Source organism: Artemia franciscana, chromosome 13 (assembly GCF_032884065.1).
Source record: "Artemia franciscana chromosome 13, ASM3288406v1, whole genome shotgun sequence".
In the NCBI taxonomy this organism is placed as follows: Eukaryota; Metazoa; Arthropoda; class Branchiopoda; order Anostraca; family Artemiidae; genus Artemia; species Artemia franciscana.
In genome coordinates this window covers 23220117-23364295 of record NC_088875.1, presented here as the reverse complement: position 1 = coordinate 23364295, position 144179 = coordinate 23220117, and the positions used below count along the sequence as shown (strand labels likewise).

At 34.9% G+C, this 144179-nt stretch overlaps 3 protein-coding genes across 3 annotated transcripts in view; 2 read left to right on the top strand and 1 right to left on the bottom strand.

Moving 5' to 3' along the window:
• Nucleotides 1-42702, top strand: part of LOC136034280 (GTP-binding protein RAD-like) — a 66522-nt gene extending 23820 nt beyond the window's left edge. The window contains exons 4-5 of the mRNA XM_065715421.1: nt 28100-28292; nt 42097-42702. Of these exons, the coding sequence (XP_065571493.1) occupies nt 28100-28292; nt 42097-42389 (486 nt within the window). The 3' untranslated portion in view covers nt 42390-42702. The remainder of the gene's footprint in view (nt 1-28099; nt 28293-42096) is intronic.
• Nucleotides 42703-45335: 2633 nt separating this feature from the next.
• Nucleotides 45336-45710, bottom strand: LOC136034279 (uncharacterized). The gene has a single exon (XM_065715420.1). It carries the CDS (start codon nt 45708-45710, stop codon nt 45336-45338), a length of 375 nt encoding a protein of 124 aa, XP_065571492.1.
• A 21931-nt stretch (nt 45711-67641) lies between these two features.
• LOC136034681 (uncharacterized) lies at nt 67642-143827 on the top strand. The gene is made up of 5 exons (XM_065716004.1): nt 67642-67896; nt 85172-85274; nt 119347-119523; nt 131109-131318; nt 143488-143827. Exons 1-5 carry the CDS (start codon nt 67737-67739, stop codon nt 143735-143737), a joined length of 900 nt encoding a protein of 299 aa, XP_065572076.1. The 5' UTR covers nt 67642-67736; the 3' UTR covers nt 143738-143827.
• Nucleotides 143828-144179: the final 352 nt, after the last annotated feature.

The window sequence follows — 144179 nt, the reverse complement described above, 5'->3', positions numbered from 1 at the left end:
TAACGCTCAAGCTAGCTCTGAAACAAGAAAAAAGCTGTCACCCCCTCTATCACTATTGCAGATTTAGTCGGAATATATTTATCCAAATAAGAAAAGGTAGGGGTGAAACCCCGTGCTCCCTACCACCACGTATTCATCTGGAAAACCTATCACCAAAGATTTTAGTATTTGGGTGTGAAATCACCAACCCAGCCTTGAAACCTTTGTAATTATGTATTACAGCATAAATGTTACTATTTCTGTGCAAACACTTCACAATAACTGCTTGTTTTCCATTGACTGCAGTGTTTCCAGTTTTCTTTTTAGAGAATCTGTAAAACTTTGGCAATTTTCAGTAGAAAATCGGTTGGAGGCTCTTACGATTGGGTAGAATTTTCAGTAAGAATGTTTTTTTTGTATTAGGTTTTTGGAGGTGTTTGAGGAATTTGCAAATACAATATCACATTCTAAAAATTCATAGAGCAGATCTACAGGAGCCAGATGCGATTCCGAAAAGAAAAACGGGATCAATTTTTCAAACTTGACAAAAAGAAGCGGCTAGACGCTCGAAAAAATAATGAAATGTATTTTAATTTGAAAGAAAGTGCAGTCATATTTCATTAAGATTTTAAAGCTGTTCAATTAGAAATGTTTCTTCATCAACATCTACTTTTTCTCACCCTTTTAGGCTCCACGCGACATACCACTCACTTGAGGACGGTGAGAGAAAATCCGGACAAATTCCGGACACCAGGTCTTTAACTATTGAGTCTGAGTTAAGAGGATAAACTTTTTTTTTACCTCCATTTACAGACAGTTATTCACGAATGATAAAGGGAAAAAGCAAAGTCGTAGCTTATTAATATTCATATAACTACAAAAAAATATATAAATATTATCAGAACTTTCAAATACATATACTGTATTTTATACATTAAAATAAAGAAACAAGTGCGTTCACTTTGGCCATCCATCTCCCACCGCTGTTTAAAACGGCTGAGAAACGGTTTAAGACCATTTTGCGCAAGAATTCACTCTAAAATACTGAAGGTTGAGTGTTTCATCATCCGTTTTCGTTCTGATATTATGTTTTTTTTGTATTGTACTGTGAATTAATTAATTAAATTATTTTCTGAAGAATTGTTTTTACATCCCTTTCAGCGGCCAGACATCTTATGGCTTTCAAGAGACTTTTAAGATTCTCTATTCTTTTAAGTTGTCTAATATTCACTAAGCGTCTTTTACAACTTTTTAATTCATGTAATAACAAGACATTTTTATAAAGTTCAGTTAACACAAAGCTAGACCCGCGATAAGAGTAATTTTTTGAAGATCCTTCTCAGATGACATAAACTAAATCTTTTGGAGAAATCTCAATTTCTAATATTTTCTTATTGTACGGTGTTGCTTGGCTGTTTCGGGCCTTCGTTAATTCTTTGGTCTAGATCTTGACGTAAGATCTTTAGATGGTGCTACTACTGTATATTTACTGAAATATTCAAGCGCAATAATGATATATTGGTCACCATCCGCGAAAATTGCAATTTCCCTGTGGTATCAATTGGCCGAATAGGAAAGGGAGGGATGACTTGGGAAAACATTCTCTCAGAGAGTGGGGTAAAAATAGCACTAACTTCATTTTTTCTCTAAAAGAGGGCACAATTCATTACTGCTTCTTCAACATGGAAGTACATATTTTCAAAAACACGAGATTGGTTTAATTTATTTAAGGTTTTTGAGAGCTCCTATGTGGGCTACTAAAAAAGTATGTGGGCTAATAAAAGTTCTTGGAGTTTTTGCACTGCTGGCTTATCATGTTAAAGGGCGGGCTTCTTTTAGAATCGTTCTAAATGATCTAGATCCATGACTTTTGAAACATTCGAACTTGTTACAAATCTCTGAATTTCTCCCCGTGTATAGCAGATGGCCTGGATTATCATAGCGGGATCACTTTTTTCTAAGCTCCGTTGAGTTTGTCTAAGAGTTGTAATCCACGAGTGATTACCATTTGGGTATGATAGTAACGAAATTGCGGGTGCTTGTTCAACGAATTGATTTTGAAGTCTGCTGGGTATAGGGCGGTCTTTACATTGCTCTTCTAAAGCGCTAATTTTGGATTGTACAATTTCTTCACTCCTTTTTTTTATTGAGCATTTTCTAAAGCTATTTCTAATTATCTTATTCGGGTTTCATTTGAACTCATGATGGCTTTTTCCTTGTAAACCTATAGTGTAGGAAATGTTTTGAATTTAAAGGATTTTGAAGTTAGTAAAGTGAATTAATTGATAAATCGCGTAACAATTAGCACGGTACAAAGATAGGCCTAAGGGTATTTTGATCTCAATTTTAGTTAACTCTAAAAGCTGGTAGTATAAAATTATTTATCCTCCCTCACTGAAATGGGAGCGTAGCGAATTTGGGTACCGGCGTCACCATTTGTGAGGTTGCCCTCTTTCAAGGACCAGAAACACAAATAGGTAGATCAGAGGCTTGCTCCTTCGACCTTTCTACGCAAGGCTGTTGTCTTAAGAAGACTTTGGGTAACTTGCGTTACTAAACGCTCTTTCTTAGCATATCTTTTCTAACCTATAAAATTAGTTACCCAAAGGTCCTAAGGAAATAATCAAAATTGGTAGAGCCTAATTTAGGCGATGTAGTTCGAACCGGTACTCAAATCCGGTGTTAACTTGGCTTTATTGTCAAATTTAAATAAAAAGCGAAAAAACAGAAAAAAGAGAGCAAAATACCATTAGCTGAATTTCCCTAGATTGTAGACAGAACTCTGTATTCTCAACGTATCCTCTAGGTCAACCAATAAGATTTCTGACTCCATAGTCCCTCTGTATAGACATAAAGGCTACCCTAGCTGTATAGGCAAAAGAGAACGTATCAGGTAGGTAAAAGAACGACCTGGGAGGAGGGAGACCTCTCCTCAGGATTCAAGTTTTACCGTATAGACACCAGAGAACGTTTCTAGGAGGTAAATGAAAAACCAGTGCCTAGGAAATTCCAATTATATGTGTCAGATTTATTATAAACTTGAGCCATTTTGAACGCAAAGCGTCCACTATCCTTTTGCATATTAATATTCGAGGCGCTGTTATTAAGACACCTTCGTTTGTTAAATCATCACCCCTACTTGGTCTGCTAGTATTTTTCCGAAAACGATTTAAAAACATCTTTTCACATTCCTCCATATTCCTTTAATCGATTTAAAATATGTTTGTTCCCAATAAAACTGTTTGAAAAGTTTGATGACTTTAAAAATGTATACGAATGACTGTCACCTGATTCAAGTCTTTTACGATTTGCAGTCAAATCTGATTCCAAATCAATTAAATTGTAACTCTTGCCATGAAGTATAAGATCACTCGTTCTGTTATCATTTATACATACTCATTTTCAGTGAGATAGGTAAGGAGTTTTTTACTTTGCTCACGATATGAATTAGGCATTAGGTCTGCAACATTCGTCAAAACTTTAGATACATCTTCTTCCTGTTTTGGCAATGGTGGTGCTGGTGATGAATTTTGATGTTGAGTTTGATCAATTATATTTATTTTAAATGGTCTTTCATGGTAGGGTTTATGCTTGTCGACACGTCGAAGGGTATTTTGAGAAAAAATAAATATTTCATCGTCGGCAATTGTCTCATTGTTAATAAATTTAACAAGATTATCTTCAAAGTGCTCTTTTGGTGAATGAGCGAGTTCTTTTGGCGTAAAATAGTGAGGTTGAGCCATTTCTCTAGAAAACTACTTAAAAGCTCCGCTATTTTTGGCAGTAACAGTGAAGAGAAGCTACCACCCGCTTGAACACGCCGTTATCTTTTAAAGTATTTTCCTTAATTTTTGCAAGGTAGGTAACGTACAAGTGGACCATGTTGCTTTGTCTGTTGCTTAACTAGGTCTGGCAGTTAAATATTACCCTCACTTTAATTTAAGCGAAGCTCAGATAGCAGACTAATGAATTCATTGTCAATGCCGTGTTTGAGCATAGGCTTCCTAAGCTATGCTTTTGTTTTATTTGGGACCAAAACCAAATTTCTCTTTTCTCGTAGTTTCTTCAGTGTCATAATGGTAACTAATGACCTTTTTTATTATTCCCGGGTAGATGTGCGATAATTTCATTGTCGAAAATATACATGACCACAAGCAACTCTTTGGGTGTGTTTTGATTGAGATCCAATAGAAATAAACAATAGGGGCTATTTGTAGCTTGATTGTATGCTGAGAGTCGAAATTTCGGTTGATTGTTTAAAGTTATAAGAGGACTTGAATCATGAACAGCCATGGCATAGTAAGTACAATTCAATTCAAGTGTTCTCATACATTTGCTCTAATAAAAGAGATTGCTGAAAATAACGGTTACGGAAATTTTTTCATGATGAAATCGGACCGTAAATTCAAAAAAACAAGGAATAGACTGAGAAAGATTACACGATACTCTATAAAAAAAAACATGAAGATATCATTGCTACAGAAACTAAAACTAATCCAAAGAAGTTCTGGGATTATGTATCATCAGCAAAGCCAAGACGACATTCCATTCCCTATCTAACCACGCCATCTGGCAAAATCACCGATCATACAGAGATAGCAGAAACCTTAAACAAACAATATTCCTCAGTCTACACAGTGGAAAACTCTAGAAACATCCCAGATACCCGGGAATACCCTGTCATTGTAACAATGCCAATGGTTGTCATTTTTGAGTCAGATGTCCAAAAACAACTAAAAAAGCTTGACGCATCGAAATCGAAAGGACCAGACGGTATACACCCGAGACTACTCAAAGAGACTGCTGAGCTAATATCCTCACCTTTAGCAAAAATCTTCAAGAAATCACTAAAGGAAAAAGCTGTCCCCTCTGACTGGAAAAAAGCTACTGTTGTACCATTACACAAGAAAGGCTCCAAAGACAAAGCTGAAAATTATAGGCCAATAAGTCTAACATCAGTAACTTCAAAAGACACTCGAGGGAATCATAAATAATGCTGTCACTAAGCACTTGACATACAACAACATCATGTCTCCAAATCAGCATGGTTTCCGAAATGGCCATTCCACGGACACAAACTTAATACTGTCATACAATGAAGTCACCAAACTAATGCAGATGATTCTAAACTCATCGGGGCAGTATCATCTCGGACGGAGGCTGCCTCAATCCAAGCCGATCTCGACAAGCTGGATGACTGGGCTAGACAATGGCTACTTGAATTTAATTCAAGTAAATGTAAAGTTTTACATTTTGGCAATAAAAATCAAAACATATTTACACCATGCAAAGCCAAATAACTGGTCAAAGAGAACCCCTAGTTGCAGTTACAGAGGAAAGAGACTTGGGTGTCATGTTGACTGCCAGTTAAAGTTTCGAAGTCATACCAAAAAGATTGTAGCTAGTGCGAACCGTGCTTTAGGGACAATTAAACGAACATTCAGGACTAGATCTCCACGAACAATCACAAAGCTATACAAGAGTATTGTCAGACCAAGGCTAGAAACTGGCATGTCAATTGCATCTCCCTTCTACAAAGTAGACAAGGACATGCTAGAGAAAGTACAGAGGAGAGCAACAAAGATAGTTGACGGGTGCCAACATCTTCCTTACCCAATGAGACTGCAAACTCTGAACTTATGCAGTATGACTTACCGAAGAAAAAGGGGTGACATGATTAACACTTACAAATTGATTCACAACAATCCAATTCATGGTCTCTTCTTCATCGATTCATCACAGCGGACAAGGGGTCATTCTAAGAAGCTCATAAAGGTCAACGCTCAGAGGAGGGAACGCCATCACTTCCTAACCAACCGGGTAGTAGACCAGTGGAACTCCCTGAGCGATCATACTGTATCCAGTAAGACCGTCAAAGAATTCAAAGTCTCACTTGCCAAGGAGTGGAGCAATAAGGAATGGAGGCTGGAACGGGACACCTTGGAGTCTCAGACCAGAACATAAACCTTAGTCAATAAAACCTACTCAATATTCAAAACAATTCCGAATCGATCCACATGGCGATTTTTGAAGAAATGCTGAGCACACAGGATGGAAATCCTGACTACAGGATGGAAAATCTTCAATTGTTCCAAGTTGCAATTTAAGGTAAATTTAAGGTAAATAAATGTACCATCTCCTGAGGCCATTCTTCAATGGATTCAGCTAAATCATCAGTAATCAACCACGAATTTCATTCAATAACATTAAACAGGTCAAGTTCCCTTATGAACTGTTGTGTCTGGTGAAAGTCTTTATTTTATAATAGGACTCTTGCAACACACTATAGCAATTATCGATATTTGTTTGGATTTTCTAAAACCATTTTATCATGATTTTGAATTATTTTCGTTAAAAGTGTTGTTTTGCCAGATATTGATGGACCTCAAAGAAACAATCTGAATTGAGTTTAAAATTGATCCTTATTACTCTTCTCGCTATCAAAGTACAACTAACGTAACCCAACCTCAGTCTGTTGAATAACCTTCAAAAGAATAATATATGTTTTGTTTAATATAAATAAATATTCTATTTATTTTATAAATATATATATATATATACATGGACATAAAATGTGCACTTGAACATATTTAAATGAACAGTAATCAACAACATTAAAAAAGCACTTGAGGTACCCTAATTCCCCGCCCATCACTTTTGACTCTTAAAAAGGAAACTAGAACTTTCAATTAAAAGTCAAATGAGCCTTTTACAAATTTTTTACGACTGCCCCTTCCATATAAAACTTATATGCCCCTTGGCATAGCTTACAACACTTGCTCTCTGGAGCTGTCGGGGTTGTGTTGACTCCGGAGGCACGGTATTGTTATATGATGTTTGGACTATTTTCAACAAAATGACCATCAGAAAATTTCAATCAGTTTCATTTGAGGCAAGGAGGGCGTGGGCAGGTAGTTGCCCTTCGATGGATTTTGACTCTTAAAAGGAGAATAGAACGTCCGATTTCCAATCAAAGGACCCCCTGTGAAGTTTAAAAGACCAAACCTTCCATACAAAGTGCCTCTGTGAAAAAATTTGATAAATAATAAATAAATCATAATTAGACATTCAAGCCTTATGGTCTTTACTAGAGGCAGCGCTATAGCGTTGCCACTTACCAAATAATTAAGTTTAAATTTCATATCTTTACTGAAATGATTTTTTCTTCATATAATAGCATGGGAAAAAGTTCAGGAAGAATAAAATATAAATCTTCTAACAAATGAGTTTTCACATAGCAGCCAATTTCTGTCTATGTCGGTTTAACTTAGCTCTATTGATAACTAAACGCCCTTTATGTAATTACAGGCATAATGCAATTGTCATTCAATTCCTAATTATTTTTAGAACTTTCTCATCAATAAATATGTAAAGCTAATGGATCAAATAATTAAAACTTGGCTTTAAGTACAAAGCTCAAACTGTTACTGACAGAGCAATTTTCCACTTCTCAAATGGGAGATTCTAGAGCTTACAGGTTCCAAAAGTCAAGTGCATATTGAAAAAAGAAATAACTCCTCCAAGCGAAAAGACAAGATAAAAAAAGATTAGACCAACGAAGAAACTCTTATCAATTGAAATCAAAACTCTTTTGATGATGATATATATATATATATATATATATATATATATATATATATATATATATATATATATATATATATATATATATATATATATATATATATATATATATATATATATATATGAAACAAGAGCTAAGAGCTCATATGGCACTTGTGACGAGGCGAGAAGAGCTAAGAGCCAAGAGATCATATGGTATAAGCTCTAACAAAATTCTATGAATCAATAGATTGATTTAAAAAGGATTTAAAATAAGAGCTCTGAGTCACGATGTCCTTCTAAATATCAAAATTCATTAAGATCCGATCACCCACTCGTAAGTTATAAATACCTAATTTTTTCTAATTTTTCCTCTCTCTTTAGCCCCAGATGGTCGAATCTGGGAAAACGACTTTATCAAGTCAAATTGTGCAGCTCCCTGACACGCCTACCAATTTTAATCGTCCTAGCACGTTCAGATGCACCAAACTCGCCAAATCACTGAACCCCTCCCCCCAACTCCCCCAAAGGGAACGAATCCAGTACGATTCTGTCAATCACGTATCAAGGACATTTGTTTATTCTATCCACCAAGCTTCATCCCGATTCCTCCACTCCAAGTGTTTTTCCAAGATTTCCCACTCCAACTCCCCCCAATGTCGAAAGATCTGGTTGGGATTTGAAATAAGAGCTCTGAGATATGAATTCCTTCTAAAAATCAAATTTCATTAAGATCCGATCCTCTATTCGTAAGATTAAAATACCCCAATTTTCACGTTTTCCAAGAATTCCGATTTCCCCCTCCAACTCCCCCCAATGTCACAGGATCTGGTAGGAATTTCAAATTAGAACTTTAAAGCACAAGATCCTTCTAAATATCAAATTTCATTAAAATCTGGTCACCCTTTTGTAAGTTACAAATACCTCAATTTTCAAAATTACCCCCCCCCCAATTCCACCAAAGAGAGCAGATCTGGTCCGGTTATGTCAGTCACGTATCTTAGACAGGTTTCTATTCTTCCCATCCAGTTTTATCCTGATCTCACCGCTTTAAGTATTTTCTAAGATTTCCGGTCCCAATTACGCTTGATTCGGTTGAGATTTAAAATAAGAGATCTGAGTTACGAGGTCCTTCTAAATATGAAGTTTCATGAAGATCCGATCACTCCTTCGTAAGTTAAAAATACGTCATTTTTTCTTATGTTTCAGAATTAGCCCTCCCCCCCCAATAGAGCGGATCCGTTCCAATTATGTAAATCACGTATGTAAGACTTCTGCTCTTATTTTTCCCACCAAGTGTCATCCCGATCCCTCCAATCTAACCGTTTTCTATGATTTTAGGTTCCCCACCCCAAACTTCCCCCAATGTCACCAGATCCGGTCAGGATTGAAAATAAGAGCTTTGAGACACGATATCCTTCTAAATATCAAATTTCATTGAGATCCGATCACCCGTTCATAAGTTAAAAATACCTCATTTTTTCTAATTTTTCAGTATTACCCCCCCAACTACCCCAAAAAGAGCGGAACCGTTCCGGTTATGTCAATCATGTATCTAGGACTTGTGCTTAATATTCCCACCAAGTTTCATCTCGATCCCACTACTATAAGTGTTTTCCAAGATTTTAGGTTTCCCCCTCCCATATCTACCCCCCGCCAATGTCACCAGATCCGGTCGGGATTTAAAATAACAGCTCTGACACACGATATCCTTCCAAACATCAAATTTCATTAAAATATGATCAACAGTTCGTAAGTTAAAAATACTTCAATTTTTCTATTTTTTTCGAATTAACCGGCCCCCCACTCCCCCCCCCCCCAGATGGTCAAATTGGGAAAACTGGTCCCGTCCCTGATACGCCGCCTGCCAAATTTCATCGTCCTAGCTTACCTGGAAGTGCCTAAAGTAGCAAAACCGAGACCGACAGACCAACAGACAGACTGACAGACCGACAGAATTGGCGATTGCTATATGTCACTTGGTTAATACCAAGTGCCATAAAAACATACTTTTCATTTCGATTCCAAATATGAAAAATCCGTTGAGTATACGCAGTCCGAAGAAAATAAACTGCTATCCTAGTCCAGTTATGCTAACATCTATTCAATATTAAATATAAAAAAAACAAGTTTTTTTAACGGAAAGTAAGGGAAAGTAAGGAGCGACATTAAAACTTAAAACGAACAGAAATTACTTCGTATATGAAAGGGAATGCTTCCTCATCAACGCCCTGCTCTTTACGCTAAAGTTTGTTTTACTGTTTTAAACTCCTTACTTTCCGTTAAAAAAGCTTGTTTTTTTTATTTTATTTCTGAACGTTTTTGAATCAATGCATGTTTTTGATTTTGGCTCTCCGCAGATGAATAATTAAAACGAAATTTGCATGTTTATTTTTTTGCTTATGACTTTCTCATAGTTTTGATCGAATGATTTTGAGAAAAAAAGGATCGGGGGAGGAGGCCTAGTTGCCCTCCCATTTTTTGGTTACTTAAAAAGGCAACTAGAACTTTAATTTATTTTTACGAATGTTTTTATTAGTAAAAGATATACGTAACTTATAAATTAGCTTACGTAACGAACTTCTGTATTCTCATGTTTTTATTACGTATATGAATGGGTTCACCCCCTCGTCAGTACCTCGCTCTTTACACTAAAGCTTAAATTTTGTCCCACATTTCTTAAGAATGACCCCTGAATCACAAAAGCCGTAGAATAAATAGTTGAAATAACTAAAGATATTTTAGCGTAAAGAGCGAGGTATTAGGAGGAGGTGAGCCCATCATATGCCTAATAATTTCTGTTCGTTTTAAGTTTTAATGCTTCTCCTTACTTTGAGTTGAAAAAAACTTTTTCATAGTTATTTTTTCATTGTTTTTTTTTCAATAATGCTAGAAAATCCTGCGCTCCCTCATGAAAATTTTCTTCCCCCATGACAAATTCCTCCAGGGAAATTTCCCAACATATTCCCCTCTTATCAAACCCCCAACCTAAAAATCCCCCTGAAAACGTCTGTACACTTCCATATAACCATTACTATATGTAAGAACTGGTCAAAGTTTGTAACTTGTGGCCCCTCCTATGGGGAGTGTAGGGGAGTAAGTCGTCCCCAAAGACACAGTTATGAGTTTTTTTTACTACGCTGAATAAAATGGCTATCTCAGAATTTTGATCTGGTGACTTTGGTAAAATAATTAGCGTTGGAGGGGGCCTAGGGGCCCTCCAAATTTTTTGGTCACTTAAAAAGGACACTAGAACTTTTCATTTTAGTTAGATTGAGCCCTATAGCAAGATTCTAAAACCACTGGGTCGATACGATCACCCCTGGAAAAAAATAAAAAACAAACAAATAAACACATATCCGTGATCTGCCTCCTGGCAAAAAATATAAAATTCCACATTTTTGTAGATAGGAGCTTGAAACTTCTACTTTAGGGTTCTCTGATACGCTGAATCTGATGGAGTGATTTTGTTTTGAATGAAGATTCTATGACTTTTAGGGTGTTGTTTCCCTCTATTTTCTAAAATAAGGCAAATTTTCTCAGGCTCGTAGCTTTTGATGGGTAATACCTAACTTGATTAAACTTATATATTTAAAATCAGAATTAAAACGCGATTCTTTTGATATAGCTATTGTTATCAAAATTATATTTTTTACAGTATATATTTTACTATTGAGCCGGGTCGCTCCTTACTACAGTTCGTTACCACGAACTGTTTGATTGCATAATTGTGCACCAAACATTAGGTACGAAGATGTTGCATCTTTTGTTTTAGTAAAGGGGTCGACTGAAGCCTCGACTCGCCTTTTTAATACCCAGAATACGTAACTTTCCATTAGAGGTGGTGTAGATCAGTTCAAGGAGATTAACTTGCCCTCCAGCCTCCTTACATTTGCAGGAATATATTAAGCCTAAACCTGGAATATGAATGCTGAGAGGAGGGAGCTATCGAGTTTACGCGAAGCGAAAATTGTAGCCCATAGGAGTAAATACAACTGCATTGCGTTTTGTAAGCTTTATCTAACTTTTTCCATCATTCGGTCCTTACCTTTCTATCCGTAACCCAACATTTATTTAAAAAACACGTTTTCCAGAACATATATTTTTCATATAAAACATATAATTTATTTTTATATTTATATTATATCTGTATATTTACATATAAAAGTATTACTGTTTATACACCCATGTCATGCCTGAGATGATGCGGATGTGCCAAATTCGCGACCTCACAAAAGCTTTCGTTCAAATTGATCCCCTAAGCCGTTGCTGAGATAGAGCAGATGCATTATTTTGACAACTGGGTTACAAATAATTAATGTCAGGGTATATTGATACTTTTCTGGGAATAGAATTTATTCCAATAGGAACTCATAATGCCGAAGATTTTACTAGAGACCACAGACTAACATCTTTATAGACTTGCGTCAAGATTTGATACTCGTTGGCCTTAAAGGCTTCCAACAAGTTTCAACTCAAGATACATGTCCACCTTTAATTGTATTAAATAAAAAAAAACAAGTTTATTTAACTGAAAGTAAGGATCGACATTAAAATTTAAAACGAACAGATATTATTCCGTGTATGAAAGGGGCTGTTCCTCCCTCAACGTCCCGCTGTTTACGCTAAAGTTTTACTCTTTCTCTCAGTTCTACTTTATTAAACAGTAAATAACTTTAGCGTAAAGAGCGGGACGTTGAGGGAGGAACAGCCCCTTTTATACACGGAGTAATTTCTGTTCGTTTGAAGTTTTAATGTCGCTTCTTACTTTCAGTTAAAAAACTTGTTTTTTTTATTTAATTTCTCAACGTTTTTGAATTAATGCATGTTTTTATTTTGGCTCTCCGCAAATCAATAATTAAAACGAGGTTTGCGTATTAATTTTTTTCGCTAAATGGCTTTCTCTTAGTTTTGATCAGACGATTTTGAGAAAAAGAGTGGGAGAGGAGGCCTAGTCGCCCACCAATTTTTCGGTTGCTTAAAAACCAGAATTTTTAACTTTTAACGAACGTTTCTGTTAGTAAAAATATACATAACTTACAAATTAACTTACGTAACGAAGTTCTATATTCGTGTGTTTTTATTATGTATATGAAGGGGTTTGCCCCCTCGTTAATATCTCACTCTTTACGCTAAAGCTTTAATTTTGTCCCAATTCTTTAAGATTGACTCCTGAATCACAAAGGCTGAAGAATAAATAGTTGAAATTACTAAAAATGCTTTAGCGTAAAGAGCGAGCTATTTGGGAAGAGCTGGACCCCCCATATGCGTAATAATGTCTGTTCGTTTTAAGTTTTTATGCTGGTCCTTACTTTCAGTTGAAAAACTTTTTCATATTTATTTTTCATTGTTTTTTTAAATAATGCTAGAAAATCCTGCGCCCCCTTCATGGAATTTCTCTTCTCCCATGACAAATTCCTCCAAGGGAAGATTCTCCCACGTAGCCCCTCCCCTCAACCCCCCTCCAACCAAAAATCATCCTGAAAAGGTCTGTACACTTCCAAATAATCATTACTGTATGTAAACGCTGGTTTGTAACTTCCAGTCCCTCCCCTGGGGAATGGGGGAGGGGGGGTAAGTGAGCCCCAAAGACATAGTTATTATGTTTTTTGACTATTCTGAACAAAATGGCTATCTCAAAATTTTGATCCGTTGACTTAGGGAAAAAATGAACGTGGGAGGAACCTAGGTGCCTTCCAATTTTTCCGGTCACTTAAAAAGGGCACTAGAAATCTTAATTTCCGTTAGAATGAGCCCTCTTGCGACATTCTAGGACCACTTGGTCAATACGATCCCCCCTTGAAAACAAAACAAAAAAAACATACAAACAAATAAACACGCACCCGTAATCGGTCTTCTGGCAAAAAATACTAAGTTCCACATTTTTGTAGATAAGAGCTTGAAACATCTATAGTAGGGTTCTCTGATACGCTGAATGCGATGGTGTGATTTTCGTTAAGACTTATAGGGGGTGTTTCCCCCTATTTTACAAAACAAGGCAAATTTTCTCAGGCTCGTAACTTTTTATGAGTAACACTAAATTTGAAATCTGATTCTTTTGATATATCTATTGGTATCAAAATTCCGTTTTTTAGAGTTTTGTTTACTATGGAGCCGGGTCGCTTCTTATTACAGTTCGTTACCACGAACTGTTTGAAAACATCAACAGCAAACCAAACGTTTATGAAAGGATAATTTAGATTTTTAACTATATACTTCAGTCCAACTTTTATTTCTATTAATGGCAACGGTAATGGATTACCTTTTTTACTCGCCTCGGAACCATTTCATTTTCTATTATGTTTGATCTCGGTTCATATTCTTTGTTATTATTAATGCACACAAATCGTAAATTTGAATATGTAAAGATGCTCCACTTTTCCTCGATTAAAAGGGAGGGAATTAAAGGAAATATTCACCGAAGGTTTAGGTCTCATTTATTAATTAATGGTGATTTATGTTTGATGTCTGTTTGTGGTGTTTTATATTTGTAAGATTATTTGACTTTATTTCTGATCATTTGAGGTTAGAGTTATAGTTTGGCTTCCTGTTTGTAGGTTGAAGACACTTTTTCAACGGTTTTTAACAAAATACACATTTTTGAAAATCTTGACACCTATAGTAAAGTTTAGTTTATTTTTATACCTCTTTAAGTTGACCTGAAACATAAAACTCAATACCTTTCCAAAAAATTTCTATCTATGCTCTTTGAAAACCTGGATGTACTTACACGTCTTTGTATTTAGTTAAATTGTAAGAACAGAAGTAGCAACAGTAGTAGCCCTGAAAGTTTCAACTTAATAACCTAAGTCGTTCTTGGGATATTGCTAAAGTGTGTTATTAGCAACCAAAATACACAGTGCCTTTTGATTTAGTTCTATTGTAAAATTTCTTATAAAGTATAATGGGAAAATTTTAGAAATGGGGGGGGGGGATTCGACACTCCCACTATCCCTACAGACATAGTTACTGGACCATTCGACTATGTCAAGTAGAATGGCTGTCGAATAATTTTGATTGGATATATATGAAAAATTATGGGTTTTAAAGGAGCTTCACTTGAATTCCAATCACTTTTGACTATTAAAGAGGACACTAGAACTTTTAATTTCTAATCAGATTAGCTCCTTTAAAATATTCAATGATATTGCTATATATGATGGAGCAGCGCTTTCTAAGATATTGCTTATATGCCCTTTAGAAATCCTGCACGCATATAATTTTCACGTTTAATTGAAATTCCCATTAAACGTTCCCTAAAAGCTTCATTTTAGTTTAATTAGTTACAGCAATCGTAACAGCAATACTATTAATAGTATACACATAGTGCCAACTGGCTGTTTCAAAATCTGCCACAACTTGTCATGAAAGGTTAACTTAATAATACAAGCTGTTCTTAAGATATTGTTTTATAACTCTTTTGACAACCATGCTCATAATTTTTTTTTATTTAGTGCAACATATACCTAAATATTCCTTAAAAGCTTCACCTTAATACCCTTGGCTTGTGTAGTAGCAATAGTATTAGTAGCAGTATTCGTATAGCACCTGTGGTTTTCTTCAATATCCCCTTCAACATGCAAAATAAGTTTCAACTTAATACCGTCAATCATCCCTAAAGGAATGCTGATACGTCTTCTTGACAAACGGTGTGGGCATAGTGTGTTTTGATTCAGATCATTGCAGTTTCAATATTCCCCAGATTTTTTCTTCTTAGTGAACTTAGCTTTAGTAGTAGTAATAATAGTAGCAGCATAAGTAGAAGTAGAAGCATAAGGATACAAATATTAGCTTTTGGAAAGTTCAACATACCCCACAACAAGCTCTGTAAGTTTCAACTCAGCACACCAAATTGTTCCTAAGATATGGCTGATGCACCCTTTAGATAACCTGCATACAGACGGTATGTTGCGATCCAGTTTTCCTTCTCCCCCTAAGTTCCCTGAAAAGTTCTCCCTCATACCCTTAGGCATAGTTGTTATAGTAGTCAAAGTAGTTGTATTAGTATTATGTAGTATCAATAGTAATATCACTAGTACTAGTTGAAGCAGTAGCATTAACATATTGCCTCTTGGTCAGTTGAACATCCCTCTCATCAAGTCGCAAGAAAGTTTCAACTTTATACCATAAGCTGTTGCTTTGACATTTTAATATGTCCTTTTGATAGCCTGTATATTCATACGCTTCTTGAATTTTTCATCTTAATGCTCTTAGCCTTACAAGTAGCTGTACTCGAAGTAGTAGTTTGAGTAATACTAGTAGTAAATATAGCAGCGGTAGTAGTAATCGATCTTCCCCTTTAAGCATTTCCAGAAAGATCCAAATTTATACCCAAATCCATTCATGAAATGACTTCCTGAAATGCTCATTTAAGTACTCTTGGCGTTAATAGTGGTTGTAATTGAAGCAGCCGTTGAAGTAGCTGTAGTAGTAGTAGTAGCAGCGGAAGTGGTATTGATATCAGCGTGCACATATTTTTCATCCCAGAAGACATAATTACTGGACCTTTCAACAAGGCCGAAAAAATGGCTATTTCAAAATTTTGATTGGATTTGTTTGAAGGGCCAGTTCCCCTCCAATCACTTTTGCCTCTTAAAAAGGGCAATAGAACTTTCATTTTCCAATCATGTAAGGTTCTTTTAAATTTCCTTCGAAAAATCCTTCTGTACGAAGCACCTTGGTCAGACAAAAAATAAATGAATAACACATTTTGCCCACATCGCTCTTTACATATTCAGCTCTATTAATCTGCCTACAACTAACGAGTGAAAGAAATTGACGATACTTCTATTAAAAAAAAAAAAAAAAAAAAAAAAAAAAAAAAAAAAAAAAAAAAAAAAAAAAAAAAAAAAAAAAAAAAAAAAATGCGATCAACCTTTACCTCATAGGTGGTGCGAGGAAAAGTTTTTTTTATGTAATATATGTGCGTATACAATGAATGGATTTGTTGGAATCTCACTAAAATAGGGTACTTTTGGATCTAAACACGGCGTAGCAACTTAGAAAAAATAAATGAATACTAATAGGTATCACCCACATGGCTCTTTACTGTAGATAGCGGTATCGGATTGCCTCTGACTTAAACAAGTGAGTAGAACTTTCAGTTCCCTTCTAAGGAACAACTGAGATTTTGGCGGGGAATATTGGAGGATTTACCGTGGGGGGACTTTTCAAGGGGGAAAATTCCGTGGTGTGACACCACTCCAATATGTTGGGCATTTCACCTCCCTAAAAATTTTCCAAATTTCATTTTAAGTAGTATGAATTGAACTTTAGCACATATCAGCCTATTGGAGCTAGATTGATAGTACAAAATATAATCGCATTAGTTTCGAGAGCTTTCCCTTATCTATTTATTTCTCGATGTTATAATGATCAACGAGATGCTACTTACGCTATATATTACTATAGCGATTACTACTACGCTATAATTGGGGTGCAAAGGATGCGACTTTTGATAACCTGTTTATCCATAGTGTGCATTAATTTACTTGAATTTTCTCCTCAACATTTCCTGAAATGTTTATTTTAGTACTCTTGGTGTTAGTAGTAGTTGCGATAGAAGCAGTAATTGAAGTAATTGTAGTAGTAGTAGCAGTGGTAGTAGTATTGGTAGTAGCGTGCTTATATTGCCTTTTTGTCAATTGATCTCCCCCCTCCCCTTAAACATTCTCTGAAAGTATTAACTTAATTCCCCAAATTCATTTCTGATATATGCCCTTTTGACAATCTGCATGCAGATAGTGTGTTTTGATTTAGCTCAAACTTCCCCTTTATTGTCTCTAAAATTGTCACCGTCATACCCTTGGTATTAGTGGAACTAGCATCTTGATAGTAGTGGTAGTAGTAGGAGCAGTGGTAGTAGAAGTAGTGTTTTCTTAGTACCAGCAGTAACAATAGTAGCCTGAGTATTAATAGCGATAGTAGTACAAACATGTTGCCTTTTTGCCAGTAAAACATTCCTCTCACAATGTCCTGGAAGTTTCAGCTTGATACGTTCAAAATATACTGTTGGTGCTCCCTTGTCACAATTCCTATGCATATAGTATTTTCTGATTTAATTAAACTTTCATTCAACAGTCATTCATATTTTAACTTCAACATCCTCAGTCTTGGGAGTACTCGGTAAAAAAGCAGTAGTTGCAGTGGCAGTAAAGATAGTAGTAGGAGTCCTATAGCCTAAACGCTTTATCACTTTTGAGTTTTAAAAGGGGCACTAGAACTTCTTGTTTAGAGTTAAACACAATCAAATTAACAGTACTAAGATGATAATATCCTTAGCCTTACAATTAGTTGCAGTTGAAATAGTAGTAAGAGTACTTTAGTAGCGGTAGCAGTAGTAGCAGCAGTAGCAGTAAAAGTAGCGGTGGTAGTAGTCTCAGTAGTAGCATGCACACATTACCTTTTGGTCAATCTTCCCCTTTAAGCATTCTCTAAAAGTTACAGTTTTATACCAAAATTGATTCCTGAAATATGCCCTTTTAACAGTCTGCTTGCATTTAGTGTGTTTTAATTTCGTTGAAATTCCCCTCAATGCTCTGTCAAAATTTCATATTCATGTACGTATCCTTAAAAGTACTAGAATCATAGTCGTAGCGGTAGAATTAAGAGCAGTAGTAGCAGTAATAGTGCTGCATTAGTAGTAGTAGCATCAGTAGTAGCAACAATGCTAAAAGCAGTAGTAAAAGGTACATTTTGCCTTTGGTCAGTTTAACATCCCCCCTCATGTTGCCCCAGAAGTTTTATCTTGATGCAGTAAGCCGTTCCAAAAATATTGCTGATGCACTTGTATCAGCATTTGTATGTACATTGTGTGTTTTTATTTAGATTAACTTTCGTCTTAATTTTTAGTCACATTTTCATTTTAGTATCCTCAGCCCTGGTATTACTTGCTTCAGAGTAGCATTGTTAACACCAGTATTAGTGGCAGTTGTAGTTGTAGCAGCGTCCAGATATGACTGTTTTTGGTCAATTGATCATCTCGCTTATTATTTCCTGAGAATTCCAAAAGTAAAATCCCATTAGGCACTACAACCAAAGCCCTATCCCAATATACAATTGGACTTGCTAGCCCCTCCTATCCCTTCAATGTGTACTATCACAACGCTATCCCAATGTACTATTGGACTTGCCAATCCCTCGTGTCCTTTAATCGGTACTATCAGAGTCCTATCCCAATGTGATATTGGAGTTGCTAACCATCGTATCCCATATGTGAGTTTAAAGTAAGCCCTATCCAATTTGTTATTGGAGTTGCTAACACCTTTTTTGGCATCATTCCATGAATGTGAAAACCGGTTCCCGAGAATTTTACGAATTTCATGAATAATGCATTATCTGATATTGCGTAATCATTCATGTTTTCGTTTAAAAATAAAATGAATACAAGCGGGTGCATATCCGGATTTTTGAGAATTCCATGGTATGTTTCCGAGAATTTCAAGAAGGATACACTTCCTGGCATTGTGTATTCATTCGTGTTGTTGGTGAAACAATGCAAAATGTTTTACGACAGCCCTGGCATCTGGTCCTTTGAGATTACAACTAAGACAACAATATTTTTAGCTTCTAAGCAGTTTACCATTGATTTTATGAAATTTATGTGTAATGTATGAATCGAAAGTGTGACCCATTGTTTCTTATGGTAATAGGATGAAACGTTACTCTATTGAGCCAACAATTCATTGATGAAATTATGTTCTTAGAAATACGTTCTAGGCAACCAATGTGCTGTTTCTGGAACGCTAGCCAACTGGTGCTACGCGTGACTATACATTAAGAGGTTATTTGTGCAATCAATTTCTCAATTGAATATATGGTAAATATGATCAGTGTTTTGTTTCCAGGTTCCTTTGATAGCATAATTCTGAGAATATTCATACCACAGTGATTTGAGATGCTTGCTAGACATACATATTCTTCTGATGGCCAATGAAAGTTGTTTGGAGCTCCAAACTTCTAAAGACGACAATAGGGTTGATATCGTTTTTTGTAATATAATGGTGCTAAGCACATCGGTTCTCCATTACCAGGCTTCCGAATGAGTTTGTGTCCCGCAATTCCCATCCAGCACCCTAATCGCCATCCCATTTTTTAATCTTTATTTAATTATTGATTATGGATTATCGATATTGATTATTGGTTATTAAATCTTGGTTATTAATCTGATGCATTTTAAACGTAAATGTTCTTATTTCTGAAAACTAAAACCAAGTTGATTAAATACTCTAATTTTATCAATAGGGGCAAATATATTTCAAGCATGCATTTTCTCATTGTTGGAAATTAAAACCCAAGTTTATCAAATACTCAAATATTCTTAATAAAATCGAATATATTTTAAACGTGCATGTTCTTACTTCTGAAAACTAAAACCCAAGCTCATTAAATACTTAAATATCATTAATAAAATCAGATGTAATTTAACCGTGTATGTTCTTATTTCTGAAAACTAAAACTAAAACGCGGATGTTTTATTTTCTGAAAACTAAAACCTAAGTTTATTAAATGCCTAAACATTACTAATAAAATCAGATGCATTTCAAACGTGGATGTTCTTCTAAAAACCCAAATTTACTAAAAACTCAAATATGATTACTAAAAACACATGTATTTTAACTGTGTATTTTCTTATTTCTCAATGCTAAAACTCAAGTTTATAAAATACTCATATATTACTCATAAAGTCAGATTTATTGACTATTGATTATTGATTATGGATTATTGACTATAGACTATTTATTAATGATTATCGAATATGGATTTCGATAATTGATTGTTGGCTATTGATTACTGTTTATGGATTATTGATATTGGTTATTGATTATAAACGTAGATGTTCTTATTTTTAAAAAAAGCCAAATTTATTATATACTCAAATATTATTAATAATATCAGATGTATTTTACACGTGCATGTTCTTATTTCTGAAAACTAAAATTCATGGTTTTTAAATGCTCAAATATTATTAAGAGAATCAGATTTTTTTAAACATGGATGTTCTTATTTCTGAAAACTAAAACCCAAGTTTATATGAAACTCCAATGTTATTAATAAGGGCAGATATATTTTAAGCGTGGATGTTCTTATTGTTGAAAATTAATAGCCGAGCTTATTAAATACTCAAATATTATGAAGAGAATCAGATGTTTTTAAAACGTGGATGTTCTTATGTCTGAAAAATAAAACCCAAGTTTAAAAAGTTCTAATATTATTAATAAGGGCAGATATATTTTAAGCGTGGATGTTCTTACTGTAGAAAATCAATACCCGAGTTTATTGAATACTCAAGTATTATTAATAAAACCAGATGTATTTTAAACTTTTATGTTTTTACTTCTGAAAAATTAAAACCAAATTTATCAACTACTCAAATATTATTAATTGAATTAGATGTGTTTTAAACGTTGATATTTTTATCTCTGAAAACTAAAGCCCAGATTTGTTAAATGCTCAAATATTATTAATAAAATTAGATGCATTTTAATCGTGGATGTCCTTAGTTCTGAAAACTAAAATCCGAGTTTATTGAATACTTTAATATTATTAATGAAGTTAGATTTATTTTAAATGTACATGTTCTTATTTTGAAAATTAAAACGAAAGTTTATTAAATCTTCAAATTTTATTAATAAAAACCGATGTATTTTAAACATGGATGTTCTTATCTCTGAAATCTGACACCCAAATTTATTAAATATTCAAATATTTCTAGGATAACCAGATGTTTTTAAACGTAGATGTTCTTATTTCTGAAAACTAAAACCCAAGTTTATAAGAAACTAATATTATTAATAAGGACAGATATATTTTAAGCGTGGATGTTCTTATTGTTGACAGTTAATACCCAAGCTTATTAAATACTCAAATATTATTAATAGAATCAGATGTATTTTGAACGTCAATGTTCTAACTTTTGGAAACTTAAACCCAAATTTATTAAATACTCAAATATTGTTAGTAAAATCAGGAGTTTCTTCAACATGGATGTGTATATCTCCGAGAACTAAAGCCCAAATTTACTAAATGCTCAAATATTATTAATAAGATTAGACGTATTTTAACCGTGTATGTTCTTACTTCTGAAAACTAAAAGCCAAGTTTATTAAATAATCAAATATCATTGATAAAATAAGATGTAATTTAATCGTGTGTGCTCTTATTTCTAAAAACTAAAACCCAAATTTACTAAAATGAAATCAGATCTATTTTGAACGGGGATGTTTTAAATTCTGAAAACTGGAACCCAAGTTTATTAAATGCCTAAATATTATTAGAAAAATCGGATGCATTTTAAACGTGGATCTTCTTATTTATAAAAACTAAAAACCCAAATTTATAAAAACTCAAATAGGAGTAATAAAACCAAACGTATTTTAAACGTGTGCGTTCTTATTTCTCAAAACTAAAACTCAAGTTTATAAAATACTCATATATTATTCATAAAGTCAGATGTATTGGCTATTGATTGCTGATCATCGACTATTGATTACCGATTATGTGTTTTGATAATTGATTATTGGCTATTGATTACTGATTATTGATTATGGATATTGGCTATTGATTATAAAAGTGGATGTTCTTATTTTTAAAAGCAAAAAACCAAGTGTTCTAAAAACTCAAATATTATTAATAAAGTCACATGTCTTTTAGACGTGGCTGTTCTTATTTCTGAAAACTAAAACCCAAGTTCATTAAAAGATCAAATACTATTAAAAAATTAGATGCATTTTAAGCGTGGAAAATCTGATTTCTGAGAAATAAAATCCAAGTTTATGAAATACTCTAATATTAGTAATGAATTCAAATTTATTTAAAATTTGCATGTTCATATTTATGAAAATTAAAACCCAAGTTTTTTTTTAAATACTCAAATATTATTAATAAAAATAGATACTTCTAAACATGGATGTTCTTATATCTGAAAACTAAAACCCAAATTTATTAAATACTCAAATATTATTAAGAAAATCAGATGTTTTATAAACGTGGATGTTCCTATTTCTGAAAACTAAAACCCAAGTTTACTAAATAATAAAATCTTATTAACAAAATCAGATGCATTTTAAATGAGGATGTTCTTATTTTTTAAAACTAAATCCCAAATTTATTATATACTCAAATATTATTAATAAAATCACATATAATACAAAAGTGGATTTTTGTATTTCTGAAAACTAAAACCTAAGTTCATTAAATACTCAGATATTAGTAATAAGGTCAGATACATTTTAAACAAGGATATTCTGTTTTATACCTAGCTTAAAAACAGTTAACAGTTAAGTACAAATAAGTTCTACGTTCCAAAAAGCAATCAAAAATCAATAATCAATATTCAATGCTGGATAATCATTATCCATAATCAATAACCGATAATCAATAAAAGACAATCAATAATCAACATTCACTGATTGATAATCATTAGTCTATAATCGATAATGAATAATCTATAATCAATAGCCAGTAATAAAAAATCAATATCCATAATCGATAATCAGTAGTCAATATCGATAATTAATAATCAGAAATTGATAATCAACAATCAATCATCGATGATCAATAATCAATACGCCATAATTAATAATCAATAACCAATAATAAATTGGATAATCAATAATCAACAATCAGTAAAAGTTCAAAAAATTGGGGGAGAGGGACGTGGCCCAATAATTTTGGCCCTGGAAGGGATATGGGATCCTGGATGGGAGTTCTCGGACCCAAACTCATGTGCAAGGCCCCGGTAATGAAAAACTGATTTGCTCAGGACCATTATATTTAAAAATGGATACCTGTCCCGTTATAGTCATTACAATTTTTGGAGATCAAAACAAGTTTAATTAACCACCAAAAGAATTTTTTCTTTCCATCAGGCATCTCAAATCACCATGGCATTCATATTCTCGGAATGATGACAAAAAAGGTGCTCGGAAACAAATCACTGATTTTGTTTACCATGTATCCAATTGATAAATCGATTGCACAAACAACTTGTTACGATATAATGACGCTTAACACCAGTTGCTCAGCGTCTCAAAAACAATACATTGATTGCCTGGAAATTATTTCTAAGAACATAATTTTATCAATGACGCAGTCGAGTAATGTTTAATTAATTTACCATAGGAAATAACGGGTCTCATGTTCGATTTATGCATTAGACATAAATTTAATAAAATCAAAAGTTGTTGGATCAGTTGTTATCTTAAAGGACCAGATGTGAGGGCTGTCACAGAACGTAAGGTATTGTTTCACCAACAACATGAATCATTAAGCAATAACAGATAACGCATCATTCTTGAAATTCTCTGGAAACGTGCCAAGGAATTCTTGGAAGTCAGGATATGGGCATGCTTCTATTCACTGAATTATTTCACCGAGAACATGAATGATTACACAATTCCAGATGACGCATCATTCTTGAGATTCGTGAAATTCTCGGAAAACTGATTTGTAAATTTTTGGAACCGACTTTTGGCCGACTTTAAAGTCAGGATATGATGGGTTTGTAACTCAAATAGCATATTGGGATAGGGCTCTACTAGTACCCACTGAAGGGATACGAGGGGTTGGCAATTCCAATATTACATTGGATAGAGCTCTGCTAGTAGCAATGAAGGGATACGAGGGGTTGACAAGTCCAATGGTATATTGGTATAGGACTCTGCTAGTACCCATTGAAAGGATTTGAGGGTTAACAATAGTACATCGGGATACGGCTGCGCTTGTAGGGCATAAGGGGACACTACTTCCAAATTTATGTGCTTAGTCGTTACTGAGTTACGCCCTTTTGACAACTCGTGTGTGCATAAATTGTATTAATTCAGTTTAAAACTCCCCTCAAAATTTTCTGAAAGGCTCATCTTGATATCCTTCGTGTTTTTGGAAAGTAAAGGTCAAACATGCCCACCATTCTCACTAACAATTATTATATGTAAAAAATGGACGAATTGCCTAACTTAAAGCCCTTTCCCTGAGGGCATGGTGGTGTTAACATCCAAAAAGACATAATTACTAACTTTTTATTACATTTGAACTAAATGGCTCTCTTAAAATTTTCACTGTATGTGTTTTGGGAAATGTTGGGCGCACGGGGGGAGTTGTTAGAGAAGCTTGTTGCTCTCCTATCCCTTTTGACCATTAAAGGAGAACTACAGATTTCAATGTCCAATCAAGAAAAGTTTATACGATCACCCCTTTCATAATAACATTGTATACCCAAAAGGTATAATTTATAACCCTTTGTCCCAGGTTCTAGGGATTCGTGTCAACCATGAAGGCCTTGATATATGATTTCTCCCACTATGGTCGTCTCAAAATTGCTATTGGATGAATTTCGGGAGAAGAACTAATTGCCCTCCGATCACTTTTGATCCTCAAAAAGAGCACTAGAACCTCTGATTTCCTATCAAATGAATGCCCTCTGAAGTTTTTACGACCGCAACTTCCCTAAAAACCTTATATGTTAATGGACCGCTAGCATAAATTATGGCCCACACCCTTAGAGCTATGGGGTGTTGTAATCTCCAAAGACGTAATTACTAGACATTTCAAGTATGCTAAACAAAATGCCTATCTCAAAATTTTGATTGAATGTTGGTGGGAAAATTATGGGGATAAGGGAGGGACTGGTTGCCCTCCAAAACTCCAAAATATTTTATAAAGATCATTTGAGAAAACAAATGACCTATTATTAAACCGAGTCGCTCCTTGCTTACAGTTGCTTACCACGAACTGCTTAATAATGTTTAATTAACATAAGTGTGTCTGTGGGGGGGGGGGTGGTCTAGAGGAATACTAGAAATACATAAACAAGTAAAATAAATTTTCATGTGTGTCTGTGGGGGGGGGGTGGTCTAGAGGAATACTAGAAATACACAAACAAGTAAAACAACTTGTCATTGAAATCAAATTTGAAAGTTTGTTTTCCTTTGAATGTTCCTATGACAATTGTTCTAAGAAATTGAATTATATTTGAAGAATATACAGGGATGGGATGACTAAGCGAAAACTAGAAGTAAATAAACGACACAAAATAAAACAAAATCCAGGTAATTTTTAAGAAAATCCAACATGGCTCTTAGCTTAGCCTAAAAAAAACATTAGAATGCCAAAGACAGCTAAGAAACGTATATCTATGCGCATGCGTAGTAATAACATACCGGAGCCGGTGTGTCCCCCTCCTTGATAATTCCAGATTTTAATTAAAAGGGAAATTGAAAGTTAGTTATTGCTGTGAAAGTGTATGTACCATGGGCTTCCTGGTAGCTTCCTGATTTTTCAGTTATTTGCTTGAGAATTCAAGTAATGGATTGTAAGTAAAAATTTAGACAACATTGAATTATTCAGTTAAAACTTTCGATTTCAAACTACAAACAGTAGTTGTCTTTAATAAGTTCTTTAGAATAATTTTACTAAAGAAATTGGGTGGATAGAGACGTTTATTATTGTTCATGTGGATTCAAGTTCTGCATGACATGGTCTTCTACGTGGCTGAAGCCATCACAACCTGCACAATAGTGTTGTCTTATGTTTAAATACATTTGTATGCGTTGGTTAAAAAACATTTAGACATTTTGCATAGAGAAAGAAGAAAATTACCATTAAAAATAAGTGAAAACAAAGCTCATCGTAGTATTTGTTGCCAACCATCCCCCAAAAACTTCCTGGCTAGGCCCATGATGCTCTACCTCACATTTTCTCCCTCTGTGCCGGTAGAAACGTTAATACAATATTTATACAGGTAATGTTTGAGTGGTAGATCATGTGAAAATAAAAAAATTGTAAAGAAAGTGGAGAGAGCATTAAAATATGAATTAACGAGGCGTGAAGAGGAGGCCATGTATAAAATTGCCGAAGATGAAAAATATGCAGCCAGAAGGCACAATAGTAAAATATTGTAGTGGCATGTTAGTAAATTCAGAGGAAATAACTAATCTGAACTTGCCCCAGTTCAAGGTAGAAAATGAGTTACAATTAGTGATAAGGAAAGAGTTAAAGAGAGATGGACAAAACATTTTGAGAATTTTCTAAGGACCTCCTGCAGTTAAGTTTCTAACATATTCCCAAAACTCGAGGGGAAAATATGGTGATTAGAACTAAGAACGGAGGTTGTGTTGTAGTAGAGTTACAACCAGACAGTTTTCGAACCAGAAAGTGAATTTTGATCGGTTAATTGATTAACTGATTTTACTGTGAGTGGATATCCAGAAGTGAAATTGGGCAGTCATAAAAGTCTACCTTTTTGTGACTACATATAGCACAAGAAACCAACTAAAACTCGCTTACCTTCTCTAGAAAACTCCCCATTCGGAATAACAAAAGTGAAAGAAACAGTACATTTTCAGGTATTGTATTCATTCAAATACTTAATTATCACACTATCAATTACTATTGTTTTTAAATTACATTTAATTTAACAGTTATAATATAAATAACATTAAACATTAAAAAATGAAACGTAACTTCTACAATGACAATCATAAAACAGTCATAATTTTAGTGAGAGGTATATACTTGATGGACCAACAGTCAACTGTTAACATCTGGCTTCAAATTTCTTAAGAATAACTGCGAAACTGCATTTTGTGAGAATAGAGAACAGAGTGCAAGAATAGGTTTGGAAATTAATTTTAAGAAGATTAAGTCGCAAAGACTAGGAATAAGTAAAGGTTAAAAGGGGATGTTTGGTACTAAGAAGATTGATCAAGCGGGAAGCTTAATTTACCTACGTAGTATTATTAGTAAGGACGGGGGATGCAGTGAGGATGTTTTAAGTAGAATAACCAAGCCCCAGGCTGTTTTTTCACTGTTGAAAAAGGTTTGAAAGAATAGGATTATAAGACTACGAACCAAGATTAGAATATTGGAACCTACAATGATGACAGTGGTCAAGTGTGGTTCTGAAGCACGGGCATTACGAAAAATGGAGGAGGATTTGCAGGATTTTTCCAGAGAAATTGTCTACAGATTGTTTTGGGTACCCACCTAACTAACCGTAGGATATCTCAAACATTAAGCCGTACGAAAAATGTTGTTCAGTCCCACATTCTAGGGCTGCAATAAGACAAAGGTTTAGATGGATAAGACACGTTCTGCGAATGAAGGATGAAAACATGTCAAATATTATTCTTGTCCAGCAGTCTAGGACCAATCAAAAGCAGGTCATCTCCGAATAGGGTGAGAGGATGTCGTAATTTTAAGGGAATGCGGGAACATTTTGGAGGGTGTAAAAGGAGTGGCAATAAATAGACTGGAATAGAGGAGGAGTGTGCGTAGCTGGGTCAAAACAAGACCCAGCAAAACAAGAATCGATTATTTCATGTTCTAAGGAGAATCACTAAAACAACAAGGAAGATTATAAAAGAATATATCTCCAAGGAACAGTGCACTTGTTTCCTCAGGAACAAATCTTGCAAAGCGCGATAACTCATACAGACATGACATTTGGGTAAGGAAATCGCGTCTCTGGAAAAAAATGGTGTGTACTTGCATGTTCAATACTACCTAGATAAGGATCTTAAAGTTTCAAATATAATCATTTCTTATTACACATTTTTAGGTTGAAAATTGCATATCAACTTTTAACGCAGATGCGTATGTTATCGTCTATAGCGTTGTGGAAAGAGGTAGTTTCGAATATGCGGAAGAAGTTCTGCAGGTTTTGTGGCGTTCAGACATAGTAACAAAGAAAGCAGTAATAGTTGTTGGAAATAAAATTGATTTAGCGAGGACAAGGGTCATTTCAAATCAAGGTAAGATGACTCAGTTGCAGTTGTATTTGATTAACCTTCACGAAATTTTTTATTTTGCTATAACTGCTGAGAAACAAACCTAAAACTATATGTCTCAGATATTTGTCCATATTTTCTTTAAACCATATTTTATATTATTGCAAATAGTATACGTTTATTCACTTCGCTATCTTTGTACTATGATACTGGACTACTGTTTTCTTATTATCATACCCTACCGTAAAGAAAGGTAAATTCTTCACAGTTCATATAATTGACTTACCAACAATGTGAACATACCACTCGTTGCTTTTTTTATGCTCTTTACGAATAAATTCAAAAATTCAATTTTCAAAAGTCAAATTAAAATTAAAATTTAAACGCTTTTTGACCTAACCTAAACTAACCTAACTAACTCGACCTAGCCTGATCCAACTATGAAAATTTTCACGCTGTGAAAATGTAGTATTATTTTATTGAAAACGACCGAAAACGCATACTTTAATTGAAAATTCGGCGTCAAGAAGAAGAAAACGGCATAAGGGTAAAATGAAATTTATTGATGCAATTTAACCGTGGATAATCAGTGCTTGTGGATTATATAACATTTAAGAAATGGACCAATGTTTTAAAATGTGAGACCAATGTTTTAAGCCTTTTTTATACCCAATGTCTTGGTCATTTTTAAGAACTCAAAAAGTGCTTAAATCTGAATTTGCTATAGAATCGATTATTATATTCGTAAAGAACATAAAACAAGAGGCAAGAGCTCATATGACACTTGTGACGAGGTCAGAAGAGCAAAGAGCTCATATGGCACTTGTGACGAGGTCGGAACCTAAAATTAGACTCGGTACTAGAGTTATCGATTTTCTGTTCTTTGTTTATTGGCAATTATTACAAAGATAAACATGCAAATACTGTGTTCCTGTAGTCTCTTCTTGTTAAGTATTGTAACATTTGTCCCGCCAAGTTTCATCCCGATCTCTCCACTCTAAGCGTTTTCCAAGATTTCTGGTTTCTCACTCCAACTCCCTCCAATGTCACCGGATCCAGTCGGGATTTAAAATCAGAGCTCTGAGACACGAGGTCCTTCTAAATATCAAATTTCATTAAGATCCGATAACGCGTTCATAAGTTAAAAATATCTCATTTTTTCTAATTTTTCCGAATTAACCGTCCTTTCACTCCCCCCCCCCCTGATGGTCTTATCGAGGAAGCGACTATTTCTAATTTAATCTGGCCAGGTCCCTGATACGTCTGTGAATTTCCAGCGATCGCTATATTGATCATGTATCTAGTTTCGGATCTTCTTCATGTAAAAATTGGTTTAGTCCAGGACTTCTAACACCCTCATCGAGAATCATACCCCTAGACCAGCAAGCCACAATCAAGAAGAACAATCATTTGTTTTATGGGCACATACAATTCTTCTCAACTATCTTTTCGCTCGCTCCCCCCCCCAGATGGTCGAATCAGGGAACTGACCATTTCTAGTTTAATCTAGTCTGGTCCCTGATACGCCAGCCGACTTTCATTGTCTTACATTATCTGGAAGTGCCCCAACTAGCGAAACCGGGACCGATAGACAGACAGACGGACAGAAATTGCGATCGCTATATGTCACTAGGTAAATATTAAGTGCCATGAAAAGCCATCGAGTGATATGTTCACTTTATTGGTAAGTCGATTATATGAACTGCGAAAAATTTGCCTAAAGAAAATTTTGCTTTGAATATTCAAAAATCAAAGAAAGTAGTATTAAGCACCCAATTCTTCATTAAAACGAAAGCTTCATTAATTTCTCTAGAATCAAATTAAGGTTTATCAAAGTTTACATGCAGTGCAGGCAGTTCTTAGTTTTTCTCTGAGAAAGCAGACATTAGCACCATTTTTCTTTTATAATATTGCTTCCCCTCCCCTAGTCCAGTATAATATTTTGCTGTTAAAGGGTGGTATACTCTCTGGTAAATATTTCGTTCTTCATATTATTGACTTGCAAATAAAGTGAACATACCACTAGATGACATTTTTATGCTCTTTCTGAATACAATAATTGCTTCTCTTGCAAATTCAAACTTCAGCTCTTTTTGAACCCTTGAAAATGACAGAATAATTCTAGTTTTGGATGTAAAAAAGGCTTAAAACCTTGGTTTCAAACTTATTATTTGATTATAATTCCATTTTTTCAGTTAAATAATCCAAAAGCATTGGTTAATCACGATTAAGCTGGTAGAAGATTCAAAACAATTTCTTTATTTTTCCATCGCCATGTTTCCTCTATCGGCTTTGAAATTTTTGACATATAAATGAAACGGTAGTTTTTAAACGGTATACAGAATAGGCAAAAAACTTGGCGGATTAAAAAAAAAATTATTCAACTTAATCCTGACAAATCAATGTTTGTGGATTATATGACTTATACAATATGGATTTACAACGAAATAGTAAGTTTGAAACAAAGGTTATAACCCATTTGTCGGCCTATATCCAAAATATATATAATGCTATTATTATTTTGAAGGGTCGTAAAAAGGCCTAAAATTGATTTTGCGCGAAAAGCAGCTATTATATCAGAAACAACATAAAAAATGGCATCTAGTAGTATGTTTATTTTATGCGGAAGTCAATATAATATGAACTAGCAAGATCTTTACCTCTTTTCTGATTGAAAAACCCAAAAGGGTACGGAAGGAATATTAATGATTCTTTAATTGCAAAAAATTGGATACAAACATCATTTTGAGAATTAAGAGACAATAGACAACTAGGTATGTATTTGGCTATTGTAAAATCTTAAGAATTCCAAAGAGAGCAACATAAAACTGTTGTAGAAATCTTGGGATCATTCAATATTCCCCAGTCACTTTCTGCAAGTTTGCAACAAATAGATTGGAGAGGTGTCCAAAATCACGTTTCAACTTTACTTCTTTCGTGTTATTTAAAGAAGGACGTTGAGTGAATCTGCTAAATAAAAATGCAGATAAAAATCTGTACTTCTAGTTTTGAACAAGAAAAAGTTAATTTCATATTATCAACAATCCTGGAAATAGAAAAGTAGTTTCTAAACTTCTGTTATACATCCTTCAAGTTTAGTTCATAAAATGAATATTGGACTTGAACTATTTGATTTATAAAGAGATATTTATGTTATTTTTTTAAAATAGATCTTTTGTTTTGTTTAATGTCCATGTAATTCACCGAATTAAATAGGAACTGGGTCACGTGTTGTTCTAAAGTGTCCTTTGTACTGCAGCATTTCAAAATGAGCATTCTCAGCATGGTGCTACTTCCACTGCTGTTCTCATTTTAGGATAAAATCATGTACGATTTAGATCGATATTCTCCCCCTTTGCTCAGTGGCGCCATTTGGGGGGGGCAGGGGGGGGCCATGGCCCCCCCCTGATTTCTGGAGGGGCCCAATTTCAACCACGTAATTCTTTGTTTATTCGTCCTTGTTCTACTTTTTTCTCTTTTTTTTACCGTATTTCTACTGTGAATTATTACTAAATAGCAAATTCAAGATACTCGACGATTATTGCATTTCAAGAAAGTATCCTGTTTTTGCCGTTCTCTCTAATTAATTTATGGTCACCCTTTTGGCAGGGGTTTGTAAAGTAAAGTCCTTTCTGGGCTCGGGTGCTTCTGTGACATTGAAGTCTCTCCAGTGATTAATGAATCCCGTCAGTCGGCACATTTATGTGTAGGCTAACATCTGGAAATTTCTGGAAAAACAATCTGGAAATTGGGTATCCAGACCAGGGTTTGTATTTAGTTTCTCGTTACCCTTCATCAAATAAAGAACCGTGAAACAGTGTTAAGTTGTGTACAAGTTCAAATCGGATTATTGAAACATGAGTTCATCCGGTGCGAGTGGTGCAAAAAAAAGGAAAATAAAAGCCCAAAGGAAAGAAGAAGAAATAAAGATGCAACGACGATTGGCTTCGTTTTTCAAACCGACTGTAAGTAAATCTACCACATTTTAAATTTTGTCCTATTGCCTCAGGAAGTACCGATCTCGCGGAATTGCCAGAAATCCGGATCCCCCCCAAGTCCCCCACAGTGCCCCCATAGAGGAGGGGGTCTTCCCCCTCCTCTACACCCCGCTCTTCATGCTAAAGTTTTTCAGCATTTGTAAAAAAGTTACTTACTGTTTTAATAAAACGCCCTTTGTGTTTGAGGAGTCATTTTTAAAGAATTGGGACAAAATTTAAACTTTAGGATAAAGAGCGCAGTGTTGAGGAGGAGGCAACCCCCCTCTTATATGTAATAATTCTTGTTATTTTTAAGTTTTAATAATGCTCCTTAATTTCAGTTGAAAAACTGTTTTTCTATTTAATTTCTGATCATTTTTTAAATAAAGCCAGGAAGTCTGGCTTCACCTCCACGGAGAAATCCCCCTTGGAAACATCCTCTGAACAATACAATCCTGGTTAAAATTTACTGGGACAATTACCTTTAACACTTCCAAGCGTGAAATTGAGCCAGTAAATAGAAAGCAAGATATATAAAGAAATTTTGTATAGGAATTTTGTACTAAAAAAAAAAATTAGCGTAAAGAGCGAGGTATTGACGAAAGGGTGAACCTTCTCATATGTAATAATTTCTTTTCGTTTTAAGTTTCAATCCTGCTCCTTACTTTGAGTTGAAGAAACTTTTTTTTCATTTAATTTCTTATTCTTTTTTTTAATAATGCTTGGAAATCCAGTGCCCCCTTGATCGAAAATTCAGCTCCCCTATGAAAAGTTTCTCCATGGAAAGATCCTCCTACATAACCTCCTCTGCTCGAGCTGCCCCCCCACCAGAAAAAAACTGAAAATGTTTGTATACTTCGCAATTACCTATACTATTTATAAAAAAAAACTATTTATAAAAAAGGGCAAAGTCCACAAATTGAACACCTTCCCCCAGAGACTTTGGACAATTAAGACATCTTTAAAGACATATTTATTAAATTTTTAAATATATTAAACAAAATGGCTGTTTCAAAATTTTGATCAGGTGACTTAGGGTAAAAAAAGGGTGGGATGGGGCCTAGTTGCTCTCCAAATTTTTTTCATTTGAAAAAGGGCACTAGAACTTTTAATTTACCTTTGAATGAGCCCTCTTGCGATATTCTAGGACAACTGGGTCAATACGATCACCCCTGGAAAAAAAAACACGCGTCCTTGATCTTTCTTCTGGCAAGAAAATCCAAAATTCGTCATTTTAGCAGATAGGAGCTTGAAACTCCTGCAGTAAAGTTCAGTGATGCGCTGAATTAAATGGTGATATTTTTGTTAAGGTTATATTGCTTTCAGGGGGGGGGGTGTTTTTCCCTTTTTTCAGACATAAGACAAATTTTCTCAGGCTCGTAACTTTTGATGGGTAAAACTAAATTTGATACAACTTATATATTTGAAATTAGCGTACAAATCTGATTCTTTTGATGCATCTATAGGTATCAAAATTCCGTGTTTTAGAGTTTCGGTTACTATTGAGCCGTGTCGCTTTTTTACTTGAAGTTCGTTACCACGAACTAATTGATTATAGCTTCGTAGTTGAATTGATTATGTTTTTTGTTGTGGCTTGCTCTAAATTTTGTGTTGTTTTCTATGTTAATTATGTACAATTCACGTCCTGGTAAAAGAAGTAACTGGGACATCACTTTTAATTTGTTTTTAATTAAAACTTGATTACTCTGTAGGATAGTGATGCTGGGACGTCAAGGGACAATCCATCGGCAACCGAAGTTTTACCGAGAAACGAGCAGACCCTGGACGTGAGACTCATTTCTGAGGAGACAAACCTGCGCGAACCACAAACGGAGGAAATGGCTTCCAGAACGATCAGTACCGATTTGTCCGTGAACCCGTATGATAACCCCTGCCAACCAGTTTTGACTGACTATCCCGCCACTACCATCGGGAATCGCAAACGAAAATTTAACAGCTCCTATTTCTTGAAATACCCATGGCTCGAATATTCGAAAGAACAGGACTCGGTGTTCTGTTTCAATTGCCGACATTTCAGTGGATCTTCGCTAAGATCAGGCGAAAGGTATGGAGCTAGAGCATTCATTGATATAGGATTTAGAAAGTGGAAAGACATTTCTGAACTGATACGGCAGCACGAAAACAGCGACCGACACAAAGCATGTACCATTTCTTTGACTCAGTTTAAAGCTATTGAGACGGAGGCGGCCGAATCTGTTGCGTCATGCCTCTCCAAAGAACGCGAAAAAGAAATACTAGAGAATAGACAGTACGTAAAAGCTCTACTAAAAACTACAGCATTACTTGGACGGCAAGGTCTTGCGTTTCGTGGCCATGATGAAGGGGAGTCTAGTGCCAATCAAGGGAATTTCGTAGAGACAGTACATCTTTTAACAGAAATCAACCCTGACTTGATGAAAAACTCTCGTAAGGCCTATGGCCATTACATGTCACACGAGTACCAAAACGACTACATTGAGGTCATAGGAAATGAAATCAAAAGTTCTATCGCGAAAGAAGTCAGAGAAGCAAAATATTTTGCCGTTCTTGTTGACGAGACAAAAGACCTCTCGAAAAAGGAACAACTCGCGATCTTAGTGCGCTATGTTCATGACCTGAAAATCAAAGAAAGGGCCATAGGTTGCTACCACATGCGCAAGGTTGACGCTGAGAGTTTGGCCGACTTCATTTACAACGAAATAAAGGGTATCGGCCTTGACTGGTCAAAGTGTGTTGGACAGTGCTATGACGGGGCCAGTGTAATGAGCGGACACTTTTCAGGAGTACAGGCCCGTCTCCGGGAAAAAGCACCACAAGCGGTGTACACACACTGTCATTCCCATAGACTTAACCTTGTCATTGGCGATTGTATGCAGAAAATACAAAGAATTTCATCAGTATTTTCAGTTTTGCAAACAGTTTACAGTTTCGTCTCCAACAGCAACACTCGATACCAGTTGTTCGTCGAAGCCCAGAAAACTGCCAATGTGCCTGTGCTAACGCTTGAAAGGACAGTAGTGACAGGTTGGTCTTACTGGTATAGATCAGTGGCTAAGATCCTGGTTAGATATGACTGCATACTCGCAGTTCTGTCAGTAGTTCAAGAATCTTCTGACAGGGAGGCAGCGGCAGAAGCTACGGGCCTTAAGAACCAGCTAGAGTCGTTTCCCTTCATATTCAGTTTGCATGTCATTCACGAAGTTCTTGCAGTGATAAACCCTCTTTCTGAACAACTACAGGCAGCAGATCTGGTCATCTCAGAAGCTTGCACTTTGATCAGTGCAAAAAAAGAACGAACTGAGGAAAATGCGTGATGACGAGTATTTTCGTGTCCTATACGGCAAGTCTAAAGAGATGGCCATTAATGTTGGAGCTGATCTGTCGGAAACAAGTGCTCTCTCTTCAGCCATACCTGTTAAATCAAAACGAGTTCAGAAGATATCCGGAAGACTAAGAGACTATTTGATGACAACAACAATTGGAAAGCACAACATTGACTCCAAAAGCACAACAACGGAAGAAAAAAAGCGGAGAGAGTTCTACGAGGTTTTGGACAGAGTGTTAAATGAGTTTGAAGAGCGTTTTTCTGTCCAACTGCCAGTGCTAGAAGCCACACGTTGCCTTCACCCCAAATCCACAGATTTTATGGACTCAGATTTACTTTTTGTGATCGCGACATACTTCGATCAGGCGGGAATCGATACTATGCAGCTGAAGTGTCAAGCTTTAATAGCTCGTGCATTTGTGTCGCAGCTTCCACAGAAACCGGCAAATGCTTTAGATGTCTTCGAACACCTCGGAGGATTGAAAGAAGCTTATTCTGAGCTTCTTAAGGTCGTCAGGGTAGTCCTCACACTCCCGCTCACAACGTGCTCAAATGAACGTTTTTTCTCTGTGTTGACCTTTGTGAAGGACTACCTCCGGACAACGATGGAAAACGAGCGACTTTCGCATTTGCTGCTTATATTCTCTGAGAAAGCTGCAGTGAAGGAGCTCAATTTTGAGAAGCTTGTCGACGACTTCGCAAAGATGAAGCAAAGGAGATATCCATTGCTGAAGTAACTGTACGTAAGTTTCTGATTTATACAGTAAATGTTCTATTTTGGTACTGTTTTTGGTCCCTAAATAAGCTGCAAAATATGAACCCCAAAGGTAGTACGGTACCTAAAGGCATGTTCGAAAATTTTAAAATTTTTAAGGCTGGATGGGGGCCCAAAATCGATTTTTGGCCCCCCCTAAGGTTTTCTGAAATGGCGCCACTGCCTTTGCTATCTAGAGTTCAATTCCCTGCTACTGATACATTAGTAAAAACATACCTAATAAAGACATAATACGGAACAGAATACCCTTATTCGGCATTGTGGAGTGGCATGCATGAGAGGTCTAGCATAAGTGGGAGGTGGTAACAACGGCAATGAAAGGGGGTAAAATTAACCAAACTAAAAAAAATAGTTCAAAAAACTTACGTGAACTTACGCGTTTACAAAAGAAGCTAACTCATTAACAAAAAAAACACAATTTGTTTCAAAATAAACTTGTTCCGTTTTCTTGAAAAAGAATAAAATTGGTTAGTGTTTCGTCTTGCGTGAACTTTCATTGTAAAGCAAAAACTTACGTGATTGTCCTTAAGCAAAAAAAAAAGTCGTTTGTCCTGAAGAAAAAAAACTTTACATGAAGGTTGTTAAGAAAGAATAAACATTCTGTTGTCCTGAAAAGAAAATAACCTTGCGTAAATATGGTTTACGAGAAAACCTAACTTACTAACAAGAAAAAAGGGTTAAAAAAAACTTAATTCGCTCAAATGGTTTGTTCTTAATGTTTCTCTTACGTGAACTGTCACTAATTGAACTGTTTGCAAAAAAAGGGTTCTGTTGTCTTGAAAAAGGAATTAATTAGCTAATGTTTCATCTTATGTGAACTGTCATTGCAAAAAAAAAACTTACGTGAATGTCGTTAAGAAAAAAACAATCCATTGTCCTGAAAAAGAAAACAAGCTTAAATAGAAAAAAAAACCTTACGTGATTGTCGCTAAGAAAAAAATAACAATTTCGTTGTCCTGAAAAAGAAAAAAACTTACGTGAATGTCGTCTACCCAAAAAAAATCTAATTCATTAACAAGAAAAAGAAAATTAAAGAAAAGTCATCATTTAATTCAAAGGGTTACTTCTGCTAAAAATTCTTATCAGGTCCTTATATTCGTAATAAAATCAAAATGGCAAAACACACAGTCTTGCTACGTCATCCGTGTTATAATAATATTCAATGAAACATTCGCAAGCAATCTAAGTACATTTGCCAAAGCTCTGGCCTTGTCAAGGTCATATCAATCAAATTATAACATTGGGTTTTAAATTTCCTTATTATCTTAACAGCCTAAAAAGGTTCATCTCCATGAACAATGGATATTCAATTGACGAAACCATTTGCTAATAACCCATCAAGTCTCCTTAGAAACCATTTCCAATTGCATATTTCATATTTCATCCTCATCAGGCACACCGATGTCCAATCCCAATAAACACATGCTAATAATCCTTCCAAATTTCAAAAAAGTGAGGGGTGCTGACTCTTCTTATTATGAGGACGTGCCAAGGGAACCAGCCCTAGCTTTTAAGACAGGAACCGATGTTCATAATTAATATATTGATGGGACTTATAGAGGCATGGGGCGACATATTCTCAAACAGGTGGCCTTGGGGGAAGACCTTTGGCACCAGGAACCACGTAAGTATAGCCTAGATATCTATTGTTGCGTTCCGAAAACTTTTGCCTCTTAACAAGGCCACTAGAACTTTCATTTTAAAATCAAGTAAGCCTCCCTCTAAAGTTTCTCAGACTCTCGGTTCGATGTGATGATTTCTGGGGAAAACTAAAAAAAGAAAAAATAACAATACAGAGCCCACTTTGATCTGATAAGTAGACTAAACTAGGGGGCATATTGTGCACAAGTTTTTTTTTTGGAGGGTCATATGGGTTACAACAAATGCACCTATTGATTGCTTTGTAGAAACGGACATCAAGTAGAAGTTGATTCACATTGTTATGCTATAGTAAAGTGTGTTTTCGGTGAAAGATGAATTATTTCATCTTTATTTCATAATTCATAAGCAGTTTATTCATAAGCAATTATTTCATAAGCAGTTTAATAACTTTCTCCATTTTAATAACATCCTATAGGCAAGAGATACATCTGTATCTAAATTGGATAGTATATCTTTGAACTTCACTCAAACGCTTTTCCAAGTCTTTTTTTCTCTTGTAATAAAATTCTTACAAAAAAAAGTACTAGTAGGTTCTTGGAAGAAAGTAGTAAATAGTGGTTAAAAAATAAGTAAAATCTGATAACATTGAAAGCTGCTTGTGGAATTTTAAAATAAACCACTTTGTCTAAATTTCAGAAGCCGCTTCTACTTTGTAAGCTCTAAGGTAAAATTTCATTGAGGAAAAAGAATTTCAGGATATAAAGACTTCAAATATTATACGTTATCGGTCCTATTTTTATAAACTGGCCCAAATTTGAATTCGATCCGGAAATATTTTAATTTTTTGCAATTTGATATTGTATGCATTTTTTTCCCTTGGCAAAAAGAAGACATCCTTTTTTTATGAAGCATTCTTTTTATAGCGAAAGGTTCTTCTTTTGCGCTTTGCTGAGTTTGTCACATAATGCTTATACATGTGAAGACGATGTAAAGCTTAAAAATAAATACTGATTGTGTCTGAAGTGTCGTAAGATCACTTTTATCTATTATATTGCACTTACGGGTTGCTCTTTTACATGTGTGCTTGTTCCCGAAATTAACTACAGTAATGTAAATTTTTAGGAATAGTCATGGGATGGGGTAACTAAAATATGGGGACACATTAAACATTGAGTCATTTTCTTTAATTCATTCTTGTTTCTATGTCCATAGAGTTAAAATTACCCATGCTCCACAATAATAATTTTCTTTTATTTTGAACTACCTATTTGAAGTACCTTTATTTTGAACTACTTATAGCTCTTGCTCGGCAGTGTATCCTGGTTCCCCTAGGGCAAAGGGCAGGAGGACAGTTGGTAGTTAAGTTGGATAAATGCGAGGTAAGGTTGTTTCTGAGAGTAGGAGCAGTGACTACGCTGCGTATTAAGTTTAAAGGGTAACGATTGAGGATCTTGGCGTCCAGGAATGGACTGAGTATTGTTGTTATGTGTAATTTATTTTTTAAATTGACAATAAACCCAATGATTGATTGATTGATTGATTGAATGAGTATCGCCAGCGTAGAGGGTACCATTTGTCAGCGCTGTTAGTCTTTTCTAGAGTGGCTGTTTAGGGTGTCGGTCAGAGTTTGAGTAAGGTCGATGTCTCGGGAGGTGATGTTTTGGGAACCTTATGTTCAATATTTTGAGTCTACTGTACAATTTGGTTGGAGCGGTAGCTGCAACCTAGTAAAGAACAAACTAGGGCCAATGTAAGAAAAATAAAAAAGAGGCTCGTGAGATAGAACAAAAAAAAATCACCCTTCATACCCAATTCAGGAAGAGTCAATATTACCTCAATTTTTTTTTTTTAATTGTAGAATTCTTTTTTCAAAACAAATTACAGGGAATTTTGGTAATGACCCCGGTAAATGGCGTCAGATTGAAACAGAAAAGCACACCATTGAAATTGCCATGGTCAAAAGCCCTATACAAGATGCTTACATCCTCCTGGCTTGAACAACAAGGAAAATTACTTTGTGTTGGGTAGCAATGAGCAAGGATTTAGAACATTAGATAGAGATGTTCAAGGAATTACTTGCAAGAGAATTGCTATATTTAGTGCCTTTTGTAATCAACAAAATTGAATATTAAAAAATAAATATAATTTTTGACAAACAACTGCATCTTCGTGTACAACATGATGTTATATTGGGTATGATATTATATTTGAATAACTTTGGCTGATTTCCTGGGGTTCGTTCTTTACTCTTTCAATTTTATATTAAATATTGTGTTTTTTTAATTACAAAAGTGAGTATATATAACAATCTCCCTTAAAATGGGTTCTTAAACAGCTCTCTATGATCTTCCAGTGCCCTGCTAGCCGAGGATAGGGAGAAAGCGGAAAAGAAAACGATGCTTCTCATGTAAAACAAGTGGTTTTCCTTGTTTTTCAAGACAATGGATTTGCAACAAATTTCGTAACTTTCCCCGGTGTAGATTTTTCTAAAAAAGTTAATATGAGCAAAATATATTCATGTTTCGGGGCGAGAGTTTTGGCGTTGAAAGTATTGATTAGTTGAATATCACTTGTACATCCCATGAAAATCTTTATTGAAATACTCCACTCATTTTAAAAAAATTATAATAATGCCAGAACCCGCATAATGCAAATTATAATGTAAATAGAATAATGCAAAACCCGCTCCACATAATAATAACACCCTTACTGCAGATTAACAAACTTTGATTCTACTTCTCGAGAGGACAGTCCCATCGCCAATGTTCTGTAATAACTGCTAATTACAGATGTTTTATCATGTTTAACGTTATGTCATGTTTGAATATAACCCACACAGATGGGTTACATCTGATCATAGAGTTCGTTCTTTACTGTATTAAATAAAGAAAAAACAAGTTTTTTTAAATGAAAGTAAGGAGCAGCATTAAAACTTAAAACGAACAGAAATTACTCCGTATACGAAAGGGGCTTTTCCTTCTCAACGCCCCGCTCTTTAAGCTAAAGTTTGACTCTTTCTCTTAACTCTATTTTTAAAACAGTAAGAAACTTTAGCGTAAAGAGCGGGGCGTTGAGGAGGAAAAGCCCCTTTCATATACAGAGTAATTTCTGTTCGTTTTAAGTTTTAATGTTGCTCCTTACTTTCATTTAAAAAACTTGTTTTTTTTATTTAGTTTCTGGACGTTTTTGAATTAATGTATGTTTTGATCTTGGCTCTCCGCACATAAATAGTTGAAACGAAATTTGCATATTAATTTATTGCAATTAATCGGAAGATTTTGAAAAGAAATGAGCGTGGGAGGAGGCCTAGCTGCCCTCCAAGTTTTTAATTACTTAAAAAAGCAACTAGAACTTTTAATTTTTTACAAACGTTTTCATTGGTAAAAAATATACGTAACTTACGAATTAACTTACGTAACTTCTATATTCGTATGTTTTTATTGCGTATATGAGGGGGTTCAACCCTCGTCGATACCTCGCTCTTTACACTAAAGCTTAGATTTTGTCCCAATTCCTTAAGAATGACCTCTGAATCACAAAGGCCGTAGAATAAATAGTTGAAATTACTAAAAATGCTTTAGCGTAAAGAGTGAGGTATAACAAAGAGGTAAACCCCTCATATGCGTAATAATTTTTGTCGTTTTAAGTTTTAATGCTGCTCCTTACTTTCAGTAGAAAAAACTTTTCATATTTATTTTTTCATTCTTTTTCAAATAATGCAAGAATATCCTGCGCCCCCTTCATTGAAATTCTCTTCCCCCATGAGAAGTTTCTCCATGGAAATATCCTCCCATGTAACCCCCCCTCAACTCTCCCCCCTAAACCAAAAAAAAATCCCCCTGAAAATGTCTGTACACTTTCCAGTAACCATTACTATATGTAGAAACAGGTCAAAGTTTGTAACTTGCAGCCCTCCCATGGGGACTGTGGGGGAGTAAGTCGTCCCTAAAGACATAGTTATTACGTTTTTCGACTGTGGTGAATAAAATGGCTATCTCAGAATTTGGATCCGGTCACTTTTGGGGAAAAAGAGCGTGGGAGGGGGCCTAGGTGCTGTATTAAAACTGTATTTTCATATCTCTGAAATTACTTCCGTCCGAATTTTTTCTAAACCATTATTGTTTTACTTTTACCCAACTATTTTTTCAGAGGGGAAATCACTGGCATCGTCATTTGATACAAAATTTATCGAAACATCAAGTGGAATTCAACATAATGTGGACGAGCTTTTAGTCGGAGTTCTAAAGCAAATACGACTAAAGGGGGAAAGAGGCTCAGATGATGAAGAAACAAGACTTATCAGGAAAAAATCATCAAAGAAAAAGCGAAAGTCTGGATGTCGTCGGTCTGGAAGCTTCAAAATTCCAGGAATGCAACTACTGGACAAAGTGTTATGCCATGATGCCAAGTCAAAATCGTGCGAAGATTTGCATGTGCTTTGAATGGTAAAATAATGAAATTGGGTCCAATAAATTTTAAATGGTTGTATTCAGAACAGGTAAAATCTCAATGGAGTAAATTTATGATGCTGAGAAGTGTTTCCGGTATTGAGAAGACTGTCGTAAAATTCTATTTTTCATTGATGGAAACATATTTTCCGGAGAAATGCAATTTTTCTATCTTCATTCTTTAACTTTTATAAGAATTTAGCGGCGATAGTAAAAAAAAATAAGAGCATTTGACAAATTAGAAGGAATCTGTATTGTTATTTTTAGCTCTAATAAAATATAAAATACAAATGTTTATAGTTTTATGTTTGTTACGAGATTTGGGAGGATTTTTGACTTAAAGCTGGCGCTTTTTTTCGATCCTTTTTCATTAGGAACATCTGACTCATTCTGATTCTTCTGTTTTTATGCTGAAAATTTTTTTTATCGAATACCATATTCAGTGACAATCCGGATTCATGAAACAGAATTCAGAGCTAATATTTGAAAAAAAAAAACTAAAAAAAGAAAACCTTGAAAACAACGGGTGTATGATCTACGACTACTACTAATAACTCACCGCAGCACCATACCACCTGAGGCCAACAGAGCTACATACGCTCCTCCTCCAACCCATTCTATTCAAAGCCTCCCTTTTTACACCCTTCCAGGAAGTTCCCGTTTCGTTTAAATCCTAATTTATGAGGCCCTCCCACTCCTAACGAGGACAACCTGCTTTCTGTTTAGCCCTAGGAGGTTGACTGAAAAGGACAATCTTCGGTAATCTGTCAGCCTTCATCCGCAGAATGTGGCCAGCAGAAAGCGGGATTCAACTTTACGTACAATTTCGTACAGCCTACTGTTTGAAATACGGTTAGTCAGCCGGGTACCCAGAACAATCCGTAAGCAATTTCTCTGGAAAATATCTAGCAAATTTTCATCCACTTTTCGGGACACCCATCCTTCAGAGATATATTTGACCACTATCATCACTGTAGCTTCCAATATTCTAATCTTGGTTTGCAGACTTACTTTCCTATTCTTCCAAGCTTTTTTAACTGTGAAAAAACATCCTGAGCCTTGGCTATTCTACTTTTAATATCTTTACTGCTCCCAAGGTCCTTACTAATAAAACTGCCAAGGGGAAGCTGCCCACCTGGTCAATCTTTTTGTTACCCAATGTCATTTTTTCGTCTTCACTTATTCCTAGCCTCAGCGACTTAGTCTTCTTATTATCAATTTTCAAACCTATTCCAGCACCCTGATTTCGCAAAACCTCTAAAACACTCACACTTCCATCTAATATGCTTAAATTATCAGCATAATTTAAGGTCAAGAAATTGTTTCCTTCCCATTTGCTTCCGTGGTCTCCCATTGCTTTCCTGTGCTCCTTAAGACAAAGTCCATCAAACAATCCAAACAATCCAAATTTGATACAAAACCAGCTGCTAACCCCATTTCCTACCTTAACCGCAGCTATAGTATCCGCGTACATAGCACTAATCAATTTATTGTATTTGTCTGGTATACCATATGGAAATAAGACCTTCGCTAAAGCTCTTCTATCAATAGAATCGATCGCTTGCTCATAATATGTAAAAACTGAGGATCAAAGGTGTTTGACAACTAAGGCACTTCTCAATTATTAACCTAAGAGGCAAAATTTGGTTGACACATCCTCTACCTTTTCTAAAACCGTACTGTTCTTCTCTTAAAACTTTGTCTACAACATCTCTTAGTCTAAAAAGTATCATATTACTAAATAATTTGTTACCTACAGAGACCAGACTAATGCCTCGATAATGACGACATTCACGCTTATCACCTTTATTATACAATGTTCTAATTAGTTTTTTCCTAAAATCCTGAGGTGCTTACCCTTTTTCAAAAATCATATTTATAATCTTCAGTATATTATTTTTAGCCTCCGATCCACCCTATTTAAGAAACTCATTACTACACTATCAGCACCTGGAGCCTTTTTTTTTATCTTTTTGGTACTGTCGCTAATTCTTCCCCACAAAACAAATCTTCCTTCACATCTAAGGTATCACAAACTTTTTCATTTTGCTCTTTATCTTTTCCTGCACCTGTATATCGGTTTAGCGCATTCTCAAAATGTTCTGCCCATCTCTCTTTAGCTCTTTCCTTATCACTAATCGTGGCCACATTGCTATTTTTGACTGGGGCAAGTCTGAATTGACTATTCCCTCGGAATTTATCAAAATGCCAGTATAATATTTTACTATTATGCTGCATCTTCCATATCCTTGGCAATATTATCCATGGACTTTCTTTACATTCCTTTTGTTTCATATGATCTATCACTCGGATATTTCTCGTACAAACCCCTTCTGCTCTCTATTAAACATAAAGCTTTTCACTAATATTCCTAGCTGCAGCCTTAACTTTCTCCCCTAATACACCATCATTAATTTCAAAAACTGTTTTTCTAAAAATATTCCATTCATCTTCCATATTATCAAATTTTAAACTCTCAAATTTAGTATTCAACCGTTCGTGGAACATTTCTCTCAAATTTTTATCCTGGAGTCTACCAACATCATAACTTCTCGGGAGGTAGTTTCCCTTGCGAAATTTTAGTTTTAAGTTAACCCTAGACACTACTAGATGATGATCTTTACTTTTAACATCAATTACAGTACTCTTATATACCCTAGTATCTTGTATTGATTCTGCTAGTCTTCCGTTTACAATAACATAATCAATGAGGTTTGCTATCTTACCATCACGTGAATACCATGCCAACTTATTTTCATTTTATGACCAAACACTGTATATAACTAGGTTGTGATACCTACAAAATTGCATAAGTCTGTAGCCATTACTATTTTCTTTTACTACACCAAATTTACCTGGGCTAGGGTACCATCTATCCTGGACGTTAAAATCTTATAGTAAAAAAACCGTGTTTCTAGCTGGTACCCTGTCTGTTCACTCCTATAACTGTAAGTAAAATTCATCTGAGTCACTAGTATCTGTGTCAGTCGGTTCAACAGGTGCATATACTACAATAGCTGATGCTCTGAACTTTATAGTCATAAAACGAGCAATTAGTATTCTATTATTAATACCATCCCAGCCTAAACAAGACTCAACAGCTTCCTTATTCATCATGAAGCCTACTCCCTGCCTATGTGCCCCATCCTTCTTGCCTGAGTAAACAAATTCTATATCACCTAATTTCATGCTTCCTTCACCTAGGATATAAGTTTCTGAAACTCCTAATAAGTCAAGTTCAAACCGTCTGAATTCTTCAGTCAAAATGACTATGCGATAGTTATTTTTTAACGTTGTTACATCCCGAGTTTCCATTTTCATGTTCTTTAAATAATTGAAATTATGATCCTAGGAAAAGCAATAATCCCGGATACCAGTGCAGAACGAGGACTTGGCGATGCTCTTCTATCAACAAGAGAAAAATCCTGCAGAGACAGTCCCAAGTCTATTACCTCCGACCCATTATAAACTCATTCCTACAGATATCATCTATGGTCTATCTATGGTCTATAGGGAGAAAAGAAGAGGAATAATCAAGAACATTCTGCCTGTATCAAACAGCTTGTGGTAACGAACTGTAATAAGGAGTGGCGCGGCTCAATAGTAACCGAAACTCTAAAAACGGAGTTTTTATAACAATAGTTACATCAAAAGAATTACATTTTAATGCAGATTTAAATATATAAATTTCGTCAAGTTTAGACTTACCCATTAAAAGTTACGAGCCTGAGAAAATTTGCCTTATTTTAGAAAATAGGGGAAAGTACCCCTAAAAAGTCATAGAATCTTAACGAAAATTACGCCATCAGATTCAGCGTATCAGAAAACCCTACGCAAGAAGTTTCTAGCTCGTATCTACAAAAATGTGGAATTTTGTATTTTTTGCCACAAAACAGATCACGGATGCGTATTTATTTTTTGTTATTTTTTTTCCAGAGGTGATCGTATCAACCCAGTTGTCCTAGAATGTCGCGAGAGGTCTCATTCTAACGGAAATTAATAGTTCTAGCTCCCTTTTTAAGTGACCGAAAAAATTGGAGGGCACATAGGCTCATGCCACACTCATTTTTTCCCAAAGTCACCGGATCAAAATCCTGAGATAGCCATTTTATTCAACATTGTCGAAAAACCTAATAACTATGTCTTTGGGGACGACTTACTCCCCCACAGTCCCCGTGGAAGGGGCCGCAAGTTACAAACTATGACCAGTGTTTACATATAGTAATGGTTATTGGGAAAGGTACAGACGTTTTCAGGGGGATTTTTTGTTTGGGGGAGGGGTAGAGGGGAGGGGGTTATGCAGGGGGAACTTTCCATGGAGCAATTTGAAAAGGGGGAAGAAAATTTCTATGAAAAGGGTGCAGGATTTTGTTGCATTTTTTAAAAAACTAATGAAAAAACAAACATGAAAAAGTTTTTTCAACTAAAAGTAAGGAGCAGCATTAAAACTTAAAACGAAGAGAAACTATTACGCATATGAGGGGATCACCTCCTCCTAATATCTCACTTTTTACGCTACAGTAAATTTATTAATTTAAACTATTTATTCTACAGCCTTTGTGATTCAGGGGTCATTCTTAAGGAATTGGGACAAATGAGAATCCATATATGGAAGCCTACCGTGTGCCACGCCGGGACCCAGCTAGTTAAATAAAAAAAAAAGTTTTTTTTAACTGAAAGTAAGGAGCGACATTAAAACTCAAAACCAACAGAAATTACTCCGTATATGAAAGGCGCTGTTCCCTCCTCAACGCCCCGCTCTTTACGCTAAAGTTTTTTTACTGTTATAAAAAGTAGAGTTGAGAGAGAGTCAAACTTTAGTGTAAAGGGTGGGGCGTTTAGGAGGGAACAGCGCCAAGACGATCAAAACGGTTTGAGATGGATACAGCATAAACCTGGCACATGTTGGAGTTTGCGAGATTTTTCAGGTCTAGTTTTGGGGGGGACGGAGATCACATCTCTGTGCTTTCAAGCATAGTCTAAGGTTAAAGACGACATGCCTGTGGTCGGTGTTTCTCAATTCTGCACTTCTGTAAGTTCGGCAGTTAGCTATAGAGGAACGCCAGCACCGGGACACAATTATGTAGTCTAATATCTTTCCTGTTCGTCCGTCATTGCTATACCAGGTATAGTTGTGAACCTTTTTCCTTTGGAAGAGGATGTTGGTGATCACAAAATCATGCATGTTGCACAGATGAAGGAGCCTCAGCCCATTGTCGTTCAAGCAGTTGGGTGTTACAGGTCCTAGAGCATTGTCCCAAACGCCATTTCTATCTCTGAAAGTGCCATTAAAGTCGCCAAGAAGGGTTAAAACATCATGAGGGGATACTTGTGCGAGGATGCTAGACAGTAAAACGATCTTTCATCTCATCTGAGGCTTGATTTGTCGGGGCGTAGCAGACAATGATGGTCCATATTCCATGTTTGTGCTGGATTTTCGCTGTTAGTATCCTGTCTGATATCTGCTCGTAAGAAAGGAGACACCTCCTGGTCCGAGAGTCTAACACAAGTTCGACTCTATTGGTTTTGGTTTTCTGATTACCCAACCTGATTAAGTAATAGCCTACACCAATGTCTTCAGAGTCGTTTCCTATAAGGCGAGCTTCAATTACGCCTGCTACAGTCACACCAGAATGCTTGAGTTCTAGCGCAAGTATTGACTTCGCTCCAGGGAAGTTAAAGTTCAGAACAATCCAGGTGGCTAAGCGAAGACCACCTTGGTCAATAGGGTTCAAACGATGGTAAAATCTCGATCCAAGGACATGTTGAGGTCTTGAAGGTTAAAAGGAAGATCGATCATCCGAGGCAAAAACATCACTATTCGTTGCACTTAGGTTCGGGTGTGGGGTCGCAAGCCCAACCGACCCTAGGCCTGGAACCTGATTATCTAGGAGAGCCTAACTATTGAGTGTCCCTGGGGTGGACTCCACCCACCTTGTGAGGTCAAGGCCACTCTTTACGTGGAGCGTTTAGTTAAGGGGTTCCCCTATATCCAGTGGCACGTGGTCTGCAAATCAAGGTCTGCTTCCTTCCGGACGAGCTCCGCACCACCACCGAAATTAATAATGTTGATGCAAGATAAAGCATGAACCAGCCTCTGCATTTTCACCCGTAGTATTTTTTGTAGAAACTATGAGAAACATTCTCCTCTTTCTTAGAACAATATTATTTGTTCACAATAAAAACTGTTTTCTTTCGTAATTTTCTGTCTTTTTTTAAATTCCTTTAGTGTTAGAAAAGAGTCACCTGCTCGAAAATATAACGCTTTATTTCTAAAGGCTATATCAGTAAACTTTCTATAACTGAAGTAGTAACTTTGTCAATTATATAGTTTATATTGCATCTAATCTACTGCCCAAATAATGAATGTTATCAAAATCTTTGAAAAGTGCTTCATTTCTCTCTATAAAAAAGTTAGAAAATTATGGACTAAAAAGCTTCTTTTATGCTAGTTTCTGTCTCAATAATTTTTCGTTGATATTCCTTAAACACGACAAGAACCACAAAATGAAAAATAAATAGAACATAAATTAGTCTACAAAAGCTGTTATTTACAATAAATGTCTTTTCTTGCTCCAAGTAGCTCTCTTCAATATATGTTTCTTGGTATTTTAAACTTAAAAGGAGCAATTTCATAGTATCTCTAGGACTGTTTAACATTCATTCGATTGTAATTTGCGATTTCATGGAAACTTGATTCTTCAAAACACCTGCTTTCTTTCCTTTAGGTATATCGATTTAGGGATGGACATAAAGTGATAGAATTTAAAGACTTTTATGAACAAAATAGGGTCTATTGTTTTCCAATGAACTTGGTTTACGCTTGCAGCACTAAATACAATAAGTTTCGTTATCGACAGTTTCTGGCTGGAATTCAGTCTCTTTGGGTTTCTCTGCCCTTTAAATTGTGTCATAGTACTTAGCTAATTTATCCCAATTTTAGGTTAAAGGTGACTACTTGTAAGTCCTTGTTCTTACATAATTGTCCTTTTTAAGACATTTCGTAGTCTTCCTGAAAGTGCTATCATAAATGATAGTACGTAATTACTATTACTATTATAATAACTCTTTTATTATTTTTCACTTAGGTAGACAAATAGGTTTAACTACCTGAGTATAAGTACGACACAGAACATTTTTACAATTCAGAGTCACATTCCTTATTGGAAGCAATCAGCACCAAAACAGGAATTGTTTCTCGCATCTTCGAAGCTTTTCTATGTCAAAAGTGTTCCCTTTTCTATATTCTCCTGTTTTTGCTTTCTTGCTGCGTAATAATTTGGGAGGAAATTCTTGGGAATTTGTTTCCTGATTCCTGGAAAGTAAGTTGCTAATTGCAATACTCAAGAAATTCAAAGAAATCTAAAATCTGGGATACTGCTTTCTAATCCAGATACCCTACGAATAAGAATAAAAAAAACTGACTGCATACATTACATTCATGCATTTAGGTTATCAATGTTTGAAATATGTAGGCAAAAATAGCTGGAGGGGGGAGGGCTTTTCAACCCTAACCTTTCTAAAATATAACAATTTTTGCCGTGATTACTTATATATTTCTATGTTATTTACCCATTTGATGAAAATATTGCATCCTCAAAAGTTCTCTTAATATGGCCGACCTTGCTGGTTGGATCATTACTTCCTGAAATCTTACAGTAAGGAAAAGTAATCTGAGCGCAAATTCTCTTGTAGATGCCTCTTCCATCCCTCCACAGAAGTTGAAAGTCAAAATTCATCAAAATCGAAAAGTGCTTAGAGGTATAAAGTACCTGGGATTGGCTTAGCCCAAGGAAGAAGTAGGGATATATTTCACAAGAATCTCCCACCCTCGGGTGAAATTTCAAAGTCTATCGGAACTGAAAGTCACCTTTTTAGCCCACATGTTTTGTAAATGAAAGTTCTATCATAAATGATAGTACGTAATTTATGATTTAATTCGGTACGTAATTATACAATTTTATTTATACGCTTAGGATACCATTAGCAAGCTGTATCCCCTACTCAAGTTACCTCTAGCTTTCGTGTGTACTGGTATTAGCCTTTACCTGTTTTAGATCCCTAAGGATGGCAGCCCGGTACAAAAGAGCCAATTTAATGATAACCATATCTTAAGGTTCTGATATACTAAACAACGATACATTAAGCAATAAAGTAGCAAGGACAATAGAATGTGAAACTTTCAAATGACATGTCCTTTCAGTAAAATAGTTTGTAATTTCCGACAAAGGCGAAATCTAAAGTTTAGATTTGCTTTTGTTCACAAAGTGTTGTAGGTCCCTGTTCATTAAGATCCTAAAAATATTTATTTCAACAATGTATTGTTTTAGGTTTGACTTGAGCAGGTGTTAGAGTCTAATTAGTGCGCAGGAAAATAATAACCAGTTGAGGATATATGCGACAGTTTATAATCCGACAATTTATTATTAATTTTAGGAACATTTTATCATCTTTTCTTTCTTAAACGGTTGACGCTTGGGACTATTTCTGGAGCAATTAATATAGGAAAAAATTAAGATTTCCTAGTGAAAGTAGAGAGCAAAATTGAGGCTTCAAACAAACAAAAATTACTGTTCCGCAATTTCCATAATACATCCTTGCAAGACTACTCCGAATAAATGGACCCATAGTTGAAAAAAGTTTTGAAGAAATAGGAAGACAGGTCTGCAAACTAACATTTGAATATTGAATTCCTTGGCACTGATAATGGATAAGTAAGATTTTGAAAGGTAGGCGCTTTGAAAGACTGAAGAAGATTTGGTAAACATTTTCCAAAGAAATTATGCAAGGATATTTTGGGTATTCGTGTGACTGGTCGTATATGTAACTTTAAGTTTTACGAAATATACTGCAAATAAAAGACATATTAAATTGACTGTGTTATGTTTTACGGCTGTGAAAGATTGTACATTTTGGCCAAGCAGAAATCAGGTCGTCTTAATAGACCTAATAGGAGAGTATTTAAAGGAGATCGAAACTTCATGGAACGGGTAAAGAGTTAAACTTTAAATAGGTGTGGGCGGAGCTGTGTTGGCGTCAATAGACTTTTTGCTAGCATGAATTGTTAGTAACATTACCAGTAGTAGTAGTGATACCGTCCAGGGAGAGTCCAAGCCAAGCTATGGTCCAAGCAGAAATCAGGTCGTCCCCAAATTTAAATACTCTTTAAAGAGTATTTAAAGGAGATCGGAACTTCATGGAACGGGTAAAGAGTGAAACTTTAAATATGTGTGGGCGGGGCTGTGTTGGCCTCAATAAACTTTGTGCTAACAGAAATTGTTAATAATATTACCAGTAGTAGTAGTGGTACCGTTCAGGGAAAGTAGGAAACCAAAGAATACAGGATAAGGCACAGAACGCGTGCCTCATCAACTAGCAGTTTGAATCTGTTAAATGCATGCTTAACACCAATGTTTGATACAAGGCATGTTCAAAGTGACAGTTACGTCAAAATTATGTTTAAACCACCAAACAGTCCTCACGATAAATAACCAACGGCAAATTATATTAGAAAATAAACACCCTTTTCCATTTTTCAAGGCCATATTTTATGGTCTTTCCCATTAAACCTGCCTTATTTTGACTTTTTGAACTGGTTCAATTATTAAGGACATTTGGGATTTGAAGAAAAAACTTGTCCGAAAATCGCAGCCAAAAATCTTTCTGAAGATATATACGTAGACTAGAGGTTTTTTCCGTAGATCTTTCACAAATATGACAATTATTCCACAGAAGGGGAAAGACAATCTGGTATATAATAATAATTATATTCAATAATATTATAATTAGCTTCATAAACCAAAGGCCTATTGATAAATCTAACCTAACCCAAAATAGAACCCAGCTACTGTGAAATGAAGTATATGTAGCAAAGGGTCAAAAATCATAATGTTATTCTGAGCCAAAGTTTCTAACTTTTGTTTTTAATAAAAATTTTAAGTTCTGAAACTGAGTTTTTTTAATTCTCCATTCTGATGGCTTTATGTTTTTTAAGAACAAATTTTCAAACATTAAAATGGTTGCTTTTTATTCAAGCTACAGAATATAAACTTATCAGTGTCAGGTTAATACTGTCCTCTGAAGGCCCCCTTACTAAACTACTTAAATGTACTTGATTGTTTTACTGAATAATAGCCTTGGATACAACTTTTAACCTAAGACCCCTCTTCTCAAAATCCATGGCAATGCTTTTCTAATACAATAGGTTGTTAAGGCTTAAAGGGGAGCTTATACCGCGTGGGGTAAGCTAGAAGCAGGGAAAGCAGCTTATTTGAACTTTTGATGTCTTATACGGTCTTTTGAGTAACTTTCTAAAGTTTCTATAGTACAAAGAACTTGAAGAGGAAAATTTCACATTATTTATTTTTATAATTTAATAGAAATCTTTTGACTATTAATCCTATGGATATACAATAATATAGTAGGCCAATGATTAAATTAGAATGGTCAGCGTCTACCCAATCCAGTAAATAAGAACTTGGCATTTACGCATACTCTCAACCTCTGATGCCACTGATTGAGCCTCTTCCGTACAAACAGTTGTTTTTTCACAAATTTTTCATCGAAGGTTCTTTATTATGCACGGGAATTTTCTAACTTAAAAGTTTAAAATATTTGTTTCAATTTCACCCAACTTACCATGAGTTCAATCTTTTTCCTTTTTCAAATGGTATATTAGAAAAAATTGACACTGTTCTTTTACCAATATAAATCTTCTTTGGGAAAATACCAGCTCACAAGCTGTTATTACCGAACACCTTTACTAAAAAAATGGTTATAAACTTTCTCTTTATTACCCAGAAATAAGATTTTCTTCATAGAAAGATGCTTCAATAAAAGTTTAAAAAACTAACAGTTTTTATTTAGGTAATGTATTTCAACCACAAATAAATATCTAGACCAAGCTATAAGAAGATCAACGCCATCTTTGTTCTTCAAGATTTCTTTAAGTTTTGCACAAAAAAGGATTTATTGGAAAATCATCCAACATGGACGTACTCAAATTATCCTGTCTTCTAAAAACAGTTTCCCGTGATTTGTATGAGGAGTTCACCCTCAGATAGTGAATGAGGAGTTTATATTTTTCGATATTTATATGTCAGAGTAAGCAAAAGCTGGAACATGAATTTTGGTTTTAAAGTGGAGAGACAACGCTACTTGATTGTTTTGATACTTTTTATTGAGAAAAATAAAATGAGGTGCAGTTCAGATAAAAACAAAAATAAAGATTACCTTTGTCTAAACCACCAGAGACTTTTATAACATTTTTAAGAACAAATAAGGTTTTATAAGAAAAAACGACTTTCACAAACAAAATTGCTGAACTTGTTTTAACGTCAAGAACAAAAATTATAAAATTAACCAAAAAGTAGTAATAATTCAGTAATAGTGATAATGTATATAGTAAAAAAGGGCCACCATATCTTCCTATGGTCCACCATAGGAAGATACAGTCAAGATACTAAAACCGAAAGCAAAATCAACAAGTGTGGGAAGTTAAATGTGTGGAAAATGACGTGTAGTTCAGATAATAAAAAAAAGTAATGTGTATATAAAAAAAATTAGCATAGCCAAAACCCCCTTGAAGATCTTTTTAAAGATCACATAAATTTTATACAAAAATGAATTTCATCAAAATTGCCGAAATTTTATTGACGTCACGAAAAAAATAAATAAAAATAAGCCAAAAAGAAGAGTAATAATTAAGTAGTAATGATGTTAATTTATTCGAAAAAGTTAAAACCACCAAACAGAGATAAAGTAAAACCAAATGAAAGATCAAAGAGTGTCAAAAGTTAAACATGCGTTATGGCATAGTAAGAAGATGAAATAGGAATTATAAGATAGGGAAGGAGGCAATATAAAAAATATATATTTCAAATTACGTTTCTATGCAAAAGGCAATCAAAATGACAAAAGATTGTTCTATCAAAAAAATAAATAAGTAGATAATACATTTGAAAATCTTAAATTTAAGAAAATAAAATTATAAAGGAGGGAATACAAGCGAAAAATGGGAGAGGACAAAACAAAAATGAAGAAATAAATTGTCAAGTACTGAAATTAAGCAAGGACAAAAAGTGTAGAAAGTTGAGGATAGTGTAAAACGGGTAAGATTTAGGTTCTGAAGATGCGGTTTTAAATAGTGAGTAGGAGGGGAAAAGGATCAATTACACAAAAGTTAGGTTACAAATGGCGTGATGCGTTGTGACAGGGGTGGAATGGCACCACTAGGAGGGCCCCAAGTTTGACCCTTGGAAGGCATCTACGGTGAGGAAGAGGGGGTCGGGAGGGAAAGGTCCAAACCGCATTAGAAATGAGGGTCAGGGGGTCTTCCCCGAGCTAACTGAGTTAGCCTCTGATTTTGGCAAAATAGAGTTCACTTAACATGAAGTATGCATGGAGCTTTTCGGCATGAGGAAAAAATCGCAGTTTTACACATCTAAGGCGTTACAATTTCAGAAAAAGTTTCACTCAGAGGCATTTTTGTGAAAGAGCTTATTTATAGCCTGGGGATCATTAATTACTGATAGATTCCCAGTTATATCAGAACTTCTTTTAAAGCTGTTCGTACAGTTTCCACATCTGCAGATGTACAGTTCGTACATCGTACATCGTACGTAGCAGATCTATAGTTCGTACATCTGCTACTGTACAAAGATTCAGCAAAATGGTGTTATTTTCAATGTTGTAACTTTGTCACTTATAGCCAGAGAGCAGATCTGTCAAACATGGTTTTCTAGACACTGCAACGACCTTCAAAAATAATTATTATAAATAACAGTACTACAATTTCAATGCATTTTGTATGACGTATTATTAAGCTCGTTATGCTGTTTATTATAATTATTAAATAAAAAAAATGGTTTTTTTAACTGAAAGTAATGAGCGACATTAAAACTTAAAACGAACAGAAATTACTTCGTATATGAAATGAGTTGTCCCCTCCGCAATCCCTCGCTCTTTACGCTAAAGTAAGACTCTTTGCCACAATTCTACTTTTTAAAACAATTAAAAACTTTAGCGTAAAGAGCGAGGGATTGCGGAGGGGAGAATCCATTTCATATACGGAGCAATTTTTGTTCGTTTTAAGTTTTAATGTCGCTCCTTACTTTCAGTTAAAAAACTAGTTTTTTTTATTTAATTTCTGAACGTTTTTGAATTAATGCATGTTTTATTTTGGCTCTCCGTACATAAATTATTAAAATGAAAAAGAATTAATATGCAAATTTGCATATTAATTCTTTTTTTGGCTTAATGGCTTTCTCTTAGTTTTGATCAGAAAATTTTGAGAAATAAGGGGTGGGGAAGGAGGCCTAGTTTCCCTCCAATTTTTCGGTTACTTAAAAAGGCAACTAGAACTTTTAATTCTTAACGAACGTTTTTATTAGTAAAAAATATACATAACTTAAGAGTTAACTTACGTAACAAACTTTTATATTCTTATATTTTTAATTATATATATGAGAGGGTTTGTCCCCTCGTTAATACTTGGCTCTTCACACTAAATCTTAAGTTTTGACCTAATTCTTTAAGAATGACCCCTGAATCAGAAAGGCCGTAGAATAAATAGTTGAAATTACTAAAAATACTATAGCATAAAGAGCGAAGTATTTATCTCCTCCTGAATACCTCGTTCTTTATGCTAAAGTATTTGTAGAGCCCTTCATATGCGTAATAATCTCTGTTCGTTTTAAGTTTTAATGCTACTCCTTACTTTCAATTGAAAAAACTTTTTCATGTTTATATTTTCATTGTTTTTTTTAATAGTAATGCTAGAAAATCCTGCTCCCTTTTCATTGAATTTCTCTTCCCCCATGGCATATTCCTCCAAGGAAAGATCCTCCCACATAGCCCCCTCCCCTCAACCCCACACCCGAAGCAAAAAAATCCCCCTGAAAATGTCGGTACACTTCCCAATAACCATTACTGTATGTAAACATTGGCCAAACTTTGTAACTTGCAGCCCCTCCCCCAGGGACTGTGTGGGAGTAAGTCATCCCCAAAGACATAGTTATTGTGGTTTTCGACTATGCGGAACAAAATGGCTATCTCAATTGTTTGATCCGTTGACTTTGGAAAAAAAATGAGCGTGGGAGGGGGCCTAGGTGCCCTCCAATTTTTTTGGTCACTTAAAAAGGGCACTAGAACTTTTCATATCCATTAGAATGAGCCCTCTTGCAACACTCTGTCTTCTGGCTGTGATACTGTCTTCTGGCTGTGACAGATCACTCTGTGATCTGTCTTCTGGCAAAAAATACGAAATTCCACATTTGTGTAGATTGGATCTTGGAATTTTTTCTATAGGGTTCTCTGATACACTTAATGCGATGGTGTGATTTTCGTTAAGATCCTATGACTTTTAGGGGGTATTTCCCCCTATTTTCCAAAATAAGGCCAATTTTCTCAGGCTCGTAACTTTTAATGACAAAGACTAAATTTGATGAAACTTATATATTTAAAATCAGCATAAAAATTCAATTCTTTTGATGTATCTTTTAGCATCGAAACTCCGTTTTTTAGAGTTTTGTTTACTATTGAGCCGGGTCGCTCCTTACTACAGTTCGTTACCACGAACTGTTTAATGGCCGTGTCCGAAAACTCATGGGGATGGTCACCACCTGTAGGTCGTTTTTATGATAGTCCTGCTGTAATTTTAATTTTAGTTTTCGAAACTGGAACGTACCAAATACGTTTATATCGAAGGAGGGGTGGAACTTTGGTGAAGGGGTAGACTCGTAAAAGCGTTATGACCGGCAAATTTTAAGGAAAATGTAGGGAAATCTCGAGATTTAAGAAGGCATGAGCTGGAAAGCCTCCAGGCTATGCATGTGCCTTTGCATACGGATGTTTTTGAGTAAAAATAAGCAACGCATAAACATTTGTAGAGGTAAACAAAGGAACATAAGACAACATGTTATGCTCAAAGAAAGAAAATAAACTGGCAAATTGAACACGGTCATATGATTTAGGTTTCCCGTATTCACTGAGCTAGGAATCATCACTGCATCATGTTATGATGTCTAATTTGAAACTAATTTAGCTTTTCTAATTGTCTCTTATCTTTTACAACTCCTAAACAACAATTTCTCTTTGAAACTGGCTTTGTCCGTGAGTCTTCAAAGCGAGCTATACGATTTCAAAGGAAAAGGGTGGTGCTAGTGTTCTCGTTCCTTAATGAAGATAAAGTACATAATTTTGCTATTGTACATAATTGAAAAGGAGTAATTTTATTATGCAAATAGAAGTCTACTAAATACCAAAGAAGGTTAAATTCTTCCATAATAATTAATTAGTTTCTTTGAGCGGGCATTCTTCTTTGGCTTATTGTTGTTGGGGGTAATAGTGTTAATCCTCCTGAGACCTGGCGTCCCTGTCATTGGACATAAAAGTCAGTTTTTGTTGAAGAGAAATATACAACGTATTATATCTATGGCCCAAAAGATGGTCATACTGATCAAAATAAACTCAATATAACCAGAATTTCATGACGAACCGTTTGGGAACCAACAGCCCAATAATTCTTACTGAAGCAGAAATATAAAATACTAGTAGATGAGCTTCTTTGAGGTACATATGCTCAGACAAAAGATGACAGCTCTCCATTGCTATGACGAAAACTGTTGATGTGGTCTTCGGGACCCAAAGCCTTGGAAGATGAGACTGAGGCTAAATAGTACAACAATCGCAAGGGTCCATCCATGCGGGTCAAATATCCAGGAGTTATCTCTTAGTACAACACTTTTATGGGTGGCGCTGCCCTCGAGGAACTTGGTTTTCTATTATCATTTTGAGACGCGTACAAAAAATGTTCAACTGCGTGTCTTCTTTTCATTTTGTGAATGCAGCAATAAAAATGCGTTCAAAGTGTTGAAGGGTCGTGGCCCGAACTGTCTGGTGGCATTGAAATATCGGAGCTGCAAAGTTAAGAGAATAGGGAGGAAGAACTTCCGAGTGAAACTCAGCAGAATAAAACAGACCAAATCCTCCCCTACTAACAAGAGTTCTAAGTAAGGAGTCATTCAAAGATGCATCAAAATTAATAATATTCATTGAAGTTCATCAATAATGTTCTTATTTAACCCAGCAACACTTTGAACTTACATTAGCTTGAAACTTCTACGAGTGCCAATAATTTTGATTAATTACTCTATGTTTATCTTTTATTAATAGTCTTGTGTTACACGAGCCTAGTTAATTTTGTACTGTTTAATAGAGAAATAAATATCTCTCCTTAACGAGCCGAATTTTAATACTACCAAGGCAAGTAAACCTATCCACTCGATCGATTCTCTTGTTCCTTAGCACCACGTTTTTATCCTCATTTATTTCTTGTCTTATCCATTTATTTTTCGTTAATTTTCAAACTATCCTCACAGCCTGAACCCTCAAAACCTCTCAAAATTCATTTCTTTTATTAACATTTTATGCAAGATATTCAAATTATATACATGATCTAAATCTTGAAGAGTTTTATTTTCACGTTTGACACCATTGTCTACCATAGCCTTTGGGGTGTTCCTTTGGTCGAAGTGTATCTAAAGGAGTCACACAAAGAGGTATAGGTCATAGCCTTGCCTAACTAATGACTTAACGCCAAACCAACCACTAATCTTACTTCCTATCCTAACCGACCATCAAAAGACGACCCTCTCGGTTGAATAACACTTGTAACCATGGGCTGGCCTAAGATCTGGTTTGTGACTGATCTCTAAGGTTGATATTCAAGATTCTCCAAAGGCAGTTATTTTCATAAACAAGAATCTGTTTTTTTCGTTGTTGATTCAATTTCTAGCAGTCGATGCAGTAGGGAAGCGCAGACAGGACATTGGTATTAAATAGCCTCTGGTCAAACTTCATCGAACACATTTTTGATTACCATACTGGATTTAGTTGGTTCAAAGTTCCACTGGCTCATGCTATCCTCAGCTCAACTGGTGCTGCCGAGGTATTTGAGCTCAGTGACCGGCTCCACATTTTTATCTCAGCATTTTGCATCCAGGTGGGGGGGCACTTGTTGTTGCCATGCACACTATTCCCACTGTGTTAATCTTAAGTCCAATTTGGCTAGAATTTTCATGAATAGGGTTGAGGAGATCTTGGAGTTTGGCCTGGCTCTTCTACATCAAAGCGACATCTTCAGAAAATTCAAGTCTGCTAGCTTTTGGACTTTTCCAATTAAGAGGCCAGACTCCGCAGAATTTCAAAGAGTGTAATAAATGACGAGAGCGAAGAGAGAGCACAGCTCAGTTTTACGCCGGACAGAACGCAAATATCTGCTTTTGACTTCTTGGATATGCAATACAACGATCATAAGACAATCACAGACACAATTTTGCAAAAGATTACATAAAAACGACGAATTTTCCAAAGCGACCTTAGGTTGATAGAGTCAAAGACTTTTTTGAAGCCAAAAAATATCTAGTACATTTTCTACATCATTCACCACAATCCTCAGCTATCGTCCATAGTGCATAGAAGAGATCAGAGCAAGAATGGGACGGTCAGAAACAATGCTGTTCGTAACATAAGTATTTATCAAGGGCTGTCTGAATGCACTGGAGAATATTCTGTGAGAAGAGTTTACCTACAAAAAAAGAATATACCCCAAGGAGATGCTCTGTTTAAATTTGATGAGTGTATTTTTTGTCCCATTCCGTGTTTTATTCGTCAAACTTCCAGATACTATGTTAGCCGCGCATTAATATAGTAATTTTGTTGGTATCTTGGCTGTTATTCTATCCGTTCCTGGGGCTATTCCTCAGCGTTCAGTAGGATTTTCGGACTTCTAAATCAGACGTTTTTTTCTGATTTGGTGGTTCAAAAAGGAGTCTGTTGGGACATTTGGCAGACCCAAAGGAAGAGTTCTGCTCAGAATTTTCTTTCTGTCTTAGGAATGCAAGGCTGATACTTCAGGAATTTCAGAATTGCGTAGGTGACTGTTTTGCCATCACATGCATCTGTGACTGGTCCGTTTGCACTGCAGCTCTTACCGACGTTTTCATTGGCAATCCTGTAAACTGTTATAGAGTCACTATGCTCTACATCGTCTCCACCATGGCAGCCTTTCTGTTCAAAAGGTTGTGTTTGGGCCTCCTTGCGCTCCTTTTAACTAGTTCATTTTGATCTCTGTACAGTTGGTAACACATATTTGTGTCACCATTTTTACCTCTGTTTATGAGCTGTTGTTTTAAGTTTCTTCTTGCGCCAATCAAGTTCCACGCCCTGTTTAATAGCCAATGGTCTATCCAACCGTAGCAGCAGCCGTTTGGTTGTAAACCTCTTTGATGGTATTATACATCTTATAATAGATCTAATTTCATTAAGAAAAAAAATGAGATATATAAAATTGAGGAGAATAAGGTGGTTAAATGGCTAGGAAAGAGTGTTGATGAAAGGAATTTGGAGGAAACCCAAAGAATCATAGAGAATGGCCAAATGGAGAAAGGTTTAGGACAATTATGCCAGATAATAGAGAGTTTGGAGACTTCTAATTTAGCAAATAGAGGAATAGCGAAAAATAAAAGGGATTTGGGATTTTTTTATTATGATTTTGCAGAAAAAAAGGAATTGGTGACGCATTAAGAAAGCTGAAAAAGAATAATGAGATCTTCTTTTATATCGACAGAAGCGAAGGGAATGCAAACACACTTCGAAATAAGAAGAGGGAACAAGATAGAGTCAAGAACTTATAAATTGAGAAATATTTTATATTAAAGGAACAAAAATAATTCTGGCAACTAGTACGGGGATCTATTAATCCTTCTACTACAGAGCAAATACTGGGAGATGATACCTGGCCCGAATACCTTGAATCACTGGATAAAAAAAAAGAATGGTGGACTGGAGGATTTATTACAAAGTTTAAGGCAAGAGCGTGCTACCCACTCAGGAAGGAGGATTACAAACTTATCAAACCAATTAAGCATGAGGAGATCGGTAAGGCCCTGAAGTCTATGAACTGGGGATCTGCACCGGGGACGTTTGTCAGTGCGAAGTCCATTAAAAGCGTTCCTATTTCATTAATGTCACCGAGCCCTTCACTTCCAAGGATATATGGGCAGCAAGGTGTAAGTCAATGGAAGAAGAAATGAATCCTTGACTTGGAATGTCTTTTGCCATACCTTGAAGAATATTGTTGAAGCTGTCTTTCGTTGTACCGTATCCGTCACTTGTAGGTGCGTAGCATGCTATTGCGGTTAAATTTGAATTTTTAACCGCAAAGAGGACAGTGGTAATCTTTTTGTTACTAGGAATACATTTTCTTGGACCATTTTATTATGTTTTAGAGAACAATATGGCCACACCCCAAAAAAGTTACTATCCGTTTCCATATTAACATAACATATTACCAAGATCCTATTAATATTGATTTCTCACTTCTCTATTCAAATTGTGATTCTTTTAATATATATATATATATATATATATATATATATATATATATATATATATATATATATATATATATATATATATATATATATACATATATATATATATATATATATATATATATATATATATATATATATATATATATATATATATATATATATATATATATATATATATATATATATATATATATATATATATATATATATATATATATATATATCACCTTACATAGGACACCTCCAAATTCATTGGGTTTCTCCTATTGCCCCAATTCTAAATCAACAATAACAATTTTCAATAAAATATTGATGCCAATAGATACATTAGAAGAATTAGGTTTTTTATGATGATTAAAAATATATAATTTTCATCCCAGTTTAGTCTTACCCATCAAAAGCAACGAGCCTGAGAAAATTTGCCTTTTTACAAAAGAAAGGAAGACACCCCCTAAAAGTCATAGAATCTTCATGAAAATCTCACCAGATTCAGCGTATCTGAGAGCCCTACTGCAGAGGTTTCAAGCTTATTTTTTATATTCAAGCAATTTTTTTCCCAGAAGAAAGATCACGGATGCGTGTTTATTTTTTCTAATTATTTTTTTGTTTTGTTTTTTTCCCAGGGGTGATCGCATCAACCCAGTGGTCCTAGAATATTGTGAGAGGGCTCATTCAAACAGAAATTCAAAGTTTTAGTGTCCTTTTTAAGTGACCAAAAAATTAAAGGGAAAAGATGCCCCCTCCCACGCTCATTTTTTCCAAAGTCAACAGATCAAGATTTTGAGATAGCCATTTTACTCAGCATAGTCGAAAAATCCAATATATATATATATATATATATATATATATATATATATATATATATATATATATATATATATATATATATATATATATATATCTTTGAGCATACTTAATCCCAACAGGCCCCCGGGGAAGGGCTGCAAGGGCAAAGTTCTGAACTTTGCCCGTTGTTTACATATAGTATCGGTTATTGGAAAGTATACAGACGTTTTCAGGGTTTTTTTTGTGGGGTGTTGCGCTGAGGGGTTTACGTGGGAGCATGTATCTATGGAGGAGTTTCTCATGGGGGAAGAGAATTTTTCCATGAAAGGGGGGCCCAATTGCCCAGCCTTATTTAAAAACGATTTCCCAGCATTATTTAAAGAACAATTTGCCAGCATTATTTAAAAAACGATCAGAAATTTAAAAAAAAACTAGTTTCTTAAACTGAAAGTAAAGAAAGTAAATAAATTAAAACTTAGAACAAAAAGATTTTATTACCTATATGAGATGGTTCGCCCCCTCATCAATGCCTTTCTCTATATATAGCGTAAAGAGTGATGTATTTACGAGGGGGTTTGACCTTGCGATTTATGTATAGTCAAGGCAAATGCTGGTCGAATTGGAAGTTGATGGTTGAACAGTACACACAAGTTGACCTTTACTAGAGTCCACCGTAACTTGGGATATGTGAACTTCTTTTCCTGATTTTTCCCCAGTAATTTTATTCGCCTTAATTATGTCGTTACATAATTCAGTTACAATAACTGCTCCCATTACACATCCTTTCTGAAATATTTAAGTTCCGCAAAAGCATAACTGTCGCTTTTCTCTTCATTTTTAAGTGATGCTGCGGTAAACCTGCTGTTTCAATTGAATTGAGGAATTCTGGAGTAAATTCAATTCATATTTTTTCTTTATTTTGCAGAATCGTAACTTTTATACGATTTGTATTCTCCTGGAAGGCGATTGACAATTTTCGCTTTTACTTTACTAACTTCTTTGTTGATTGAAGCTAAAAATAACCCGATCCTTCATTAAATGTAAACTTTGCTTAGACAAACATTCTCCAAATACTTGCTCAATTAAATTGCCACTGAAAATTATGTCTTCCAGTAATTCAATTTCATTAAGTTCATTTTTAGGAAGATTTGAATTTCCCAGTTCGATTATGTACTCTGCAAATGCTTCCTGTTCAGGTTAGGTTCATCGATGAACCTAATCCTGTTCATCGATCTGCATATTTTTCTCAAAGGAAACATGTTTGAAATTCTTCTAAAGATGACCTTTTTCTATTAATAAATGGAGTGTTTCACTGCGCTTGCTTCGGGGTTGAGCTGGTAAACACTGTCGGAAATCACCTCCAGCAACTAAGATTTTCTCACACAATGGCAATTTTGGATTTGCAATGGACCGCAACACCTGATGCAAGCATGGGTGCTTCGTCAAGTAGGAAAACATCCGCTTGAACTAATTCTAAACCTCTGCTTGAACCAGGTCTTATACAGGAAACATAATCTGAGGAAAGTGGAACTTCCAAGCCAAAGGTTTTGTGTGTTGTTAGTCCAAATGGCAATAAAGTTGCTGTTATTCCTGTATAAGCCATACATTGTACTTCACTATGTGTCCATTCACTATGTGGCACAAGGTCTTATAAACAAATGCTTTACCGGTACCGCTTAGTCCATCTATAAAAAAAGAAGCATTTTTCCCCAACATAATTAGGATTATTGACAGTATGTAAAATATTGTCAACAATTAGAAGCTGTTTTCCTTGCAGAAGCCGATACATACTATCTCCAGTAACAGCTGACTCACTAGAACTTAGTAATACCAAGTTTTTGGTATTACTGGGTAATATAATTACTGGGAAAAAAATCAGGAAAAGAAGTTCTCACACGTCAAGCTACAGTGAAACACAGTAAATGTGAACTTGGTTGTATTGATCAGCGACATCAATTTCCCCTTCGAGTCGCATTTGCCATGACTATACATAAGTCGCAATGCCAAACTTTCAAATTTGTCGGTATTGACCCTTGTTCTCCTGTTTTTAATTCTGGTATATTATACGTGACATTTTCTCGTGTTAAAAGGCAACGTAGCTCAAAGATACGGATACCCCTCAAAAATATACGACAAACATATAATGAAGTGTGGAAGGTCCTGACAACTGCCAACAAAACTTGTTTTTGTTAGAGTTATATTTCTTTCAATTAATTATACAGTTAATAATTATAATTTTGACATTTCAGGTCACAAGAACGATCTAAATAGGTCAGTACTTTAAGGAGAAATCCATTTTTTTCCAGGATGGTTGTAACAAACCTGTGATGACGTTATGACTTCAGGAAGAAGTTACGTCAGGACATCAAGAAAAGGCTCAAATTGTCTGTGGTTAGAAGACAAGCAACAATAAGAATCCATAAATAGAAGTATACAGCGTACCAACTTCCGTGGCCCGGTGGCCTCGCCACCGGACTCCCGGTACTATATATATATAACAGACAACAAAGAAGAACAATAGATAACAGCTGTTTTCCTATGGCTTTTTGTGTCATTCAAAATTTAGGAAATATGCTTTACAAGTGTTCACCATCCAGGATGCGATTTTTTTTTCTAGACCGTTATAGAGCTAATGAACTGTTCTTGATTATAGCGCTAGGTGTTGGATTAATTTCCTATAATTTGTACGTAGTTATTGTGTAGCGCCCAAACAATATCGTAGTCGTTAAATGTTGTGAACCACAGAAAATTAAAAGGGAGGACAGTTAAATAAAAAACAGTAAAAGAGAATAAATAGTAGAAAAAGAGATATATAAGATAAAAGTAAAGTCAAGTAGGCGGGTTTACAAACTCGTAAACGACTTGAAATGCCATAGATTAGCTTTCAAGCCTTTCAAGTGATAAAAAAAAGAAGCACTGTTTTTTAGTTTCAAGTGGTAACTTTTATTCATCGAAAACAAAACAGATACATCAGTTACAAATAAATTCTCGGTGCATACAGAGTGAGTCATATAATCGCAAAAGAAACAATTTTTTTTTTTTAATTCTTAATCTCATTACCATGGTCACCCACTTCGGGGCAACTTAGTACAGAACGTGCCCTAGCCCGTTGTAGCCTAAATTAAAAAGCTTGTTGTGAAAAAAAATTACGAGAGATCTCAAAATGATAGCGAGAAACTACCCAAAAATAGTAGCAGGTAAAACGGAAACTAAACCATTGGAAACACCACACCCGAAAGCCCTAACCAGAAGAATTGCAGTTTCCCATCTCGACCAACAAGGAAAATCACTTTTTCGTTTGGGAAGTAATGATTTATATCCTTTCTTACAATTCTTTTCTCTTTTTTTTGTAACTATTAATGGGCGGTGAAACATCATAGAGGTAAGAGCTCATTAGAAGGAAAATATTTTTCGGTAGGGAGGGGAGGGGTTGTGATTTAGTGGATTGGTATTTTCGAAAGGGAGAGTTTTCCGTTGAGAAAGTAGTTTTCTTGGGATTTTTCCAGGGAAAATTACAAATGGAAGAAATTCACCGAAATTCTTATAAGGACTTTTCGACTCAGTATTGGCGACTCAATTTTACATTTAAAAAGGTTCTGGGGGAACTGTCCGTTGAAAATTTCCTGTGGAGTTGTATATATTGGGGGTACTTTTCCAAGTGGCGATTTTCTAGGGGAGAAAATCACCACGGAAGAAAATTTCTGCGGGTTAAAACTTTCTATTGTGGGGATTGGGATTTCCTGGAAAATTTTGAAGGAGGGGAGGCATCTGAAGCATGATTTGAAAACGATCAGAAATCGAAATATTTAAGTTTTTTTCCAAATAAAAGTGAAGAAAATCTTCCAGAGGGAATTGTCCGCTGTCATTTTCAGCGAGAATGGAATTGTCAGGAGGGATTTCTTCGGGAGGGGATATTTACACGGCTAGAATTTTCCATGGAGGAATTTTTCGTGGAGGGTTTCCACGGAGAGAGGGCGCGGATTTTCCAGCATTTGGCAAAGCTATAAATAGGCCAACCTTGCCTGGGAAAGATCAGTGTTATTTTCTGTAACATAATACTTACCACTTTCGTTTCAAAACTGTTTCAACACATGGTAATGTTGTAAAAGTAACTTTTACTGCAACTGATTAAACGAAAGAAAAGTGTCAGTCTGTCATTAGATATGTATACTGGAATATATTCCATGGATTTCGAAATAAGTAGTAAAATCGTTGCCTCCCTTCATTCGTGAACTGGTGCCCCTTAAAAGTATTAACAGGGGGCATGCCTAGTGAGCCTATCTTGTTGGGCAAAAGAGAACCGCCGAAGACTCGCCCGGGCCCATCACATTTCAATCCACAAATGAACCTATGAAACAGAACAGGAGGGCAAGATCAGATGCTACTAAAAATGTGTAAAAAGACTTGACAAAACACTCGTGTATTGTTATTGGGATAATTTAATACGTTGGATTAGTTCTTCTTTCGGAAATATTTTCTTGTTAATTTGCTCTTTAGCTTATTTTCCCACCCACCAGGCGTACCGCCAGGGGCACTTGCCCCCTCTAGCCACCCTTGAGGAGTACATACTGTACAGATGCATGTACTTAATATGAAATACTAAAATCAAGCACTCCACGCCCTGTAACAAAAATGAAAAATGTGTGTAAACAGATAATCTTGCTTCAAAGCATATACAAAATTCATTTTACACTCAGGTTTAAAACACAAACAAATTACTTTGGAAAAATTGTTGTATAATAAACAAAAACGAAGTTCATAATTTTTTTTTAAACGTGTTCAATTGAAGAATCCGAAGACGACACTGCTGCTAAAAACTAATTTATTTGCAATAATACTAAGTACTTTTATAGGGAGCCCTTTACAATCTTCCTTGAGAAACTTATCTCTCTTTCGATCTCCCGTGTCCCGTGTCGTTGCGTAAAGTATTAGTACGATATTTGATGTATGCTTTAATGCTGATAAGACCCGGCCGGAAGTCTAATGATTCCACATAAAAACTACAGATCAAACCAGCCGTAATTTTTCTGGCTTCGTTGCAACAAAAACCCGATGAGCTGCCTACGTCCTCAGTACAAACCAAGGACAGGAATGGGTAGTAGTTAAATTTGGTCTATCAAACCCATTTTCAGTTTAATACTTTCTTTAATAATGTAATATGCCAGTGAGAGGGGGAGTTAAAGTCTTTCCTAGAAATGAGGACTCGTCGAGTAGTGAAAGTGATGTAAGAAGAGGCTATAATTATGGAATAAGTAGAGCAAGGCCAGAATCAAAACCTAAAAATGCAATTAGTAGAAAGTATTCTTCTTCTCAAACAGGTAATTTTACTAATTTTAAAAATCTTAGCCTAGTTCGTGGCGATAAGGTTACTTAAAGGACAGATATCAGGAAAGAAAAAACGAAAAAATGCTATTAGGCTATAGTCTGTTCTCCATTCAATGCCTTTTCTGATTCGGAAATCCACATAGGCTATGCTATAATAATCCCTGTCACCGCAAGTGCATCCCTACTTCCCTTATCCTCAGGGAGCTAAGCCCCCCTAAGGGAACTAGGCATACCCCTAGGATATAGCCTATACAAAAGTTTGCTGGTTTTGTGGATTAACTGTTATTTTTGGTGGCTCTACTGGCTATAGATGTGTGAGGAGTCCACTACACAAGGAGACATGTTGATAAAACAATTCTTACTACATAATATGGGTAAAATTCTAGTTAATTGACTTCTTGCTATCTCAGAAAGGGTTTAGGTTAGGAAAATGAAACTTTCAGGAATGGGTCTACAGAATTTTACCCTTGCGGTAAAATTCTAGTTAATTGACTTCTTGGGTAAAATTCTAGTTAATTGACTTCTTGCTATCTCAGAAAGAGTTTAGGTTAGGAAAATGAAACTTTCAGGAATGGGTCTACAGGCTAAAGTACGTCCCGGGAAGGTATTTTGAAGCAACTACCTCCACTCCTTCTCCCTCTAGTGGGCCCTGACCTTTGATGACCTTTAAAAACATGTGTGTTATAAAAGTGAAACCTTGCAAATTAGATCTTCTGCTTAATTGAAGTACAACAAAATTGTTTTCAGCTTCATAACTTTACTCAATTCCATTTTATAAGGTTTTAAAGATATGCAAATACATTTCCTAAATTTTGAAAAAAAAACAACATTGATATGGCTCAAAATAACAGGAATCTGCATTTTCCGAACTAAAGGCAGAGAAAAAGCAACTAGTAACTGAAAAGCAAGACCTGTCTTGTAGGCATATTTCAGGGCCCTCTAGAGGGAGAAGGAGTGCAGGCGGGTACTTTAAAATACCTTCCCGGGACATACTTTAGCCTGTAGACCCATTCCTGAAAGTTTCATTTTCCTAACCTAAACCCTTTCTGAGATAGCAAGAAGTCAATTAACTAGAATTTTACCCATGCATATTAAACCTAGTTAATATATTTTGCAGTGGGAAAAAACTTTATCTTCAATTCTTTCCTTGTATTTTCAAGTTTCTCTAAAAAATTCATGAATTTCTCAGAACCTATATATTAATAGAGCATATACCCCCCACCCCCCTAATGTGCAAATAGCCTATATACCCAGAACTACATTTTGAATCTGAAATGACCTTCATTTGGATCAAAAATAAACTCTACCCCCACCTCTAAATATATCCAAACCAGGGTAGGCTGTATATTAGCACATCATGGGGGCGAAAAAGCCGTCTGGAATTGGGAATATAAATGGAAAAAACCTCAAACTTCAGTGTAAAAAGCAAGGTATTGAGGAGGAGGAAATACCCTCGGTAAATGTTTAGTTTCGTCACAAGCTGTCTAAAGTGCGTATTACTGTATATAACAAGATTCTGATGATCGCATATTGTTTCTTTGTCATTATTAGAGAAGGGCATTCATTTTTTAGCTTTCTAAAATCCCCCTCCAACGAGATTAAAAATGCCTAAAGTGGGCTTGCTTACAGGTAACATTACCTATAGAGCGAAGCATATTAGTCAATGAGCCCCACGGGCAGTGGGGCTAGGTCTGTATTCTATATTTATTCAACAAAGAGTGATAAATCTAAAAAAAAATCTCAAACGAGGTTTATTAAATAAATATAGAATACAGCATCTCACCCGCTGCCCGTGGGGCTCATGGACTAATATGCTTCACTCTATAATGTTATCTGTAAGCAAGCTCACTTTACGCATTTTTAGTTTGCCCCATGGAGGAGGAGGGTCAACCAGAAATGGATGCGCTCCTAAAATTAGCATTTCTAAGTACTATAGTATGGAAACTATGCTGTTTCGCAGCTTCGCAGCTGTGAACTGCTTCGCAGCATAGTTTCCAGTTTTAGACAGCTTGAGACGAAACTAAACATTTACTATACCCGTACATACGTAATAATTTTACAGTCAAGAACTATAATATTCTATAATGTGATATATTTTTCGTTATATGCTCATTCTTTGTTTACATTAAATTAAAAAACAAGTTTTTTCAACTGAAAGTAAGAAACAACATTAAAACTAAAAACGAACAGAAATTATTACGTATATTAGGGGCGTTGCCCCTCCTTAAAATTTTAACTTTAGCCTAAAGAGTGAGGTGTTGAGGAGGAAGCAACCTCCTCGTGTACGTAATAATCTCTGTTCGTTTCAAGTTTTAATGTTGCTCCTTAGTTTCAGTTGAAAAAACTTGTTTTTTTTATTTAATGTCTGATTGTTTTTGAATAACGCCAGGATAGCTGGCTGCACCTCCATAGAAAAATCCCCCTCCCCGCGGAAATATATTCTGGAAAATTCAAGCCTGGCGAAAATTATCCCGGACAATAACCCTTAACATGTCCAAGAGTAAAATTGAATCGATAAAGCGAAAGCAAGACATATGAAGAAATTTCGTATAGGAATACCAGCAAATTCCACCAGTGTAAAATTTGCCCTGAAAAGTTCAACCCCTGGAATATTCCCTTTTTCACTTAAAATTCTTCCCCTGAAAAATCTTTTCACTGAAAATTCGTCCTCCCCTCCCCACCCGAAAAATGTATGCATACTTCCCAATAACAAATACTATACGTAAACAATGGACAAATTTTATAACTTAAATACCTTTCCCCAGGGGCTTTGCAGGGGGGGTTGTCATTTTGTCTTCAAAAACATAGCTTTTGGGTCATTCAACCATGCTGAACAAAATAGCTATATCAAAATTTTAATCGGAGGATTTTGGGAAAAAAGTGGCTTGGGAGGGGGCCTAATTGCCCTCCATTTTTTTGTCACTTAAAAAGGGCACTATAAATTTTCATTTCTGGTAGAAGGAATGTTCGCTTCTTACTTACAGTTCGTTACCACGAACTGTTTGATGAAGTTATTTTAAAATATTCAAATAAGACTTAGTTTTTAGAAACAGGCATCAAAACATAGTTGAAGATCTCCTGGTAGTATTTGTTCACACACAACATATCTAAATTTCCTGGTTGAACCCATCCAACCTTTCCAAATTTTGTCTCGGTTGGAAACTGAAAGTAATATTTTGTGTTAAACAAATTCTGCAATAAGAAGTGTGCTATCACTGAGCAGTAGTCTACCTATATTCAGGCTTAATCTAACTGAAGGGAGGACAGAGATTAATTTATACTTCCTCCTTTCCGAGGACATCTTCTATATTTACCTGAATGTTAACAAAAAGTTGAAAAATGTTAGCGTAAAAAATATGCACTTTGGTACAATAGGCACTTGTCCCCACGTTTTAACAAACCGCTAATACTCCTCCATAATTTCTGATGCAAAAGCCCCCCCCCCGGACATTTCCACCTTGGCTCAAAATTACCTTCGTCTGGAAGCTCTGCTGGAAAAATTTCTATTACTTTCGTTAGAAGAAAGACTTGTCCTTAATTTAATTGCAGTTTCTTTTTTCCCGTTCAAACTCTCCTGATGGAGAATTTCGACCCATGATGATTACCCCATGGAGGATTTCTCCCTCACGGAGAAATCCCAGATAATTCCAATTCCGCTGAAAATTTACCCCCGACAATTCCCCAGAACATCTCTACACATAAATGGAATCGCCAGATGAAAGTAAGATAATGAAAAATAACTTTGTATATGAATCCTGGCAAATTTCTCACCGTTTAAACTTTACTCTTGAAACTCTGCCCCCAGAAACTTTCCATCTAACGAAAAATTCTTCCCGTAGAAAATAATTCTCCCCCACAGAAAACCCCCTCTCGAAAATGGTTTAGGACGGCCTTCCGTAGGGTTCTCTAATACACTGAATATGATGATGTGATTTCATTAAGATTTTTTGACTTTTAGGGGATATTCTCTCCTTTTTCGAAAATCAGGAAAAAATTCTGATTGAAAAGCTAATTTTGGCTGATTTGAATTCTTCTACAGTTTGTTGCAGCGACTCAAAAGTCTGCGCTTCTTTGTGAACCTCCATCCGATTCTGTCGTACGGCTGTTCCGCCAGAAAAAAATCGTGTCGGGATTGACGCAACAGTGGGACTTGATGCAACAGGGGTGACACTGAACTTGATGAATCATATATATTTGGAATCAGAATAAGCCAATTTTTTGAAATATCTATTGATATCCATATTCTGTTTTTAGAGTTTCGGTTACTATTGAGCCGCGTCAGTCCTTACTTACAGTTCTTTACCACGAATTGCTTGAAAAAAGTAACCACTAATAAACAGTCATGACTGTTTGTAAATGACATGCTTGCTACCATGACAATTGCATCCTAGCTCCCTTAATGGGGGCCAGACATAGTCCTAAGCTGAATTAAAAAATGTACTGATTGTCAGCCGCTGAGCGTCATACACAGGGGATTGCCACGGAACATCGCAATCTAAGAATGTCAAATATCCGCTGTCAAATAAAAATCCGCTGTCAAATAAAAAAATGCTCATTTTTAGTTTACAAAGTTATTTTGTGGGGAGAAGGATGGAAAACCCTTAGGTGTGATCATGCGCGCTACAGGGAGTCATCGGGCTGGTGGATTGCGTCACACTGGCCTCGAAGGAGCGACCCGGCTCAATAGTAACCACAACTCTAAAAAATTGAATTTTGATATCAATAGCTACACCAAAAGAATCGCATTTTAATGCTGATTTTAAATATATAAGTTTCATCAAGTTTAGTCTTACCCATCAACAGTTACGAGCCTGAGAAAATTTGCCTTATTTAAGAAAATAGGGGGAAACACCCCCTAAAAGTCATATAATCTTAACGAAAATCACACCATCAGATTCAGCGTATCAGAGAACCCTACTGTAGAAGTTTCAAGCTCCTATCTACAAAAATGTGGAATTTTGTATTTTTCGCCAGAAGACAAATCACGGGTGCGTGTTTATTTGTTTGTTTGTTTTTTTTTGTTTTTTTTCCAGGGGTCATCGTATCGACCAAGTGGTCCTAGAATGTCGCAAGAGGGCTCATTCTAACGGAAATGAAAAGTTCTAGTGCCCTTTTTAAGTGACCAAAAAAATTGGAGGGATATCTAGGCCCCCTCCCACGCTCATTTTTTTCCCAATGTCAACGGATCAAAATTTTGAGATAGCCATTTTGTTCAGCATAGTCGGAAACCATAATAACTATGTATTTGGGGATGATTTACTCCCCCACAATCCCTGGGGGAGGGGCTGCAAGTTACAAACTTTGACCAGTGTTTACATATAGTAATGGTTATTGGGAAGTGTACAGACGTTTTCAGGGGGATTTTGTTTTGTTTGGGGGGTGGGGCTGAGGGGAGGGGGCTATGTTGGAGGATCTTTCCTTGGAGGAATCTGTCATGGGGGAAGAAAAATTCAAGGAAAAGAGCGCATGATTTTCTAGCATTACTATAAGAAAACAATGAAAAATTAACATGAAAACGTTTTTTCAAATGAAAGGAAAGAGTAGCATTGAAGCTTAAAACGAACAGAGATTATAACGCATATGAGGGGTTCTAAAAATACTTTAGCGTAAAGAGCGAGGTATTTAGGAGAAGATAAATACCTCGCTCTTTATGCTAAAGTATTTTTAGTAATTTCAACTATTTATTCTACGGCCTTTCTGATTCAAGGGTCATTCTTAAAGAATTGGGACAAAACTTAAGATTTAGTGTTAAGAGCGAGGTATTAACGAGGATACAAACCCCCTTGTATACATAATAAAAATATAAGATTATGAAAGTTTGTTACGTAAGTTGCTAATTTATAAGTTACGTATAATTTTTACTAATAAAAACGTTCGTTAAAAATTAAAAGTTCTAGTTGCCTTTTTAAGCAACCGAAAAATTGGAGGGCAACTAGGCCTCCTTCTCCACCCCTTATTTCTCAAAATCGTCTGATCAAAACTAAGAGAAAGCCATTTAGCCAAAAAAAGAATTAATATACAAATTTCGTTTTAATAATTTATATGCGGAGAGCCAAAACCAAACATGCATTAATTCAAAAACGTTCAGAAATTAAATAAAAAAAAATAATTTTTTTAGCTGAAAGTAAGGAGCGACATTAAAACTTAAAACGGACAGAAATTACTCCGTATATAAAATGGTTTGTCCCCTCCGCAATCCCTCGCTCTTTACGCTAAAGTTTGATTCTTTGTCACAATTCTACTTTTTAAAACAATTAAAAACTTGACTCTTTGCCACAATTCTGCTTTTTAAAACAATTAAAAGCTTTAGCGTAAAGAGCGAGGCATTGCGGAGGGGACAAACCATTTTATGTACGGAGTAATTTCTGTTCGTTTTAAGTTTTAATGTCGCTCCTTACTTTCAGCTAAAAAAATTAGTTTTTTTTTATTTAATCATAAGAAGAAACGTTATTGGGTGTTTTTTCATTAAGTTTAAACGACCAATTCTAAACGGAAATTCCGAATAATGGATAATGGTTGCCTGAAGGTGCCGTGTGTCTGCCATTGAGTGTCACAGGCTGGGAATTTCCAGAAAATGATGCCAAGAATAAATGAACAAAAATTAGAATTAAGCTGCATGTCCTATGTCCCCTTGAATTTACATCTAATAAGTCATCCCCTCCTCTTAATAGATCTACATTTATTGGTTAAAAGTAATGGTTTTCAAGCTGTATTATATTTTTGATGTTGTGGATATACTCATGGTGGATTTCTCAGCATTTATGTTGATAATCCTCGATTGAACGACTTTCTAGTTGAAAATATCCCCATCCTATCTGTATAATATTGATTTCAGTGTCCTAAGAATAAAGTGTTTATAATGCTTTTAAATTTTTTTATTAATAAAACTTGTAGGTACGGAAAAAAGCCTTCATTCTTTAAATTTCTTGTTCCAGGATGAATCTTCAGTACTTTAATCATTTACGCAATGAAATATCTAAAGCCAATGCTATGTAACATCGCATTGGTTCGATAGCTACCTTACCTTTCTAGGTCACGTTAGAAAATTAAGAACACTGTAACAAGCAAGTGCATATCAAATGTAACCAATTTCTAGAAATCTATTTTCTCCCCTAGATGTTATTCATTGCAGATATATGGAACATGTAATCTATAGCTTTATCAAAACGTTTTCATTAGAAGGTATTCCCCGAGTAATAATATTAGAAAGCGTTTCTTGGTCCAGCTGTCGAGCACTCTATTCCATTGAGGGGAAATCTCTTTAAAATCCTAATGCGGACAAACATCTTTGTATTATAAATGTTCCCTGAAAAAAGAAAAACGCATTGAAAGAAAATAAAATCTCTTTAAGTATTATGTAACATCCTATGTGTCCATCGTCATTATGTAATATCAACGTGTGTCCCGTACTCAGTTACAAGCGCAGATTCCCCACGGGCCTTGAAAAACAAGTAATGCGAAAATACATCATCCTTAACACAGGTAAACATTCCCCTATTAAGCAAGAATCAAAGAAATCTTGAAAATGTCTTGAAAAAAATATCTTATAAAACGTCTTGAAAAATGTCTTGAAGATAAATATCTAAAATGTCTTGAAAGACGTCTGGAATAAAAATGTCTCTAGAAACGTCTTGAGATGTTTTGAAACGTCTTGAATAAAAATTTCTTAAGAAACGTCTTGAAATGTCTTGAAACTTCTTGAAAAACGTCTTAAAAATGTCTTAAAAACGTCTTGAAATGTCTTTAAACGTCGTGAAGAAAAATGTCTTAAGAACATCTTGAAATGTTTTGAAGAAACGTCATGAAGAAAAATGTCTTAAAAACGTCTTGAAATATCTTGAAACGTCTTGAAGAAAATGTCTAAAAAACGTCTTGAATAATGTCTTGAAGAAAACACTCCCTATTATGTAACCCGTACGTTTGTGCATTTTGATTAACGGACTCTAACAAGTCCTATTGCAAAATAACCAAAGAAACCATTTGCACAAGTAAACAAAACCTATAATGTAAAACCAAAGAAATAGTTTGCACAAGTAAACAAACCCTGATACGTAACAACCAAAGAAAATTTGATTGTGTTTGGCCCTGAAGTTTTTTCCTGGCCCTCGTATATTTTCTAAGACAATCAAAGAAAAAACATTCCCTATTACGTAACAACCACCTATTACGTAACAACAAAAATTAAACAAACCCTATTACGTAACATACAGGTGTACTGTAACGTTACAGGTGCGCTATAGTATTGCGTAAGACCCAGATGTGAGTAATAACCTATTGAGGGATTTGTAGCTCTAACAGAATACCCTCCATGGACGTTCTGAAAAGCAGAGAGGCCTCACAACTTGTGGATGGGAAGATATGCTGGTTTTGGTCTGGGTGGGGTTGGGCTTTTTGGATGGAATATTTTTTTGCGGGGCTTGTGCATGCCAGGGGGTTTAAATATCATCCATGTTTCCGGCCACTTCAAGGAGGAAAATCTGATTCTACAAAAGAGGCTAATTTTGTTCCAACTTGTATCCAGGGCTTAAAAATATATTTAGAAAATTGAAACTAAAGCAGGACCACCATGTTCCAGGAGTATGTTTGTGTACTTGCTATATTTAGCACTTGAAAGGAAGCACCGTGGGATATATACTTTCCTATCGGTTCATATAATTTGTTTTAGCACTTTTCATCTGAAATTGGACGGTTTAGATTTTTATCGAAATCTATTTGTTCAAGCGCTTATTTTTACTTTATGAGACATTACTTTTTAGAACTTTACAAAAGAAAGTTACTGCCTCAATCTTTTTTATTTATCATGCCTGTGCATAAAAAAAGGTACAACCCACTAAATTCAAGATTTGAAACAATATCTGACATTTCTTAACAAAAAAAAACAGGTTAAATGGTGATTTTCCTTATGAATGGGAGGGAGGAGGGCTAGATTCGGATAAGCCCCTATCTGTGCCTTCTTTTACAGTGCATCTCAAACATATATATTTAAATTAGGGTAAAAATTAAACACAATATAAGCAAAAATAAACATCCATTTTGCAATAGCCTCTTCTTTTAACAAAAAATGATGCATGCGTTTTTGACGAAATGACAAATGCCCGTGAATGATGAATAAATAATAGAGATTATAAAAAGTAATGATATCAACTCTTATGTTTCTAGCAGAAAAAGAATATGTCGTATCCTTGGAGTTTTCACTCATGTAACTTCGTTGTCATTATTAATTAATTTATCCCTAAGGGGAACTAAGGACATTGACACATCTTCCGTTAAGTGCTTTCACCAGAGTTACTTCCTTAATTGAAGATCAGAAGAAATTAGAAAGAAGAAACTGTCACAGAAAAGGTAGCCAGAGACTTTAAAAGGAAAGCACAGGATGCAGTATCTCGGTTGTCATTTGCCAAAACCTAGTATCTGTATTTTTCAAGTTTTCGAAAAAATAAAAAAATTGTGATTTTTTTTTGTAACGGGAGAAATAGATTCCTTCAATAGGTTTTTCCGAAGCCTCTTTTAATCTGCTAGCCGAGATTAGAATATTGGAAGCTACAGTGATCACAGTGGTCAAATGAAGCATGGGCGCTCCGAAAAGCGGATGAAGATTTGCTAGATGTTTGCCAGAGAAATTGCCTACGGATTGTTCTGGGTATCCGGCTGACTGAGTTGGCTAGTCAGCCGGACTGAGTTGGACAGAGGTTGAGATGGCTAGGGCACGTTCTGTGGATGAAGGATGACAGATTGCCGGAGATTGTCACTTTTGGCCATCCGTCTAGGGCTAAACGAAAAGCAGCTCGTCCTTGTTTGGGGTGGGACGATGTCATAAAGAAAGATTTAAAGGAAATGGGAACTTTCTGGGAAGGTATAAAAAGGGAGCCTTCGAATAGATTGGGATAGAGGAGGAGTTTACGTAGCTCTGTTGGCCTCAGGCGGCTTGGTGCTGCGGTGAGTTGTTAGTAGTGATAGTACTTATTTCCTCCTCGTCTTTTGCCGCTCAGTTTTCCGGTGAAACTTAGCTACTAGGTTTTCTAAATAGTTGTATGTACCTACTAGGTATCGGCTAAAGAACAAGAGCTAAGAGCTCATATGGCACTTGTGACGAGGCCAGAAGAGCTAAGAGCCAAGAGCTCATATGGTATGAGCTCTACCAAAATTCTAAGAATCAATAGATTGATTTTAAAGGGAAATCAGAGGCTTAATGCCAGTCGGGATTTAAAATAAGAGCTTTGAGTCACGATGTCCTTCTAAATATCAAAATTCATTAAGATCCGATCACCCACTCGTAAGTTATAAACACCTCATTTTTTTTCAAATTTTTCCTCTACCCTTTAGCCCCCCAGATGGTCGAATCTGGAAAAATGACTTTATCAAGTCAATTTGTGCAGCTCCCTGACACGCCTACCAATTTTCATCGTCCTAGCACGTCCAGAAGCACCAAACTCGCCAAAGCACTGAACCCCTCCCCGCAACTCTCCCAAAGAGAGCAAATCCAGTACGGTTACGTCAGTCGCCATCTATGGCATTTGCTTATTCTATCCACTAAGCTTCATCCCGATTCCTAAACTCTAAGCGTTTTCCAAGATTTCTGATGTCCCCTCCAACTCCCCCAATGTCAACAGATCCGGTCGGGATTTGAAATAAGAGCTCTGAGACATGAATTCCTTCTAAAAATCAAATTTCATTAAGATTTGGTCATCCGTTCGTAAGTTAAAAATACCTCAATTTTTCTATTTTTTCCAAATTAACACCCCCCCGCAGCTCCTCCATAGAGAACAGATCCGTTCAAATTATGTCAATCGTGTATTTAGAACTTGTGCTTATTGTTCCCATCATGTTTCGTCCCGATCTCTCCACTCTAAGCGTTTTCCAAGATATCTGTTTCCCTCCTCCAACCCCCTATGTCTCCGGATCCAATTCGAGTCGAAAATCAAGCATCTGAGACATAAGATCCTTCTATATATCAAGTTTCATTAAGATCCGATCCCCCAATTTTCACGTATTCCAAGAATTCCGGTTTCCCCCTCCAACGCCTTCCAATGTCACAGGATCTGCTCGGAATTTAAAATAAGAGCTTTAAAGCACAAGATCCTTCTAAATATAAAATTTCAATAAGATCTGATCACCCGTTCGTAAGTTAAAAATATCTCATTTTTCCGAATTACACCCCCCCCCCCCCCAACTCCACCAAAGAGAGCGGATCCGGTCCGGTTATGTCAGTCACGTATCTTAGACTTGTTTTTATTCTTCCCATCCAGTTTCATCCTGATCTCTCCGCTTTAAGTATTTTCTAAGATTTCCGGCCCCCCCCCCAACTGCCCCCAATGACGCTGGATCCGGTTGAGATTTAAAATAAGAGATCTGAGTTACGAGGTCCTTCTAAATATGAAGTTTCATGAAGATCCGATCACTCCTTCGTAAGTTAAAAATACCTCATTTTTTCAAATTTTTCAGAATTAACCCTCCCCCACCCGATAGAGCGGATCCTTTCCAATTATGTCAATCACGTATCTAAGACTTCTGCTTATTTTTCCCACCAAGTTTCATCCCGATCCCTCCAATCTAAGCGTTTTCCATGATTTTAGGTTCACCCTCCCCCCCCAAATTCCCTCCAATGTCACCAGATCCGGTCGAGATTTAAAATAAGAGCTTTGAGACACGATATCCTTCTAAATATCAAATTTCATTGAGATCCTATCACCCGTTCGTAAGTTAAAAATACCTCATTTTTTCTAATTTTCAGAATTAACCGCCCCCCAACTACTCCAAAGAGAGCGGATCCGTTCTGGTTATGTCAATCATGTATCTCGGACTTCTGATTATTTTCCCCACCAAGTTTCATCCCGATCCCTCCACTCCAAGTGTTTTCCAAGATTTTAGGTTTTCCCATCCCAACTCCCCCCATTTTCACCAGATCCGGTCGGGATTTAAAATAAGAGCTCAGAGGCACGATATCCTTCCAAACATCAAATTTCATTAAGATCTGATCAACCGTTCGCAAGTTAAAAATACTTCATTTTTTCTTTTTTTCAGAATTAACCGACCCCACTCACCCCCAGATTCTCAAATCGGGAAAACGACTATTTCTAATTTAATCTGGTCCGGTCCATGATACGCCTGCCAAATTTCGTCGTCCTAGCTTACCTGGAAGTGCCTAAAGTAGCGAAACCCGGACCGACAGACAGACCGACAGTCAGACTGACAGAATTTGTGATTGCTATACGTCACTTGGTTAATACCAAGTGCCATAAAAACGATGAAATCTGTTTCACCCACACAGGTATTAGGTCGTGTCACAGGAAATAAAGGGCAGGGAATGTGGTCCGCACGTCTCATTGTCATTTTTAGCAAAGTAACCACCTGGTCTCACTATATTCGACAGTACGCTTGCGCTCCGTGAAGATTTTAGAAACTGTACCGCTTCTGAACTTGAGTCTTAACCCTTATTGTTCCGACATGAAAAAGAACCTTGAAAAACTAAATAAGTGAACCTACTTCTCTTATGACAAGCTAAGATGGAACGTAAAATAACTATGTTCTTTTAAAAAAAAATATGGGAAGAAAGAAAATATCTAAAAAAAATCGAAGGGATAATTTGGCTTTCTAGTTCATGCCATATAAATAACGGAATAGGATTAATTTACAGACCGAACATCTCATTTTTGAAGTCTTTTTTTCTCTCCGATTAAAGTTAATTACAGTTTTTCAACTAAGAAGTATTGATGGTATAGAAAAAGTGAAAATACACAGGGGTGGTACTCTAAGAGGGCACGATATATAAACCATCAAGTTTGTTGACTGATTTGTGGTAGTTCTACACTTGAAAGACACGAAAAATTAACTCAGAGAATGTGACAACGTTTTCGTATGTAAAAACTTAAGCATTAGGAATTTATGGTTCTCAATGCCAATTTTGCTTTCAAAGTAGAGAAACATTCTTAAACTTTTTTTTTCTCGTTTTTAACATACTTGTGGTGTGTAAATTCCTCTCACTTCTCAACGAAAAAAAAAACTCAAATAAAATTATCAAACTTGGAAAACCCAATTTTTCGGAGAGAGGAATAAACGCAGAGAGCAATAAATCCAAGAACCAATATAGAACCAACAGCCTACAACCAATTAATTTGGCAAAACCTCAGATTTGTTTTGATGGAAATTTTAGGAGAGATGCGAAGTAAAACCATTTCTGATGCCCTTCTTTTCGACTAAAATTCAAACTGACTTGTATATTTTCTTTGTATAAGTTGGAACAAGATCTTTTTATAAGGTTTATTGTGTGTATTTTTAAAACAAAAAAAAGAACAAAGGTTAATTTTTTTAAACGCATTTTTTCTGTTTAAAGTAAACAACGAAGTTGAAATTTAAACGAACAAGTATTACTGCTTCCTAGTTTATGTAACATATATCTTAAAAACTTCTTCAAAAAAACTAGTTCGCGGTATTTCCCAATATTTGTAGAGTTCTGAAAAACTTGCACTCAACTGAAAAGTATGCTTTTTTCAGTTTTTTAGAGGATTAAAATTGTATATTAAAATTTATTGGTTTCATGGCCAGTAAAAGACCGTTGAGAGCTTTATAGTCTAGCCTTTTATTTTCTGCTGGCTTCTTAACGATTTTCTGCTTCTAATTATGTTTTATTTTGTCGCAGTAAAACGCTAGTTTTGCAGGATTTTACAAACATGTGGAAATACCACGAGCCAGTTTTCAAAAATATCTTCCTTAAACTGTGAAGCTTTTTTTTGTTTTTTGTTTTATTATGTTCCAGCTTATATATTCACCTCCAAGTTTTAGAATAGATCTCTTTTTTTATAATTAATAACCAACTTTGAGCGAAAGCTCTTCTTGTGCCTTTGGATCTCATGTTCAGCCAGAGGGGGGAAAGGGAACCCTTTCTTTGGATGCAAAAATTTAGGGGCGTAAAGTTTCAGATAAGTAATCTAACCGTTATGCTCATTTTGTAATGTTGAAGTTTTTTTTTTTAATGAAATAGAGGGTGCAGTTAATACATGAGAATAATTAATAAACTATTAATTAACTAATAAGATAAGTTAAAAAATAAATATATTAAAATAATTAATAATAATCAAATAATCCAAATAATAAATGAAAAAATAATAACAAAATAAATGATTTATTAATTAGCAAATTGAAAATAATTTTACTAATAAATGATAATTTTATTGAACTTTGGCCTTAAGATTATGTGGGAGACAGGTGGGACGCTAATCAAGATTTTACACCGGGTACAAGAGAGGCCAGAACCGCTACTGGTTAAGGATGGATACACCAGCACCGAGCTAAGAAGTACCACAAAGACTCAGATTTTAGTCTTCAGGCTTGTTTTTTGCGGTGACCATAAAGAATTTTGAAGTCGACCAAAAGTACCCCATGTTTACCTTCTCCCTCCCTGAATTTTATGTGAGAATGTGCTCTTGTGTTAAGGTTCAAAATCACTTGAGTGACACTTCTGAACAAAGTAAGACTTATCGTAATTGTATTGTATAGTTGCGTCAGGTAAAATGCTCGTTACCAAAACCTAAGATTTGTTTTTTCAAGCATGCATGACCACACAGGAAGCGGGGAAGGATTAGTCATTGAAATTGGACTGAAATAGAATTTAAAAATGGTCACGAGAAGAATTTTTTGGTTCTTAACCCTTCCTCTCAAATTATTCTTCTGATCAACCTCGTAAGACCCGTAGCTCGTGCACACCCGAAATAAAATGCCATCTAGGCTTCGGGGATCGGGAAGCTTAGATTTTTTATGAGATTTGCCAAATTGAAAGTATGTATGCTCCCCCCATTTTTTAATCTCGGATTTGTTTACTCGGCCATATTACAAATAATTATCTGAATTGAATAATATTTAAAAAAAAACAACACAAGGCTAAAGTAAGCGTCTATATTTTGTAAGCGTAATGTTTTATTAGGAGCGTTTGTATTGCTGGATGACAAGCAATCGTTGCCACGACTCTAAAACCGCCTGTTTTCTGTTTAAAAATAAAACAAGAGCTAAGAGCTCATATGACACTTGTGACGAGGCAAGAAGAGCTAAGAGCCAAGAGCTCATATGGTATGAGCTCTAACAAAATTCTAAGAATCAATAGATTGATTTAAAAGGAAAATCAGAGGCTTAATGCCGGTCAGGATTTAAAATAAGAGCTCTGAGTCACAATGTCCTTCTAAATATCAAAATTCATTAAGATCTAATCACCCACTAATAAGTTATAAATACCTAATTTTTTCTAATTTTTCCTCTCCCTTTAGCCCCCCAGATGGTCGAATCTTGGAAAACGACTTTATCAAGTCAATTTGTGCATCTCCCTGACACGCCTACCAATTTTCATCGTCCTAGCACGTCCAGAAGCACCAAACTCGCCAAATCACTGAACCCCTCCCCCCAACTCCCCCAAAGAGAGCAAATCCAGTACGGTTACCCCCAACTGCCCCCCCCCCCCAATGACGCTAGATCCGGTTGAGATTTAAAATAAGAGATCTAAGTTATGAGGTCCTTCTAAATATGAAGTTTCATGAAGATCCAATCACTCCTTCATAAGTTAAAAATACGTCATTTTTTTCTAATTTTTCTGAGTTAGCCCCCCCCCCACCCAATAAAGCGGGTCCGTTCCAATTATGTAAATCACGTATCTAAGACTTCTGCTTATTTTTCCCACCAAGTTTCATCTGGATCCCTCCAATCTAAGTGTTTTCCGTGATTTTAAGTTCCCCCACTCCAAACTCCCCCCAATGTCGCCAAATCCGGTCGGGATTTAAAATAAGAGCTTTGAGACACGATATCCTTCTAAATACGAAATTTCATGGAGATCCGATCACCCGTTCGTAAGGTTAAAATACCACATTTTTCTAATTTTTCAGAATTAACCCCCCCCCCCCACTACCGCAAAGAGAGTGGATCCGTTCCAGTTATGTCAATCATGTATCTAGGACTTGTTCTTATTTTTCCCACCAAGTTTCATCCCGATCCCTCCACTCTAAGTGTTTTCCAAGATTTTAAGTTTATCCCTCCCAACTCCGCCCCCCCCAATGTCACGAGATCCGGTCGGGATTTAAAATAAGAGCTCTGAGAGACGATATCCTTATAAATATCAAATTACATTGAGATCCGATCACCCGTTCTTAAGTTAAAAATACCTCATTTTTTCTAATTTTCCAGAATTAACCCCCCCCCCCAACTACCCCAAAGAAATCGGATCCGTTCCGGTTATGTCAGTCATTTATCTAGGACTTGTGCTTATTTTTCCTACCAAGTTTCATCCTGATCCCTCCACTCTAAGTGTTTTCCAAGATTTTAGGTTTCCCCCTCCCAATCCCCAACCCCAATATTAACAGATCTGGTCAGGATTTAAAATAACAGCTGTGACACACGATATCCTTCTAAATGTCAAATTTCATTAATATCTGATCAACCGTTCGTAAGTTAAAAATACTTCTTTTTTTCTATTTTTCCGAATCAACGGGCCCCCACTCTCCCCCAGATGGTCAAATCGGGAAACCGACTATTTCTAATTTAATCTGGTCTGGTCCCTGATACGCCTGCCAAATTTCATCGTCCTAGCTTACCTGGAAGTGCCTAAAGTAGCAAAACCGGGACCGACCGACCGACAGATAGACCGACAGAATTTGCGATTGCTATATGTCACTTGGTTAATACCAAGTGCCATAAAAAATATATAAGTTTTATGAATTTGAAAGCAAACGAAAAAAGAAAAACAACAAATTCAGTGAGACCTCCAAAAGTATTGTTAAGAAATAGGTTTTTTTCTTTGTGAGCAAGAGAGGTTTGTTTTCAAGTGTTGTGTCTTCCCATTCAAGTCTCTTTAAGTTCTTTTTTTTTATTGACACCATAGAAACAGTGAGGTAGCTGGGATGGAGGTTTTGGGGAGATGAAACCTTCTACCGGCCAAAAATGGGAAGATATAAAAAAATACATATAAAAATCACTTCCAGAGTTTGATTGTATAACAGGTTAAAAAGTTATTCTTATCTGTTTGACCTCTCCCCTCAAAATGGTCTAAAGCTCCCTCAATATTGAACCTTGGCTACGCCCCTGCTCACGGGAATTTACAGGCATGGTGAGCTGACTTACGAAAAGAACAGACTGCCAGCAGCGACCTGTCTGGATTCAGTTGTTTTGATAAAGTAGAAATCAGGAACCCTGAAACGGCTGTTTTTCAAATAGGGACGAAAAGTCGGACATAGCTGCAAACATGCAGTTCACTATTGCGCAAAACACCCTTAAAATTTTTGATTATTTTTTTAGATTATTCAGATGATGAAAGCTACTCAAGGGCACCCTCAGACAGAGGAATGTCTGAATTCACAATCCCACAAGATGTCGTAATTGAGAGCAGAGGGGCTTCGAGGTAAGTTTTAAAATTACTGCAATACCTGTAACTGAGTAAAGAGACAACTATTGCCTAAACCAAAAAATAATGCATTTTTGAAGAAATTACCAGTAAGAAAATTTATCATTGCTATCTCAATAGACATGATAACTCTTACCCTGTTCCAGTTTCTTAGTATCTTATAATTAGAAATATAAATTTCCAAAGACGTCAAAAAAGAGCCTAAAACCACTAGAAAACGGTGTTAGGTGTAAAAAACAAAAACAAAAAAACAAACTTTCTGTCAAAGAATTTTTTCAAAGAAAAGTAGAGCTTTGACGGATGAAAACTCGGAACAATATATTATATAATCTAATCGGTATTATAAAGCTATCCCTAAGTTTTCAGGATCGAAATACCATTGATGACATTCTTTTAATTATTACTAAACTATCTCATTGTTTTACATTCTCGTTTGTGCTTGTTTCTTCACTATCGGTTAAATGATGAAGTTGTCAGCCTATCGAAGTTTTTGAAACGGTGTGTTCAAACAAGAACGCAATCAGTTATCACATGACCAAAGGCTATTCCTCAACGTTGAAAAAACAACAAGTATAAAATAATATCGAGAGAAGGGGCTAAATTGACTTTGCAGCCAGTTGAACTTTATCCTTTTCAATCGTAGATATCATGACGGATGAAAACTTGGAACAGTATCTTATATGATCTAATTAGTATTATAAAGCTATCCGTAACTTTTCAGGATTAAAATACCATAGGTGACATTAGTTATTACGAAACTATCTCATTGTTTACGTTATCGTTTGTACCCGTTGCGTAAACACTTAATTCTGTCAGATTGTAAGAGATCGAATACGATGTGCACCAGTTTGCACAAATTTCTAGCCCAAAGTGAACAGATTCTTACTTACAAGTCCCTCTCCCGTGATAGACATCAAGTTCACCGGAAACAAATAAATGAGTACACCAACTAGCAAAAGTTGCAAACCCCTCATCGCTGCAGATGATTTTAGCCCAACGGCCAATTATTACTTACAAGTCCCCTACATGTCTTACCGCTGGAACCAAATTGGTTTAACCATCAAATACACCGGAAACAAATAATAGGTACACCAACTAGCAAAAGTGGCAAACCCCTCATTGCCGAAGATGATTATGAGCTAACAGCCGTTTCTCGCCCAAAGTGAACCGATTCTTACTTGTAAGTCCCACTCCCGTGATAGGCATCAAGTTCACCGGAAACAAATAAATGGGTACACCAACTAGCATAGTTGCAAATAGTTGACTGTAGCCTAACAGCAGATTATTACTTACAAGTCCCCTGCATGTCTTACCACTGGAACCAAATCGGTTTTACCATCAAATACACTGGAAACAAATAATAGATACAACAACTAGCAAAAGTTGCTAACCCCTCATTGCCAAAGGTGATTATTACCTAACAGCCGACTGTTGCTGTTAAGTCCTTTATATGTCTCACAATTTGTATCGGCCTAGATTTTGTTTCAGTGTGTACCTTACTACTGAAGTTGTCAACCCCTTGAAACTTTCAAACTGGTATACCTCATGAAGGAATTTCTGTACCAAAAAATGGATGTTGTATACTTTGATCAGCCACTCGAAAGCTTTGATCTGCTTTCCACTCGAAAGCAGAAACATTGTTTGATGAAACGAAAGCTTGGGTGCACAACTTCAGATACTCCTCTCTGACATAGGCTATATAACTCCACTTCACTTCGCACACCATAGGCTCTGGCTCGTGGACAAGCAAAAACCATCCTTTTTGGCCCCAGGCAAGAGTTCTGCGGAGCTTTCCAAAATGTAATGTCATATTCATCAATCCGGCCTGGGGTTCACACTTTCCGTAAAAACTGCACAGGTTAGACCCTTACCAGTTTCAAGGAATAAGCTGAGATCGGGGGCATAGGAAAAAAAAATACCGGGACAAAACCAAAGTGTTGCTCTCGCAACACAATGAATAATACAGCCACCTTAAAACGAACAGAAATTATCACACATATAGCATGGATACCACCCCTCAAACCCACTAAAGGCTGGAGTGTTATTCACCCTCTGCTGAAACAAAATCTATTTTCAACACTATTCTTTTTTTTTTCGTGATAACACAGAATTACACACTGTTGAACATTCCAGGAATTCTTTCTTTATAGCAGGATATTTTAGCATTCAATTTAGTTTCATGAGTCTTATGTAAAATACAGTTTTAGAGATAATTTTTCCTTTTAAATCCACTTCTTTGGATTTAAAAAGTTTCCCATACTCTTTGATTAGGACTTAAGGCAAGGTCGAAGACATTTGCTTACTTGGTAAGGAAACTTGCCCGTATTTGGAACAAAGAATGCAGTCTTGGCAATGAAAACACTGCTTGTCAAATTTCAAATATGGATTCTTTTCTGAACATCCAATTCCGAAACACCAACAGTGTTAATGACCGTAATCAATGCGTTGCTTATAATTAAAATTTAAGCCCCCGTGTGCATTATAATCCTAATAAATTTCAATTATTGATGTAGCTATTGAATTATTATGTATTGAATTATTGATGTAGCTATATTGAATTATTGATGAATTATCTCTAATTGTTGTGTGTATATATTTCAATTATTGTAAAAGAAATAAAACATGACAAGACCAACAAATTTCCATCGTTTAGAAATACTGTCCTTTCAAGTGGAAAAAGACACTGGTAGCGGCAATTTCCATTTTAAAAAATAACGATCAATTAAACGCTATTTTGCATTTCTTAAGACATTTTTACTTTATTTTTATGCGCACAAGTCTCTTGTGGGCTAAGGATGGCTGAATGGGGGGGGGGGAGTAAACAGAAGAAATATTTTGTTATTTTTGGACTGGTAGGGGACGGGTTGGCCGTTCTGTTTCTTTTTAATTAACCTTAATTTGATCAAATATTTTCATTAGAAACAACTGATGCATGTATAGTTAAATACATTTTTAAAGCTATTGTCATGCTCGGATATGCATCTTGTAAACTTTGTCCGTACATAGTGGACAAAATATTATGTGATATTAATAATATCAGTTAATGCGGTTGATTAAAGCTTAAAACAAATATTTGTAGTATGCAAGTTATAGGACTTAACTTTAATATTTTCATTCTCAACCTCTTTTTTTCCTCTCCTGACTATGTGCTTAAAAACGATTCGTCCAGTAAATGATTTCCATGATTCTTTTAAAATAATTATGTTGAACGTAATTCCTGCAATATCGAGTTGTGGACTTTACAATAATGAGCTTTTTGTCATCCTGAATAGTACTTTAACTGTGAAATTTGAAATTTACTTTTTCAGTAAGCACATAAATATGATCCTGGCTATAAATCTATTAGGAAATCTATCTTTTTTTTCTTAATTTCGAGTAATACTAAAACATTTTTTTTTTAATGTAAAATTGTATATAAGTTACTATTGATACTATAGCTGGGGAGACCACGTTGTTACCACGATGACTGTGGAAAAGAACAGGTCATACCCTCGTAACTTCTTATCCTTGCCATCGCCCCGCCTTATGTTAAGATTTTGGCAATGTCCATGGACATGTGTTACAACAAGGAAGCCCATAGCAAAAGTATAACAATGTAAAAAATACAACGGTAAATATTGATAGGAGCAATTTAAATCTTTAAATTTACGTACCTTTAAATTATCATAATTTTTGTTATTGATCGAACTAGTCTTGTTATACCTATGTAGTATACTATACCTATATAGTATACTATGTACTATACCTATGTAGTATACCTATGTAGATGAAATACGAGGCTGCAAGTTCTTTTGACGTGAATCTGAATCCCTTGCCCGGCTCAAAGGAAGGCTTCTAAAAAAACTAGCAATAAGCTTAACAAATATACATATTTTGGGGAAAGGGGTACAGAAGTATTATTAACCAACAGAATGTCATCAATTCTTGAGCAGGCTATTAGATACAGAGGGACAAATAAAGTTGAACGTTCTACTACAAGTTCAACATTATATATATATATATATATATATATATATATATATATATATATATATATATATATATATATATATATATATATATATATATATATATATATAAATGCTAAACAAATATTGCAACTTTGAGCACAATGTGAAAGTAGATTAAAAGAAGAGTTCATTCTTAAAAACAATAACATATTTTAAGAGCTCTACAGCTCTTTCCTTCTAAACGTACGAGGACCTACTTTCTTTAATTTGGGGTACTTTCGGGATCTGAAAAGAAATTCAAGAAGAAAGGAAAAAGAAAACAACACAGCCTTTTCAATTTTTTTTTTTAAACGTTTAGACACTTCAACCACACAATTTGCAGAAATGTTTAAGTCGGAATTTCATACTACAGTTGTAATCTATAGTTGTGTCGATGCTGGAAGCTCTATATTGATATTGAAATTGACAGATAAAAGATGTATAGTACTAAATATGAATATAGTTTAAAATACAACACATACGTATTGAATTTGGTGTTCAAAGCTCAGAAGTCAGAACAGGGCTTTCCACTGGTGTCGTCATGAAATTGTAGCCACCTTTTGAAGGTTCTAAGATTAGGCCGCCTCCTCCTGTCTTAACACTTTGGAGGAGTCTGAAACGAATGCACAAAGCTGTTTCCAACGAGTAAGGTTTCCAACGTTTATAAGGGGCGACCTTTCTCCTGTCACCCCACTCGTCCTTTTTTCTATTCCTCTCTCTCCCCGAACGACGCCACACCTAATTTCCACTCCAAAACGTTGACGCGCTCCGGAACAGGAAACTAGGGTTCAAATTTTGTTTGATTAGATCAAAAACTACCTTAAAAGCCAGCGCTCACTACGAACCAGCGTTCAGGGTGTCCCCCCTTAGATCCCAGTTAATGGCTATTCTGGAAGCTAATACTTACATCTATATGCTTACTATAAGTTGGTCTTGACAATGCCATCATAAGATGGCATATGGCACCAAGGGATTTTTGATATCATTTCTGGACTGGATAGGATTGAAAGCGTAAACAGTGTATCATTGAAATCTCAATGGCTGAAAATTCTTAACTGGATAATTCAAATTCCCGCCTTGAACCCTCCCTACTCCAGTTATTTACTAAGTGAAAGCTAAAAAGTAATTTTGAAAAAAGCTGACCGATGAAAAAAATGTTTTCAGTCAAGTTCAACGTTTATTAAGAAATGATGGTAACTAATGGTTGTACTTATCCGAATATTAAAAGTAAATTACGAAATAAAAATTTCAGGAATTAAAAAAAAAGACTGAAATGTATGTTGCATAAACCGCGAAGCAATAAATCTGTGTTCGTTTTAAGTTTCAGCTTTTCTCTTTACTTTCGTTAGAAAAACTTGTTTAAAATAATAATGGTACTCGTGTATTATTCAGAACACACCCGAGAAGTGAAGTTGGGTTAATCCTAATCAAATATAGCCTACCAAAATATGACGAAAACATGATACTTTAGTTTATATAATAATATAAACTATGCTATACATTGTTACATAAGAGAGGCGTGGCGGTAAAGTAACCTAACCTAATTTAGCCTAACATAACCTTACCCCCACACCTCCTAATGTTCAAATATATAACCCAAATTATACAAGTTCAATGCATTGTGTCACCCGTTATTTGTCTTTGTGGCTATGAAACTGGTTTTCATCGTGCAATAAACTACTCGAGTGTGTTCTGAATAACACAGGAGTACCAAATAATGATAGAATCAATACCCTATGTTCACATTTTAACTCTTTTGTTCAGATATTGATGGTTTGAAGGATATCTGTATTTGATGATATGACAGAGCAAGATTTCCAATGCCAGGGTTGAACTTTCAGCTCCTATTATGGTTAGCTCGATGTTTGGTCTCCTTGAACATAGTAAACGTTTTTATTGAGCGTGAAGATGCATCTTAAGCGGAAAAAAATATTTGCATAAGGCAATTTCATTCCTACAAGGACATTCGGAATGTTGAACTTGTAGTAGAACGTTCAACTTTATTTGTCCCTCTGTATCTAATAGCCTGCTCAAGAATTGATGACATTCTGTTGGTTAATAATACTTCTGTACCCCTTTCCCCAAAATATGTATATTTGTTAAGCTTATTGCTAGTTTTTTTAGAAGCCTTCCTTTGAGCCGGGCAAGGGAAACGAACTTGCAGCCTCGTATTTCATCTACATAGGTATACTACATAGGTATAGTACATAGTATACTATATAGGTATAGTATACTACATAGGTATAACAAGACTAGTTCGATCAATAACAAAAATTATGATAATTTAAAGGTACGTAAATTTAAAGATTTAAATTGCTCCTATCAATATTTACCGTTGTATTTTTTACATTGTTATACTTTTGCTATGGGCTTCCTTGTTGTAACACATGTCCATGGACATTGCCAAAATCTTAACATAAGGCGGGGGCGATGGCAAGGATAAGAAGTTACGAAGGTATGACCTGTTCTTTTCCACGACATTCAGAAGATTATACCCTGTTTTGTGCGCATACTTTGCAAGTTTACTTAGCTCTTGGGATAATCCGGCACCATCGCGTTTATGGCTACGCCATAACATTTGACTAAATGCATTTTCAGATTTGGTACTCCCATAGATTAATTAAAATGCCGTTGATTGGTACGAGTAGATGACAAAGTGTTTTTTTTAGATATAACAGTGCTTTCGTTTTATGCAGGTGCCTCAAATTTTACTAGAATTTCAGTATTATGCATATACAGAGTGTTATTATATTTAATTGTGTTGAGTGGCGAAACTGCTCTATTTTACATCCTGTCTAACATATATCAATAAAACTAATGCAAATAAAACAACTGGTGATGTTCCCCTATGTTTGTAGGATTCTAGAAAAGTAGCGCTTTACTGAAAACACAAAACTCAAGTATAGTAAACAAGAATATTGATTTAGGAGTCATCGTGGTAACATCGTGGTCTCCCCAGCTATAGTATCAATAGTAACTTATATACAATTTTACATTGAAAAAAAATGTTTTAGTATTACTCGAAATTAAGAAAAAAAAGGCCATTCTATGAATTTTGGAACTCTGGTTGTTTCTTTCTATGCAAAGGATAATTTCAAGCTTAATGGTTTGCTTTTGCTGTAGCGAAAAGTACTATATTGTTTTGTGTTTTCAGTAAAGCACTAGTTTTCTATAATCCTAAAAAACATAGGGAAATATCACTAGCTGGTTTATTTGCACTAGTTTTATCGATATATGTTAGATAAGCTGTGAAATAATAATTTTTTTTCGTTTTAAGTTTCAAATTAATAACTAAAGATTCCGAGGGGAATGCCGTCACCGGTATATTTGAAAATTAGCACTGAAGAAATCCAGTTGTTTTCATGAAAAATGAAAGTAAATATAAGACATTTTAGGGGGGTTACTTTTTATAGCACTTGCCTGTTTTATTGTCTGTCGGTCTGTCTGTCCCGGTTTTGCTAGTTTAGGCACTTCCAGGTAAGCTAGGACGATGAATTCGGCAAGCGTATCAGGAACCAGACCAGATTAAATTGAGAATTGTAATTTCCCCGGTTCGATCATCTGGGGCGGTGGAGTGGGGGGACGGTTAAATCGGAAAAATTAGAAAAAATGACCTAAAATCTTGGAAAACGCTTGGAGTGGAGGGATCGGGATGAAACTTGGTGGGAAAAATAAGCACAAGGCCTAGAAACATAATTGACATAACCGGAACGGATCCGCTATCTTTGGGGGAGTTGGGGGGGGGCTAATTCTGAAAAATTAGAAAAAATGAGGTATTTTTAACTTACGAAAGAATGATAGGATCTTAATGAAATTTCATATGTAGAAGGACCTCGTAACTCAGATATCCTTTTTTAAATCCCGAATGGATCCAGTGTCATTGGGGGGACGGGGGAAACGAAAATCTTGGAAAACGCTTAAAGCAGAGAGATCAGGATGAAACTTGGTGGGAAAATAGGCACAAGTCCAAGATACGTGACTGACATAACCAGACCGGATCCGCTCTCTTTGGTGGAGTTGGGGAGGGGAGTAATTCGGAAAAATTAGCAAAAATAAGATTTTTTTTAACTTATGAACGGGTTATCAGATCTTAATGAAATTTGATATTTAGAAGAATCTTGTGCTTTAGCGCTCTCATTTTAAACCCTGACCAGATCCGGTGACATTGGAGGGAGTTGCAGGGGGAAACCGGAATTCTTGGAAAACATGAAGATCGAGTATCTTACGAATCGGTGATCGGATCTTAATGAAACTTGATACATAGAAAAATCTTATGTCTCAGATGCTCCATTTTCAGGTCGAATTGGATCCGGGGACATAGAGGGTTGGAGGGGTTAAAAGAAATCTTGGAAACTGGAAATCTAGGAAAACGCTTAGAGTGAAGAGATCGGGATGAAACTTGATGGGAAGAATTAGCAATAATTTGGAATTGAGGTATAATTTTGAAAAATTTGGAAAATTTTTTAATAATTTTTGGAAAAAAATAATTGGAAAAATTAGGAAAAATTGAGGTATTTTTAACTTAAGAACGGGTGACCAGATCTTAATGATATTTAATATTTAGAAGGAACTCATGTCTCAGACCTCTTATTTCAATCCCCGACCAGATCTGTTGACATTAGGGGGAGCTGGAGGGGGAAACAGGAAATGTTGGAAAACACTTAGAGTGGAGAGATCGGGATGAAACTTGGTTGGTAGAACAAGCAAATGTCGTAGATACGTGATTGACGTAACCAGACTGGATCCGCTCTCTTTGTGGGAGTTAAGGGGTGGGGTTCAGTGCTTTGTCGAGTTTGGTGCTTCTGGACGTGCTAGGACGATGGAAATTGGTAGGCGTGTCAGGGAGCTGCGCAAATTGACTTGATAAAGTCGTTTTACCCGATTCGACCATCTGGGGGGCTGAAGGGAGAGGAAAGATTAGAAAAATTGAGGTATTTTTAACTTCCGAATGGGTGATTGGATCTTAATGAATTTTGATATTTAGAAGGACCTAGTGACTCAGAGCTCGTATTTTAAATCCCAACCGGCATTAAACCTCTGATTTTCCTTTTAAATCAATCTATTGATTCTTAGAATTTTGCTAGAGCTCATACCATATGAGTTCTTGGCTCTTGGGTCTTCCGACCTCGTCAAAAGTGCCATATGAGCTCTTAGCTCTTGTTCAAAATGCGTTCTTTCTTTTTCACTTGCTATGGGGGCTGCGATGAATAGGATTTTCAACCATGGACACTATAATGGTGCTGTTTTTGGCACTTTAAACTTCACAATAAATAAAGCTATTAAGATGAACTTATAAGAGGCAAGTAGAGGTAGGAATTAACTTTAAAATGAGCCATTAAACATCTCACTGCGATCTTCCAATTATCTGCTAGTCCTGGCAAAAAAATTGGATAAATAGTAAGATGCATGCTAACCATGCAACAAAGCGACTTTCCTCCCTTTTCGAGATGGGGAGCTCAAAATCTACAGTTGAAGGTTTTAGACCATGTCAAACAAAATGATTATCTTAGAATTTGCACTCCCTAGCATTTTAACTCTCTTTGGGCAGGAAATGACAGAAAACGCCCCGTTTCTGTGGCTCGATCTTTGTTGTCATGATTGCATTAATAGCTGCAATAACCCAGTAAATGATGAACTACTTCATGAGGTCACCCTCTGCTGAAGATCAATCAACAAACAAGACAGTCTTTGCGTCCTAAGAAGTATAGGTTTAATATGTCCGACAACACACATAGGGATCTATTCCGTCAACACATATAGGAATATATTCCGACAACACACATAGGGACTTATTCCGACAACACATATAGGGATTTATTCTGACAACACATATAGGAATCTACTCCGGCAACCTACATAGGGATCTTTTGCGACAACACATAGGGATATATTCTGACAACATATATAGGGATCTATTCCGACAACACACATAGGGATCTATTCCAACAGCATACATACGGATCTATTCGGACAACACACAAAGGTATCTATTCCGACAACACACATAGGGGGAATACTAGAGCCAAAATGAGTTGCCGAACCATTGCATATGGTCATTAGATCCTGCAACTGCGCTTTTACTTACTTTTTTTTACTTTTCGTTTTTTTAGCTTTGTTTTGTTTCACAGTTTTTTAACTCAGTTTTTTTTTTGCATAGGTTTTTAACTTAGTTTTTTACTTAGTTTGTTTTGAACTTGGAAAATTTTTTACTTTTTTCCCCGAGGAATTTTTCAATTTTCTTTTATGTCTTAAAAAGATTCAATATGAACGTATGGTGTGTACTAGAGCCAAAATGAGTTGTCAACCCCTTGAATATGGTTAATAAATCATGCAACTAGGCTTTTACTTACCCTTTTTAACCTTTTTTTAACTTATTTTTTTTACATCGTTTTTTAACTTTTTTTTTACTTGGAAATTTTTTCAACTTTTTTTTAACTTGGAATATTTTAACTTTTTTGCATGTCTTCAAAAAACAGTGTGTATGCAAATAACAAAAGAAATTCGGTTACAATATTTCTGAAATACGAAATGAAAGTGGTATACATATGCTTTTTATGCTTTTTATATTAAAAAAAAACAACATTCTTAGTGACATTTTTGCTTAAAAATTTCCGTAACTTTTTTTTAACTTAGAAATTTTCTCAAAAATTTGGTAATGATATTTTGAAATACAAAATGAAAATCGTATGTATATGCTGGTCAAGATTCTTCTTTTAGAAAAGCACCTTTTGTAATGACATTTTTGTGGCACTAAACTTTGTTTTCATGTCTAACTGTTATTGCATATACTTATAACAAATAAATTCGGTCATGAAAAGAAAACGGTGTGCCTATGCGGGTCGTTTTTTGTTAAAAATGAATAGAATATTTCGTGTGTGTTAGTTTGTTGTAATCATAAGTGTGAAAGTCAGTTTATAATGAATGGAGTTGAAAAACAAAAGGTCTTACGAAGTCTTGCTACTGTGGAAAAATGGTTGAATGTAAATGACCAATTTCATAGATTGTTGGTTGTACAAGAGAATCTTCAGTCAAAGTGTGACAAATAATATAATAAAATAGAACTCTCCAGTCATGAACTATTGAACGATTTTCAACAGTAATAATAAAAACGGATATATTCTAAGCAAATGCATCTGAAATGTTCATGGTACACAAGCTACGTGATGTATACTTTTTTAGCACGATAACGTCATTCGAGATGTGAAAGTACATTATTTCTAAAAACTATACCGTTGATCTGTTCCAACTGGTTTTACACCCCTCCCCCTCTTTTCCCAGGGAACCACGACCTCAAGTGGGTACCCGAGGTAGAAACATATTTTTAGTCAAAGTCTCTAGTTAATCAATTCTACGTTTTTTAACAGTAAAAATTTTACACTGGTAAAATAAACACATATAACTCATTGTGAAAGTGAAAGTGAAATATTTCAAGAAAGTTTTTCTTCATGACAGAGCCATGGTAGCATTGAATGCTCATAAAGACAAATATTTAAACTACAAAACAAGTGCAAATGGTGACATCGTTGGAAATATGTGCATGCATTGTCATACAAGAGAAGACTTAAATGCCTTTGGAGTACCGATGAAATTCAAATGTCATAACGGTGGATTTGACAGAGTAAAATTTCCAGAGGAGCTGGTGCTTAAAGATAATGCTAGTCTAAATCTACTAGTTGAGAGTGAAAGCAAGCTTCTTGCTTGTGCTTTTGGTAACACGTTACCAATTGATAAATCGAATCATCATCTTTCTGGCATTAGTATTCTAAAGAAGGCAAGAAGAAGAAAGGCCACTGTAACAGTATCATAAACCGTGTTATTTCTATATGTCGAAACTACTGCCCATGCAAACAAAAAGTAGTAATAGACAATTAAACTGCAAGTAAAATGAAATGGCATTGGATAATATCATTAAGAACATAAAGACGAAGATGAGACCATTTAAACCGCACTAAAAATTGTGTATTATCCAAAATCATTCAATGATTGTTCTACTGTTTATTAGCTAAGAGAAAAAAGAACTACACTGTCAAGAGAAAACATGATGGATTGGTTTATCGACCAGGTTAAAAGTGTCCAATGCTGCTCAATTATGTTAATAATATGTAATATTGAATGTAACATTGTTTCAATAGAATATCTTGGAATTTTTTCAAGATTTAGAGGCAGATAAATGGAATTCCTATTTTCAAAGTCGGAGACAGTTGAATGACATTTTTCCAAAGTCAGAAACATGTGAACCAGAATTTTTTTCAAAAAGTTGTAAAACCCAAAGAAAAATTTCTTCAGGACATTCAAAAGTTAAAGACCTGTGAATGAGACTTTCTTCAAGTCCGAAACGTGCGAATCTGATTCTTTTTTTAGAGTTAGAGACAAATAAAGAGAACACAGAAAACTGAACTTTTTCAAAAGTTAAAGGCAGATGAATTATGCAATTTTTTTAAAGTCAGAGACAGGTGAACGACATTTTTCCAAAGCCAGAGACAAGTGAGCAGGAATTATTCCTGTCAGAAATATACAAACTAGAATTTGTTTTGAATATAAAAAAGACCCATTGATCCGTCGGATTTTTTTCAAGAGGCAGATGAATGGTATTTGCAGTTTTTCAGTCAGAGACAGGTGATGAACAGTTTTTCAGTCAGAAACATGCGAAGTTGAAAAAGACAAATATGATTTCTTCAGGGCAATCAAACTTTAAACACATGTGAATGTAATTTTCAAAAGCTAGAGACACATCAATAAGATTTTTCAACAATCAGACACACTTGAATGGGATTTGCTTCAAAGTGAGAAACATGCGCACCGAATTCTTTTCTAAAGTTAGAGATATATGAATTGAGATTTTTCAAAAGTTAGAGTCAGGTGAATGGGAATTTCTTCAAATGTCAGACACATAAACATAACTTTCAGGGTTCTTGTCAATTTCAGAGACGAAAGAAAGGGAATTAACTCATAAGTTAAAAGAAGTATAGAAAAAGATTTTTTCAAAAGCCTAAGTCATATGAATGATACCTTTTTTTAAAGTCAGACACAGTTGAACGACATTTTTCCGAAGCCAGAGATAGGTGAACGAGAATAATTTCAAAGTCGGAAAATACAAACCAGAATTTTTTTCAAAAGTTAAAAAACCCACAGATTTGTCGGATTTTTTTCAAGCGCTAGATGAATAATATTTTCAGGTTTTATCAAAATCAGAGACAGGTGAACAAAATATTTCCAAAGTCAGAAGCATGCGGACCAGATTTTTTCTAAAGAGTTGAAAATACAAACAGAACTTCATCAGGAAACTCAAACGTCAAAGACATGTGAAAGGAATTTTCGAAAGCTAGACATGCATCAAGGAAATTTTTCAACAGTCGGATACACCTGAATGGGATTTGCTTAAAAGCCAGAAACGTGTGATCTGAATTCTTTTTAGAGTCAGAGACATGAATTGAGATTTTTCAATAAGCAGAGGTAGATGAATGGTAATTTATTCAGATGCCAGACACATAAAAAGATTTTCAGTTTTTTATGCGAAAGTCAGAGACAGGTGGACAACGTTTTTCTAAAGCCAGCAAAATGTAAACCGTATTTTTTGCAAAAAGTTGAGAAAGACGCAAACAGAATTTCTTCAGGACACTCAAAGTTAATGGCACGTCAATGGGATTTTCAAAAGCTTGAGACGTATGAAAAAGATATTTCAACAATTGAACACACATGAATTGGTTTTTCTTCAAGAACAGAAACATGCGAACCCAATTTTTTTTCTAGAGTTAGAGAAATATTAATTGGGATTTATCAAAATTAAGATGAAGCTGAATATTTTTTCTTAAATATCGGAGACAAACAGAATCTTCAAGTTTTCTTACCAATGTCAGAGAAAGAAAAACGGGAACTATTCTCAGGTTCAAAGAAACATAGAAAACATATTTTTTATTTTTCAATAGTCGAAGGCATAAGACTGGTACTTCTTTCTAAGAGGTAGTGACACATGATCGGGGTTTTTCAAGAGACAGAGACAAGTGAATTATATGTTTTTCCAGAGTCAGAGACACATGAAAATAAGGCTTTACGAATTTTTACTAGAATATTAGACCCATGAACCACCTTTTTTCCAAACTCGGAAAATGTGAGAACATAATTTTTTGTTTCAATAGTCAGACACAAGACTGGGGGCTTTTTCATGAGGCAGGGGAAATGGATTTGTCAAAAATTCAGAGATACATGACCAGCACTTTCAGTTTTTTTCAAAGTCAGGTTGAATAGAATTTTTCCCAATACAGAAACATTTGAGACAAATTTTTTCTAAAAGTTGAAAAACGACAAACATAATTTATTGTGGTTTTTCAAGTCAGAAATATGTGGAAATAGTTTTTCAAAGTCATATACAAAAAAAGAATTTTTTCAATGTCAGAGAAACCAAATCGCAAGTATTCTATCAATAAGTAAAAATACGCGAAATCGATTTTCTTCAAAAGTCAAAAGCTCGTAAATGGGACCTCTTCAAGAGCCAATGAAATGTGAATTGGTTTTTTCAAGACCCGAAGACAGGTGAATACGTATTTTTCAAAAATGAGACACTAGTGTGAGACAGAGAATTTTTCTAAGTCAGAAACGTGCGAACCGGGTTCTTTATTAGAGTTATAGACAAAGAAAGTGGGATTTATCAAGATTCAGAGGCAAGAGAATGGGAATTTTTCAGAAGTCAGACACATAAACAGGATTTGCAATTTTTTTTTATAAAAATCAGAGAAACAAGAACAGGATTTTTTTCAAAAGTCAGAAACATTCAAACCGTTTTTTCAATAATAATTAAAAAATACACAAATAGAATTTTTTCAAAACCCTCAAAACTCAGTAGTATGTGAATGGGATTTTCAAAATCTAGAGACGTGAATTAGTGAATTTTTCAAATTCACTGGCACATGAAAGATACTTGTTTTCAAGAGGCAGTGATACATGAGCTTAGTCTTTGAAAAGATAGAGACAAGTGAAAGAAGGGGTTTTTAAGAGTCAGACACATAAGGATGACTTTCATTTCATTACCTTGCAAAGGAAAAATAAATGACCATTGTTTTGTCCTACGTAAAATATTACTACAAAAAAATACTTTTGTTCTTTGCTAGGACAAATAAAACCCTTTCGCATTGTTTTGATAAAGAAAAACTCTAAAAACTCTTTATGTCTCTCACTCTAAAAAAAAAGGATCCGGTTCGCACGTTTCGGACTTTGGAGAAAATACCACTCGCAGGTGTTTGACTTTTAAGCGTCCCGAATAGATGCTGTTTGTGGTTTCCAATTTCTTGAAAAAAAATGATTAGTGTCGTTCTAACTCTTGAAAAAATCCAAAAATATCCTACTGAAACAATGTAATATTCAACATTACGCACTATTAATATATTTGAACTACTTTGGACATTTTGAACCCGTTCCATAAATAAATTCATCATGTTTTGTCTTTCCCTTGGTTCGTAACCAGTAGAATAATCATGAATCCCTTTCGGGCTATACAAAATTTTTAGTGCGGTTTCATTTACAGGTTCAATCTGCGTTTCTTCATTGGTATTATTAGGTTTGTCGACAGTATCTCTTGGCATACGATCGGTGGCATTAATAATGTTCACAAGCGCTTTTTTTTCATCGATTCGTCTTTATGTTTCTTAGTGATATTATCTGCCAGCGCCATTTTTATGTTCTTTCAATTTCACTGTCTACCCACTTAAGGTGTTCGCCAATTGGTTACCTAGGGAAAGAGTGGGATGTAAAACCAGATGGGGCAGATCAATGGCATATCAACAGAAACGGTTCTGTTTTTGGAAATAATGTACTTTTATATCTGAAATGATGTCCCCCTGTTTTAAAAGTATGTATCCGACTTATTATTATTGTTGAAAACTGTACAATCTTTCATGACTGGAGAGTTCTGTTTCATTATATTATCGAACAAACTTTGACGGAAGATTCTCTTGTGCAACCGTACACGACTTACATGGCAGCTGAACAGATGATGTTCAAAAAAGTGCTACTAAGATAATACTCGGACCCTGTTTCAGTCACTACAAAAGTGCCCGTGACCTCCTGAATTTGCCCACCTTATTCAATCCAAGACATGAGCCAATAATGGAATTTGGGAAATCACTATTAACAAACGAGAAGCACTGATCCACACTTCTACCATCCGGATCAATCAGCAGATATGCTAGGCATTACAACAAAGTAGAACTAGTCAAAGGTCGTACGAATAGATTTGCAAACCTTTTACCATATTTCCCAAGTGCATTTAACAAGTGAATTGAAGGTTGTGCCATATTTCGTAAGTGTAGCTAACAAGTGACCATTTTGTAAAGGAACGTAGTTTAGTGTTCATTTTTGATTGCTACGATACCCATTCAACTAATACGAATACGAAAAAAATATATAATATATAGAGGGGGTTAGGTTAGGTATTTAACATTATTGCGTCCTGGACAGCCTGTTTTCCATAATTCTCTTCTGTAGTTTCCATAATTTTGTTACTAAAGTATTTTATTTTCATAATATTTTGGTATATTTCATTATGATTAACCTAACTTCACTTGTTTTGTAAGGTCTCTATAACGCGTAAGTACCAATTTTTGAGGTATGTGCGGGGATATTGCAGAGAACATGGACCCAAAGGCCTCGCCTTAGGTCCTTTAACTACAAGCATGGAAAGATCGCGCATGACTTTCATTTGAACACATTGTGGTGTTGGTGACCTATGTACTTAACTTGTTTTGGTTTTAGACGTCTATTTTACATAGAAGCCTTGGATTTGTAGCGAATGGGCTCGGAAACCGTTGAATAAAATTTTTAGTGAGGATTGAGCAGTATTTGTGAAGTAAGGTTTGATTTTGGACTGTGATACGTGCTTCGTGCCTAATAATTAACGTTTGATCATTTGTGATTCCGTAGATAATTCCTGAATTAAAGGAAGCTTACCACGCCTATACTTCTGAATTAGGGGATGGCGTCAAAGTTTCTCACTTTGGGTCTCTCATTCATACAGCTTAGAAATCTTTATAAGACTCAGATGCCTCCAAGATGTAGCAAGTCCACCTTTCGACTAAAATGCATCTATGAAGCCTTTGTTTTGCATTGGCTATATTAGTTCATTGAAAACACTTTTACAGTCTTGGACGTTCCCACTGGAACAGCTCGAAACACGTCATTCCGAGTGTATATTTTTAGACCTTTTGAACATCATGACCAAAATAGCCGTCTTGAAATTTTGTTGAAGTGCTATTCGGTTCCCTAGGAACAAATGGGGCATTGAAGTGGCATTTGGCTGGCCTCTAATTCACCTTGACCCCTAAATATGGAACTAGAACTTTTAATTTCCGACCGCTTTATTTCTTTCCCCCTGTTTCTACAGCCATCCGTGTTTTTATATGGCCAGGGAAAATGTAACTAAATAGATAACACCTGGGAAACGTGCCTGAGGTTTCCATCGGTAAGCATTATTGTGTTAGCAATGAGAAAATGAAGAAATTTTGTCTACAAAATATACATCTCATATTACGGTGTGCTAGTCTAGGAATGAGAAACAACGAATTTTCCCTAACTTTGCTGTTTTTTTCCTTTGTCAAATAATTACCAAGACAACAGAATAAATAATTCAGGTGCTTGTGTGGGGGGGGGGTAGGAGGCCTAGGGTCCATCCCGACCAAAATATCAAGATTACAGAAGTGTTACTTACCATTTCTTGAATTTTCAGCATAATTCGCTTCTTTTGGATTTTTTTTCAATATTTTCTGTCTCCCAAAAGGTTGTCTCAACCTGAAAAAATTGCCGCTTATGTGCCAGAATCAACCCCTGTAGCATCAGACCAATATATTTGGATAAAAGCGCAAAAAGTGCCTGTAATTAATTAACTTTAGTTATAGATTAAGTTCAGCCTTTTAAAGCCCCAATATTGCAAGAGGAAGTAAAGAAGAATAATGTTGCAGCTTAGTTTCTCTAGTGTAGGTTCTCTATTTGAGAACCTATATTATAATAAAGCTGCAGCTTAGTTTCTCTGCTGTAGATTGTCTATTTGAGAACCTATCTATCTATATATATATAAATAAGTTGTCTGTCTGTCTGTCGAGTGACGTCATTATAAGGATTGAGCTGTATGTTGTCATGAAGTTGTTTGTCGACTGACGTCATGTTTTTCAACTGATGAAATTACAGACCGGGACACAAATGACGACCGGGACACTCAAAGAGAAATACAGACTGGGACACCGGGACACAAATCACGACCGGGACACAAGGAATATAAATGACGACGGGGACACAGGGAAAATAAATGACGACCGGGACACAGGGACACAACTACAAGGGGGACGCCGGGGGCACAGGGGGGATATATAAATGACGATCGGGACACAGGGATTGTTCGAAGAGAAATTACAGACCGGGACACCGGGACACAAATGACGACAGGGACACCGGGACACAGGGAATATAAATGACGACCGGGACACTCAAAGATAAATTACAAACTGGGACATCGGGACACAAATGACGACCGGGACACAGGGACACAACTACAACGGGGACGCCGGGGGGCACAGGGGGATATATAAATGACGACGGGGACACGGGGAATGTTCGATTAGCAATCACCATCAACAAAGCTCAAGGGCAATCATTAGTGCACAGACAATGGGACAGCGAAGAATGTTGTATATTCGCAAGTTTTACGTAGTTAAAAACATATATATCTATATATATATAAAAATAAGTTGTTTGTGTGTTATGTCTGTTACACTATGTCTGTTACGCCAGATTGTATCTTCTATATATATAAAAATAAGTTGTATGTATTTTTGTGTTGAGGGTTTGCATATGACGTCTGAAAAATAAAGAAGAAAAAGAAAACAAACTAAAATGTAAAAACTGGGAATTCCATAAATATTTTGAAATATTTTGACAATAGATTAAAGTCATTCGAAAACCTTAAAACAGATACTTAAAATTTTAAGGTTTATTATAAATTGTTGAGCTCTAGCAAGCTTGGCACGTGAAGAGGAATTGCTCAAAAGCTGCTCAAATAGTTAATTCAAAGATAAATTTTAGTATAAATCCTACAATGGCAGAAGAAACAGCCAAGGAATCTGCTCAAAGGGTTAATGCCAAAAGGCTTGCGGCTAAAGAACGCAAAACCGCGCAGTTAGATGAAAATCCACCTGGACAGCGAGAGTCAAAACGTATCAAAACTGAAAATGATAGCGATGATGATTGGGTTTGGGATTTTGACTTGGATAAGGTCATCAATGCCTACCAGATTTTAGTTTAAAAAAAAACAAAGGTTCGGCGATATGTATTTACGTCTGAAAAATAAAGAAGAAAAAGAAAACTGAAAAAAGAAACATGGTAAAAAACTAAAAAAAAACTAAAAAGAAAAAAACAAAAAAAAACTAAAAAAAAATTAAAAAAAGAAAAAACGTCAAAAAAATAAAAAACGTATAAAACTACAAAGAAAAAAACTAAAAAAAGCTAAAAAAACTAAAAAAAACCTAAAAAACTAAAAAAACTGGGAATTGCACAAATATTTCAATATATTTTGACAATAGATTAAAGTAATTCGAAAACCTTAAAACAGAAACCCAAATTTTGAGGTTTATTATAAATTGTTGGAGCTTTAGCATGCTTGGCACGTAAAGTATTTTCCATGTGTCAATGTTAGAATGCACATTGACAAATTGAAGAAAACAAATCAATAAAAAGAAGAAACTAAAAAGAAGAAAAACTAAAAAAGAAAAAAAAACTAAGAAAAGAAAAAACTAAAAACAAAAACAAAAAAAGAAACTGTATCTATATATATAAAAATAAGTTGTATATATGCATGTTTGTTTGTTTGTGAGTTTGCAATATATATATATATATATATATATATATATATATATATATATATATATATATATATATATATATATATATATATATATATATATATATATATGTTGCATATAAATAGATTGTCAGGTTTACGGACTCTTGAACATGCAACATATAATTGTCCATGGGAAAAACAATCCGTATTCAGATCTATACCTCATTATCCTAATGATGTGTCCCTGTGTCCCGGTCGTCATTTATATTCCCTGTGTCCCGGTCGTCATTTGTGTCCCGGTGTCCCAGTTTGTAATTTCTCTTTGAGTGTCCCGGTCGTCATTATATTCCCTGTGTCCAGGTGTCCTGGTCGTCGTTTGTGTCCCGGTGTCCCGGTCTGTAATTTCTATTCGAACAATCCCTGTGTCCCGGTCGTCATTTATATATCCCGCCTGTGCCCCCGGCGTCCCCGTTGTAGTTGTGTCCCTGTGTCCCGGTCGTCATTTGTATTCCCTGTGTCCCGGTCATGATTTGTGTCCGGGTGTCCCTGTCTGTAATTTCTCTTTGAGGTTCCTGGTCGTCATTTATATTCCCTGTGTCCCGGTCGTCATTTGTGTCCCGGTGTCCCAGTATGTAATTTCATCAGTTGACAAACATGACGTCAGTCGACAAACAACTTCATGACGCATACAGCTCAATCCTTAGAATGACATCAGTTGACAAACATGACGTCAGTCGACACACACACAGACAACTTATTTATATATATCTATCTATATATATAAAAATAAGTTGTCTGTGTGTGGATCTGTGGATGGATCAGGTGACGTCACCTGAAAAAACTGGATCAGGTGACGTCAAAACTGAAAAAACTAAAAAAAGGCAAAAACTACAAAAAAAACTAAAAACTAATAAAAAAAATAAAAAAGCTAAAAAACTAAAAAAACTAAAAAAAGGCAAAAACTACAAAAAAAACTAAAAACTAATAAAAAAGCTAAAAAACTAAAAAAACTAAAAAAAGGCAAAAACTACAAAAAAAACTAAAAACTAATAAAAAAAATAAAAAAGCTAAAAAACTAAAAAAACTAAAAAAACTAAAAAAAGGTAAAAAACTAAAAAAAGGTAAAAAACTAAAAAAACTAAAAACTAAAAAAAACTAAAAAAAAGGAAAAAACTGAAAAATAAGCTAAAATAAAGGTAAAAACCAATAAAAAACTAAAAAAAAAACCTGAAAAAACTAAAAAAGGCAAAAACTACAAAAAAAACCTAAAAACTAATAAAAAAAGTAAAAAAGCTAAAAAACTAAAAAAACTAAAAAAAGGTAAAAAACTAAAAAAAATAAAAAATAAAAATAAACTAAAAAAAAGGAAAAAACTGAAAAATAAGCTAAAATAAAGGTAAAAACCAATAAAAAAACTAAAAAGAAAAAAAGGAAAAAACTAAAAAAAATTTTTATCTAAAAAACTAAAAAAGGTAAAAACTAAAAGAACTAAAAAAGAAAAAAATAAATGACGACACTCAAAGAGAAAGCGACCAGGACAAAAGGAATGTTCGATTAGCAATCAACAAAGCACCGGGACACAGGGAGTATAAATGAAAAAAGCTAAAAAACTAAAAAATCTAAAAAAAGGCAAAAACTACAAAAAAAACTAAAAACTAATAAAAAAAATAAAAAAGCTAAAAAACTAAAAAAACTAAAAAAACTAAAAAAAGGTAAAAAACTAAAAAAACTAAAAACTAAAAAAAACTAAAAAAAAGGAAAAAACTGAAAAATAAGCTAAAATAAAGGTAAAAACCAATAAAAAACTAAAAAAAAAACTGAAAAAACTAAAAAACGACAAAAACTACAAAAAAAACTAAAAACTAATAAAAAAAAGTAAAAAAGCTAAAAAACTAAAAAAACTAAAAAAAGGTAAAAAAAAGGTAAAAAACTAAAAAAAATAAAAAATAAAAAAAAAATAAAAAAAAAGGAAAAAACTGAAAAATAAGCTAAAATAAAGGTAAAAAAGTTGTCTGTGTGTGGATCTGTGGATGGATCAGGTGACGTCATGTTTGTTCGCATATGACGTCTGAATTATTTCACACTAATACAAAATAAAAAAGGTAAAAACTACAAAAAAAAAACTAAAAAGAAAAAAAAACTAAAAAAGCTAAAAAACTAAAAAAAACTAAAAAAAGGTAAAAATCTAATAACTAAAAAAAAACTGAAAAAAATAAAAAAAGGCAATAACTACAAAAAAAATAAAAACTAATAAAAAAACTAAAAAAGCTAAAAAACTAAAAAAACTAAAAAAAACTAAAAAAAGGTAAAAAACTAAAAAAAACTAAAAACTAAAAAAGAAAAAAACTAAAAAAAAGGAAAAAACTGAAAAATAAAAGAGAAAAAGAAAACTAAAAAAATATGAATAAATATATATAAAAATAAGTTGTTTGTGGGTTATGTCTGTCTGTCTGTCTGTCGAGTGACGTCGTGTTTGTCTGCATATGACGTCTGAATTATTTCACACTAATACAAAAGAAGAAAAAAAACTAAAAAAGGTAAAAACTACAAAAAAAACTAAAAAGAAAAAAAACTAAAAAAGCTAAAAAACTAAAAAAAACTTAAAAAAGGTAAAAAACTAAAAACTAAAAAAAACTGAAAAAACTAAAAAAAGGCAAAAACTAAAAAAAAAACTAAAAACTAATAAAAAAACTAAAAAAGCTAAAAAACTAAAAAAACTAAAAAAAGGTAAAAAACAAAAAAAAACTAAAAACTAAAATAGAAAAAACTAAAAAAAAGGAAAAAACTGAAAAATAAGAGAAAAAGAAAACTAAAAAAATATTAATAAATATGAAAAATATAAATATAAATATAATATAAATTAGATCTATATATATAAAAATAAGTTGTCTGTGTGTGGATCTGTGGATGGATCAGGTGACGTCATGTTTGTTCGCATATGACGTCTGAATTATTTCACACTATTACAAAAGAAGAAAAAAAATAAAAAAGGTAAAAACTACAAAAAAAACTAAAAAGAAAAAAAAACTAAAAAAGCTAAAAAACTAAAAAAAAACTAAAAAAAGGTAAAAATCTAATAACTAAAAAAAAAACTGAAAAAAATAAAAAAAGGCAAAAACTACAAAAAAAATAAAAACTAATAAAAAAACTAAAAAAGCTAAAAAACTAAAAAAACTAAAAAAAACTAAAAAAAGGTAAAAAACTAAAAAAAACTAAAAACTAAAAAAGAAAAAAACTAAAAAAAGGAAAAAACTGAAAAATAAAAGAGAAAAAGAAAACTAAAAAAATATGAATAAATATATATAAAAATAAGTTGTTTGTGGGTTATGTCTGTCTGTCTGTCTGTCGAGTGACGTCGTGTTTGTCCGCATATGACGTCTGAATTATTTCACACTAATACAAAAGAAGAAAAAAAAACTAAAAAAGGTAAAAACTACAAAAAAAACTAAAAAGAAAAAAAACTAAAAAAGCTAAAAAACTAAAAAAAACTAAAAAAAGGTAAAAAACTAAAAACTAAAAAAAACTGAAAAAACTAAAAAAAGGCAAAAACTAAAAAAAAAACTAAAAACTAATAAAAAAACTAAAAAAGCTAAAAAACTAAAAAAACTAAAAAAACTAAAAAAAGGTAAAAAACAAAAAAAAACTAAAAACTAAAAAAGAAAAAACTAAAAAAAAAATGAAAAAACTGAAAAATAAGAGAAAAAGAAAACTAAAAAAATATTAATAAATATAAAAAATATAAATATAAATATAATATAAATTAGCAATCAACAAAGCACCGAGACACAAATGACGACCGGGACACAGGGAGTATAAATGACGACCAGGACATAAGTAAAAAAAAAAACTAAAAAAATGGTAAAAACTACAAAAAAACTAAAAACTAATAAAAAAACTAAAAAATCTAAAAATCTAAATAAACTAAAAAAGAAAAAAAAGAAAAAAGGAAAAAAATAAAGGAGAAAAACAAAACTAAAAAACGAATGTATATACAGACCGGGACACCGGGATACAAATGACGACCGGGACACAGGGAATATAAATGACGACCGGGACACAGGGACACAACTACAATGGGGACGCCGGGGGGCACAGGGGGATATAAATGACGACCGGGACACCGGGACACAAGGAATATAAATGACGCCCGGGACACTCAAAGAGAAATCACAGACTGGAACACCGGGACACAAATGACGACCGGGACACAGGGAATATAAATGACGACCGGGACACAGGGACATAACTACAAAGGGGACGCCGGGGTGCACAGGGGGATATATAAATGACGATGGCGACTCAGGGAATGGTCGATTAGCAATCACCATCAACAAAGCTCAAGGGCAATCATTAGAATCATGAGGTATAGATCTGAATACGGATTGTTTTCCCATGGACCATTATATGTTGCATGTTCAAGAGTCGGTAAACCTGACAATCTATTTATATGCACAGACAATGGGACAGCAAAGAATGTTGTATATTCGCAAGTTTTACGTAGTTAAAAACATATATATATATATATATATATATATATATATATATATATATATATATATATATATATATATATATATATATATATCTATATTCACAGGTGGGATATAGGGACACAACTACAATGGCGCGTAACTAATATGGCGCGTAACGACTTACGCGCGCGGGGGGGCTTGGGGGGGGGGGGCGCGAAGCGCCCCCACCAACTAGGTGTTGGGGTGGCGCGAAGCGCCACCCCAACAGCTAGTATAGATATATATATATATATATATACTAGCTATATATATATATATATATATATATATATATTTATATATATATATATATATATATATATATATATATATATATATATATATATATATATATATATATATATATATATATATATATATATATATGTTTTTAACTACGTAAAACTTGCGAATATACAACATTCTTTGCTGTCCCATTGTCTGTGCATATAAATAGATTGTCAGGTTTACCGACTCTTGAACATGCAACATCTAATGGTCCTTGGGAAAACAATCCGTATTCAGATCTATACCTCATGATTCTAATGATTGCCCTTGAGCTTTGTTGATGGTGATTGCTAATCGACGATTCCCTGTGTCGCCGTCGTCATTTATATATCCCCCTGTGCCCCCCGGCGTCCCCGTTGTAGTTGTGTCCCTGTGTCACGGTCGTCATTTATATTCCATGTGTCCCGGTCGTCATTTGTTTCCCGGTGTCCCAGTCTGTGATTTCTCTTTGAGGGTCCCGGGCGTCATTTATATTCCTTGTGTCCCGGTCGTCATTTGTGTCCCGGTGTCCCGGTCTGTATATACATTACATATATATATATATATATATATATATATATATATATATATATATATATATATATATATATATATATATATATATATATATATATATATATATATATATATATATATATATTTATATATATATATATTTATATATATATATATTTATATTTATATATATATATATATATATATATATATATATATATATATATATATATATATATATATATAAATATATATATATATATATATATATATATATATATATATATATATATATATATATATATATATATATATATATATATATATATATATATATATATATATATATATATATATATATATATATATATATATATATATATATATATATATATATATATATATATAAATATATATATAAATATATATATATATATATATATATATATATATATATATATATATATATATATATATATATATATATATATATATATATATATATATATATATATATATATCACAGGTGGGAGACAACTACAATGGCGCGTTACTAATATGGCGCGTAACGACTTACGCGCGTTGGGGGGCTCGGGGGGCGCGAAGCGCCCCCACCAACTAGGTGTTGGGGTGCTAGTATTATAATAAAGCTGCAGCTTAGTTTCTCTACTGTAGGTTCTCTATTTGAGAACCTATATTATAATAAAGCCGCAGCTTAGTTTCTCTACTGTAGGTTCTCTATTTGAGAACCTATATTATAATAAAGCTGCAGCTTAGTTTCTCTACTGTAGGTTCTCTATTTGAGAACCTATATTATAATAAAGCCGCAGCTTAGTTTCTCTACTGTGGGTTCTCTATAATTGATTTCTAAATTAGCTGGCCCATAAAATCGATTTGGATCTATGTTGAAAACGGCTGAACCAAAAGGTATTTTCTCCGCAATTGAAAGAAAAATAAACAGATCATGATTTATAGTTCTTTCTTCTTACTCGTGAATTTAAATAACAAAGAAGAGTCGTTGAAAGGATGTCAAAATAATTATGTTCTTTTTTGCTCCTTTTATTTTTGTGAACTTTGGCACTGATTGCTCAAATATCCTGTTCAACATCTCTCGTTTCGTGCTATTTGTGAAATCTCGGGAGAACAAAACATTCAACGAACGTTACAAACATCAGCTATAATTTTTTTAAATGTTGTGAACAAAAAAAGCTATTTTTTGTTTTAAATATCACTTTGTTTTTAAAAATAAAATACTTAGCTGATTTGCCCGAAGAAGATTCTACTGAGTTCGTTTTGTGGCAGAATATGGAACTAGTTATTTCGAATATGTGCGAAGGATTTTACGTAAAAAAATTAAAAAAAAAGAAAATTTAAGAGGGGTCTTTTAAGGCCAACAAAAATACTATACGAAGAAAGACGAATATTTCGGGAAGACAACCGCTTCTAGTATCAACGATTGGCGAGTGGCTCTCTTTTGAAAATTGATTTTTTGTCTTTTGAAATTTTTCATTCTTTCTATTCTGTTTTTGTGTGTTGTTGTTTTTACCACGTTGTTTGGTTTCTTAGGTTTTTAGCTCTTCCAATTTGGGTTTTGATTTGTATTTTTTTTTCGCGTTGTTTATTTTTATCATTTTGTTTTTATCTGGTTTGGTTTGCATCGTTAAGATTTTCGTTCATAAAATGTGAATTAGTTTCCTTGTAGCTTTCTCTTGGAGTAATGAAGAAGGGAAACTGTTATCCTCCAGATATATTCGTCTTGTTTCGTCCAGTATTTTTTTGGTCTTAAAAAAAAATCTTCATTTTTATGAAAAATTTATCGATCTTCATTTAATTGATCGGTGTTCATTTCTTTAATTTTTATTCTTTGTTTTGCTAGGCCAATGTAGATTACGAAATCATATTAGGATTTTGAGTCGTAAATAGCATATAATCGTGTCACCGGAACAGAAAAGCGGCCGGAACAGAAAGAGCCAATCAAAATTGTTCAACAATTTTTCAGCCAATAAGGCAGCTTTATGTAATGTCTAAGTGACTCAAATCAGCGTTAGCTAAATCTTAGTAGCCTATAAGTAAATTCTCATTTTGAATCGGCCTTTTTGGCTAGTTCTCATGTTGAAGATGTGAATGTTATTGGATTGACCATATCATTGACCTGATATATTATCCCTGGTTTTTGAGAGTAATTTGGATATTATTCATAATACACTTATTATCACCAAGACCAGTAACACAACATAGGTTTTAAGGTTTTTCTACATAAATATGGGGAAAAAAAAGAAGCAGAAAAGAACTGAAAATGCATCAAGTGATAATGACCCATCAAACCGCTCCATGTTTGATATTTCGGATGCATCAAGTGGTCTAAATTCAGTGTTTTCGAAAGCTAATGATGAGTTATCTTTAAAATCTTTGGCTGATAATTTCACTCAGATGTTAGAAATTGTAAAAGATAATAAGAAGGTTTTGGAAGATAATAAGAAGGTTTTGGAGTCAATTGATGGTAGATTAAAAACTTTGGAATGCCGTATTTCAACAGTGGAATCTGGACATACAAATTTAAAAACAGAAGTTAATCGTGTTGAAGCTGAAGTTACTGGTGTGAAAAGCGAAATTGATGAACTCAAGAAACATCTCTGTGTTGTCTCGGAAGAGGCTCGTTTCTTCAGAGATTCTACATCTAGTTTAACAAACCGCCTAATGTCCCTTGAATATAGATCTAATGACAGCAACCTAATTGTGTGGAATGTTCCGTGTGAAAGCCAAAATGAAGCTAAAGTTATTTTTGAAAAAATTTGTGAGGACGGTCTGCAGATGTCTGAAGTACCGAAGTTCTCTATTGTGATGGTAAAGAAGGAGAAAAATTTTTTTAAAGTGAATGTTCGGTCATCTGATGTTAAGGTAGATATATTAAAAAGAGGTAAACGGCTGAAAGGCAAGTCAGTAGCTAATCACATTAACATTCATTTGAGTGATGATGCACCTATTTCTATTCGTGTTGCTAGGAAAAAGTTATTTGCAATGAAGGATAAATTGACTGCACTGGGTATATCGTCTTGGGTTTCAAATTCCGTTCCGCCAGTTATTCGTGTCGAAAGAGCAAATGGAGTGAAAGCTGTTTATCAATGTGACCAATTAATTCCCGAAATAAGCCAACCAATGTGTTTAGGAGGTGTTCCACAGTGAAATTATAATTATGTTGTATGTCCATGTAAATGTTTTTTTTTTGTTTTTGTTTTGTGTTTTTTTTTCTTTTTTCTTTTTCCCTTTGCTTATATTTTTTTCTTTTAAATGTATGTTTGTAGATGTTGTTTTTGTTGTCAAGATTAATTTATGTCAAAGAGAAAAGTAAATAATTTCCCTTTTTTTCCCCCCTTTTAGTGTGAGTGTGTGGTGCATTTGTGTGTGTATATTGTGTAGGTATCCGGTAAATAAATATTGAGAATTATGTTAGTTTGCAACTCATTCCTTCCTTGGCCGATATTGGAAAGGAAAAGTATTGCTTGTATCTTTTTTCTGTTTGTATATTTTCTTAATCTATTTTCTTTTAATTCACTTATTGCTTGTGTTAAGGATAGTTATTTCAGTCATATTATTGTTGGTTATATTTATTTCCGTTTTTTAAAGGAAGTTATTAAGGGCTCTTTTAACTTTCATTCGTCCCGGGATTTACTGAGAAGAATAATATTGGATAGTTATGATGATTTTTTCTCACTTGACCAGTACCGTTTAAATGATTTTGAAAATGGTTGTAGATTCTGATAGATTGCGTCCACTTGAGAATAGTCCACTTAATTTGGCCCATTTGGAGATAATAGATGAAAGTAGAGGGATTGATGATTTTGTTGTAGAGGAAAGTAAAATAGCAGTACGCTATATTAGCCCGGTTGATATTTCTGAATCGATGCCTAATGATTCTCTTACGGTTTTCCACTTGAATTGTCGGGGACTGCAAAGCAGTGTAACATATTTAAATGAACTATGTATGTTTTCTGGAATTCAAATATTAGCTCTAACTGAAACTTGGTTACAGAATCATAATTCTAGTTTATTAGAAATAGGTAATTATCGATTGTGTCTTAAGAATAGGGAGACTCGTCAGCATGGTGGACTGGGTGCTTACATTAGAAAAGACTTGCTAGCTATAGAAAGAGATGATTTAAGGGTTAATAGAGAAATGGTATTTGAGAGTTTGGTATTAGAGGTTAGCAAGAAATCCAAGGTGTTTTATTTGGTTGTTGTTTATAGACCTCCGTCGAGCAATATTAATGAATTTTTTATGTTACTAGAAGAACAGTTGGACATGATTAGGAGTAGAAACTTACCTATATTTGTGTGTGGTGATTTCAATATTGACCTAATGAATCTGTTTATTAATACAGAAGTTAGCCAGTTTTTAAATATTATGCTGAGTTATGGGTTGAAGCCTACGATTACAGTCCCAACTAGGGTTACTATGAATTCAGCATCGTTGATTGATAATATTTTTGCTAATGTCAGTTACTATAATGCAAGTGTGATAATAAATGAAGTATCTGACCATTTTGGGATATTTTTGAGTGTTCAAAATTTTTTTAGTAAAGGTACTAGGCTTAACTCAAATTCACAAAATAGATATAAAAAAGTGATCATTGATAATAATGTGCTCATTCTTTATAAAGTAAAGTTAGAGAAATGTAATTTTGAATTTTTAAATAGTAATGAACTAGATATTAATGCTAAGTTTCAAAACTGGTATTCAATTATAAATAGTTTATTGATTGATTGTAGTATTTGTAAAAATGCAACTCGTCGTAGAGAAACTCCAAAGAAACCCTGGATCACCCAAGCTCTTTTAAAGGCTATTATTAGAAGAAGATATTTGTTCAAAATGTGTGCGGCTAGTAATAGTGTAAGTGATAAAACAGAATACAAGATTTATAGTAACCAGCTAAATGCACTACTTCGTAAAGCCAAAGCTGATTACTATCGTAATAAATTTAAATCTTGTGAAGGTAACCCTAGAAAAACATGGCAAATTATAAAATCCGTCGTAAGTCCTAATAGTGATGGTATATTTCCTGACGGTATACATAATGATAGTACAACTGCTGATAGAATGTGCCGTCATTTTGCTAATGTGGGAAAGGATTTGGTCCAAAGTATAGTTATTTCTGAGCATGAAGGTAGTTTTAAGAAATATTTATCGAATGCAAGTGATGTTTCGGCGTATTTGAAGCCAATCAACGCTTCTGAGCTTTCTGAAACATTGAAAAATTTAAAAATTGGAGCTTCAGGCTCTGATTTTGTAACAGTTAAAACTTTAAAGTATATTTACCCTGTTATTTCCGGTCATTTAGTGTATTTATTTAATGAATGTTTAAGGACTGGGGTGTTTCCAAGTTGTTTTAAAATTGCAAAAGTTATTCCTGTCTATAAAGGTGGAGATAAAAATGTACTAGGAAATTATAGGCCCATTTCTTTATTACCAGTAGTATCTAGATTGTTTGAGAAATTGATAGTTAAAAGAATGGTTGAATTTTTGGAGAGTAAATCATTTTTTAATCCAAATCAATTTGGTTTTCGGAAGGGTTTATCTACTGAGCATGCTGTTTTATTTTTGACAACTTTTGTGAATGATGCGTTGGATAATGGTATGAAAGTCGCTTCTGTTTTTCTTGATATTGTAAAAGCTTTTGACTGCGTTGACCATTTTATACTCATTGCCAAATTAGAAAATTACGGTTTTAGAGGACCATTTCTTGAATTACTGTCCTCGTTTTTAAAAGAAAGAACTCAATATGTACAACTAGGGGATAATGTTTCTTCAGTCAGTAGTGTTAAATTTGGAGTACCTCAAGGATCTGTTCTTGGTCCCCTGTTATTTTTAATTTTTATAAATGATTTATGTAGAGCTTTTAATATGATTTCGTATGATCTTGACATTGGATGTGACGGGGAAAAAGTAATTGTCCCCAGCTTTGCGGATGACACTCATATAACTGTGGCTGCACGAACAGGAATTCAGCTGTTGAGTCGTATTAGTTCTTGTCTGGAGTTTGTACACAATTGGATGAAGCTTAATAAGCTAAATTTGAATTATAGTAAATCTTGCTTTTTATTGTATGGTAGGAGCTCAAATTATTACCCTTGGATAGACAGACTTAATATTGCTGATATGGGTATTCTAAGAATGAATTGTACAAAATATCTAGGAGTTTTAATTGATGAATGTCTCAGCTTTAGAGAACATATAGATTATATTAGTCTTAAACTCGCTAGGAATGTTGGCATTTTAAGAAAGTTGCAGTATATTTTCCCAAGAGATATTTTAAGAACAATGTATTATTCCTTAATTCATCCTTATCTGCTATATTGTTGCAATGTTTGGGGTAGTACATTTCCTTCTCATCTCGATCGTGTTCGAGTTTTGCAGAATAAAGCGCTTCGAGTGTTATGTGGTGTAGGTTTTAAAGACTCGGTACAAAAGAGGTATATAGATTGCAAAATCTTGCCTTTAGCAGGACTTATTATTTTTTATCGAAGCCTGTTTATATATAAATATTTTCAAAATTGTTTACCAATATGTTTTAAAAGTATGTTTGAATTAGGAAGTGATATTCATACACATTCTACGAGACAGTCCGATATAATTCGTCGTCCGCTTACTATTACTCGTAGATCTCAATTCTCTATTCGGCATCTAGGACCCCATGCATGGAATTGTTTACCTACGACTTTGAGAAACTTGGATAGCTTTCTTGAATTTCGGCGGGAATTAAAGCTATTTTGCCTTAATATTTATGGTTTTGATAGTTGAGTGGACCTCAAGTGGAGCCAAGATGTTGGTTTTGATTTTGGCGATACTGGTTAAGTGGTTTTAGTTTCTTTTTGTTTTGTCTCTTTTGAAGTGTAAATCCGTTTCGATTGAAATGCAGGGTAATTGATTTTTTCTTCTTCTTCTTTCTTTCTTTTTTCTTTTCCTTTTCTTTTCTTTTTATTTTTTCTTCTTTTTCGTATTGTTTTATATGTATGTGTATTGGGGTTGTAAGCCCAAACAAGCTTTGCTTCGGGCCATTTGCTTGTTTTGTTGTGTTATTTATATTAATAAACCCATCTCTCTCTCTCAAAGGGTCAAAAGCATTTCAAAATATTCCCTCTCTCACTAGTTACTATTATCTGAGGGATTTTGAATGATTCAGTCAAATACTATGTTTACCAACAATTTTAACTTACGGACTTTTTTATTCCTTTTATTTAGAACCTTTGACGAACTTTCAAATTTTAACCAAATTTTAGATTACGATCATCGTTTTGGCTCTTAAGAAGAAATCTGAAAAAATATAATAATTAATAAATTAAAAAAAATATGTTCTAAAGAAAAGTTCGGCAAAGAAAATTAAAGGGTTCTATTAAAATCTAAAACGAGCAGAAATAAAATCATATAATAATTCAAGCTAAAAATTAACAAAAAATCGCTATGAAAGAATGAATGAAAACCAAAACAGAAAGAAACTAAAATGAAGAATCACATTAAACAAAGATAAGAGGTACTGCCGTGGATGGATAGACGAATCCTAAAGCGAATAGAAATTGCTGTGAGTCGTCAAGTCAATGTCAAACGAACCCTACAAAAAGACCCTACGGAACCTCCTAAAGGCCAGAGCGTCATTTGCACTCTATTGAAGCCAATGAATAAATTTTGTATTTTCGCTTTTATAATTAAAACATTGGAAAACAAAAAAAAAATGCTAAGGTTTCCAAGAATTAATATAATTACATTTTAAACAGTCAATATACTTTCATTAGTTTGACATTTTCTTCTTTTTCGTCTTGTTGATGTTTTGACAAATAAAATCCCCAACGACCCAAATGCTTTTCGTTTTCAGCAAAGCATATATGAACCCTGAAGCTATTTCAAGGACTGAAGAGGGGTGGGGTAGTCCCACTTTTATTTGCGGTACCTCTCATTTAAGGATTTTGTTAACCTTGTGATATAATTTTATTAATGTATTGTTGTTGATATTGAAAAAAATATTAATATGCTCGGTTTAAAAAATCAATATCAGTAAAGCGAGAATGATGCTCGGGCCTTCATAAAATTTAGTGGAAGAATTTAACCTTGCTCTTATTATCAAATAAATGAAACCTATCTTCTTCTTCTTCTTCATAAAATTTTGTGGAAGTTTGCCTTGCTCTTATGTTTGGTATTTCTGTTTGTTTTAAGTAATAAGTATTAACTGTTGTTCGTATTAGATCTGGAGTTTCCTGTCAAATGAATGATAGAGTTGATACCCTAATGAAACTTTCAGAAGTATCGATTGGCAACAATTGTGTGAATGATAAAGCCGAGCTAAAAAAGACAAAACTCGTCACTAGTAGTAATAAGCGTCACAAATAGGCGTTGTCCCTCTCTCCTGTCCCTCTACCCCAATTGAGGCTGAATCGTCGTTTGTGTTTTAATAAAAGAAAAATCTCAATAGGAATCAACAGTTCAGGGGGAATATGCCTTGACATAAAGACCTTTGTGACAGCTAATTTTAATTTACTTGTTTAAATATACCCTGATTTTTGTCATCGTTTTTGTTTACAATAAATTTCTTTCAAATGTTCAGAGGAATCAGTTGGGTAAAGAAAATGTTCAATTTAAAGAATCTATTTCGTCTTCAGTTAAACACTGGCCACATTGATCTTTTGAGAGGCCTGAAGGAAGAGACAAAGAGGCTTTTGTTCATTTTAAGTTTTATTTCAGTATTCATCATCATATCTGTTCATTTTAGGTTTCATTTATTTGTTTGTTGTAATATATATTAATTTCATGATTGATATAGTTTGAAGACTAATTCGTGCTCGTTTTAATTTATTAATTTGTTCCTTACTTTTTAAGGCTAAACAATTAAATTTATGAGGGATAGATGGGGTTATAATTAGCGGTCCCATTGTGCTAGGGTACGCCTTGACCAAGAAAATGAAATATTCTACTGTTACAGGTCACCTAGCTTGTCAAGTTCTGCCAATGCACCATCTCCCTTTAGGTATGGGATGGCCCCCGTCTCTCCCTTTGCATCAGGAGCACAGGTAATTGAAGAAGAAGAAGGACATTCTATATCAGACGGCATTTTTGTCTTAAGGCCTGAAATGAAAAAGCCTGTTGGATCAGAATTCAGGTATAGATACAAGATCATTCTAATTGCCCCCATGATTTCAATAAACGCAAAGTAAAGCAAAAAAAAATTGTCATAACGTATTGGCACCTAAAAGTGTTGGACAGGGCTAAAATATCCAATTAGCAATAAGAAAATAAAACCAACGGAAAAGAAAATGAAAGCTTAAAAGTATAGAACTAAAAAGCTGCATTTGAAGAGGAATCGAAGCAGCGAAGCCAACAGATTTTCTCTTTTCTACCTTTTCTCTAGGTAGCAGCAAAAATTGGGTAACTCAAAAGATGGCCTGGAGTATTTGGTCAAACCTGTATTTGTATACTATCCCTCGAGGTTAAGTGGCATGTAAAGCCCAATCGTTTTTCAATATTTTATTTGGTTTATATCATGGCTTGAATTTTTTTTTATTATCACAATCTTGTCTTTTATTTTCCCTCCGTGCCAAAAAATTGAAAAGGCTCTTGCTGACAAAAAAAAAAATTGTCTTTTTTTCACTCTGGCTGAAGTAGCTGCAGAATGAAGCTAATGGTGTCAGAAATTGTTCCTGCCATATTTATAGCCCCCGCCTTCAGAAAAATCTTCTTCAAACAGCCATTCTTTTTTCTTGCTCTCTTAAAGAAACTAAATCTTCCAGCTATACTTCTTTCGAATTATCCTAGCCAAGTTTAATTTAGACCCGAAGATTTAAAATGGCATGTCTATTGCTAACATTACCTTCACTTGGATAGGAATAACTAGGTTCAAAGCCATGCAATCCAGTAATGTAAAGCAACTCGTTATTCGAAAATTTATTATTTATATGCAAAGCTTGCAAAAGAACTTTTTCTACTCTGACGGAACTAAGAAATTGAAGTACCATCAAATGCATCTACTAAGTTCTTACGTTACCTTTGGGACTTTTCCGCTTTATTTTCGAACCCTTTATCCCTTAAGTCTGCCATTTCCATCTCCAGACACAGAAAATGGAACAGATTTTACGTAATATCATATGAATAATTTAATCCGTTAAAATAACTGTGTTATATGTATTCTGCTACTAAAATTTAATATTTTATAGCTTGACTTGATTTTATACTGCACAAAATATTTATTATAATTATTCACTTTAGTTGTCCAAATCCATCAGGAGTGTCCACATTAGAATGTAGTTCTCATTGAACTATTAACACTGTTTACATTGGAAAAAAATCGAGAAAACTGCATATCTTAACAGCCTAAGTTTATTGTGTAATATATGTTTATGCTGTCAAATGATTAGGACGGGATAACAGGAATTCCGATTGGCAGAACACTTCCAACATAAAAGAAAATTATCATACCACAGATTATAACACATTTGCCATGCAGAAAAACTGAATACATATGTCCAATGATAACAATGTTATAGAAATGACGTAATTAAATAAACAAATTGTTTGAAATTCGCAGAATCTTTACCGGGGAAATGAGAGTAATCATAAATTAAGCTTAACTGTTATTAGTAAATGACTCAGTACAATTGATTGAAGCTCCTCAGTACACACCAAACCATTCAATTATATGTCATCTCATAGCTCTCAATCTTCTCTGGCGGAGACTCTGAATAAGTTCATTACGAAACATTTGTTAAAATCTACAAATTGCAGAACCATTCCTTTTCTGTAAAGGATTTAGAAGACAAGCCACATTGGAAGGTCCAGTGGCCCAGTTTAGTACTCTGTTTTAACTGAAAATAAGAAGTAACCTTAAAACTTAGTAGAAGCACAAATTATTATTCCGTATATGAGGGGGGTAGGGTTTCCCTCTCTTCGCTCCCTCACTCGTCACGCTAAGGGTTTTCATGCGGATAGAATTCTGCATGATTTTTGATCTTCTACGCGGCTGAAGCCATCGTGATCTCTACAATATGTTTCTCTGCTGTAAGTGCAGTACATTGTATACATATGTTTAAATACATTGAAACATAAATAGGAAAAAATAAAAATGATTTTTTTTTAAATCACTTAAAATAATGCTGATACCACATGCCCCCCCCCCAATAAATTTTGTTGCGAGGCTCATATTGCCCCACTTTACATTTTCTCTTTGTACCGGTACGCAGGTAAATGGAGGATTCTATGATACGTAGAAAAAGACTGTCGCAATCGGATCGTCCCTCGGACCGTCCCTCCTTCATGTTAGTTGATTCGTGCTTACACATCATGTGTATTATTTAATGAAATATGAGGCAAATCAGTTTAGTTAAATGAAGCTTTTATTTAAATGAAGTAGTTTAGTTAAATGAAGATAAATGACTGAAACATTTTTGTGTAATAAAAAGGGAGGTATTATCCCGCAGCACCCTTATTAAGGGTGAATATAAATGAAGATCATTTCAATTTAGTTCATTTTATTTATAAATCAAATACATTTAACTAATATGCAAGTACCCATCCCAAGAAAAATATCAAAATGCAGTTGCGACTGGGTGGGTACGTAAAAGTCATTTTCTAACTAATAATTCACTACAAAAAAAAATATCTCATCAACTCATCAATAATGGTAACCAATCTCGTAATAATAAAAAGAAAAGATAGAACAAAGAAAAAAAAATTCTCTATATGTTTATCTGAAGGATTTGGGCATTCAAATACGCTCTTTTGGGCATATGCCCCACCCCTGCCCATATTTGACTATAACAACGAATGCGCCCCACCGTGCGCCGTTGCTTTCTCTGCAAATGAGACGCTCAATATATAGTTTTTGCTATGTTTAAATCGATTGGCTGTCTAAGAATTTGATCCTTTTTGGGACGAAATCGTAGTTTGGTGCCACAAAATGGCAGAAAAGCCACTTTCCGATGACATAATCTTTTTGATCCTTAACAAGAGCTAAGAGCTCATATGGCACTTATGACGAGGTCGGAAGAGTCAAGAGCTCATATGGTATGACCTCTTGCAAAATTCTAAGAATCAATAGATTGGTTTAAAAGGAAAATCAGAGGCTTAATGCCGGTCAGGATTTAAAATAAGAGCTCTGAGTCACGAGGTCCTTCTAAATATCAAAATTCATTAAGATCCGATCACCCACTCGTAAGTTAAAAATACCTTAAGTTTTATAATTTTTCCTCTCCCTTCAGCCCAGATGGTCGAATCGGGGAAAACAACTTTATCAAGTCAATTTGTGCAGCTCCCTGAACGCCTACCAATTTTCATCGTCCTAGCACGTCCAGAAGCATCAAACTCGCGAAAGCACTGAACCCCACCTCCTAACTCCCCCAAAGAGAGTGGATCCTGGTTACGTCAATCACTTATCTACGACATTTATAAGCGTTTTCTAAAATTTCCGGTTTCCCCCTCCAACTCCCCCCAATGTCAATATATCTGGTCGGGATTTGAAATAAGAGCTCTGAGACATGAGTTCCTTCTAAATATCAATTTCATTAAGATCCGGTCACCCGTTCTTAAGTTAAAAATACCTCAATTTTTCTATTTTTTTCCAAATTAACAACCCCTAGCTCCCACAAAGAGAACGGTTCCGTTCTCTTGCGATCGCTATATGTCACTTGGTTAATACCAAGTGCCATAAAAAGCGCACAAAAGCTTTTAATTTCCGTTCAAATGAGCCAGTCTTCTAGTCTTCTAGGACCATTTATTTGATATTATCTCCCATGGGAAACAATGAATAAGCCCGCTTCCGTGATCTTTCTTCTGGAAAAAAAAACAACAACAAAATTCTACATTTGTGTCCATACGAGCTTGAAACAGTGACAGTAAGGTTATCTGATACTGTAAATGTAATATTGGAATTTTCATTAAGATCTATTGACTTTCTTTTCAGGGGGGGGGGGGGCAGTCTCTTTTTTTCGAAAATTTGGCAAAGTTTCTCAGGCTTGTAGCTTTTGCTTTTTTTTACGTTAAACTAACGGACTTTATATATTTGGAATCAGCACCAAAGGCCAATTCCTTTAATGTGAACATTGTTATTAACAGTCTTGTTTCTAGAGTTTCGGTTACCATTGGCCGAATTGCTCTTTACATGCATTTCTTTGCCACGAACTATATGGTCCAATTTCAAACTGCTGTCTTCTTTGCTTGCCGGATTAAATGAGCTTCCCTCTCAAAAACATGGCTCAACAAATAAAACTTGGCAGAACATTATTGATTGTCCCCTCTGAAATAGAATTCAAAACTCCACTTCAATTTACACTCAGTAGGCTCTGGGGCAACTCTCAGACCAGCTTTCCAATAAACTAAATTTAAGATACAATTCAGCTTTCAAATTGACTCTTTTTCTTTTCATACTTTATTCACACAAATAGAATACAAAGTTCACGCTCCTTAGGCTTTGGTCCAACTGAAGGGCAAAGGGTAGCCATCCTTCTTGGGTCCAGGTATGAAATATACACAGCTTTCCAAAATATAATATCATATTCATCAATCCAGCCAGAGGTTCACACTTTCTGTAAAATCTCAGGAGATTAGAGGCTTAATATTTTCTTGCAATAAACTGAAATCTCTGGCATAGAAGAAAAATAGGGCGGAACCAAATTGTGGCTCCTACTATAGTTTTGATTATATTTGTATGAAAGAAAGTAATACTCACGCCAAGTTGAATAATTTAGTAGTTACACCAAATAATGCCTGAATACTTCTAAGTTATATAAGGTGTTACTCGAGCGTAAAACATATACAACTATACTTGCAACATTCTTAACTGAATCAAACCGCTTGTGCTATTTTTTTCTGCATGAACGTCAACCATAGTTTCTGTTTCGGAAGCAACTATAATCTGGGATTTTTTTACAGTGCATGCGGGTTTTGGGCCGGAAAGTTCCAACTCAAAATTAGGATGACCTTTGCATTCTTATTACATTTTTTGACCCCATAGCTTGTACTTTTAATTAAGAACTACAAAGCAATGAACCTGTTTATATTGGCCGGAAAGGACTCGAGCACCATTATTTTGCCCCTTTAAAGATTTCTGACTTTAGAGGAAAAGAAACGGGATTGACATTCGACAGATATTTCCGCCAGAACTGTCAAGTGCTAAGTAGCTGTGTTTGACATTTGAGCCACTGGATGGATGCATTTCAAGCATGGCTCAGATGGCAATGCCAGGAAGAATTACTTAAGGAAATAGAATTGATACATTTAAGTTTTTTACTCCGAAAATGTATGTGAAAGAAGATACTCTTGGTTAAATACATAGCCAAGTCACAGGACAATTTGAATATGGACGAAATAGTGTTTTTGTATATGTAGTGTTTCTTGTTTTCATAATCATTTAGATTGGTTGGTCGCGGGGTGCTATAAGTGATTCATCGAATGAATAAATCTGATGAGATAAGACCACTCATGGTCCGGTGGTGGTTTTGGGGGGACAGAGGGAGAACTTACTCAGGGCTCAGAAATTTTAGAGGCGCAAAATTTCAAGTAAATCATCAAACAGTTTTAATCGTTTTGTAATTTTTGAAAGTTTTTTTTTATTAAAATAAAGTACAGGGTGCAGTTGGCAGATGTTTAGATCCCATTCAGTTGTTCCACGAACTCCAAGGTATGTAAAAAAATAATTCAACGCCGACACACTTCAGTAAAAAACCATATAAATGTGTTAGAATGAATTGTGCAATACTTACTTACTTGTACTTGTAGCGGGATCAGACGAGGACGCCTCACCCGGCATCTAGAAGACTACGTATGGTTGACTCCCATTTGTCTCGATCTTGTGCCAACTCTTCAGCAAACCGGAGCGAGCAGCTCTCCCACTTTCTGCCAAATCTTCGAAATCCGTCAACGGGGTTGAGGTCGTTTGTGATAGTTGCCCACCAATTCTTTAATTGACCGCCAGGTCGCCTGCGCCAATCTGGAAACGGGACAGCTAGAAGTACTTGCTTCATGATGCGGTCATTGGGTCTTCTAAGCACATGACCAAGCCAACGCAGTCTTCTCTGTTTGACAATCGTGGCGGCGGGTTCGATTTTACAGCAGTGGTTGCGCACATCAACATTTGAGATTCTGTTGAATTGTGCATTGAATTATGCAATACGGAAATGAAGAGGTCTTCGTAAACATAAGGGTTGCCTATCAAAATAATTAGCGATTGCAGCGTCAGTGGCCAGTAATAAGCGGTTGTTTACCTTTGATCTTAGATCTTCCAGAGCCAGGAATGACACACAGGGCGTCTACGAAACGTTGCCAGACATCACGGAACAAAGTTGCAGCTGTGTGAGTTTTTTGTGTATGTGTCTTGAAGGTGTGAATGCATTATGTTAACAATGTTTTTTTTGGTGTATTTGTTTCATTTTTGTTCATTTTCTGTTTTTTTCTGGCCATAGACCCTTACGGGGGAGACCAAGTTTGAAGTGTTTTTTTTTCTTTTTTTTTGTAAATTTATGGATGAATTAATAAGCTCTGAACCTAGCTCTCTATTTGAAACCCAGCTTATAGGTTTGGCGTGTCTGGAAAAAGTTCTGACGTTTAAACCCTAGAAGCTTATACCACATTAACCTGTGCGTATGTTTTCAAAAAGAATTTCTCATTTATGTTAGGAAATTATTAATTCTCAAGTGACATTGTAACAAATTATCTGAGAGTATTAGTCTAGAAAAATGTAGGTAAACAACTAGGCTCAAAGAGGAATCTTGAGAATTAATAGACTACTCAAGTAAAGTTATAACAAATTATCTGAGACTATTAGCCTAGAAAAATTGCAGGTAAACAACTAGGCTCAGACAGAAATCTTGAGAATTAATAGACTACCGAATTGTAGTGCGCAAGTGTTGCGCAGCCTGTTTGAGATTACGCTTCTAGGCAATTGCTACGACCAGAAAGGTTATAAGATTGGCTGTTCATTCATTTCAGCTTGTCGGTTGGTGAAGTGAAGACCGATTTACAAAATGAAGAGGAACTGTGATAATATGTCAAACAGTTCGTGGTAACGAACTGTAGTAGGGAGCGACCCGGCTCAATATTAACCGAAACTCTAAAAAATGGAATTTTGATATCAATAGTTACATCAAAAGAATTGCATTTTAATGCTTATTTTAAATATATAAGTTTCATCAAGATCAGTTATACCCATCAAAAGTTACGAGCCTGAGAAAATTTGCCTCATTTCAGAAAATACGGGGAAACACCCCTAAAAGTCATACAATCTTAACGAAAATCACACCATCAGATTCAGCGTATCAGAGAACCTTATTGTAGAAGTTTCAAGCTCCTATATACAAAAATGTGGAATTTCGCATTTTTTGCCAGAAGACAGATCACGGATGGGTGTTTATTTGTTTTTTTTTGTTTGTTTTTTCCCCAGGGGTGATCGTATCGACTGAGTGGTCCTAGAATGTCGCGAGAGGGCTCGTTCTAACGAAAATTAAAAGTTCTAGTGCCCTTTTTAAGTGACCAAAAAAATGAAGGGCACCTAGGCCCCCTCCCACGCTCATTTTGTCCCAAAAGTCACCGGATCAAAATTCTGAGATAGCCATTTTATTCACCATAGTCGAAAAACCTAATAACTATGTCTTTAGGGACGACTTACTCCCCCGCAGTCCCCGTGGGAGGGGTTGCAAGCTACAAACTTTGACCTGTGTTCACATATAGTAATGGTTACTGGGAAGTGTACAGACGTTTTCAGGGGATTTTTTTTTGTTTAAGGGGGAAATTTGAGGGGGGGTTTACGTGGGAGGATATTTCCATGGAGAAACTTGTCATGGGGGAAGAGAATTTCAATGAAGGGGGCGCAGGGTTTTCTAACATTATTTGAAAAAACAATGACAAAATAAATACGAAAAGTTTTTTCTACTGAAAGTAAGGAGCAGAATTAAAACGTAAAACGAACAAAAATTATTACGTATATGAGGGGTTTACCTCCTCGTTATACCTCACTCTTTACGCTAAAGTATTTTTAGTAATTTCAACTATTTATTCTACGACCTTTGTTATTCAGAGCTCATTCTTAAGGAATTGGGACAAAATTTAAGCTTTAGGGTAAAGAGCGAGGTATCGACGAGGGTTGAACCCCCTCATACAGGCACTAAAAACATACGAATATAGAAGTTTATAGAAGAACGAACAGAAATTACTCCGTATATGAAAGGGGCTTTTCCTCCCCGCTCTTTACGCTGACGTTTCTTACTGTTTTAAAAAGTAGAGTTAAGAGAAAGAGTCAAACTTTAGCATAAAGAGCGGGGCGTTGAGGAGGAAAAGCCCCTTTCATATACGGAGTAATTTCTGTTCGTTTTAAGTTTTAATGTTGCTCCTTACTTTCATTTAAAAAACTTGTTCTTTTTTATTTGATCTTACCAAGACCAAGCGAACCCAGATTGTTTTATCTGATCTCAATGCTAAAGGGTCATATGCGGATTGTTCCATCTTGCCCTTTGAGCTTGCAAGGTATTGAAACAGTTTCCAATACTTCAGAACCTTATTCATCTGATTCACTCAACCCTCCTTAGTCTCTTCAGAGTAGAAACCCTAGCATATAGAATAAAACGCATAGTCAACGCTTGATGCAATGTCTAAACTACGTATGCTACAGAGCCCTTGGTCTTAGATGTCTCTTACATTTTTTCCAACATCTAGAAAAAGAAATTAGGAAGTTTGGTTGAGTTGGCTGACTCATTCCAGCTGGCCGTCATATTTCCCTTCTGAGAAAGCTACTTTTTGCTGTTGTGTGCTGTTTCTGCCTCCGAAACAGCTGGAAAATGTATTTAACCATTGGCGCTTAGACATCAGTAAAACCTTCAAAAACTGGAACGTTACAATCAAATGTTACACAAATCTCTATCCAATACATTTTCACGGAAATTCTGTTGTAGCCCCAGACCACTTAATATCTGTGTCAGAGAAAAAACTGGATCGCATAAGCCAACAACTAGATGCAGCTATTAAATTCCAAGTTGATGAAAATTGCCAAAAATATAGGCAGAATTTCGAAGTTTTAATATTTTGCAGGAGACAAGAGCTTGCTCTGCGGAAAACAAATACCGGTGCTATTTCAATCTTACGAGAACTACTGCTCTTCTTCAGCTGAGGGAAGACATGGTGACGAAATTCTGAGCAAAGACCTTCTTTATGAGGCCAAAAATGCCAGAGATGTTCCTATAATGATTCCGAAAGGCACGATTGCCACATCTGGAGAACCTGTTCAGCAATCTATTTTCAGAAAAGTACACGCAAGCCCTTGGATTTTGGGGCTTGTTGACAAATCGGTGGATGTTTGTAATAACAAGCAGATATACGTTTGCGCCCACCACGCCTCTGTTAGAAGCCTTCGTGAGTCTTTTCTTGGTTTTGTAGTGTTTACTGACTTAATTGGACAAGGTGTTATTTCATCTATCTTTCAGTTTATTGACAGCCTTGGGCTTAATCTGAAAAAAAAAATCATTGTTGAGGGTCATCATGTAGTAGCAGAATTAAGTGACCATACGAAATGTTTTCAGGCCGTTATACGTAAACAGTAAGGCACTCTACGTAAACCTTAGCACAACAAACCTCAACCTTTTCACCTGTTACGTCTATTCAATTACAGCTTTTAAGCCTTTCTTCACAACTTGTACAATGCTTTGCAACTCGGAACCCAGAATCTCCAAAAAGAGATTAAAAACCTCTTACCAGATGAAAACACAGAATCTGACTGGATCTTTGAAACAAAACAGACTGAGCTCCACTATTCCGTTTTGTATTTCCTTGATATCCATTGACTTATTTGGCATTCCTTTGGAGTTGTTGAGGAGAACAGCTAAACAGAAACGCTTGGAAAAGTGCCACAGTCTCTGGATAACGTAAGCCAATCATAGTTTGTGATGTTTCTCCGTGTGGCAAAAGGCTCTTTAAGCCTGATACCTCCATTGTGAAAGACTCATCCGTCTGTCCTCCTTGGTTTAGCCGCCGTTTGCCAACACGTAAGGGCTATACTACCCAAAACAACTTAAATGCAAGAAAATGCTTCGACCACTTTGGTTATTATTTTTGATGTAGCTTGGCGTTTTGCCATTAGCTTACGACTTAAAATTACTCGTCCAAGAACAAGAAGCGTAAGGATTGTTCAACCTAACAGTCCTAACCTACCTTCTTCCTATGTAACCTCTCTGTTTTTCCTGTTTTTAGACCACTTTGTATCATAGTTGAAACGACGTCCCAAACTGCGTCTGAATACTTTGTCACATTTTACCATCCTTTCTTCTCCTAAGAATGCGTTGATCCCAAGTCCATGAAATCAAAGTCTTAGCTTGAATATTACAGCGATATTTTACCTTTTTGTGCTGTCTTGACTCATCAGGAATGCGATTTAACCTTTTTTTTAAATATTCTCATTCTTTTGACTGTTCTTGCAACGTTGCTTTTAGGTACTGCTACTTCAGAAAGGAGCGTTTTCACACTTAGAAAGCGAAACACTTGGCTAAGAAATTCAGCTGGACACAAAAGGCTGAAGGATTTGGCATTGCTCGCTGCTCATCGAAACATTGATATCTGCCCGATTTTTCGCTGGAAAGACGAATTGCCATTTAGACTTTTTTGAACCTTTCATGTATATCAGCACTTCACCTTTTCTATAGACTTTTTAAAACTAGTTATGTAGTTCGTGTGTTCTTTTCTTTTGCACAATGAAGTCTTTTGACTAAAATAAAATATTGTGCCTTAATGTATTTAGTGACCCAATCTACCCGAATAAAATCCTCTACATAGCTCTGATCATGAAACATCATTCATACATCAATGAAATAGAATTAATGAGCCGGAGTTTAGATTCACATGCGGTAAGGCCACAACATTGAACAGTTTCATTGGCTTAGTCCTGAACTTTCAACTCTTTCGTAAACTAAAACAAAGACTCGGAGGAAAAATTCTCCATTCCGCAGTGAGGTTCCCAAGGCTGTAAATGAAGTTCTGAGTACTTAGAATAATCTAGCATCTAGGCGGAACATTAGGAAAAGTACATAGAAATGATCTCTGACCGTGTTGAAAAATAAAGCTAACACAATAAAAAAAACATTATTATTTCGGTCTGAGGTCTCTTAATGGAACCTTATATTTATTAGTGTTTTTAAAATAAACAATAATGAAACAATTACTTTAACATTTTGATGGCACGTCATAATCGCTATACCCCTTTAGTGGTAAATTCCTAAACGGGATTTGGCAAGGACCATCCAAGAACATTTTAAGGAAGAAAACCCTTAAATCTGCAAAAGAGTAGATGTTTATCCCTAGAAACACAATCTAAGAGTAATGTCAAGGTTTTTAAAGCCCAATTTTTTTGTCCCAACATGGTGGACCATAGAAGGGGAGGGAAGGTTAAACTTGCTTTACCTGCTCAATAAAGACCAAAGGTATACAAAGAGGTGCGATATTCTGTAATATGTATAAAATATGATTTATTTCTTAAAAAAGAAAAAGAGTTTTGAGTTCAAAAAAAAAAAAATCAGTCCATCCTCCCCTTGAAATACGGGTTTCCTCTCACGAAGTATTTGCATTGCTCCCCTAGAACCGATTTTGTGGATTTCTCTCTAATTGCCGATATGGCCCTAAATTTGATGCGAGTTACTAAAGGAAACAAGGCATTGTTTTCACTTTTTTCTCAGAATATTAACGCGCAATATATAATTGTATATTCTAGTTTTCTTCTTCTAGTTCTTACCGCACAGTTCGCAGTACACCATCAACAAAAACAAAGACTTCCCGCCATGGTAGAATCGTGATTGAAACAACGAGAGCTCCACATCCGTTATGCCCCGACACAAAATCTTTTTGTTGTTTGATGTGTTTATTCAACCTTGGATTACTCCTTGTTTGCTTGGGCTTTGTGATTGTTCTCCAGCTATCTGATCCGCCATTCGTGTGGTAAGTATTATTACCCAACGATCGAAGGGAGAATTATCGCTTAGACCGCACTGCCTTCCCATTTATAACTAATGAAAGTAGTGAAAAATTTTGAAGTTTTAATAAGATAGTGATTTTCAAAAAAAAGACCTTTTCTATGCTAACTCTAATAGAAGTTCAAGTTCACATACGGAAGCCTTTTATCATTGGGGAAAAAGGAAAGAAAAAAAGGAGAAAACATTTATTGAACAAAGTTAAGATATACACAAAAAGAAGACAAAAAGCGCAAATTATGCAAAACAAGAGACACGACGTTGTGTTATATATTTAAGATTTCTTTCTATTACTAGAAAGGTTTTTGTAAGTTTGAACAAACTAATTAAAGTGTTTCATCTGAGGTGTTCATTGATATTCGATTCACGCTCTGTATATTCATTAAAAAGCCGCTTTGTTTCTAGATTGTGTTAATTTTTCACTCCAGTGATTTAATTTCTGTCAGAATTGACTGAAAATTGACTAACCCATTTATTGGTTTCCAAGAGATGAGCTCAAAAGTGAGAAGTTGCCTATTTACACCCTGTAAATAGACCAGTTGTGCTTAATGGAAGTCGGCTTCAATTGATCAGTCCAGTTATGAGATTTACCAATTTGTAAGAAATTCAATTTCAATTATTGGCTGTTATCATTTTTTTTATAGCAATTGCAATTATTGTTGATGAAATTTCGATACAAAAAAGCCAAAACAATCAAAAAGAGCAGCACATGCTTTAAAATCACGTTAAGAGAACACAGCTTTAAAAAGCTTGAACTTTTACAGGGATTTCACTTTTACTTGTCGCAGGACTCCAGCACCTTAGCTTGCAGTCGCCTTCTATTAGATTCGTCGCCGCGGTGCGCCAAGAGTCCCTTTTGTTTGTGAGAGGCTCGAACAGTTCCAGTAAGAACTCATCCAAATAGAACCAATTCCAAGTAATAGTCAGTCTTCTTGAGGGGAGAAGTACCTAAATTCTTCTCATTACGAGTTTAACTACAATGGGTTGCTTTGACCTTGGTGGGAAGTAAAAGTCAGTGTAAGAAGGCTAAATTAACTTAATTATTCTATTTTTGTTGAAAACCCCTCTACAAAATATAAAAAAGAAAAGGGCGGAAAAAAATTCACACTAATCATAACAATAATAACAAAGCAAAAAAAAATCAGCATATAATTGTATGCTAATACGAGACGAAAAAAATCAAATGAAAATTTTAATCAGAACACCTAACCGAACATGGTGTCGAATACCTGACGAAGAATCAAACGGACTGTTTATTCCTTGGTTATCTATTTATGGACCTTTACAGTCCAATGCCACCACCTCTCCCTAAGTCACTTGTACGTATGCGCTAATACCAAAATAAATGGAATTCATGAAACTCGAAAGTTGTGTAAACTCGAAGTTTGTTCAGGCTCACCAAAGTTAAGTGCTCTTTGGAGAGGGAATGGGTGGAGGTAGATGCTTCAAAAGATTTTAGCGTAGATTGAGGGATATTGCCCGGAGCGCACATAGGATGACATATCGAGGAAAATATCTAAAGGAAGATTGATATTTTGGAGGAGAGGGATTTAGGGAAGAGATGAAATTTATATGCAACTTTCTTAGTTTTCAGTCAATTTACTTTCTTAGAATTTTCAGTCACTGGCACTGTCGTTCTATTTGGCCAAAATTGTCGGTTTTGGCCAAAATTGTCGGTTTTGGCCAAAATGTATTTGTTTCGATTGTTTAATTTCCATTGAAATAAGTCCACCCAAGGTTATCTAGGACTCTTATCCAGTAAGAGTCCAGGCTCTTTTTGAAATGTTCAATTATTTGTTTCAGTAATTACACATTGCTATTCTATATAAATGTTCCTCAATTGACAGTTTCTTGGAATACAGGTGTTTAAATATCGATTACTATGATACGATGGGAAAACATACATACTATTGCACTGATGGAAAAACATACATTTTTGTTGGCTTGGAGTAGTAAAAATTAACCGTATTCTAAACAAACCAAAAAATAACATAATAAATAGCTAACAAAAAAAGGAAAAAAACATACCACAATAAAAAGATCAATCTCCTCAATATCCCCACAAAACGAAAAAAAAACTACCAACAACCCTACTCCCTCAATACCACCCATCCACCAAGTCCTCCTTACCACCCCCAACCAACCAGACCTTCTTACCACCTCCTATTCCCTCACAAATAAATACAAATTCAACCATTCTTTATTAAAAATCTTTTAACTTCCTCTTAAACTCTAGAAGATGCTCAGCCGCCCCGATGCTCAGTGGTAGAGAATTCCAGACTGCAGTTCCAAGAAACTGTAATCGAAATCCTGATCTTGTGCTACTCTTAAGCGCAATCACCATTTTATCACTATTCCTCGCATCTTATTCAGGAATATTTCACTGTTAGCACGTTAATTGTCACGGAAAACACCTGGGACTAAATCCTGCACGCACTGGAAAACAAGAACTGCTGCTTGATAATCCCGCAGTTGGCCCACATTAAACAAATTTAAAGACTTAAAACAAGCACTTGTGTCATTCACATTCTTGACATACTTGCCTATGATCCTTACGGCATTGTTCTGAAGAATCTGGGCTCTTTTGAAATTACTATAAAAGTTGTTGCTCCAAATCAGACAGCCATATGAAATATATGGATGAATAATTGAGTGATAAATCGTTAGAAGAATCCGCTTTGGCCAGAAATGCTTCAATCTACGAAGCATTCCAACTCCTCGTGCAATCTTTGAAGAAATAACATCACTGTGATGCTTCCATGAAAGGTTTGAAACAATGAAAAATCCTAAGTATCGCACTGTAAGAACCTGTTGAATAGGCTTTCCGGATAAAATAACTGGATCTTTAGCATCAATTGGCATGCCTACTCTGCAGAAAGTCATTAGAAAGGACTTTTTCACGTTTACACACAGCAAACTAAGGTTCATAAAAACCTCCAAGCTTCTCAACGCATCATTTGCTTTCTGCACAACCTCTTCGATCGATTTAGCACACGCTGTCAAAGCTGTATCATCAGCAAAGGTTGTTACATAGACATCTTGAAGATAAAAACGCATCGCATTTACGTACACAAGATAAAGTAAGGGACCTAAAACAAAACCTTGTGTAATTCCACATTTTAGTCGATAAGAAGATGAAGTCACATCATTAAGTACTACACGCAGGGATCTTCCAAGAAGATAACTTTCAAACCACTGTAAACAAGTGCCACAAATTCCCAGACACTTGTCGGTCCAGCAAAATCTTGAAATGTACAGCATCAAATTCTTTCCTTATATCAATCAAAGTTGACATTGTAAGTACCCTTTATCCAACGCACCACTAACATATTCCACCAAATGCTGCAAGGCATGAGTTGTGGAGTGTCCCTTTCGGAACCCAAATTGGGTTTCACTTAATAATTCGTTAACCTGGAGAAAATCATATAGGCGCTTATGGACAACTTTTTCTAATATTTTTGAGAAAAGAGGTAAAATCAAAATCGGTCGCCAGTTTTCAATATCGCTTTTGCAGCCACCCTTATGGAGGAGTTTTGGTTCCCTCTTAACTAGGTTACAGTCATTGCTTTAACCATAATGAATAGAAATTTTTGTAGTGTATAAAGTGAAAAATTTGTCACTGCAGTACTTAGTTCAGAATTTGGTTGTTGTAATGTTTAATTCAGAAGAGTGAATGAGCTGCACATTACAAAATAGATGATATCGAATGTTGAAATCCCAATCAAAATTAATTTGTGTGTAGTACAAAGAAACATAAATAAGTTGAGAAGTGACAATAAATAATACAAATTTAGCTTCTCCCACTGACAGCTAAATTTGAAATCACTGGTTTACATAGTGAGAAGCTGTTAAAAAAGAACTTCAGCAAACCACATAGAATGAACGTTTTCTTTAGTCTAGCTGCGCACGTAATGATTAGTCTCGCGGACTTGGGGGATGTATAAGTCATGCTTAAAATGCATGAGATTATCCGCTAGCGATATTTGTAGGGAGCCTATGCCATCTTGATGCAGAACTACCTGCTTGCATGAGAAAAGGGCTTTAAATTGCTTAATTATGTAAATTTTTTATTTGACCAAAGCTGGAATACTTTTAAATAAAAAATTATTAGAATCTGGTGATTCCTTAGTATCAAATTATTGACAGAAAACAAAATAAAATGTACTTAACCCCTTTTAAATCATCTCTGCGGCATAAAGACATCTTGTTACATCAAGTTTTGTCTAAACTGTTGCTATTTTAATAAGTATTTTAATTGTTATGTATCAAGATCTCTTTTTTGAGGGAGGTAATATTTTGGGAGGACACGACTTTGATTAAGGTATAACAGGAAACAGTTCACACATCAAAAGATCTCGAGTGTGGTGGAGTTGGGGTTTGGCGCAGATCCAAAGGCTCCTCTAGCTTGCGTGCCTATTCTAAAAGAATCTATATATATATATATATATATATATATATATATATATATATATATATATATATATATATATATATATATATATTTTATTTGAGTTTAGTGTTAGATAATTTAAAAACTGTTATAAAGAAATCTTTCCTCTTATCTAGTAAAAGGTTCTTAAAAATAGACAGTTATAATAAAAAAAGCCATATGGACAAACTGCTTTAATACTACAGTTAACTTGAGATGTTACAGCTTGGATATGATTTTTGAGTTATTGGAATTTGTTTTATACAATACTTATATAAGATTTGGGGGTGATTTGTACAAGCAAATTATGGGAATTCCCATGGGGGGGAATGCCAGCCCATTTATAGCTGACTTGTTTTTAAGTCAACTAGAATATAAATATATGATGGATAAGAATAATCCAATTAATTTAAAACATGCTTTGTCAAATAATAAAAGATATTTAGATGATATTTTGGTCTTAAATTGTAAGGATTTCATTGATATTTCTAAAAATATATATCCATCAGAGCTTATTCTTGAGCCTAGTCATGGCGCTGGTCATGAAGATCATTTCTTAGATTTAAATATTAATATTTGTGATAATAATAAATTAAGTTTTAAAATGTATAATAAAACGGATGATTTTGATTTTGAAGTGATTAGTTTCCCATTCCCTGAAAGTAATATACACTCAAATATCACATATTCAGCGTTTTTCTCACAGTTACTTCGTTATGCAAGGATTTGTAGTAATTATATTGATTTTAAAAATAGATGTAAAATCTTAAGCCAAAAATTGATATCAAGAGGTTTTTCTGCAAATAAATTAACTTGGCAATTTAAAAAATTTAGTTTTCATTATAACGAACTTTTAAATAAATATCAAAAGAATTATCTAGAAATACTTAAAGAAATTTTTGACTAATTTCGGAGGTTCGAGAAATGTTGTCACAGCGCCATTTATTTTGAATTGTGTTTCTATTTGAGCGGAATTTTTAAAAAATTAGCCACATGGTAAAGATGAATTATATAATTGTTTAGTTCATTCAGGTTTTTTGCAATGTGTTAATATTTATGATTTGGTAAAATTTATAATATTTAGTTTACCTATTGTTGCTAAAGGGAGGGATATATTAACAGGATAAGCTTGTTTTGGTTTTACTTGGTTGTTTTACATTTGCTGTTTTTTTCATAGACATGTATTTTGGGGGTGATACCTGACGCGGGGATGCCATGGATATTCTGTGGTAGCCACAACACTGTGCTGGGTAGAGAATTTAGAGTGGCGAAACCCTATATAGGCCAGTGTATTCTCCTGATGAGCCCTTATGTTGGGTGTTGCCTCTGAATTATTTGTCTATATTATTTTTTCTATGGTTTGGTAAATGACGACTTATACTTATTGACGACATGACTGCCTGTCCATGGATTATTCTTTATGGTTGATTGTGTGTGGCTATGCTGTTTGACCTATGTGATTGTATGGATGAGTAGGGTTAAGGCCTCATTCAAGTGTTGGTCTATATTAATCACTAATTTAGGAAAACAGTCTTCCTTTTCTCCTTCTGTCTCCTTTTTTTTTTTTTTTTTTTTTTTTTTTTTTTTTTTTTTTTTTTTGTGTTTGTGCTGTAGCATTGGTGATTTCTCTTTTCATGATATATATATATATATATATATATATATATATATATATATATATATATATATATATATATATATATATATATATATATATATATATTATATATATATATATAAAAACATATCTTTATTTACAAATGCGGTAAAAAAAAGCGGTAAAAAACACAAAATTAATGTTTAAAAATGGCATTACTAATTCAGGTTCTGTTAAAATTCAAGGCTGCACTTGCAACGTGATGTTTAACTTAAGGTAATTTGAAACGCTCGTAAATCGTTCAACGAACCAGAACCACACCTTAAGCAGCCCGGAGGTACTTGAATGCACATAGATTACCATCGTTAACTCAAGTTTCAGAACTATGTCATAATTTTCCAAATTGTATTTTTATTCCCAAATTAGCTCTACAACTAGAAATGTATTTCGAGGAATGATATGAACAACCATATTGCAGGTTAATTTGATTTCCATTTATGTCTAAATTGATTTTCAGTGATTTTGCCTAGAAAATAATTTTTGTTAAAAAAAACAATAATCAGCCTTTAATAATCCTCCTGACTTAAGTACGTACGTCGAAAAACAAGTTACTGGACTGGCCCCCTCCAAAACTTAAAAGTGCGTTTTTTCCATAGTTCTTGGTAATTCTAGTTTGAATCCCCATTTTTCACAGTTTTTAATTTTTTTCCCCTTCATTTTCTTTCCCCCTTACCTGTGCCGAGTGCCTTAATGGGAGATCAAAGAGGCTTAAGTCATACAAGCCCGTCACTCTCTGGTGACCATAAATGCACAAAGTTAAAAGTACTGCAACGTCAGGACAAAAATATAACTTTTTTGTACTTAATTAAAAAACAAGTTTCCCAAAAAAGCAGTTTTTCACAGAGAAGTAAAGAGCCATATTAAAACGTAAACTAGCAGAAATGAAGTCAACCAAGATTAGAACATATAACCCACAGAATTTGCTATGAATGACTCAATGAAACTCAGAGAAGCAGACATTACTACGAATGAATTAATAAAACCTAAAACGAACAGAAATTAAAATGAATATTCATATCAAACATAACCATAATAGATGCTATCACAGATAAATAGATGAATCCAAAAACGAACACAAATCAGCCCAATTAAGAGTAGGGCTGCCCCCCCCCCCCCTGAATCATTTCAATCCAACGTCCTTTGCTCTTTAGTGAATAAAGTATATTTTAAATAGGATCTCTTGTCTAACTCGAACATAAAAAAATCACTTATTAGCGAGACTTCCTGAAATTAATATCATCATATTTTAAATGATTAATAGACTTTCACGAATGCACTGACGAGGACAGGCTGAGTATAAGATGTTGGTGCTGTTCCCGTGTTGTGAGATGGTTCGAGGTATGCGTTTCGTGACGAAGACCTGGCATTTAAAGTGTGGAGCAGGGCGGTAGCCCTAAATTTCTTTGTTATGGGTTTAATTTATTCATTCATACTAATTTCTGGTAATTTAAGTTTAAATCATTATAAGACTATATCTTCGGCCGTTATAGTTTTTGGTATGGCTCTTTTCTTTGCAATTTTTTGGATTTTTTTTTAAATTAATTTTTGTTTATTTTTTCATTAACATAGGTTTGTTATTGGTTAATTATAGCAAAATATTTGTAAAACATTTTCAGTTTGCACAAGAACTAAAATTATTTAAGCAGCCGTATTTATGCGCAATAATTTTAGTAATATTTGTACCGTGGTATATCAAGGGGGGGGGGGGCGATATACTATTTTGATGACTAGATTTATAGTTTATTTTTATTTATCTTTGCCTTCTCCCTCGAAGTTAAAATTCAAGGTCCACTTGGCGCAATATGCTCTGAAAGTTTCAGATTTATACTTGAGGTCGTTATGTCTATGTTGCTGATAGGTTGATATTACATAATCTAGGAAAATTTCACTTCCGACTTACGTTCATACTTCGCCGTGAATATATTCAAAACTGCACTGGGGCGTCAGTGGAGTTTAGATTATATTCACTGTGGGGTATAAACGCAAATTTTTTCGAAGTTTTGCTACTTCGAGAAGACTGAAAGCGTGGCTGAGAAATAAAATGACGGAAGAAAGACTCACTAGACTTGCCCTCCTTCATATTCACCATGATATTGTTATAATCGAGTGGCGACTGACTTTTAGAAATCATGTACACCAGGTGACGTGTCTTGCGTGGTGAAAATTTGCCAAGCGGGGCAGAACTGTGCAGCATACCCTGGCGTTCTAAGGTGTAAACCAGTGGTAGGAAAGTGGCGCCCTCCTCGGGCTTAAGTGTCGAAAATGTTGATAGATTTGCAAATAGTGGAGATAGAAGAAGAGAATTATTTGTATAATATTGATAGTGTTTCTATAAACTTAGCTTTATAGATCTAACAGTTCGTGGTAACGAATTGTAGTTAAGGAGTGGCTCGGGCCAATAGTAGCCTGAACTCCTAAAAAACGTAATTTTGGTAACAATTGATGCACCAAAAGAATCCACCTTCCATGCTAGTCGAAATATATGAAATTTACCAGATTTGAATGGTAAATTTACCAGATTTTAGGAAAAGGCCGGAAACACACATCCGCCCCTCCTCAAAAAAATGAAGGGATCTAAATGAAAATCACACGATCCGATTTAGTGGCTTAGAAATTATGTTTAGTGATGCATAATCGTGCATCAACTATTATGAAGGAGGGATGGTGGGTCGTTGTGTGGGCGAGAGGAGGCTCAAAAAAGCTCATTTTGATGTCTAAGATAAGATAAGATTTATTCATCACGAAACACACATACAATATTACATTTTACTATTTCCCCAAAGGCTCTTTGGCCTGTAAAAAAGGGGAAAATGAACGAGCCACTTACTCAGAGAAGAAAAAAAAATAATCACTTACTCACAGAGAGAAGAGCAAAAAGGAGAAGAAAGGAAAATATAAATAAAATAAAAAACTATAGAAAACAAAACCAAATAGACTAATAGATTGAATAGACTAAATTAATTATGTAGATCTGTAGATAAAATAGACTCCAATGAAATAATAAGGAAATATATCTAACTATCCATGAAATAATAAATTGTCTAACTATCCATGATCCTTTAAATAAATATAGAAAAAGGCATGGGGGGATAAGAATTAATCTCCTATCTTCCTTCATTTAGATTAAGACTGAATAAGGGTGGTGCGAGGTGAAAATTCTCTTTTCATTGCAGAGAGATGTTTCTGATATTTTATATTAAAGCTTTATTTAACTAAACTGCTCTGCTTCATGTTTCATATAATGTTTCCTTTTTTACAGTGTTGAGTGCGTATCAACTAGTATGAAGGAGGGTAGATGGGTCATTTTGCAGGTAGGGGGGGGGGGCAGATGCCTCAAAGGGTATATTTTAATTCATAAATATCTTAGCTCTAATTGAGCCTTCTGTTTTAATACCCGGGAATATTTTTCGGCTACGCCTTTACTGTTGATGCTAAAGGGGGGGGGGGGTAATAGTGCCACTCCCGCTGCGGCTATCTTTTTCTATATAGCATGCAATATTAGATTTACCTGCCTATCGGTACAAGGATGGAAAAGGCCAGCCTGGCTATAATTAGCCTCGTCAGGATTTTTAGGCGGGGGGGGGGGGTGGTAAGTGCTACCCAGAGTTTTTTTTTGCACTTTTAGATTATAATGTATTCTTTTATCACGTTTATATGCAATACTTCTATATATTTAAGCGTCAGAGAATCCTGTTATAGACGTCGCAATGGATTCAGCCACGCAAAATATCAAAATTCACGCAGAATTTCCGTTCATAGGAACAATAATACACTTTTCGATCCATCCAAAATTCACTTTTCGATCCATCCAAAATTCTATAGTAAGCTGCTATAGTAAGCTACAAAAATTTTAAATTGTTATGTATTCTTTTATCATATTTATATACAATGTTCCGATGTATTTAAATAAATGTATATAATATATTTAAACACCAGAGAATCCTGTTATAGATGTCGCAATGGATTCAGCCACGTAAAAGGTCAGAATTCACGCAGAATTTCTATTCATTGGAACAACAATACCCCTTTCTATCATTCCAAAATTCTATATTATTAATGACTTATTCAACAACCTACTGTTCATCGAAAGTTTTGCTAAATATTCAAATTTGTCGAATTTTAAAATTAGAATCCAACACTTTAATTTTAAACCAGAAAAACTGAAAATAGGGGACTTAACCAACAAATTTACATTTATTGATATATACAATCTATCAGCAAGAGATCGGGGGCTTTGGCCGGTATCCCACATCATATCTCCGTTAGAGCAGGGCTATGATTAGAATAACTGTCAGAAATTAAACATAAAAAAAGGTTTTTCAGTTGAAAGCAATGAGCAACATTAAAACTTCAAACGAACAGAAATTATTCCGTATGTGAGGGGGGCTGCCCCTTTCTAAGCTTCTAGCTCTTTACGATAAAGTTTGACTTGCTGAAAAACAAAGGCCGTTAAATAGTAATGAAGCACTTCAAATCAATAAAGCTTTTTAAAGAAGTAAAATCGTTAACAGAACAATTGAAGAGAGGGCGGCTCCCCTCATATATGGAACAGTTTTTGTTTGTTTTAGGTTTTAATTTTGCTCCTTGCTTTCAGTTGAAATTTTTTTTTTAATTTAATAGCTTTACAAGATTGACATCTAAATGATGGATAGAACTAGAGGTATTCTAATACTATTAACAACTCACCGCATCACCAAACCGCTTGAGGCCAACACAGCTACGCACGCTCCTCCTCCATCCCAATTTATTCACAGCCTCTCTCATTATACCTTCTCATAAAGTTCCTGTTTTCTTTAAATCTTTCTTTATTACGTCCTCCCAACCCAGAGGAGGATGACCTGCTCTATGTGTAGCCCTAGACGGTTGGCCGAAAAGGACAATCTTCGGTAATCTATAATCCTTTATCCGCAGGACGTGCCCTAGCCATCTTAACCGTTCTGTCATTATAGCCCTAGAAAGTGGACTTGAACCACACTTTTGTACAGCCTACTGTTTGAAATACGGTCCTTCAAAATACTGGAAAGAATGCGTTTGAGTTAAGACCCCCTCTCTTCCTAAAATCCTGAACCCGCCATGAAAGAAAATGTTGTACTCTTAGCCCTAGTTTGGGGCTGTGAAATTGGGCCCTCTCTCGATCGTCTAGGACCATCGGTCCGACACGACCACACCTGGAAAAAAAGGAAAAAAACACAACAAAATAAACACGCATCCGTGATGTCTTTGCTTGCAAAAAATATAAAATTCCACATTTTTTAGATAAGAGCTTGAAACCTATAGTTTTAAACTTGTAGTTTCTATAGTATGGTCAATCTGATTGTGTGGTTTTCATAACGATCATTTTGAGTTTTTGGAGGTGCTTTTTCATAAATGGGGTAAATTTTCTCAGGCTCGTCCATTTGGATGGGTAAGTTTAAATGTATTGAATATTATATATTTGGAATCAGCATAAAAAAATAATGATTAATTGTTATCAAAATTATTTTTTTTAAGTTTCGAGGATGATCAAAATTCCTTATGTTCTTTCCTTATTCCTTATGTATGAGGATGATCCAAATTTTATGTAAAATTGACTCAGCGAGGCTTACCCCAAATCCTCTGCTCTCCAATATCACCTGTGATGTACAATTTTGACAAATTTTTTTTAGCTTTTTTCACTGCTCCTGTAAATTCTTCCCACCTCCTCTGAAAACATGCATCCGACACAGTTTCTATGTACGTATCCATTGTGGTTGTTTTCTGTATTGTTGTGAATATTCTGGAGATTCTGGTTCTTTTTGAAGAATATAGCTGTCTTCTCCATGAGTAGTGTGTTTAAATGTGTTAGTATGCTTAATGAAGATAAGATCCTATTTGACCAGAAACATAGTTTGACTTACATCTATCCAAAGTTGCAAAAGAAAATGCTAGCAGTACTATTCGTAATTCTGGAATCTGAGGATACATATCCATCATAGGCAGTGCCAAAGCCCTGCCTTTTCTCTAATAATAGAGGGAAAACACCAAAGTAAATTCGAAGAACAGCGTTTTAATGGCATTTTTTTCTCATTTTAGGTACCTTGGTGTCTTCATGCTTGTTTTTGGATTTCTCACTTTAATTGGTGGATTGGTAGCGTGTGGAATTATATGTCGTGAAGATCGTGTTCACGAGAAGTTTCCAGAGGAAGGTCAGCTTTACTGGACAAACCGCTGGAGAAGGGAATTTAATCTGCCAGGAAGTGCAAAGGAGAAGGAAGCTAAAGGTCCAAATCCCTATTATTTAAACGAAAGCTTTTATAGTGACCATGCAAGTACCCGTCGTTGAACTTTATAAACCTTTTTTTACTTTTTGCTAGTTGATAATAGGTTAATTTTTCGGAGTCAATGTCTGTTTAATAAAGTTTTTATTATCATACTTTTAACTCCTGAACGAAAGAAGGTCTGAAAAAATGAATCAGAGGATATGTAAAACATTTTCCAGAGAAATTTCTCTCCTATGCAAAAACGAAATCCCTTTAATAATTTTATCAATTTGCACAAAACAGGAAAGATAAAAAATAGGAAGCCCAAGCTTATACCAGAATGAGATTACGAGCAATTACCTCAGGTGTTTCAACGTTGTGAGGAGTTTGCTGCAGTTGTATCAGCAGTGGTATTTTATTTTGCAGAAATTGTGCCAAATACTGAAAGATCAGGGGTTGGCTATACTGCCTAAAGAGTTTCCCTACCTTCGAACGGGAGTGCAATGCATGGATAGGGGCAAATAT

Coding starts and splice junctions, on each gene's coding strand:
- LOC136034279 (XM_065715420.1), bottom strand. CDS start 45,710: ATGGAAACTCGGGATGTAACAACGTTAAAAAATAACTATCGCATAGTC.
- LOC136034681 (XM_065716004.1), top strand. CDS start 67,737: ATGCCAGTGAGAGGGGGAGTTAAAGTCTTTCCTAGAAATGAGGACTCG. Junction 67,897..85,171: donor GTATTCTTCTTCTCAAACAG/GTAATTTTACTA, acceptor TTATTTTTTTAG/ATTATTCAGATGATGAAAGC. Junction 85,275..119,346: donor GAGAGCAGAGGGGCTTCGAG/GTAAGTTTTAAA, acceptor CTACTGTTACAG/GTCACCTAGCTTGTCAAGTT.